Source organism: Lethenteron reissneri, chromosome 59 (assembly GCF_015708825.2).
Source record: "Lethenteron reissneri isolate LAM-NWPU_2019-01 chromosome 59, ASM1570882v1, whole genome shotgun sequence".
Lineage (NCBI taxonomy): Eukaryota > Metazoa > Chordata > Hyperoartia > Petromyzontiformes > Petromyzontidae > Lethenteron > Lethenteron reissneri.
The window spans coordinates 347,670-472,669 of NC_083837.1; the positions used below are offsets into that span (position 1 = coordinate 347,670).

A 125,000-nucleotide genomic window follows, 5' to 3' on the forward strand; every position below is an offset into this window, starting at 1 on the left:
GTCAGTAGTGTTAGTAGTGTGTGTGTGTTAGTAGTGTGTGTTAGTAGTGTGTTAGTAGTGTGTGTGTTATTAGTGTGTGTCAGTAGTGTTAGTAGTGTGTGTGTACACGTGGTGTGTGTGTACACGTGGTGTGTGTGTATGTACGTGTGTGTGTGTGTACACCACCATCACCACCACCATCGCCACCACCATCACAACCACCACCATCACCACCACCATCACCACCACCATCACAACCACCACCATCACTACCATCACCACCACCGCCACCATCACCACCATCACCATCACCACCATCACCATCACTATCACCACCACCATCACCACCATCACCACCATCATCACCACCACCATCACCACCATCACTACCATCACCGCCACCATCACCACCATCACCATCACCACCATCACCATCACCACCACCATCACCACCATCACCACCATCACCACCATCATCACCATCACCACCACCATCACCACCATCACCACCATCACCACCATCACCATCACCACCGTCACCATCACCACCACCACCATCACCACCATCACCACCACCATCACCACCACCATCACCACCATCACCACCATTACCACCACCATCACCACCACCATCACCATCACCACCATCACCACCACCGCCACCATCACCACCATCACCAACACCACCATCAACATCACCACAATCACCGCCACCATCACTATCACCACCACCATCACCACCATCACCACCATCATCACCACCACCATCACCACCATCACTACCATCACCGCCACCATCACCACCATCACCATCATCACCACCATCACCACCATCACCACCACCACCATCACCACCACCACCATCACCACCACCACCATCACCACCATCACCACCACCATCACCACCACCATCACCACCACCATCACCACCATCACCACCATTACCACCACCATCACCACCACCATCACCACCACCATCACCATCACCACCATCACCACCATCACCACCACCATCACCACCACCACCACCATCACCACCATCACCACCACCCCCATCTGGCTTCTGGGCTTCTCTTCCCCTTGGTCACTGATCTCTGGGTGCCTCTCCAATGCCGCATCTTGCACACCACTCGTCCCACCCATCACTACCTCCTGCTGCACCCTGCACACCACTCGTCCCACCCATCACCTCCTGCACCCTGCACACCACTCGTCCCACCCATCACTACCTCCTCCTGTACCCTGCACACCACTCGTCCCACCCATCACTACCTCCTCCTGCACCCTGCACACCACTCGTCCCACCCATCACTACCTCCTCCTCCACCCTGCACACCACTCGTCCCACCCATCACTACCTCCTCCTCCACCCTGCACACCACTCGTCCCACCCATCACTACCTCCTCCTCCACCCTGCACACCACTCGTCCCACCCATCACCACCTCCTGCTGCACCCTGCACACCACTCGTCCCATCCATCGCTACCTCCTCTTGCACCCTCCACACCACTTGTCCCACCCATCACTACCTCCTCCTGTACCCTGCACACCACTCGTCCCATCTATCACCACCTCCTCCTGCACCCTGCACACCACTCGTCCCACCCATCACTACCTCCTCCTCCACCCTGCACACCATTCGTCCCACCCATCACCACCTCCTCCACCCTGCACACCACTCGTCCCACCCATCACTACCTCCTCCTGCTGCACCCTGCACACCACTCGTCCCACCCATCGCCACCTCCTGCTGCACCCTGCACACCACTCGTCCCACCCATCACCTCCTCCTCCTGCTGCTGCCAACCTCCTCGTCGACGTCTCCCCTCGCCAAACGGCGCTGTCGGCGTGGTGAAGTTTGGTGAGGTTTGGTGAACCACCGCCACCCTCATGGCCGACATGGCTTGAGGGAAGCCTCCATCCAGCAGTTGACTGACAAGCGGCCGAACACCGCCGTCGTCATCGTCGTTGTTATTATTATTGTTACATAACGAAGAGACAATTAAAAATAATGGCCAATTATTTATTAATCTCAGGTCAAAGTTTCAACACCACAATGTTCCCTCCGGTGACAATTAAACCAAACCCATTATTGATTTGTTTAATGAACCCGCGGTTAGCTCCTATTACAGCCCTTTAAATTGGCTGGTGTGGTAAAGTGCGGGTGCTCTCACCTCCTCCAACACGTCCGGTCAGAGACACCCTGAGATAGACACAGCCAGTCCTAGGGCTTGCACCCAGCATCTCAGCCGTGCCGGCTCAACGTCACGGACACGGCCATTCTGAACCTCCTCCCCCTGGGCCATCTCCCGTCCACTTCCCTCACCGCCACAGGCCTCGTGCAGCAGCAAGTCCGCTGAGCGCGGCAGAGGTGGCCAAAGAACCCCCGGGTGCCCATGGCACTTCCGCCAGCAGTGGCGTGAGCAAAGGACGCCAGGTTCGGAGGTCGGGCTCAGAGGTCGGGTTCAGAGGTCGGGCTCAGAGGTCGGGTTCAGGGTTCAGAGGTCGGACTCAGAGGTCGGGCTCAGAGGTTGTGATTGAGCTTTCGAGTGTTTTGCCAGTGGGAGATTCAAGCAGTCCACACACACACGTGGAATACAAACACAAACCATCAGCACTTCCTGAAGAACTGCATTGTCGTTACTCTTGTCTGAGGTCACCATCATCCAGCAGTGGATTGTCAGAAGAGCTGCACACGTGGAATGTGCGTGAAGCGAGGCTACGCAACATCCAGGACTATTATTATTGCTGCTGCTGTTGTTGTTGTCCATAAGATGTGTTGTGGGTTAGATCGCAGAGATATAAACGTGTTGTTAATCCCTCCACCACCTGACACAGCCAATGGTAAGGTTTGTCACGTAATCACAACATGCGCAATGAGTAACTGGCTCAGCACTAACCGGTGGTGTGTTGGAGAGAAAACCCACAACAACATTTACTATTATAGTGTAGTGTATAGTGTAGTGTATAATGTAGTGTATAGTGTAGTGTATAGTGTAGTATACTAGTTCAGCACTAACCGGTGGTGTGTTGGAGAGAAAACCCACAACAACATTTACTATTATAGTGTAGTGTATAGTGTAGTGTATAGTAATGTCGTGTATAGTGTAGTGTATAGTGTAGTATACTAGTTCAGCACTAACTGGTGGTGTGTTGGAGAGAAACCCCACCACAACATTTACAATGCGAGTAGGCTGACGTTTCGCCGATAATTACAACAGCAGCCAGCACCATCAGGCAACAGCCAGAGTTGTGGAGAAATCCTCCCGTTTCGGTCTTAAATAGTACGAGTAGCTGTACCAGTAACGAATTGGCACGTTCTGTTTACGTGACAAACCTTACTAATTGGCCGTGTCGGGTGGGGGCGGGTTTAACGACACATTTACATTTTTACGCGATCTAACAGAAACCTCTGTTGTGGATATTGGCAGTGAAAGCCTGACACTGCGTGTCGCTGTTGTTGTTGATGTTGTTGTTGTCATCTCACGCTGCTCTAAGAGGGATGATTCTGGGGGCCACTGCCCCACTCCCCCCACCCAGGCCAACCCTCGCCTGGGCGAAATGGCTCACAAATAACAAGCAGGGTAAAGCTGTGTGCCGTGCAAACACAGCTAAAGGGGTTTACGATCGCCATTCATACTTACAGTCTCTGGAAATTGTGTGTGTATATATATATACACTGTATATGTGTACAGGCAAATCTATCTCCATTTAACACCGTAGGCTTTCGCGACCAATATTATCAATAATAGAGGGGGGTGTTCTTTTGGGCTGAGATCGCGTAAATATAAATGTAAATATAAGCTTCAAATCAAGATTAAATATAAATGTGTCGTGGAATTCTGGCTGTCGCCTAAAGAGGAATGTTGTAATTTCTGTCGAAACGTCACGGCTACTCGAATTGTAAATGTTGTGGTGGGTTTACTCTCCAGCACACAACCGGTGTGTGTGTGTGTGCTAAGCTAGTCACGTATTGCCACGTTTTTGTTTACGTGACAAACCTCACTGATTGGCCGAGGTCGGGTGGTGGTGGTGGTGTTTAACGACACAACGTTTATATCTCTATGCGATGATCTGACCACAGAAAAGAAGATACCTGTCGCAATTTTGTAATGCGGAGCTTCAGCGCGGTTTTCCGCTCATTGCAGAGGTTCACGGTTCAACTCCAGCGGGACCACCCTGGTTAATACCACGAGTGGATTAACCATAAAGTACCGTGCGGCAATAGCATCCCGTTGAAAAGTTCGAGATCTCGTGACGTCATTTAAAACGAAGAGGCCATCGTGAGCCAATGCCGTGACCCAAATCTACCCACTTCGAAGAATTAGCAAACCACAACATCTTGTCGGGCTCGAACCGCGAGCGTTCGCGACGAACGGCAGAGCCGCGCTACCGCCGGCCCTCATCGCCGGCCCTGAGCCAGTGACCGCCGATGTACCCGGAGAAAACCCAAGAGCACGAGGAGACCACGTGGCTTGTGCCAGCGCCATGTGGGTCCCAAGAGGACGCGAATTCAGACATGGAACTCAATTACGCTCCGGATTAAAGTCTGCACAATCAGGATTTTGACAGCTACATTATTTCTCAGCGTGCACTGCCAGCTATGACGTAAGGATCGTCCACAATAGAGGTGAAACGTACGGATCAGTCACCTCGACACCGACGGACGGACGGACGCGTGGAGAAACAGACACAGAGACGGACAGACGGACGGACGAATGGACGGCGAGATGGAACGGATGGACCGGCACACGAGAGACGGACGGACAGAGCTGATGCATCAACGCTTTCACCTCTCAGAGTGAAAAGGCAAAGCACTTTGGGCCGTTCGCGCCATTGTGCCCGACGGAAACACGAGCCGAACACTCGGCCCTGTGTGGGCCACTGGGTGTCTGTCAATGCGCTGACGTCTCACGCCTCGTACGAGCTCGTTAGGCAGAGCTCAGAATCGTGCTTTTCAATGCCGCATGGGGAAGTGGACGGGCGTGTCAGAGACGAAGCCAGCACAGCTGAGAACCTGGGTTCAACCCCTATCACCGGGTGTCTCTACCCCAGGGGGTTCATAATGGCCGTGTCAGAGACGAAGCCAGCACAGCTGAGAACCTGGGTTCAACCCCTATCACCGGATGTCTCTACCCCAGGGGGTTCATAATGGCCGTGTCAGAGACGTAGAGCCGCTGGGTTCTCAACCGGAGCGAGTTGATGCGGATTTACGGGTCGCCAGTCACTTACTCCGACTGTACAGCTGTGGAACCCACTGTACATCTGTGGAACCTACTGTACATCTGTGGAACCTACTGTACGTCTGTGGAACCCACTGGAGATCTGTGGAATCTAGTGCGAGTATGTGGGTCCTTGTGCGAGTTGTTGGATCTCTGTGTGAGTCTGTGGGTCTCTGTGTGAGTCTGTGGGTCTCTGTGTGAGTCTGTGGGTCTCTGTGTGAGTCGGTGGGTCTCTGTGCGAGTCTGTGGGTCTCTGTGCGAGTCTGTGGGTCTCTGTGCGAGTCTGTGGGTCTCTGTGTGAGTGTGTGGGTCTCTGTGTGAGTCTGTGGGTCTCAGTGCGAGTCTGTGGGTCTCTGTGTGAGTCTCTGGGTCTCTGCATAAGGCAATAAAAAGCTCCACAATGAAGACGGATTCACGAGCCCACTTGCCGTACTGCCACTTCGCAGCCCCAATTTGGTTTGGGAGCTTAATGGATCTCTGTGCGATACACCAACCCCGATTTCTAAATAGCTGGATTACGTGCGAGCGCTACAAGTGGGATGATGTCAGCGGTGGCTCTACAGCGGCAGCATCATAAAGACTAATCCCGAGCCAAATCGCAGCACCACCACCACCACCGCCATCTGCTCCGTGTCCTAATCACACCGCGTATGCAAACATGAGCCCACACTGTATGCACGAGCGTGTGTGCGTGTGGATGAGTGGGTCTCGGTCAACCCATGGCACCACCTGGGTTTGTTCCGTGAGCTCCTGCAAGCAGCGAGCCTTCAACACTTCACGTGACGGCCTCAAAGTGCACCTAGCCTGGCACAAAGCGCCGTGGTGACGTCACCACCACTGAGTGGTGGAAAGGCGGTTATTATTGTTGTTGAGTGGGTGTGTGTGTGGGTGTGTGTGTACCAAATACACTTGGTACAGATATAATGGGAGGCTGATCGATTCCCGGGTGTGGTCAAGCGATGGCTCCCTATTGGTCAACCACGTTATGTATGCCGATGATTTGGTAATTGCTGCTCATTTACATGAGGAATTGGAGACGCTGCTGCTGAAACTGGAGCGTGCCACTAAGAGGTGGGGCTTTACCATCAGCCCCACCAAAACTAAGCACCTGCCTGGGTATTTTGTACCATCGGACACTCCACCCCCACAACTCCCAATCGGTGATGGGGCAGTTATGGAGAGAGTAGAGAGTTTCCCATACCTGGGCAGCGCGCTCATGACCGGCTCCGGTTTAGCAGCAGAGGTCTCACTCCGAATCAGTCGAGCGGCAATATCTTTTCATCGGTTGCATAACGCTGTGTGGAAGCTACCTGGTCTGTCGCTCCGCACGAAGCTTTAGGTCTTCTCGGCAATGGCCATGCCCTCTCTTCTCTACGCTTGCGAAACGTGGACCCCCCTAATGGAACATCATCGCCGGTTCGAAACATTTAGGCTGGCCTGCCTACGATCCATCCTGGAGCTCACAAATCCTTGAAAGATCTGGTCAAAGTCCAATCGGTGAGCTCCTCCGGCAGGCAAGGCTGTGTTGGCTGGGTCATGTAGCCCGCATGCCCAGCCACCGCATACCTAAACAGCTTTTGTTCGGCCGGATAGAGGGGGCTAAACGGGCGCGGCACGGGCTAGAGAAGAGATGGAGTGATGTGGTACAGGAGGACGTGGAGCTGAGTGGACTTGCCGATGACTGGATATCAGCGGTGTCAAGATCGGCCTCAGTGGAGGAGGCTCGTGAAGGACGCTACTGGGCAGTTGGAGGCAGTCGCCCTCCAACAACAACGGAGGGCGGAGGAGCGATGCTCACAACAACGAGCGGAGCGCCGGGTGGATAAAGCACAGCAAGTTGGTACAGTAGGGGGCACAGGTGGTTTATCAGCCAGTCATCTCGGTCATCTCGGTCAGTCGACCCGTGGCACCTGCTGAGTCTGCCCCGTGACCTCCTGCCAGCGGGCGTTCGACACTTCACGTGGCCTCAAGGTGCACTTGGCCTGGCACAAGCGTCGTGGTGACGTCACCGCCACTTAGTGGCGAATGGCGGTTGTTGTTGTTGTTGTATGTGTGTGTATGTGAGCGGTAGTGTAGCGGTTAGCGCGCTGCGCTATGAACCCTGCGACCCAGGTTCGATTCCCGTTCACGGCCAACACCGGTGACGATTATCTGAAGCGGTTCTGGGCCTCCCCTAGGTCGACTCAGCCTCAAATGAGGACCCGGTGCGGTGTGTAAACATCGTCACTGGGGAGACAAAGGCGGTCGGGCGTGGTGCTGGCCACCCACCCCCTCGTGTACCGTTCTGGCCTTCATAGGTGCTCGCTAACAGCACTCGCCCCTACAGTCTACGTCGTGGGAGGCCCAGGACCGGTTCAGATAATCCTCACCGGTGTTGGCCGTGAGCGGGAATCGAACTCGGCTCGCCGGGGTTCACAGCGCATCGCCCCCACCGCTGCGCCACTGTTCCCCCCATCAGCATAGCGGGCCGCGTTTGCAGCACGGTAGCCACCGGCACTCGGAAGCTAAGCAGGCTCCAGCCTGGAGAGCCGCCAGTACGTGATCACCGCGCGCTAAACCCCACCACGCACGCGGCACGCACGCGGCACGCGGGCTGCGTGGCACAGCGGCGGCGCGGGGAGGAGGCGCGGGGAGGAGGCGCTCACCTTCAGGGCCCACGACATCGGACGACGGTCCCAATCCGGATTAGCGGATGTCTTTGGGACTTAGCGTGCGGATGTCTTGGTGGCTTCTCTAATCTGCGGATAAGCGAGAGGTCTCCACGCTTGGCTGTCGCCGAGGTCGGGCAGGAGGTTCGGGCAGGAGGCGCGAGCAGCAGCAGCGGTGGCAGCAGCAGCAGCAGCAGCGGCGGCGATGGCGATGGCGACACGGCGAGTGGTGGCGCTGGCGCTCCTCACCTGCGCAGGTGAGAGACGGCACGCGGTGACTTCGCCACGACACGGCAACGCCAAACTAAACTAAATGTTTATTTTATTTTTAAAAAACTGAACCATGTTTATCCATAACACAGGTTTTTTTTGGGTTAGATCGCGTAAAATCTCTAAATGTGTCGTTAAACCCGCCACCACCCGACACAGCCAATGAGTAAGGTCACGTAAACAGAACGTGCCAATTCGTCACTAGTACAGCACTAGTGTAGTCGTGTATTGTGTAGTGTATAGTAGAGTAGTGTATAGTAGTGTATAGTGTAGTGTGTAGTGTAGTGTATAGTGTAGTGTATAGTAGTGTATAGTGTAGTGTATTATATAGTGTGTAGTGTAGTGTATAGTGTAGTATACTAGTACAGCACTAGCTGGTGTGTGTTGGAGACCAAAGCCACAACATTGACAATCCGAGTACGACGTCTCGCCAGTAATTACAACCAGCTTCATCAGGCAACAGCCGGATTTGTGGAGAAATCCTCCTGTTTCGTTCCTTGGAGGGGTCGATGCGATGGCGTCACTTGTGAGCCCTTCTTCTTCTTACGTTCGTTTTGTTTGACCAGCTAAGGCGCCACTGAGCTGCGTAGCTCTAGAAGCGGCCTGGCCATCACGCGTGATAGTTCAACGGAGTAGCTTATTATTATGAAGTGAACATTCATAGCAGCAGCCAATTACTCCAAATAACTCTCAATTATAAGATACAAAAAATGTCGAGGGGTAAACCGGAGGATCTGGAGAAAAATCCACGCGAGCACGGCGAGAGAGACACGCCAACTGCAAGTATACAGCAGCAGCAGGCGTTGTCCGGGGCGGGGATTGAACCCACGGCCCTCCTGGGTACCAGGCGAGGGAGTTCACTTCTCCGAGGCAGCGCGGCGCCGCTTGCGCCGGTGACCTCCCCTGCTCGCCGCGCGCCGCCCGTGGTGCCAAGTTGCTGCTGGTGCCACCGGGGCGAGAGCTCGGCAGGCCACGAGAGAGAGGAGCCTCCGCTTGAAGCCCCCCCCCTCCCCCGGGGTAACCTAAACGGCACAACATACAAAATAAAGCGGAACGACGAACCCACCGACCCGTCTCGCGTGGGAAATTATAAATATTGCACAAACCTGCGGGCGGTGTTCAACAATCGCTTCCCTGCGGCGCGAGTTGGCTCGGGCAGACAACGTTCAGACCAATCGCGGCACGATTCGAACAAAGCTACAGGGGCGAAGGGGCGAGGGTGCACGAGGCGGACGCAACCGCGCTCGCTCCACCGCACCCACCATCGCGGGTTCGATGCCGTGCCCTGCCGCGGCTGTCCACCCGCAGCTGTAAAAGTGGACGCACCCCACAGTCCGCGTGTCTGGCGAGCGTGGAAGAGTAGGCCAAAGGCACAGCGGTCGCCGGGCCCTGCGTTTGCTGCCGGCGGAGCGTCACGCGTCGCCGGCCGGCTGCCATCGGCGTGTGCGAGCGATGTGGACAGCCCTCGGGGCTCGTCTGCGTCGTGATTCACGCCGTGCCAGCGAGGTGAAAGCGAATGGTTCCCTGCCGTGCCGAGCTGCGGTGGACGTGAACTCGCCCGTTCGTCGGGGCGGCCACGCTGCCTCTGACTTTCTGTGTTGGGTCGTGTCTACAACTTGGCGCGAGGGATTTGTGGAAAAAACTTCGTACATTTGCGTGTAGACAGCTACCAGAGCAGTGTGGTTATTCTCTTTTACCTAACCAGAGCAGGGTCTGTCTAATATACTGACACCCTATTAGACCAGTGTCTATCTCATATACTGACCCTATGAGAAGAGAGACTCTGAAGAGACCCGTCCTATGAGCATTGTACACAATGTATCACATTTATAACAATTATAATAGACACGCGTGTATCTGATCACGAAGAATACATCAGATCAAAGTGAGGTCCGTCAGCCTGGCGACCTTCCACACCCATTGTCGTTGCGTCACGTTCACGGCCGACAAAACCTTTGGCGACGGGGGGGGTGTCCACGTGTTGTGGGAGCGCGAGGCCTCAATCACTGCCGTGTGAGTGGCCGTGTCAGGGAAGCGATCCCATTGATTATCGGGGGCACGGTTTGGGGTCGAGCCGGTCATATACAACTCAAGCAGAAGGTTTTTGAGTTTCGCTTAACCACTTAAAACGATGAAAAAACTGTTTTAGATGTTTACCAGGTAAGACCCCGCTGAGCTCTGTTATCTTTTTCTCGGAAGTGACCCGGCTATGACAAATGATAGCTCAACGAAGTGGCTTAGTAACATGTGGAAATGTTGAGCATCCAAATGCTCCAAGCGCGTGTTTCTAAACGTGGAGGGACAAACCGGAGGACCCGGAGAAAAATCCACGCGACCACGAGGAGAGAGACACGCAAACTCCAAGTATACAGCAGCAGGCGTCAGGGTCGGGATCGAACACACAAACTCCGGTGTACCAGGCGAGGGAGTTAACATCTCACCACAGAGAGAGAGAGACGCGCAAACTCCAAGTATACAGCAGCAGGCGTCGTCAGGGTCGGGATCGAACCCACGACCTCCTGTAGACCAGGCGAGGTAGTTAACATCTCGCCACCGCGGCACTCAACGGATACAACCGGTAACCCAATCCAATCCGTTCGTTTCGGAGCGTGCAATTTAAAACGATGGTCCCGTATTTGGCTTCAGTTTCTCGAAAATGAGCGGTAAACACCGGGTCCCCTGAGTTGGTTCCCGGCTTCGGTGCGGCGTCACGAGCGATGTTGTCTCCCCGTCTCTCCCCGTCTCTCCCCAGCAGCGATCTGCCTCGCAGGAGCCACGGACACCTGGGACTCCCAGGTACACACGAGCCCCCCGGCACTCACACGGCGAGGTCTTCGTGATGATGCCAACCTCGACCCGCACACGGCCGTTTAGTCACAAAGACAAAGATCCCCCGTGTAGCCTTGAACAGACTGTTGGGGCAAGTGCTGTTAGCGAGCACCTATGAAGGTAGGCACGGTACACGAGCGGGTGCGTGGCCAGCACCACGCCCGGCCGCCTTTGTCTCCCCAGTTGTGATGTTTTTACGCACCGCACCGGGTACTCATTTGAGGCTGAGTAGACCTAGGGAAGGCCCAGGACCGGTTTGGATAATCGTCACTGGTGATGGTCACGAGCGGGAATTGAACTCGGGCCGCCGGGTTTGTAGCGCAGTGTGCTAACCGTGACACCACCGCTCCCCACGCACACAAACACCAACACACAAACACACCAACACACAAACACACAAACACCAACACACCAACACACACACAAACACACACACACACACACACAGACACACACACACACAAACACACCGACACACAAAGACACAAACACACAGACCCCAACACACCAACACACAAACACACAAAGACACAAACATACAAACACACCGACACACCGACACACAGACACACAAACACACAGACACACAGACACACACACCAACACACAAACACACACACAGACACACACACAAACACACACACAAACACACAGACAAACACACAAACACACCAACACTCCGACACACCGACACACCAACACACAAACACACAGACATTAGTTACGGGCGCTCCTCGACACACGCTTGTTTGGGTTGCGTCTTTGAAAACCCGAGCGTAAAGTGAAAAATCGCACCATGCATCGAAACGTGTTTTCCCACAAGGTCCCAATATACAACCTAAAATGCGTTGCTAAGAAATTTTTTTCTGACTCAAAACCTACAAAACAGATATTTTCATGCATAAATACGGAGACTAATAACTCGGCCGGTGACTATAAACGAATGCTGTGGAGGTGTAACTTGATAGCCAGGCAACGGCAGAGCACCTCGCGTGCACGAGCTTCTGGGGGTGCACCACTACATCAGCAGTGGTTCAGTCCAAGCAGACGCTGGGCCGGCTTCGACATTCAGAGTCTCATCGGGGGAGTGTTGGCTATCAACAACAAGTCAACTCCTATGACTAATTGGGAATGGGACGCAAGCGTAGGATTGATCACCCTGTCGCTGGCCGCCTTTGGGGAGGGTGTATAGTGTGAAAGGCCGAAACACCCTAGGAACCAAAGGTACACTACTGACGATGCGCTCCCCAAATTTCACCAGGCTCACTGTTCATGAACTCTTGGAAGTGCTTGCACAAAGGATAGTAACATCTCATCCTGTGTTCTTGGAATCAATCGGGGCCGTCTTGCGTCAACGGTGGGGAACTTCCGGGCGCTCTCCGTTCCATGCGGGTCCTCGTTCGACGCAAAACTCGCTGACACACAACACAGACTCGCCACTTTCGTCGTTGTGAGTATTCAAAGTAAAGCATCAGGGTCGTTGCAATGAGGCTATTTACATTGCCGGTAACCGCTTGAAACATCGGCAATAGTTTATATTTTTTTACCGGCTTGGCCTACAGATATAAGCGTGTGGTAACGAGGAGAATACGGTGACCTTTTGAACCGAGAGGCGAATGTTTAATAACAGCGCACCGGACTGACCATCCACACACAAGTCGGGGTTCGATCCCATCTCCCGGCACGGCAGTTTAAAGAACGGGGCGAGATTCTTGGATTCTGCCTCCCCACCCCACCGCCTCCGTCCACCCAGCCAGAGTGTAAAGACAACTTCACTGTTCTTATTTTACCAGGCAAGACCCACTGCGCTATGTAGCAGCTCTTTTACAGAAGCGGCCTGGCCACCAATGATAGCTCAACGAAGTGGCTTATCACGTGTGGGAATGTATTGCAGCCACATACTCTGAACGTGTGATGTGGAGTCCAAATGGGAAAGAAAAAAACGGACGACTCGGATAAACATCCACGTGACCACAGGGAGAAAGAGAGACAAACTCCATAAATACACAGCAGGCGTCAGGGCCGGGATCGAACCCACGACCTCCTGTACACCACGCGAGGTAGTTAACATCCCGTCACCGTGATTATTACAAGAAAGAGACACGCAAACTCCACAGCAGGCGTCTGGGTCGGCATCGAACCCACGACCTCCTGTACACCACGCGAGGTAGTTAACATCCCGTCACCGTGATTATGATGAGAGAGATACACGCAAACTCCAAATACACAGCAGGCATCAGGGTCAGAATGGAACCCACGACCTCCTGTACACGAGGCGAGGTAGTGAACATCTCCTAGCCACCGTGGCGCCCAGTAAAGTCGATGATCGGCAGGTGGCGAGCGGTGGGGGAAAGTGTGGGGGCTATCCCTCCCTCTTCCAAGACATTGGTACAACTTGGAAGAGTCGGGCCGAACACACAGCCCGGTCGAGGCAGGCTCCTGCGTCGCGTGCGCCGCGCCGCGCACGGACGGCGCCCCCTTCGGCACCGCGCCGCCGCCGCGGGACATGCAGAGCTCCCTCGGCACAGCGCCCGCCTGACAGCGAAACGTCGTCTTGCCTCAGGACAACCAGGTGGGGCAGCAGCTGGGAGACCAGGTGGGGCAGCAGCTGGGAGACCAGGTGTGCCAGTGCAGCTGCCTCGAGTCCGGATCGACGCGGGCGGCGCTCGACTGCATCCCAGGCAAGTTGCCAACGCGAGGGGGGCGATGCCCTTCGGCCCCCGACCAATTCACGGTCCACACTCCCCCAACCGCGCCTGCAATTAGCGCGGTTGGCTATGCACGGCGCGAACCAAGTTGGGCAAACGTGCACACAAGTGAGTTTGTTCAAGTGACAAGTGTCAGGTGGAGGTTGGGTGATCAAGTGAAAACCGCCGAGGGACTACAGAACCAGAATGTTGATTTGTAGTGGAGGAGGAATCCGATGAGCTATGAAGCTCTTTTCCACGGATGTCCACTAGGGGCAGTCCCAACAACAAGCAGCACACAAACACGATAGTAGTGGACAGTACAAAGGTAAACCAATCACCCAAACACACAGAATCGAAACTAAACCATCCCCATCCTACCAGGCAAAGCCCACTGAGGTATGAACTTGTTTTTCAGAAGCGACCCGGCCACAAATTATAGCTCAACAAAGTGGCGCATTATTTGGACATTTATAGCAGCCAAAATAATAAAAAATAATCTGAACGCGTGTTTATAAACGTGGAGGGAAAAACCGGAGGACCCGGAGAAAAATCCACGCGGCAACAGACTCCAAATAGACAGCAGCAGGCGTCAGGGTCGGGATCAAACCCGCGACCTCCTGCACACCGGGCAAGGAAGATGACATCTCACCACCGTGGCGCCCCATTAATAAGTGAATAAAGCACATGAATTATAATTGCATCATCAATTCCCAAGCTTCGGTAAGGAGGCGGCAGTAAAAACAACAGCAACAACAGTGGCAGACCACACCAAGACAACACCGCACAGTCCCTCGATACAACATTGTACATTCAAATGGAGTCTCAATACCTTGTGAAGGATTACGTTCACGAACCACGTTTACAAATGTGGCTGTATCCTGGGGTGACCAAAATGGGAACACCAAAACAATGTAACCATAATAAGTATTGCTCAAACATACATCCACATGTCGTAATCATTTCCCTTGGAGCGTGCGTCGCCATGGACAGAACATAGTCAGACTGATCACGGTACAATTACGTAACTAAGCTACGGAAACGTCTCTGTATCTAGATCGGCTCGCATTCCCCTCCAGTGTAAATACATATTCTGATTCTGACAAGTAAATACATATTCTGATTCTGACAAGTAAATACATATTCTGCTTACGAGCTCAAGCCTCCCGTACATCACGTGACCCCCGAGTGAGACTAAGGGATGCAGGGACAGGCTTGAGTCAAGAGACAAACTGAGAATGAGGAGGGGTGATTTGATAGCAAGGGCGCCACGGTGGCTAGGAGATGTTGACTACCTCGCCTGGTGCGCAGGAGGTCGTGGGTTCAATCCCGACACTGACGCCTGCTGTGTATTTGGAGTTTGCGTGTCTCTCTCCCCGTGGTCGCGTGGATTTTTCTCCGGGTCCTCCGGTTTTTTACCACCACATTTAGAAAACACGAGTTTGGGTATTTGGCTGCTATCAATGTCCACGCGATGATTAGCCGCCGTGTTGAGCTATCGTTTGTGATAGCCAGGTCGCTACGCAACAAGAGCCACACAAGCAGCTCAGTGGGCCCTTACCTGGTAAAATAACAAAAATAAAAAGTTATGTTTAGTGACACGGATGTGGAATGACACAGACGAAGATGCAGAGATCGAGTGGCCTGGGCCCGGAGCCCCTCGGGGCCGTTGGCCCTTGAGTCGTTACACCGCACGCCAGACGGCCACGCCGCGGCGTGCAGGCGAGGGCATCACCGGCACATCATCGGCACATCACCGACACATCACCTGCACATCACCGGTACATCGCCGGCGCATCGCCGGCACATCACTGGCACATCACCGGTACATCACAGGCGCATCACCGGCGCATCACCGGCGCATCACCGGCGCATCACCGGCACATCACCGGTACATCACAGGCGCATCACCGGCGCATCACCGGCACATCGCCGGCACATCGCCGGCACATCACAGGCGCATCACCGGTGCATCACTGGCACATCACCGGTGCATCACCGGCACTCGGGAGCTTAGGGACCCACGCCGAGATAAAGAGGCGCTCGCTAATCCCGCTGAGCCGCTGAGCCGCTAAGCCGCCTCCTCCTCCGCGTGGTGAGCAAAGGGCACGGCAATTACCGCAACACAGCCACCTCCACCAGCGATGTCATCATCATCATCAACAACATCAACAACAATAACAACATTACAACCACCGCGGTTACCTAACCCGGAAAGCCACACAGAGTCTCGTTTTGGGCAATGGCCCCTTCTCCATGGCACAGGAATACACCACACACACCACACAACGCGTGTGTGTGTGTGTGTGGTGTCACACCACACACACCACACACAACGCGTGTGTGTGTGACGTGATGTGTCACGTCACACACACACACACACACGTGTGTGTGGTGTGTGACGTGGTGTGTCACCACACACACACACGCGTTGTGTGTGTGTGGTGTGATGTCACGTGTCACACAACGCGTAGCCGGTGCAAGCACGGGTGGGAAATTTGGAACTTCCACAATGAAGGTTTTTATTTTTATGGGTAAGATCGCGTAAATATAAACGTGTCGTTAACCCATCACCACCCGACACAGCCAATTAGTAAGCTTTGTCTGAGAATACGCAGTACATGTTACAGGTTGGATTCTCAGATTTACATTAACCCTCCTTTGGGGGCGGGGCAGGGGGGTATGGCCAGCGTGGAAGAGTAGGCCAAACACCATCAAGTGGGGGCTCTCGATAGCTCCTCTAAGCGGAGGCGCTTCCGCCAGCGGTGGCGACGGAAGGGCTGTGCCTCTACCCGGTGCTCCGTGCCAATCGTCGCGTGTGTCTGCGTGCGCCAGAGTGCCCCTACCACAAGGCGCTGGGCTTCGAGTCCGGGGCAGTGAAGGACTCTCAGATCTCGTGCTCGCACGAGGATCAGTACACGGGCTGGTACACCTCGTGGACTCCGCAGCGGGCCAGACTCAACGCGCAAGGCTTCGGGTACGAGAGACGCCCGTCCGCTCGCTCATAAGCAGAGAAAGACAAAGATCCCCCAGATAGCCTTAACGGACTGTTGGGGCAAGTGCTGTTGGCGAGCACCTATGAAGGCAGGCACGGTACACGAGCGGGTGCGTGGCCAGCACCACGTCCGGCCGCCTTTGTTTTTACGCACCGCACCGGGTACTCATTTGAGGCTGAGTAGACCTAGGGAAGGCCCAGGACCGGTTTCTATAATCGTCACTGGTGATGGCCGTGAGCGGGAATCGAACTCGGGTCGCCAGGTTCGTGGCGCGGCGTAGCGCTAATCGCGACGCCACTGCTCCCCATAGATAGACAACACACACAGACAGACACACACACACAGACACACAGACACACACACACACACACACACACAGACACACGCACACACACACACACACGGCCACGCGCCGAACCCCTGAGCGAGCGTCGGCTCCTCGTCTCTGAGACGTGAGATGTCGTAGACGGCGAGAGTGGCCTGCCGGTTTCCTCTCGGCTGGCCCAACGCCGCCTTCATCATCCAGGTCCGGAGCGCTTACCCAAACCAGCCACAACAGCTGCATGACCCACACAGTCAGTGTTGAGTCAGTCTTGAACCTTACAAATTTCCCCTCGCTATGACAAGGCGGGTTGAAGGGCGGGGGGGCATGACAACCCCAGCTGCGGTGATGAAATACTCACGAGCAGCTTTCATCAGCCAACCAAGACCAGCGCATCGGGGGTTTGAATGAGGTCCTAGGTGGACGTCCACCACGGTGGTGGGAGAATGGCGAGCCCGGTGCTCAGTGCGCAGATAAACTCCGCAGTTGAGTCCAGCAGTGTCAAGGGCCCTCACGGGCACTGGGCAATAGACACTGAGAGGCAGGCACATGCAGACGGACAGCGACAGGCACCATAACAGACTCACGCAGTGGCCACGTGTGTGTTCTACGTCTGAATGTCTCGCTCTCTCGTCCCCCGTCTTCTCCTGAACTCGCCCTCTCACCTTCCCATCCTCCTCCCACACTTTCATCCTCCCATCTTCTCCTCTGCCCACCAGCAGCATCATCATCTTCCGTTCTCCTGTCTCCGCCCTCTCAACTCCACTCTCCCTTCTGCACGCTACCCATCTTCCACATTCTCCTCTGCCCAACATTATCATCATCATCACCGTCATCTCCATCCTCTAATCATCGCATCCCCACCCCTCCTTCCATCCACCGCTCCACCTATCCTCTCATCTCCACTCTCCCAACCCCGACCGTCCCTTCCACCCACCATCACAAATCATCGCAACAACCATTCCATCTCATCACCACCATCACCACTATCACAATCGTCACGACCATCACCACGATCACCATCATGATTCAATCACATCGCCATCACCGCCACCGCCGCCCTCTCTCGGCACAGCTGCGCGTGGCTCTCAAAGTTCCAGGACATGGGGCAGTGGCTGCAGTTCGACCTGCTCGAGGAGCGAGTCATCTCGGGCATCATCACGCAGGGACGCTGCGACACGGACGAGTGGATGACCAAGTACAGCGTCGTCCACCGCTCCCATGAGGCGCTCAACTGGGTCTACTACAAGGACCAGTTCGGCAACAACCGGGTAGGCCGGGGTTCACAACGGAACCCTTGTCGGTTACGCACCGGATGGGTGGTGGTACTCGTGTTGATGGTAGTGGTGGTGGTACTCGTGTTGATGGTGGTGGTGGCAGTGGGTGGTGGTACTCGTGTTGATGGTAATGGTGGTGGTGGTGGTGGTGATACTCGTGTTGATGGTGGTGGTGGCAGTGGGTGGTGGTACTCGTGTTGATGGTAGTGGTGGTACTCGTGTTGATGGTAGTGGTGGTGGTGGTGGTACTCGTGTTGATGGTGGTACTCGTGTTGATGGTGGTGGTGGTACTCGTGTTGATGGTTGTGGTGGTGGTGGTGGTTGTGGTGGTGGTGGTACTCGTGTTGATGGTTGTGGTGGTTGTGGTGGTGGTGGTACTCGTGTTGATGGTTGTGGTGGTGGTGGTTGTGGTGGTGGTGGTACTCGTGTTGATGGTTGTGGCCGCGACCGCTGTGTCACTGACGTCCGCGCCGTTGCCAGGTTTTCTACGGGAACTCGGACCGCTCCACGTCGGTGCAGTCGCTGCTGCGGCCTCCGCTGGTGGCGCGCTACATCCGCCTGCTGCCGCTGGGCTGGCACGTGCGCGTCGCCGTGCGCCTCGAGCTGCTGGAGTGCATGAGCAAATGTTAGTGCCGTCCGCCCCCCCCCGCGCCACTCGCCGCGTAGCCCCCCACCCCCCGCGCCCATCACCGGGGTCCATCGGCGATCATCGCCGTCGTCAGCGGCACCGGCACCGGCGTCGTCATCGGAATCACCGTCGTTGTCACGATTCACGTCATTGTCATCTCGATCATCGGCATCGTCGTCGTCCTCGTCGTCAACAGAATCGTCATGAATACCAAAACCAGTCGTCACTAGCGCCATCATTACCAACAACAACACCGCCAGCATCGCCATCGCCGCCATCATCATAATCACCACCAGTCCTACAAGCACGACTGGCAGCATTATCACCATCATCACCATCATCGCTATAATCAGCGCCATCATCGCCGCTATCAGCCGCACTCCAGGCATCATCTTCATTGTTACCATGATCATCATCATCATATTGTCGTCAGTGCTAACACCATCACAGCATCGCTGCCAGATCCTCCTCGCACAAGGTGGATCTGAATTTTGCGACCTCTTCAATCGCTGTCGACGTGGAAAATTGTTAAGACAGTCAAATCGCAAACACAACAGATGCAGCGTGTCCTCGAAACACCGCGGCCCGCACAAACACAGCGCCCCCCACAAACACAGCGCCCCCCACAAACACAGCGTCCCGCACAAACACCGCACAAACACAGCGTTCCGCACAAACACAGCGCCCCCCACAAACACAGCGCCCCACACAAACACCGCACCCCGCATGCCGGTACCCCCTGGGTGGACCCCCCGGTGCCGCCGAGCAGCCAGTGCAGCGCTGGACTGTGCACTCCACGATTGTCTTGTTAGTTGCGCTGTTCGATGGTGGTGGGTTTTTTTATTTTTTACAACCTTGGTGCTTATTGATTTTTATATGTGTAGTGACTAAATAACGGGGTTTTGATAACAAAAACGGATATAGACCGGTGTGCCCCACGCCTACCCCCAGAGACGCACCGGCATTCCGAGGACACGCTGCACACCACCAACAGACACCCCTAATGTACCCGCGTTCTCATTCAAATAAAAGTCCATTAGTCCAAGCGCGGTAGCACTTGACATGATTTTGTTGTTTATCTTACCGCCAGGCGCTCTAAGTTATTTTGACGTGGGGAATCTGCCCTCCTTAGGTAAAGCGGTTAAGAAACACGCGGTCTCGGACACCTCGCACTCAGTCGCAACGCTACACAGCCACCATCACGATCACGATGAGCGTCGGCAGCAGCGGCAGCGGGAAGCGGAAGAGCAGAGAAAGCGGGGAAGCGGCACGAGTCGCCCGCAAGCCGAGCCCGGCAGCCAGAACCTCGACCTCCAGACGGCCCAGATCGCTTGCAACTGCTCCGGCCGTCAACCGGTCTCCCGCGACGGTTCCGACGACGACGGCGAAATCCGCCGGAGGTTCGCGGAGGAGACGGCGGCGACGGCCCCTTACGAGGACGTCGCAGGCGGCGGCGGCGACGCGGGCGGGTTCGCCGTGGACCCTCCCGGCGACCCTCCCGGCGACAACGCCGCTGGCGGCGGCGAAGAGGAGGGGGACCCGGACGTCGGCGGCAAAGGGTCGGGGAAGAGGCCCGAAGACGGCGACGAGGGGACGCTGGCGGCCCATGTCCAAGTCGCCGGCGCGGACGTCGGGCCGCGGCAGGAGACGTCGACGGCGGGCGGCGCCGCGTCGACGCCCGGTCGAGGCGTGGACGCCGACGGAGGGGAAGCCTCGACGACGACGGGGGAGGAGGAGGCCGACGAGGAGGAGGGACGTGACGGGGACGCCGCCGCCGCCGCCGCCGCCGCCGACGAGGAGGAGGATCGTGACGGTTTCCCACCCGACGGAGACGACCAGGAGATCCAGGTGGACGTGACCCTGAACCAAGACGGCTTCTTCGTTCAGGTCGACACGGACGGCAAGGAGCTCAAGTCCATGTTGGAAGGCGCTCTCAAGCAGCCGTCTGACAACTAACCCGAGCCGTGTTCACGCCGTTATGTTGTCATCATTTAACGACGACCTTTATTTCATTGTATGCTTTAGTGGTTCCCCTTCTTTCTGGCGTTTTTAAAGTTCCCTCTGCCGGTTGAGAAAGCTTCGTGCGTGCGCGCTCAATGTTCCCGTCTTCACGGCACAACGATAAATGTTTGTTGACGTGCGATGGCAATCGCTGCATTTAATCTGGCACGGGTAGTAGCCGTGGTAGGTCACGAGGCATTTTTGACGTTACTCAAACGTGCTTGGCTTGGCACTCTCCTATATCTGTGGCCCTGTACCCAGATGAGGAAATTCCACATTCCCATGGCAAGAGCCATACTCTCTGTAGGACAACCATAAAGTGGCGATACGTGTTCTCTATCCTCGAGGTGATGACATCGATGGTGATGATAATAGATGGTTGATGATCCATGAATTATAAAGGTGATGGACAACTATTGATTATAACGATGATCATGGTCGATGAAATGGTGATTGATGATCAAGATGATTACCGCATGATTATCGATCATGTGATAAATGAACACATAAGTTACGTATAGAACGTGAATACTTTGCCCAGTTAATTAGTATATGGTCAAACTATTGATTCCTGATTAAAGGTGGATAAGAGATGATGATGATGACCAATGGATAACTGGATACATTTATGAGTGATCGGATTATGATGATGAGAATCTGAAAACAGTGGTGGTTGTGGTGATAACACGATGACCATCAGATTATTGATTATAACGATGATCAGGTTACGAGAAGTGAAGATGATGATGATAATAAAAGGTCGAGTTTAACCCCCGAACGAAGCTTTGAACTGTGACCTTCCGATGGCGAGTCCGGTTCTCCCACCACGGCACCATCTGCCCAGACGTGCTATGGCGGCTTCTTAACTGTGTGGGGGCGGGGGGGTCCACGGAGAGCGAACAGAACGTAGGTACATTAACTCGCGGTAACAATTCAGTACAATGCGCTGTTGGCGCCGTGGGCCCGACAGCACAGGGCGATCGTGACGAAGGAGCTGGTGGTTTTCACGGAGCTTTAGCTGGAGAGGGCCGATGCTGCTGATACCGCGCGCGATCCCAATCGAGTAGTTTTGAGTTGCTCATTTTTATTAATTTCGCAAAAATTTGGACCGTGATGCCTGCACACGGTGGGGGGCCTCCTCATTTCGAATGACGTCGCCGGATCAATCTTTTTGGTCGCCTCAGCGTAGCAAAACACCGCGGTAATAACCGAGGCGGCCTGCCAAGGTTCGAACCGCGGAGCTCTGCAACGAGCGGCGAGAACGAGGGGAGACGACATGACAGGACGACTCAAACGACGTCGTGTTACCTCGTAGAGACGCACACCTGGACCGGGCGTCCCAGCCTGTCCAACGCCGGTTCAAGTTACGACGAAGGTTAAAAAAAATATATACCCCAAAGTTAAGGTCAGGAGACATCACCAGGATATTCATTCCCTAGGCGTCCACTACATTCCATGGCGGACTCCGACACGGGACCACGTGCTTGGTACCGTATTCTCAAGGCTGTACGGCGCTCCGGAGAGAGAAAGATTTACCCCAAACAGGTGCCCGGTGCCAATAAGTCGTCATAGAAATCTGGTCTCGCATGCACACGCATCGGATTATCAGATGCACCCCCCAACCTGTTCTTAAAAATACGGGGGGGACACAGTGCATCTTCCAAGAGGGAGAATACGGTAAATACTCCAAACAGCACCTACCTGCACAGATACGAGCTGATTGTGTCACTCCATCTCCCCTTTCGACGACACCTCTGACGCGTTCCCACCTGACCACCCTGCGTGGCTGCCCGTGACCACCGCCACGTGACCACCCCCACGTGACCACCCCCACGTGACCACCCCGACTTAGCCGAGTGTGTCCCGTGGCTCTTGGCCACATGGAACGTTTAGTTTGTGGCTCGTACGAGTCACGAGGTTTGGCCACTCCCTGGGCAATTATAAAATGTGGTGAGTGCCCAGTGAAATCAACGTTTCCTTTTACAAACACCCACAAATAACCTCGCATTGGAAGTGAGCCTCAGACACGTGGCATGTGTTTGGAGTGTCAAGGCCGGTTCGGGTGAGCAACTCGTACGTTTGGAATGAAAACTCACAAGAAGGCGCTGGAGATGTAATCAGGAGAACGAGGTTGTGATGAGTGGGAGAGGTGTGCAGGGTGGCGGAGGAGGGCAGGTTACCGAGGCAAACACTGCAGAGGTTGCGATGCAAAGGGGAAAAGACAAAGCCAGATTGGTGGTGGTATATGTACCCTTAGGTTTTTTCGGTAAAGTCACGTGGGTAAAAAATGAATAATTAAAATAATAGAAATAATAGAAATAAAATAATAAATCACGTTTCGGAGGCAACACAAGTCTTCGTCATCAGGTGGGACCGCTGTGCTAAATCTAGCTGTGACGGTCCCACCTGATGACGGAGACTTGTGTTGCCTCTGAAACGTCGTGATTTATTATTTTATTTCTATTATTTGTATTATTTACTTTTTACCTACGTGACTTTACCGAAAAAACCTAAGAGTATGAATCCTTGCAGTCACGAAAGCTTCAAATCTAGAATTGGTGGTGGTGGTGTTGGTGAGAATCTGAGTGGTCTTTGAAAGGACCAAGAAGACCTAAAGTCACACAGTGGCGACGAGACCGAAGGAAGCAGTCCTCGGAGGTTGACTGTAAAATAGCTGAATCTAGCAGAGGGAAGGAAGCGATGGTGAGGTGTGGTGACATCAATGGCATTGGCTGTCGATCGATTGTTTTGCTAATCAAAATGCTCATACGAACACAAACGCGCACGTGTGATTCAGAAACAACCAGCTCTTTAATTGCATGACGTCTTAGTAACGCTTTACAAAACAAGACAGAAGGTAGATTTGCTATAGTAACAATAATAGTTCTGCCAAGGTAAACATCAAAAGCTATACTTGAGTGCACTTAGATATTATTGCCGTTCAAAGTATTAAGTAGAACACAAAACAGCTCGTATGTTGTAGCCGCATGCCTCGGGACCACAAGCCTGGGCTGACCCATGCACGAGATCGAAGCTTCGTTGTTGAGCAAACTTCGTTAAGAAGATACCGAGGCAATGGTGGAGCAGCGACACCGCACTTGAAATGGCCGGCAAAGCAATATTCATCTCGTCACCGTAAGCATCTTAGTTAGCCGCACTGATCGTGACCTGGGGGGGGATATTTTCAGGGTGTTGACAAGGCCCACTGGGCACTGGGCAAGCAGCAGCGTTCGCCGCTTGTTGAAGAGGTTCCCGGTTTGAAATTTGGCAGCCGCCCCCGGTTAATACTGCAGGGTGTATGCACTGCACAATACTACGTGCCGTCTGCCTGCTTCAGATCACGTGTGATGCCTTTTCGAAAACGGTCGGCCACTGCATGCCGGGTCTACACGGTCCAAATTTACAATTGTACCCACAAATTACTCAATTGGGATGAACCGCATGGCAATATCGCCCCCCCTCCCACTGTGAAACTACCGCAGCAGCAAGAGAAACACCGGGGTCTCTCCAACACACCGGTTGTATGTTGGAGAGTAAACCGACATTTACTCAAATTGTAAATATTGTGGTGCGTTTACTCACCGACACACAAGCAGTGTGTTGACTAGTAACTGATTAGCACGTTTTGTTTACGTGACAAACCTTATTAATTGGCTGTCGGGTGGTGGCGGGTTTAACAACACATTTATATTTACGCCAACTATCTCAAAAAACCTCTACGATGCAGAATAAGAAGAGTCATGACCTGCAGTGCGGTGAGTTGTTGTGGCCTACAGCATGGTGGTTGAACACAGACAGCACGGACGGGACGACACGGTCAAGCGATGCCACACAAACACACACGACTTCTCGGTTAACGACATTTCAAACGCCGGACGCACGGCCTAGACTCGTGGCTCCGCGACTCGTCCGTTTCGTGGATTGGTGCTTCCATTCGGTCAAACATTATTGCAAAAGTGCGTGCTAATTAAAGTGATAAACAAAAGATGGGACGAAACGAGGTACATAAAAAAAGGAGGGTAACAGCACACCGCATAAATAACTGTACGAAGAGGAGACACACGTGTGTGCGCGTGCGTCGCAGTGACAGGCAGCACACGAAGCAAAGACGCGAACAAAAATTACCGCGAAAACCAAACAAATCTTTCCGTCGCGATATTTACAACGATTATTGCAGAATATTTTTCAGAGAACATTAACGATTAAAAGCTTTTTTGCTTCTTAAGGTCGGGCTCAGCGACTTAAATGATTAGCATCCTTGAGGAATGCAGTAATTGAGAGTTGATTATCATTGCATGCTTTAACGAAATTAAAAGAACAAAAACTCCAATATGTTCAATAAATGTTAAGAATAATAAAAAATCTAATCAAAATTTTTTTTTTCAAACACTTGTGCCATGTGTGCGGAGTGGTGCTCATCTCCACAGCGGGTGCTGGGTTGGAAGGGAAAAGTCCACATTCCTATGGCAAGGACCAGTCTCCCTTTCGAGCACCCACTGCAGACTGCAGAGATTGGGGCAAATCATTTCATCTGCCCCTAAGGTGATGATGATGGGTAGATGGATTGATAATGATAATGATGGATTAATGATACTTCTCCTGCTGATCATTATTATTTGGCAGCTGCTGCTCGCTCAGCCACTCTCGGGAGTCAATCCCTGCGATTGCAAAACACCAACCCCCACTGCCAATACTCTACAAATCACTCTCGGGCTCATGGCTCACAGCGCCGTCTCTCTGAGCTCGCTCACGCCGTGCCTCTTGTACTGGGCGCCGCCGACAAGGCGGGCCTTCACATCCCACGGCTTCTTTGGCAAAGTGTCCGGCGCCACGGAGCGCTGCACGGACTGGGCGCTGTGATTCCCGCCGCCCAGCGCCGGCGCCGTGGACGTCGCCAACGCCGGCCTCTGCGGTTTTGCGGCATGGTCGCCCCACGTCGCTTGCCTTAGAGGGTACGGCTGCAGGTGGCGCCGCTCGCTCCGGACTGGCTGCTGCTGCTGCTGCTGCTGTTGATGCTGCTGATGAAGCTGCTGATTATGCTGTTGATGATGATGGTGGTGGTGGTGGTGGAGAAAAGGTTGTAGGCGGGGCTCTGGAGCCACGACGGGATTGGCGGATGCTGCCACCGTCGCAGAAGGTCGGCCCAGCAGTCTGATTGGCTGTTGACACGAGACGGGGGAGAGGATGAATCTTGAATCAAGATAACCAATTTGCTATTTTAAATACACATCTCTTCCCATTTTATTGTTATTATTTTTCCTTAACTAATAAATGTCATGAGAAACTTCTGTTCCTCAATTAAGATCATAAATCACCTTGGTTAAATCCCTGGAGAACAAAACCCACAGTGGAACCCAACATGTCTGCGGTGCCAGCTCAGAGCGGTATAGTTTATCACAGCTCAACTCTGAATCGGCCTCTAACACTCAGGCGAGGCTCAGGCTGGAGCCCCTCTCGGTTGCTGTCTAAGACACGCGAGTGGCTCAGCCGTGGATCAGCTCAGGCTCAGCTCATGGGAATCCTGAGCACGACTGGGACCATGCTCGGAGCCGGTTCAAGTTAAGGGTAGTGGCTTTGAGCCGGCTCACTTGAGCTGGGAACCAAGCCTGAGCTGAGCCGTGACTCAAGAATGCGGGCATCAATGTCTCTGCCCACTGATCTACCTCAGGGTTATTCTAGTTTAGAGATCCACTTCAGGGTGTGCGGGCAGGCAATCTAATATCATGGCTAAAATAAATATTTTTTAATTGTTATTGCGAACCTTTGTTGTTTCATAAACTTTTTGTCAAGGCATGAAATATTTAATAAAACCGATATGAAAAACGGATATTCATGTCATGACGAAATTTAGAAAATCGGACGACCCGATAATCATCAGGATTTATATCGTACAACGTAACCGAGTGTCGCCAAATCGCAGCCGCCCTGGTGCCTCTATTCGTGCCGGAAGCTCCCCAAAGGACAAACAAAACGATTACAAAGTGAAGGGACCCTGAAAGCGCGATAACCATCAAATTGTGAAACGTACGATTGTATCGTTAGACCCGACGCAAAGCCAACCCTAGTGCGGAGAGACGCGGGCGGCAGTGTCACCGCAAGCTGCGCACAGACCTGTGCGTGTGAGGTGGAGGAGGAGGCCGTGGAGGCGGTAGATGAGACCGAGTCGGCGCTGCGCTCGCCGTTATAGTGACGCATGCGTGGAGGTGGATCTGTCGAGCGGCACAACAACATGCTGCCGACGCCGCCGCCATCGCCACCACCGCCACCACGAACAGCAGCGCCTCTGTCCCTTAAGACATCCGGCTCAAGAACCTAATGCACGCAGGGGATTCAGAGACCGGACGATTGTGAGTTTGTCATGGCCGATGGCAAAATCACCCAGAATCTATCCTGATCTCATCAGCTCTCGGAAGCCAAGCAACAAATACGCAAGCGAACAAATTCTCGCGTGAAAAATCAAGTGCACAAACAAAAAAATGCGTTCACTCTTCGTGAAATTTTTTGGTGTAGATCTTCCAAACCTGGCTCTTAGTCTTCTTGCGGATGGCCTGCAGGAAGCCCAGCCGCTCCTCTTTGGTGCGGCAAACGGCGGCGGTGGTGGTGGTTGCGGCGGTGGCACCACTGCTTATGGAAACATCCAGTCCTCTCCTGCACACACCAATGGGCGGAGAGAGTCAGACTTGCAGAAGCCAGAAATGTTGATATCCATTCATCATCAGCCACGATCTATCAACTGCTGAATGCACCGCCCCCCCCTCAAGCTAACGTCATCCCCCCCCATGGCCCATTGCTGCTACCGCTGCATCTCGCTCCGGCACGTGAATCGATGCCGCGGCTCCATCTCCACGGTGGAGTCTCCAATGGATGCAAATACAGGATCTACACGGGAATTACCAGAGGGCGGCCCACACTCACCAGAGGTCAAAGGTAGACATCCGTTTGGGGCAGCCGTGCGCGTCCGAGTCTCGGCTTGTGATCCTGGTGGCACCATCCAATGCAGGCAAATCTGAAGGGGCGAATGAGTGAGCAAAATTAAGGAAATAGTAGGTAGGCAGGCACCGCCAGATACGCGCACTGGCGATTACACTGCACATGGATCTCCATAAGAGGTTTTTTTGGGTTTGATCGCGTAAATTTAAATGTGTCGCTAAACCCGCCACCACCCGACACAATTAGTAAGGTTTATCACATAAACACAACGTGTCAATTAACGACACATTCATATTTACGCGATTTAACCCAAACAAAAACTTCTTATGGATAATATTGGTCTTGAAAGCCTATGTGTTAAACTGCACAAGGCCTGTAATCTATGAGAAAGAAGAACTGGATCGGACACAATGAGAATCACAAACATTACTTAAACTGCAGGAGGAATCCGATGATACTATGCAGCTCTTTTTGAGAGATGCCCAGTAAGGGCGGGGAACACAATGTACGAGGGGATGGTCCGGTGAAGGCATTTATTACATCGAAGGGAAAAGAACGAAAGGAAGGCCGTGGATCGTGATGTTGGAGGGGCTGAAGGAAGGGGTCGTGAAGAGAGGGATGATGATGATGAAGGAGGAGGCAGCCAAGGCCCTGCCCACTAAGGAAGGGTGACAAGGAGACGTAGAAACAAAACAAAAAGTCCGCCTTGCCTGATCCGAGTTGGGGCTTGGATCTGTGAACCCCGTTGCTCGATTCCCGACACACCGGAGTATTCTCTTTGGAGGCTCCCGCCAACGCCAATAAATCAACGTCGCCCGGACAGGCCATCTGAAAATGACATCATCATCATCATCATCCACGAACAAATCCTCTGCTGGGTGAAGGCCTCCCCCAAGCCATCGCCAACTCTCATGGTTTCACAATGTAGCACCCGGAAGAGGAATACGCGGATCAGCATCGCTGTGGAAATATACAAGTAACAACAAAGCAAACAAGCTTGGGAAGGATGGCCGCACAGACCTGTGCACAGCCTGCACACACGGCGTTATCTATTTTGTCAAGTGGGATAGGGCAGGACGATGCCCGCCGGTTGAGGCTGAACACCAGAGTGGCGGCCAAGCAGAGAATGCGCCCGAGAGGACGTCCACGACGGAGATGGAGCGACTGGAGCGGCTCGATGTGCGCCCATAACAGAAGGCAACTTATCACGGAGGTTTTCACAGCCAATATTATTATCCAGTAAAGATGTTTGGGATACTGGGTCTCGCCATGTTTGTGTAAAAAGACCCTCCTCCCCACCCGACAGAGCCAAACAAATCAAAGTGTGTACAATAGAAAATCTAGATGAGAACCGCTTGCTCTTCAGGTTGGATCTGCCATTATTACCGTGGACTAGATTACAAAAAGTTCAGCGATCATTGTTACAAAAGGGGTGGGGGGGGGTGCCTCTCATCCTCACTGTGTGTCGATGATGGGGGGCCCGCGTAGGCTGTCGAGACAGCACCCTCAGAAACGACGGCTTCACGCGCCTCTGCACAGCCTGCGTACACACAGCACAACGCAATCAAGTCCTGATCCCTCGCCGCTCCCCCCGTTCTGGGACTGCGCTCCCCCATCCTAGAACATCACCCAGATGCGGGAGAACGGTGGCCAACAGTGGAACATTGCAGACGTCCAGAATAAAGGCCTCATTCGAGACCCCACACATCGTTCCTCAAAGACACCGGTCTACCTATTAACCGCAACAGAACATCAACAGGCTGGATGCGCACATCCACTAAAGACAAGCTGCAGTAGTGTGATTGTGGCCACACAACCCAAACAATGGACCGAATGTTAAACCACTGTAGTTTACACTGCTTCAGTGAACAGCAACATTAACCCAAATTGTCTCCTGAAGCCCTCTTGTGGCGAACATACCCCAACATTGATGTAGTGACATACGACGTCACTACTGTGTTGGCTCGTTATGGGTGCTGTTGGCGGGTGTCACGGAGGTCAGGTCAGGCCGTGAACCCAACAGGACACGTGACCGAACAAAGGGGGGCTAGGGACCCCAGGGGGGAGCTTGGGGGTCACGTGGGGGGAGTGGCCTGGGTCGGAGCCGGCCACGCCACGGCAGCTACAAGCGGGGTGTGAACAGAGCGCTGGGCTGTTCAACCCTGGGATAAAGACGCCATCAGCGGTCCTCGAGTCTCCGACCGTCGTTTGTGACCAGGCAGCCCGTCACCTGCCCTGGCCACGCTGTGTAGTACTCCCCGAGTGTTCGTGAGACTAGGAACGGTGGTCACCACCCTGCATATGTTCACGTTGGTTGTTATGGGTTAATAGTGTTGCCTCCAAGTTGAGTGTGCGCCTCAATTGAACCCACTACATTAGCATTTAGCTCCCGAAAATGTTGCCATAACGAGAAAAGCATACCCCATTGCCATTACTTAAACCATTGCAATGCCCTGCAGCAGTCTCAGGGACCCACGGTGGCAAACATCTCTTGACGTTGCACAGGCCTGCAAATGAGCACAGTCTGCCAGTAGGGGGCAACGTTGCTATGTGGATTTTCCCATTTAAATAATTGGCAGGTAGTTTTTTTTTAAGTTACGAAAGTTGCCTAACCATGAAGCCAGCACACACAGCTATGATGAACCTCCTGAGAGAGAGAGAGCGAGACACCCAGCCCTTGGGCTCACACGCACGACCCCAGCAGTGCCGGCTCCGTGTCTCCACGGCGACTACCTTCGCATCTCCCGCACCACAGTCGACGCAGGAGCAGGAACCGCCGCCCGTCAGCATCCCGACCGGCGCCTCGCACCGGCGCCTCCTCGTCCCCTCCCTCTCGCTCTCGGCGCCGCCGTACGAATGCCGCGTGCCGGCCGCCGCCTGCCCCAACGCTCCCGGCGTCACCACCGCCACCGGCGCCGGCACCGCCGCCGCCGGTCCAGCATTGCGCCACCTCAGCAGCCGGCCCTCGCCAGCGACTCCCACCTGGCGCCCGTTCCTCACGGCGCCGCCAGCGCCCGTCGGCAGCGGCGGTGCCGCGGGTCGCCGGACGGGAGAAGCCACCGACTCGGCGAGGGCTCGCGGCTCGTCCCTCGGTTCGATCGGCACGTCGACCCGCAGCAAGCGCTCCTCCGCCGTGCAGCGGCCGTAAACGTCACGCCTCTGGCGCTGCCCGCTCGACTTAAGGTACCGGCAGCCGGCGCCGGGCTCCGAGCCTCTCGGCGAAGTGGCGATCGACTCGGCGCTTTCCTTCCACAAACGGACGCCGGCAACGGCACCGGCGGGATTGGCGGCGGATGCAACCTCTGCGGTGTCGCTGCCGGACGAGAGACGCTTCTCTCGTCCGCCGAGGCTCTGCTCCGAGCCGCTGCCGGTCAGGGTTTTGGCAACGGTCGGCGCAACCGGGACGGCGCCCAGCGAGCGACGCTTCTCGAGCGCAGGCGCGCGTCGCGTAGAGAAGGGTAGTGGTGCGGTCGTGCCGTCGATCGGTGCTGGCTCCCCCGACGAGCCGTGGGACCGCCCGCTGGTTCGGAGTGACGGGAGCTCGCCGTTGAGTTGCTCGCTGGAGTTGGCGCTTTCGTGGTGCCGCGGCGGGTGCGTGCCAGGAGTGAATTCTGAACTGGTGCCACTGCCAGTGGTGGGAGGATGTGGCAGGGAGGAGGGCGATCCTGGGCAGCGATTGTTGTTGTCGCGGTCGTGGTTGTTGTTGTTGTGAGCGGGGAGAGTGGCGGAGGTGGCGCTGGCAGTTGTAGCCAGTTGTTGTGCTCCGCTCCTGGAGCTGTAATCCACGGAAGGGGCAGTCCCGGCATCCTCGCTTTCCCGAGGGCTTTAATAGCAAAGGAAATAAAATGAGAGTCTAAAATGAGAGAGAATAAACGACAGGCGCCTAACTATTAACCACCCCAGTAGCAAAGCGTGGTTGGCAGGGGCCCTGGTGTCAAGGCTTAATAGCAATAATACATTTGGTGTTCTCGCAAGTTGTATAGCCCAATGCTATAACGGAGCGGCTATGTTTTGCAGACAATCAGGAATAGTTTAATAGTAGGGAGCGATAAAAAAACACAACTTTGAAAAATTATGAAGCGAAATTAAACCTCGATTTAAAGCTTTCATGACTGCAGGGATTCATATTCTTGGTTCATTCGGTAAAATCACGTTTTCTGTTTTTTATTTCCCTTCCACGTGACTTTACCGAAAGAACCAAGAATATCAAATTAAACCGTCAAAACTCATCTGGGCGATAATGGTTATACCGGACTTTTTTGCCAGTATCAAAATATAAGAATAGGTTTTATCCGTTCTGGCAATAAAACAGTTGTGTTCAGATGTATATATTATCAGAGCGTGTTTTTGTTTGCATATTCACCAAAAGTACGTGAGGGATTAATGCAGACAGGATTCCTTGCAAAAGGTTTCTGTTTTGTGTCTTATTTTGTACGTATTTAACACCTCTTTTACTGCCAGAAAGGGTAAAACCTAGTCTCATGTGATAATCGTCATATTGCAGAATGTTATTTTGTATCGTGGTCGATCGTGAAATTATTACATCGTGGTAACAGTATTAACGGGGCCCCCTGTAACGGAGAGAACGGGAACCGCGACCGGTGCGTGCGTGTGTGTGCGTGTGTGTGCGTGTGTGTGTGTGTGCGTGTGTGTGCGTGTGTGTGTGTGTGCGTGTGTGTGCGTGTGTGTGCGTGTGTGTGTGTGCGTGTGTGTGCGTGTGTGTGTGCGTGTGTGTGTGCGTGTGTGTGTGTGCGTGTGTGTGCGTGTGTGTGTGCGTGTGTGTGCGTGTGTGTGCGTGCGTGTGTGTGCGTGTGTGTGTGTGCGTGTGTGTGCGTGTGTGTGCGTGTGTGTGCGTGCGTGTGTGTGCGTGTGTGTGCGTGTGTGTGCGTGTGTGTGTGTGCGTGTGTGTGTGCGTGTGTGTGTGCGTGTGTGTGCGTGCGTGTGTGTGCGTGTGTGTGCGTGTGTGTGTGCGTGTGTGTGTGTGCGTGTGTGTGCGTGTGTGTGTGCGTGTGTGTGTGTGCGTGTGTGTGCGTGTGTGTGTGTGCGTGTGTGTGCGTGTGTGCGTGTGTGTGTGTGCGCGTGTGTGCCTGTGTGTGCGTGCGCATGCGTGTGTGTGTGTGCGCGTGTGTGCCTGTGTGCGCGGGTGTGCACGTGTGTGCGCGGGTGTGCGTGTGTGCGAACCTGTGCTGTGTGGGAGACCCGTGCTTGTGGCTGGGATGGGCGGGGGGGCAGTCCCGCGTTGGGCGGTCCAGCAGGCGCTGTGTGAGGAACGCTGGGTGGTTGAGACCGAGTCCCGCGTCGAAACGCTCCTCCGGGTCCAACCGCAGCAAGTTCTGCGTGCGTAGCGACACGGCGCGCACAGATGCGCAGAGGCGCGTGCATATATAGGCACACAAAGTCAAACTCCGACCCATTTCATACGAGCTAATGACAATTAATTAAATTCTAATGAAATAAATTTGGTATTCGTGCATAGTCCGAGCGCCCTGGGCTAGCACCAAGGCGCTGTGCTTTTTCTCTCCACTGGTAACTCTTTTCCTTATAAACACTTTCTGTGTTTAGGTTGTTATCCTTCCTCCCGCGCTTCCGATTAGCACGGTTGGCTACGTACGGTGCAAAAGAAGTTCAACATATAAATACAGGGTGCTTCAAAAAAATGTTAATGCCTCGGAGAATTTCCAACAACACCACGACAAATGTGCCTCCGGGCTCTGGAAACCACCTGGAGAAGATTCCAGGCCATGTGTTGATGGTGAACAAGTGGAGACTCTGACTTGTTTAAGCTATTAACAAACATTTGCTATCATGTTACAGTGCATTATCCATTCTTTTGCCATTAAAAACGATAGTCCCATACAAGTGTTAACATGTGTTTGAAGCAGCCTGTATATATGTTTGTCATATCGATGTAGTCTGCCAGTAGAAAGCAGCGTTGCTGTGTGTAACCCCAATTGAGTAGTTTGCGGGCGATTCCCATAAACACAGACTGTTGTGGCTGCGCTGTGAGTGAGCGCCAATGCAGGCAGCCATTGCACACAGTGGGGCGGTGTGACACGTGGTGACACAAGGGGGGTGTGACACGTGGGGGGGAGAGGGTGACACGTGGGGGTGGTGACACAAGGGGGGAGTGGTGACACGATGGGGGTGACACGTGAGAACTCTACGCCGTGTTGGCCTTCATCAGTTGCTTACGAAAAGCAACTGTCCCAACAGTCTGTTCAGGCTATAATGGGGATCTTTGTTGTTGCTGATGTTACTGCCACTGTGGTTGTTGTTGTTGTTGTTGACTTAGCAAGAGCCATTACCTTAATGAGGTCGAGCATGACACCACTGAGCACACCGAGGTATCTGCGCTCCAGCGTTTCGGGATAGACGACGGTGGGGAACTGGAAACACAGAGACCGAAGAAGGGGCATGAGTTTAGATCCCAGCCAGAGGTCAATTCGTTACAGAATCAGAAGCTTTATTTACACTCGAGGAATCCCTGAGCTACGAAGTTCTTATTCACAGTTGTCTAGCAAGGGGGCGGGTCAGCAAGTTACGACAAACAATACAAAATTAATCAAACTCTTCATCGTTATCAAGGATAGCAAGGCACGGTTCTGCCCACACCCCCGTTTCGTGTATGTGTCACCGTGGCGTACACACACACGTACACACACGTACACACACACGTACACACACACGCACACACACACACGTACACACACACAAGTACACACACACGTACACACTAACGAGCTCCGCTCGTTGTTGTGAGCGTCGCTCCTCCGCCCTCCGTTGTTGTTGGAGGGCGACTGCCTCCAACTGCCCAGTAGCGTCCTTCACGAGCCTCCTCCACTGAGGCCGATCTTGACACCGCTGGTACCAGTCATCGGCAAGTCACACACGTACACACACACACGTACACACACACACGTACACACACACACGTACACACACACACGTACACACACACAAGTACACACACACGTACACACACGTACACACACGTACACACACACAAGTACACACACACGTACACACACGTACACACACACACACACGTACACACACACACGTACACACACACGTACACACACACACGTACACACACACACACGTACACACACACACACGTACACACACACACGTACACACACACGTACACACACACGTACACACACACAAGTACACACGCACACACACACGCACACACACACGCACACACACACGCACACACACACGTACACACACACGTACACACACACGTACACACACACGTACACACACACGTACACACACACGTGCACACACGTGCACACACGTACACACACACGTACACACACACGTACACACACACGTACACACACACGTACACACACACGTACACACACGTACACACACGTACACACACAAGTACACACACACAAGTACACACACACAAGTACACACACACAAGTACACACACACAAGTACACACACACGTACACACACACAAGTACACACACACAAGTACACACACACGTACACACACGTACACACACACACGTACACACACACACGTACACACACACAAGTACACACACACGTACACACACGTACACACACACACGTACACACACACGTACAAACACACACGTACACACACGTACACACACGTACACACACGTACACACACGTACACACAGCTCTCCGCACCTCCGATGAGCATGGCCGGCTACGTGCGAAAGAAGTTCAACATAACGTACAAAGATGAAGACCTCGTTTTACATTGGCCCCTGGCCCTGCTTGGCCCCGAGCCAGATTCAGACATCTTGTGAGGCCACAGCAGCACGGTTTGGTTCAGGCTCGGCTCGGCGAATAGGCCGCGAGGGCCCCTCCGTGCCATCCCGGTTCGGACGTGCCGGTGGAGGAGGGGTGTACGTGTGTGCGTCTCCCACCCTCAGGCCATGGAAGCGTGGGTTCCTGAGGAACAGCTGCCTCTGGTCAGGCAGCAGAGGTCCCAGGACCCGCTGGATGGTGTAGAGCTGGTCGATTTCGCTCTCGCCGGGAAACAAGGGCTGCCCGTCGCTCAGCTCGCCCAGGATGCAGCCCACGGACCACATGTCCACCGACTTGCCGTAGGGAGCGCTGTCGGATCAAATTAAAACCGTCAGTGCGGTGCGGTGGCGGCGCTCCTGCTTCACAGCAAGAAGGGACCGGTGTCGAGTTTGTGCGCTCTCCCCCTGTTCTTCATGGGCTCCACCACCACCTCCCACACACACAATGTAACTTTTCTTGGTTCAACATCCAAACGCTGAAAAATTAGCTGGAAATTACTCAATTGGGATTACAGGTAGCAACATCGTCATTTTATGGGCAGGGCTTCCGGGATAAACAAGTACATTGACATTTGCGTCTTTGCTATCATAAAGGTGCGACGCTTCATAGACGAGTGTAGTTTGCAGTCGTTTCAAAATAGCACGGCAGTGTTCTTACGTGGAGGGGGCGAGGGGGGGGCGAGGGGGGGGCGAGGTGGGGGCCAGGGGGGGGCGAGGGGGGGCGAGGGGGGGGCGAGGGGGGGCGAGGGGGGGGCGAGGGGGGGGCGAGGTGGGGGCGAGGTGGGGGCCAGGGGGGGGCGAGGGGGGGGCGAGGGGGGGGGGGGCGAGGGGGGGGGCGAGGGGGGGGGGCGAGGGGGGGGCGAGGGGGGGGCGAGGGGGGGGCGAGTGTGCGACTCACTTGAGCAGCAGCTCGGGGGAGCGGTACCAACGCGTGGCCACGTACTCGGTGTAGTTGGCGTTGCTGCCATCAGACAGGTTCCTGGCGAAACCTTGGAGATGAGAGGAGACGTGTTCTCATCCGTTCAGTCGTCATCGCTGGGAGGTGGCCGGCTGACATGAATAAGACCCGCGCTATGATGGCACATGAACGTGTGTGTGTTGCTGTGCATGTCTACGTGTGTCTCGGTGCCCGTTTGTATTTCTCCGTGTCTCTGTGTGCGTCTCCGTGTCTGTTGCCCCAACTGCGCATGCACGACCGAGGGAGCCGAGAGGGCCGGAGTGGGGGCCGACGGCTGATCTCTGCCACACTGCGCCACAGCCAATGGAGGGGGCAGTGCGGGAGGTGGGAGTTGGATAGGTCACTGAACACCTGGGACTTTGTTACGGCGGTCTACCACCTGTTGCAAATCACTGATCTACGTCAGTAACAACTGATCTTAATTTGAAATTTTCATTCATCCATCCTTGGACCTCATTTTTATTCAGGGGACATGACTTGAGCCTTGTTATATCGAGCTCTTACTGTACATTCATCAACAACACTGTGGCCTTGAATGGAAAATAACAATTCTAAAAATAACATTCTCAGTATTAAAATCACGTATCATGAGACACACAGATGAGAGCTCACCAAAGTCACACAACTTGAGGACATCATCCAAGCCAATGAGGAGGTTCTCTGGCTTGATGTCTACAACAGATTGTAAGAGAAATAGATGGGTTACTTTCCAAAACAAACTCAAATAACTTTTCAAAGACACATTCGTCAACAACACACAGAGACAATTGCGATCAAGCGACTAAAGTGAATTATAATGATGATCTGGAAGGGCTAGGAAGTTGACATTTGGACAACTGTAGAGAGAGACGTATGCCTCCCCTCAAACTTTGGGGAAGCCTTCATCCAGCAGCTGATTGTGGCGAGATGTTAAATACATCGCCTGGCATACAGGAAGACGTGGGTTCGATCCCGACCCTGATGCCTGTATATGTGGAGTTTGCATGTTCTCCCCATGGTTGCGTGGATTTGTCTCCGCGTCCTTCGGTTTTCTCCCTCCACATTTAGAAACGTGCGTTTCGAGTATTTGGCTGCTATAAATTTCCACGTGATAAGCCACTTCGTTGAGCAGTAACGTGGCCAGGTCGCTTCTGAAGAAGAGCTGTACAGCTCAGTGGGCCTTACCTTGTAGTTTTTGATTGCAAAACGACCACAAGAGGTGAAGGAGGAAATTGATGGTCAAAGGGTCACTGACATCAGCTCGGCGGTCAGGGTTAAGGGTCTGACGATGGCTGATGAGGACTAAATATAAACATCTGGAACTCTGTCACTTAAAATGTCCTTGGTTACACTTTCAATCTAACTCACAATTTCCACTGAGCTGTCGATTCTTTGTAACATCGCTCGCATTTGACATGCATCCTTGTCTATTTTACAAATTAGTACAATAGAGAGTGTCTGTTCCATGTTTCCGTAACTTAATTGACCGGTCAAAAAGAATCCGCCCAAGCCAACATATATACGCTATGGGAAATGCATTATTTAACAATTGATTTGTGTTCATGTCCTCAAAGTGTCCTCAAGGTCAAAGTTATTTCCTGCTCCAATGACACATTGAGGGCAGTGGAATATTTGGAAGAACCCTCTTGAAGAAGTCTTGAGGCTTTCGCGGGTTAACCAAGCGCGGTAAAAAAATATTAAACAGGAAAGATAATCTCAGCTCCCCTGCTCTGCTCGCAGCGGAGGGGTGTGACTTGCCTCGGTGGATGATGTTGTTGTGGTGGCACCAGTGAATGGCCTTCGTAAGCTGGTAGATGTAACTTCGGACCTTCTCTGGTGGAACTCCGTTTGGCAACTCCTCCAGAAGCTGAAGCATGTTCTGAGGAAGACGGGAACGGTCGTGGGAGGGTCGGGGGGCAGGCAATTGGTGTGAGTCATCATCAGCCGTGATCAATCCACTTCTGGATGAAGGCCCCAGGGGGGGGGGGGGAGGCAACCTGCCACAATCTCTCACGATCCTGCGATGCAACAATTCCGACATCTGATGAGATCGGGCACATCCCAGGTAATTTGGTCACGGACTATACAACAGTAAAATGACCCCTATTGTGATTGGTATTATTGTTGTTCCCTACTATAACGTGACAAGCTTGGTTACAAGGTGGCGAAGGAACAAATGCTTGCTGCCACGCTCAGCGGACCGCACCGATGGCTCTGAATGCACCAACTCACCTGTTGAATATTTTCCTTCTTACTCAGAAGCAACACGAGGGCTCGCTGTGTAACACACACAGGCATCTTTTCAGAACTATCGTCAGCAAAGGAGAGACAGCTAGAGGCGCTGGTGTGTTTACTTTTAATTAGAAGTGTTTGGTCCTCATAGGTTGAATAAGCCAAATAAGTAAAAAAATGCAGAAAATTTAACATGAAGTGTTTTTTTGTGTGCAGTGGTTGTTGACTGCTCTGGGACCATCAGCTCCCCACACCTAATAACTCAGTATAATCAGAGATGGCCCAAACCCAAGCTTAAACCCAGAATCTCAATGATGCTCACAAGGATATCATGAACACCCTGAGAGTGTTTACGACACAACTGTTATGAATCCTGTGAGTAGAAGACTCAGTTACCCAGGCCATACGCTTGGACGCAGGATCAGAATCTGACACAACCATTACGACGAGAGAGAAACACCCAGCTCCAGAGTTAAAACTTACGCACTCAATCGTGCCGACACGGCCATCATGAATCCAGCAATCCAGCCTGAACTCATTATTCCTGCGATGGAAATTCAGTGGCTCCAACACCACGTGGCCAGTATGAGCCCAATCAGCTGCCTTGCTACCTCCCATAATGAAAGACACCTTGTAAACCCCCGGGCCAAGCAGTCAAGCAGACAAAGAGGCCGATGTGTTTGTGCGCGTGTGACAGGCACAGTCACGCAACTCTGAGCTGCTATGAAATTAAGCGACGCGTCTCTCACACACACACACTCTCTCACGCTCACACGGCAAACACCTGCCCCCATGATTAAGAGTGAGCCGTTGTTCTTCGGCAGAGGTGGGCAATTTTTTGTCGCAGGCTGCCAAGTCAACAAGCTTGTGTGTGTAGGTGGGTCAGGGGGGCTGAGAGCCCTGCGGTTAAAACCTTCAGATTGGGTGTCTGTCTCTCTGTAGAGTAGTCGTGTTAGAGAAAAGTGATGATTGTGGTGGTAGTTGTGTTGGTGATGATGCTGCTGTTGATAATTATTATTCTTTAAAACAATGTCGGTGATGATAATGACGTTGTTGTTGCTGATTATGGTGATGTTGATAATAACTGATGTTGCTAAAGATGCTGCTGCTGATGATACTGCTGCTAAAAAAATGCTGCTGCTTGTTATGAAGATTATGATGCTGTTGGTGCTGATGTTACTGCTGATGGGGTAGAGTCAACTCCCGATTATAATACGAATGAGCGACTGCGAGTCAATCACTCTGACTAAAGCGACATCCGGCCTGGTCTCTATGATCTCAAGGGGTTCGCAATGCATGTATGTCTGTACGTTGAACTTTCTTTCGCACCGTACGTAGCCAACCGTCCTAATGGGAGGAAAACAAGTACTTGAGATTTCCTGGATAATTAAGGACAATAGTACGGTGCATCCATTTTTACAAAACTCCATCATTTACATCAAGGCCTACTTCATAGCCCTATTAAGGCTTCCCGTACACAGAGGGGGGACACGAGCAATCCAATGGATGTCACGGCGTCGAGCAGCGGCGTTTTACCTTCTCCACGTACTCGAAGACGAGGTGGAGCTTCCCTCGTCGCCGGAACGCCTCCCGTAGCTCGACGATGTTCTCCTGACGCAAGCGCCGCAGGACGGCCAGCTCACGCGCCGTCGTTGCCCGCACATCATCGCGATCTGCGGCGTAGCAGGGAAATATCGTGGGGGGGTTGATGGGTCGCAGGGGGATATTTCAGAAGGTGCAGGAGACTTCTGCTTTGCTTGCCCGTGAGTTCGGGAAGTAAGGATTCTGGCGGCCTGCGATTCAGCGAGTTGTCGAATTTCGATTCAGAGCGGCGATCATTTTATTTTAAACCACAGCTGCTGAGCCACGGGCCCAATAGGCCCAAAACGTCAAGCGGCGAACAACCAACAGCACTATCCAGGTTATAATAGGTAACAGTTATGAACACGTTTCTTGAATCCAGCAAGGTTATTATTATAAGAGCCTGGTGACAGAGACAACGGGAGGAATTCCTAAGAGGGTCGCAGTGCGAGGAGATGGAGCGACGAGATGAGTGCATCATGTGCGGATGCCGCATGGATTGCTGCATAAACGAGATCACGGGGACTGGCAGCGACTTTAGGCGGCTTTCATCCGCCAGTGTATTGATCACCGCTTAAGGTGAGGAATCATCGAATCGAATCCTGTTTGCACCCCCCCCCCCCCGACTCGTGACGATGAACCGAATGGACACAAAGCTGTTTGACAAACTCCCAGCATACGTGAGCCAGCACAACGCCAACACACACCCAGAGAGCAGTGGAAAGTGTAAGCAGTGGAAATACACCCACATTCCCAAGACCTCGGGGGGTTTTCAAAGCTCGGTCTATAAATAGTTATGGCGAGCTGCATTTCCTGCGTCAGGGCCTGGCCGTAATCGAGTCCCCATGTAGGTACGGCGCTGCTGTTCAGTATGCGGCCATGTGTGGTGGCGCGCCACCTGCGATCCAGCGCTTGGAAGGCAAGGGTTGGTGGATCACGTGGAGATTTGTGAAATCCACTTGGCAGCGAGGTGGTGGCCCAGGGGAAGGCGGTGCGGCAAGGGGGTTCGTGAGGCTGCAGAGCGTTAACCTCCTCACATGCGCAGTGGGTTTACTCTGGGCTCTCTGGTTTTCTGCCACGCGAAGCCAAACTCTTGACGAATGGAATTGGCCAAACACCCCAATGTAGCAGCACCCTCTCGAAATAGTCAGTCTCGTGACTCGGTGAGGTTTTTCTGGGTGAATGAACGACAACTATGATGACAGAGAGTAGCAAACAGGTTTGAATTATATTTAAGAAGCACGGGTACCTTCACTGTCTTTAAACTTCTTGATGGCCACAATCTCATTGGTCTCCTGCAAATAAACAAAGCATTCATTAAATTCGCTTGATCAAGAATTGGTTAATATGTAGGATTTCGCGACCAATATCATCCATAATACAGGTATTTTTGGGTTAGATGGAGTAAATATAAATGCGTCGTTAAACCACAAATCCGGCTGCCGCCTGATGATGCTGGTTGTAATTACTGGTAAAACGTCGTACTCGGATTGTAAATGTTGTGGATTTGCTCTCCAACACACCGGTGTGCTGTACTAGTATACAACACTATACACTACACTATACACTACACACTACGCTATACACTACACTATACACTACACACTACGCTATACACTACACTATACACTACTATGCACTACTATACACTAGTGCTGTACTAGAAAAGAATTGGCACGTTCTGTTTACGTGACAACCCTTACTAGTTGGTTGTGTCGGGTGGTGGCGGGTTTAACGACACATTTATATTTATTCGATCTAACCCATTAAAAAACTGCATTATGGATGATCAAGAATTACGCGTCTTTGCCACAGCGACCGGGAGATATTAAATAAATATATACGTTTCACGTTTACTTTGTTTAACCAGGCGAGAGGACTCCAAGAGGCCGGGACGAGTTTTAATTTCAAGAGGGAGCTGGGGCAATAAAGGTTTAATGTGTTTGTGTGATTTGTTTACCTTTATTGAACTTTGCGCTCCTATCGTGCTTTTGTATTGTTTGATGTTGTAACGTTCTTACCCCGTGCCCCGACTGGACATCTGTGAAGAGCTTTACAGCTCATCAGATTCCTCCAGTACGAATACAGATTCAGATACGATTGCTTTGTTTAAATCATCCCAATTAAGTTACTCGCCGTGACATTTTCGAACGTGGCAAATTTGGACCGCAACGCCCAGGACAAAATGGCCCACTGTTGCAAACGACATCGGGGGATCTCTAACGTCCGCCGTGATTGAGACGGCATGAATCTTACAGTTTTTACACCTGCAGTCATGATGTACGTATGCATGTTGAACTTGCTTCGCAGACCATATGTAGCCAACCGTGCCTGGGTCTTCTTGGGGGTTATTTGATCATTCAAGAGGCTGGCTAGTGTGGGTTTGGTGAGGCTGAGGAGCATAGACGTGGGAATCACAGAGTACAGTACAACAATTAATTTTATTGCACTGCCCTCTGCTGCCCGCCATGTAGGCCCACAAAGTGGCAGAACCATTGTAACGACCCAGATGGATGATAAGTATGAGTACAATGATGATAGGCTGCAGATTCTGAACGTACGAGTGTGTTCTCTAACAATAGCAGCATCTGGCAGATTTTATCTCAGGGAGCTCATAATGACCGTGTCAGAGCCACTGAGCTAATATCGCTAAGATCCACTATTTAAGCCATAGAGCTGAGTGTGCATGTCTCTCTCTCTTGCAGAGGTTCACAATGGCCATGTCAAAAGTGCCGAGTAAACAATGCAGATAAATACTGAGGAATTAAAATACACGCTACAATATAATAATAGGCAGGAGTCCTGGAAGAAGTTGATAACAAACTTATATTTTAAGACAATCCTTGCTATCCTTTTTGACACACTTTGAAAATGTAAAATAACATTTTCACACACTGAACTTAATCATTCACTTAATTCATCTACGCAATGTGGCACATGATTCAACAGCAGCCTACTTTCTGGACGATGAGATTGTGCGAGTTTTTCCAAGGACAGTTCTTGAAATACAAACGTCATCATTTTCATGTCATTTACTCGTCCAGGAAAGCCTCAGCCCGAGTCACAACTATTCTTCACGAGGATCCTGCATTGAGTTGTATAACCAGTTCCGTGCTCATAAGAAGCAAACGATAACAACTGAAAGGGCCGCACAGATCGTCTTCAGCAACCCACTTGCTGTACTGTCATGTGCTAGACACTGCACAAAGTTGATTTGAAGCTTTCGTGATTGCAGGAATCCATACTCTTTGGCTCTTTCGGTAAAGTCACGTAGGTACCAAATAAAATACCCACGTGACTTTACTGAAAGAACCAAAGAGATCTGCACAAAGTGTTTTACCTGAGCTAGCATCACCGAGTCTCGAGATTATTTACGTCCGAGGGGGATAACGCTCAAAGCGCCGCGCAGTTTCACAAAACCCACTTGCCCTGTCATTCCCTTGGCCACCATTCGGGAGTTTCACAAAGCTCCGTTTTGCTTCCTCGCCAACATGCGTCGACAGCTTTAGGGCCATCTTCTTGGTTCTTTCGGTAAAGTCACGTAGAATGGAAATAATAATAAAAATAAAACATAATAAAATAATTCTCACGATGTTTCGGCCACAACGCAAGTAGTCTGAAACTCTGTCTCCTCGACAGACCTGTTCTCCACCTGAGGACGGCTACCCTGCAGTCACGAAAGCTTTAAATCGAGCTTTAGGGCCGTTGCTCGTGAGAGACCACCCAATCTAAACAGACACGGTCGGAGTTCAGCAGGTGCAGCGTTGCGAGTCGACAATTATTTAATTTCGTGCTGCCCTCTACGCGCGACCCCTGAAACCCCTTGAGATCCATTAGCGGAGGGCGCCCAAGAGGTGAGAGTCCCCAGTCTTTAATCAGCAACCCTTAACAAAGACGACGACGCCGCCGCCGCCAAACACAGCGGGGCCGTGACTGGTGGTGGCACAAGGGGATCCATTTCGATACGTAATACTTTCTAGCGGCATAACAATGCGCACGAAAAAAGAAGCGAACGCACTTCCCGGTGGCACAGTTGCTCCCTGGCAACCAGTTGCAGAGGCGTCCACACATACGATAGATTCAGTTGCACGCAACCGAGTTGCGCCACTCACCGCTCAGGCATGGATCCGGCTAGAGAGCACGAGCATTTCCACTTCTGCAACTCAATCCACATTGCTGGACATTGGAATCCGATTACAGTACCAGGTTATTTGTAGTGATATTTATTTATTTTTACAGCGTTGCTCACATGGCCGGATTGCCACATTAATAATTTCTATAAATTGATTAATTCAAGCAGAATTTCACCTTTAATCATCACCATTATCCGTTCAGTCTCTACCAGAATGACCGTTTTATATACTGCGGCCCAGTGGATCTGGGAGTTTGTGAAAAAGCATTTCTTTTGCACAGATTTTTGCGTTTAGTTTTGTTGTCCTTTCCCCCACACATCCAATTAGCACGGTTGGCTACGCACTGTGCGAAAGAAGTTCAACATACATACAGCCATGCTGTGTTCAACCGCTATACTGTAGATTAGCACATAACACCCAGTCCACCACCTTGCAGGTCACCTCACTTAAATCTACCTCGCTTGGTATGAGGGAGGCCGTGGGTTCGATCCCGGCCCCGACGCCTGCTGTAATATTTGGAGTTTGCGTGTTTCTCTCCCCGTGGCAGCGTGGATTTTTCTCCAGGTCCTCCGGTTTTTCCCTCCACATTTAAAATCAACGTCACACGTTTAGAGTATTTGGCTGCTATTAATTTCCACGTGATGATAACCCACCTGGTTGAGCTATCATTTGCTGTAGTGAGGTTGCTTCTGAAAAAGAGCTGAATAGCTTAGTGGGCCGTACCTGGTCAAATAATAAGAGTTCAATTTTCTGCTTCTTCCCTTGCACCGTTCCACACTTTTGGAATTCCCTCCCATCGGCTCTTCACCTCCCATGCTCTTTCTGTAAACTTTCTCAATTAAAAATAAAGTGTTCACTCTTGTCTGTGACAACCCCGACAGCGCCGTTCGTTTCTGGCTAATTTGACGTGTTTGGGGCCCGTTGGGCAACAGTGTGACAAGGAATTGGTTTTACCCTTTCTGGAAATAAGTAGTGTTCGTCTTTTGGCATTCTCTGGTCTGACACTGGTGAGACTAGGCCATAAGGAAGACTGTCTCTGGTGTAGGCCAATCAGTTTCACAGACAATGCATTTCTTATCAGAGCATGTTTGTTTGCATGCTCATCAAAAGTACGTGTGGTTTGTGCAGACTTGATTCCTTGCAAAAGATTTCTATTTGGTGTTTGAACATCTTGACACCAGTTTTATTGCCAGAATGAGTAAAACTCCATTCCTATTTTTCCGTACTTTGATACCGCCAACAAAAGCCCCACGGTATAGTGTGAAAAGGGCGTTTTTATGCAGCAGTAGTAATAATAATAATGCCCGCTTCTGACTTGTGTAAAGTCCACAGGCAGCCAATCACCATGCGAGGCCAGGGGCCAACGACAGCAGGATTGGCATGAGAGCTGTGTGAGCACGTAAAAAGACACGTGACATTATATCATTATTACTAATACTACGTTTGTTCACCCAGGAAAGTCTCAACGAGTCTCAAGACTCCTTTCAGGACGCGTCTGCTAAATGTGTTTTTCAGTAGAGCGAGATGTTGCTGTCTGTAATCTAAACAGAGTAATTTGCATTGGGTTGCTTGGCCAATACCAGTTACATTGTGTACCCTCTCAACACACACATAAAGACAAAGATCCCCCATATAGCCTATAACAGACTGTTGGGGCAAGTGTTGTTAGCGACAACAGCACACGAGGGGGTGGGTGGCCAGCACCACGCCCAGCCGCCTTTGTCTCCGCACCGGCGATGTTTTCACACCGCACCAGGTACTCATTTGAGGCTGAGTCGAACTAGGGGAGGCTCAGGACCGGTTCAGATAATCGTCACTGGTGTTGGCCATGGGCGGGAATCGAACTCGGGTCTCTGGGTTCGTAGCGCAGCATGCTAACCGCTACACTACCGCTCCCCGCACACAGACACACACTCGCTCACTCACTCACACTATGCACAACGGGGAGATAACATACAATGCGCGTGCAGAAGGACGCCCGGACCAGGACTCAAACCCAGGTGGTTCTTGCTGCGAGACTGTCACTGCACCATCCTGGTCTTTGCCCACAGATAAGAGAGAGACGACGGCGTTGCCCAGAAGCTTCCCGTTGGCTGCGTGGCTCAGGTAGTGGCAGTAACGCGATCCGGGGCAGATTTTACGCTCGACTTCCCCGCTTTTGACGCCCGTGTAGCGGTCGCTCAAGCGAGACGCAGCCAGGCTCCCGTTCCCAGCACCCGGATAGTGAAAGTCTAACCCTGGCAACCACGCGCAGACGCTGCCCTCTGCCTGCGCTGTCGGAAGAGATGATGAACACCCTGTTCTGAAAAACCCAACGCAGATAGATCCCTGGGTTTAATATTCCACAAAGCACTATGGTCCACCCTAAACTATGGCCAATGCGGATGCCTGATGCAAAAATAGAAAATTTTAAACTCTCCAGGAGTAGTGTGACCGTGGTCATCCAGAACAGATCGTGCAACGTATAATGACGCAATTCCCCGATCCACAAACACGAAGAAGACGTGGCAGTGATGATACACTCCGCTGCCCCTGATGCGGTTATCTGGAATGAACGCCTGATTGTGAAATTGTAGTTGTTGCTTTGCATCTACGTCAGCCGTACAAAAGACCAAGGGAGAAGGAGCAGAAGGGAGATGAAGACGAAATGTGTCGCGCAAAGTTTGTTAATTTCTTTCTCTGATCCAGGGGACTAAATAGAAAACAATTAGAAATTATATTTTGCAGAGTACAAATTTCCTAAAAGAAGAACATTTTCACCCGGTTCATATTCTCCGCTATGATGAGGATCAGAAACACAGACAATGATGAAGAATATGGAACACAAGTTAAAAAGTACGCGATATATATTGCTTGCAACGACACTGAGAGCCAGGGGAATCGCGTAGATGAGATGCTATATAAAGACAAGAGTGGGCTTGAGTGGGACGTTGCGACAAGGGGCGATGGCCGGTGGTCGAGACGAACGATGGAACGGGCGTCAAAGCAGAGAATGTGCCCAAGAGGAGGACTGTCAGGGAGATGGACCAATGAGACCAGCTCATGAGCATGAATGAGACGGATTGTTGCATCGCGGGACCTTGAGAGGGGTGTCGCAGTGACGAGATGTTAACTTCCTCGCCTGGTATGAGGGAGGTCGTGGGTTCGATCCCGACCCTGATGCCTGTTGTATATTTGGAGTTTGCATGTCTTTCTCCCCGTGGTCGTGTGAATTTTTCTCCGCGTCCTCCGGTTTTTCACTCCACATTTAGAAACATGCACTTAAGAGTAGTTGGCTGCAATACGTGTCCACATCATAATGCCACTTCATTGGGCTATCATTTGTGACGAGGTCGTTTCTGAAAAAGCACGATATTGCTCAGTGGGCCTTATCTGGTAAAATAATTTTTTAAAATATTTTAAATAGTTGACAGATGGCAATGCTTTGGGGAGGCCTGCATCCAGCAGTTGATAGATCATGGTTGACGATGATAACAAAGAAGATAGCACTACAAATGTTAATCCTAGTTGCTTTAGTCTCTTCCACGCACATTTTCCGTACCCGATAGACACACACGTTTTAGATATTCAACTTAATAATAATTACTTACTGACCCAGGAAAGCCAGACTGAGCCCATACTCCACTTCAGGAGAATCCTGCAATGGGATGTTTGGCCAACACCAATAACATTGTATGCTTTATCAGCTATGAGAGGAAATAGGAGAACCTACAAAAACCCCATATGGAACAAGGCGAGAACATACAAACTCCCCTCAGAAAGACGCCCCAGTCAGAAATCGAAACGAGGTTATTCTTGCTCCGAGCCACGGTGCCACCGTCTTGGATTATTCAAAGAACGGGTGCCCTTACTCATCCCCTACGTTAGCTCACACACGCTTCATTCCTACTCTTGTCCGTCATCCAAAACCAACTTACCAGCATGAGCTACAGCGACTGGAACTTGAGGCATCATCAAAAGGCCGCGTGCGCGCACGTACGCACGCAGGCAGGCACATAGCGATTGCAGCTGTCCGCCAATTTGTACGGGTTCAGGCAGGTAAAGTTTTAACTGTTGTGTTGGCCGACTCTCTGAGTTGCATTACATTTCTAATTTTGGACAAATGGGGCGTAACATCAGTGTAAGACTAAAAGAACACCAAAGAAATATTAAACTATCTCAAACACAACTGTCGGCAGTGGCAGAACATGCTTGCCAACAGGGACACTCAATTGATTTTGATAACGTTGAAGTGTTGTGTAAAACTAATTACTACTGGCAAAGACTAATTAGAGAATCCATTGAAATGGAGAGAAGCAGAATAACTTTAACCGCTCAGACAGCTGCAGACTTAGTGCGGCCTGGAAGCGTATTATTAAATAATACATATTACAATTCCTTATAGGGGAAACAAATACAAATTAACATGATTACTAGCGTAGAATATAATTACAATAACACACATTACAACTGATTACTAGTCTACAACTCACATCGTAACAATTGCCTGATTACCAATCTAGTATACAATTCATTTTGCACATTCTTGTATGACATTATGTTTTTAGGCGTTGTTAGGTGTTTTTTGTGTTTTAAATGTGTTTACTATATGAATTTAGCATAAATAAACAAACAAATAGACTAAAATAAATATCCGACTTTAAAAAGTTACTGTATTTACTGTACCGTACTTAACACTCCAATCTCAAACACTCTGCATGGGGTGATGTATATGGTGCAGTATTTTCATTGTTTAAATTATGTGTCGTGTATAATGTACCGTATATATTATTTGACACTGAAATCAAGCATGGATATTAGTTTTGTCATGCACGTGGTGCCGATTGCCAGGACTGGTTACAGCCTTTGGAGCAGTTTTGACTGGTTTCGCCGGTTTCGCCGGATAATTCTGGAAGCCGGATAATTGCGGGCCGGATAAGCGATGATCACAGCTGTAATAAAATTATCATTATTTTTCATTATTCAGAGCCGCCCGCTGGCGAGCGAGACTGTTCCTAGCAAGCGCGGGGGTTCGATTTACGCTCACGTGAGAAATATTTTCGTTGCAAAGGTCTCTTGTCACGGAAGCCAGTGAGGACAAGAAGGAGGATGAGAACGGAACAGAATGGAACGTGATGAATAATAATATCGCGCAGGTCAGTCCTCTCAGTCCTCTCAGTCAACTCAGTCAACTCAGTCCTCTCAGTCCTCTCATTCAACTCAGTCAACTCAGTCAACTCAGTCCTCTCAGTCCTCTCAGTCCTCTCACTGGAACGCAGCACGCGGCGGTCTCCGTTGACGCGGCCAGGGTTGTACCGCCGGCGGAAAGGTGAGCCGAGCGATTGAAATATGATTTATTCATGCTAAAAATACACGGACACCACCCCTGAAAGATCCTAACATGGATACTCGCGGGCAAGAGTAAATATGCCAGGGGCTGTATTTGGCAGCGAGCTTGCGATGTTAATCCTGTCGGGTGGCGTTGTGCTCAGAGCACTCGACGCGCAAATTGAAGGTCAGGGGTTCAACTCCTGGATCAATGCTTGACACCAGCCAATCATTAAAATCATGATCACCATACAATCGTCAACATCAGCAGCAGCATCTTCATGATTATCCCAAAGATGTTGATAAATAGAGTAGCACCACCTTGTTTAGAAGTTTGTTATATGAAAGCCAGGGTCCCATTGGCGAAAACTCATTGTCTTTGGCACAGCCATTTTGAGCTAAGTGAGAGCGAAACCCAGACTCAGGACATAAACCTAGAACTCCAAGGTGCTGGCTCAATGTCTCCAAGACAGCATCGAGAAGGGAGGGCATAACTGTGGCCAAGAAGACCCAGACGAGAGGCCGGGTAGCTTCCACAAAGCATCATGCAGCTGATGAATAGATGCCACTGCACTGATTCGGAGTGAGACCTTGGCTGCCAAACTGGAGTTAGTCATAAGCACACTAAATGTAAACTGATCCACCCTCTCCACAACTGCCCCATAACCCATGAGAAGTTGAGGGGATTGAGTATTTGATGACTGTAAAATACACAGGCAGGTGCTTAGTTTTAGTGGGGCTGATGGTAAGGCCCATCTCTTAGTGGCATGCTCCAGGTTCAGCAGCAGAGTCTCCAACTCCTTCTCAGAGTGAGCAGCAATCACCAGATCATCAACAAACGTAACATGGTTGACCAATAGGGAGCCTTTCCTTGACTGCACCTGGGCATCGTTCAGCCTCCCACTGTATTTGTACCAGATGTAAATTCCTCTGGTACAGCCATGAAAAGAATCTCGAACTACGTGGTCAAAGATGATGCCAAATAATATGGGAGCCAAGACATCCCTGACTCCCAGCTGCGCAGCTTTACCTGGGCCTACCCACAATCAGGGTCCTTAATTATCCTGAGCAAAGGGTCAGCGACCCTGAAAGAATGAATAATAACCGAGTGCGCTTGCCTATTGATTGTATCATAGGCCTTGAACCAGATCAGTAAAGCAGGGATGTAGCTCCCATTGAAATTCCCTAGACATGCGCACATGAACACACACAAACACGCAGCAACCGAGGCTTACGGTGTGTGAAAGAAATTCAACAAGCATACAAACCCAGGATGTCAGCAGTACTGGCTCAGTGTATTGGGCACGGACATTTGTGAGCCCCCTCGAGTAACTGCCAGCAAAGCTCATCACTCTCCATCTTCCACAGAGGCCCGTGTGTGTGGATGTTTGTCAAGCTGCCAGGGACGTCCTCTCAGGCAATTGACTCGGCAGCAATGGAGCTGCAAAGGCACGGGGGGAGCCTCCTGCTGCTGCTGCTGCTGCGCTCTCTCTTCAAGCACGGCAGGACATGGGGACGTGGGCATCCTGCCATTCAACGGCAATCCGCCTCCTCAAGGGCTCACCCCGCCACGCACCGTTACCCCCAGAGTAAATAACCGAGAGAGCAAACGAGCTATAAACGAGTGCGTGCATTTGTGCGAAACCCAATGTGGGGGAGTGTGTGGTGTAGTGCTGCGAACCTGGCGGTCAAAGTTCGATTCCTGGCTATGAATAGGCCTCCCCTTAGATTTACTCAGCCTGAAATAAGTGCCTGGTGTGATGTAAAAACATCAGTGCTGGGGAGACATAGTTGGTTCGGAGCGGTGCTGGCCTCACCACATTCTCATGCTCCTTACCAGCCTTCATAGGTGCTTGCAAACAGCAAAAGTCTATGTTGGCTACATGGGGGATCTTTGTCTGTTTTTAGGTTAGGTCCATCAATTCTGAATCATGTATGTGTAAATGTATACAGAATGAGAATAAAAATCTTTATTTATACAATTGTAAATACTACATATGCTTATTTTACTTGTGTATACAGTATGTTTGTGTGTTTGCCTCCGGAAGTATTAACGTGTGCACGTATATGTGCATATTCTTGTGTGTATGCAGTGTGGAGCAGTAATTTAGCGGTTAGCGCGCTCCGCTACGAACCCGGCGACCCGAGTTCGATTCCCACTCATGGCCAACACCAGTGACGATTATCTGTACCGGTCCTGGGCCTCCCCTAGGTCGACTCAGCCTCAAATTATTTATTTTTGCGGTTTGTACCATGTCACTGGGGAGACAAAGGCGGCCGGGCGTGGTGCTGGCCACCCACCCCCTCGTGTGCTGTGCCGGCCTTCACAGGTGCTATTCGCTTACAGCACTTGCCCCTACAGTCTGTTACAGGCCGCGCTATACGAGGGATAGGTTTGTGTTTGGGTGTGCAGTGTATTTTGACACGCAGGTGGTGGGGGAGCAAAGTGGTGCACCTGCAATTACGTCAGTCGGTTAACCCTAACAACACCTGGGGGTCTGTCCCTTGACTTACTGCCAAAGAGGCTTCTACACTTCACGTAACGGCCTCAACGTGGACCTGGCCTGGCACGAGCGCCGTGGTGACATCATCGTTGCCTCGTGAATGGCGGTGGCTGCTGCTGTTGTGTGTGAGGCGGCTCAGTGGTTTGCGCACTGCTATACGACTTGAGTTTGATTCTCGGCCACAACCAACATCAGCGGTCGAGTGGTATCACAAACTCTCTAGGACCACGCCTAGGTCGACTCAGCCTTAAATAGTTACCTGTTGTGATGTGTAAAATATTATCACTCGTGCTCATTCTGGCCTTAAAAGGTACTTAGCAGCATTTCTCCCAATAGTATATGTATGCTACAAAGGAAGATCTTTGTCTTTTCTATACATGTGCGTATGTGTTTATGTATCTGTGTCTGCATGTGTATTCATAGATGTGTGCATACGTATGTTTAACTTCTTTGCACCGTACGTAGCCAACCGTGGTCAGGATTAGGGCAAGTTCTGTCATGGTGAGGGATAGTGTCTAATAGGCTAGTTAGGTGAGGGTTAGGGCAAGGGACACTGTCTCGTTCTGTTAGGGTTCGGTGTTAGGGTCCGTTTGCCCGGTTTCAGAGTTAATGGTCGTGCTCGCATTACAACGGGTAGAGCCGTTTAGCCACACCACTCTCGCCTCTCTTCCCCCAGTCACTGCACCCTCTTCGCCATCTGTTCAGCCTATTGCTTGCGGCTTTCAGAGCGGCACCATCCATCGGTGTTGCTGCCAGCGCTGTAAGCCGAGCCCCGGAGCTCGCGGAGCTCACGGGCACAGGCAGAGGGTGAGGGGGGGAGGGTGTTGTTGACATTCCTCGTGTCGCTGTAGCGATGGCCCCCCTCACACTCTCCCCTCCGCCCTCACCCCTCCCCCACGCAGAGAGGTCACGCTTTGCAACTGTTGACTGGAAGTCAGGGGTCTCGTAACCTTCCCGCAAGGGTCATGGTTGCTTTTAATTAGTAAAGTCAACCGAAGGCCGGCCGCCCGATTGGTCGCTTAAAGCCGACTTCCAATCAGCAGCCGCAGTTCCAATGGGGGACAGGGACAATTCAGGCTTGCAGTGTTAATTTTGTTTGATAAAATTCGTGATAAAAAATATTCATCCACTAAGTTGTTTTTTATATTTTAGTCAATGGTGACTATGAGTGCACCAAAATCGTCGAGCGTGATTATGACTACAACTACCCATACACTCTCTGTCGACCAGGCTAAACATACATAAACCAAATCTACACGTCCAAGACCCGACTGAAATGCTGCAAGCCTGTGATGATTCAACCCCTGCCCAGAACGACCTGACAAATTGTCTCGATTCAAAAATCGATTATTCTGCCTTGTTTATATATTTGTGTATATGGCACGTCACACGTTTGCTCCATTAGACCACAGGTACATCGGCATTTTTACGTTACCAAGGTAAGGCCCACTGAGCTATCATAGCTCTTTCTCAGAAGCGACGTGGCAAAAGATAGCTCAACGAAGTGGCTTATCACGTGGATATTTATACTCGCAGCCAAACCCCCGAAACGCGTGTTTCTAAAAATCACACGCAAATCCCATCTGTCAATTCATTGCTGGATGAGGGCATCCCTCGCACACCGTGAGGGGAGTCGAGGTTATTTGAGCATACTTCACCACGCTGGTCAGTGCGGGCCAGTGCGTCAGGGACCACAGTACAGTACAAAACAAATCTTCCTGCTGTTCATCCAGTTGTGGCTCCGCAGCTGCCTATAACAATCTGTTTCGCGAGCGGCGGTCGCTCTAACCAAGCCCGTCTCTAGCGTATGGCAAAGTCTGTGCAAAACACACGTCCGAGTTTAAGTCTGTGAGCCACCCGATAGTTTCGGGAGTTGGCGCGACAAATACCGCTCAGTCCGCCGGAGAGCGGGCGTAGGATGCAGTTGGTTTCGATACGGTGGCTCCGTTGTCTGGTTCGGGTGGGCCGCAGTCACACTGTGGGCCGTCTTTAATTCTCCACTTGTGGAGGGGGAGGTGTGGGCACAGCGACCAGTTGGTCTTCTGAAGCGGTTAATGGAGCACCGTAGTTTTCTTGGCAGATCAAAGCCGTGCGGAGCAATGGTGAGGTCGTCCATGAGGCTTTTATTTGGGGCCTCCGCAGAACTCCATATGAAAGCCTCATCGACGACCCTGCCATCGCAGTGCCACGGCTTAATTCTGCCAAGCTTCCGAGACCTTGGCGAGAGTGTTTTTGCACGCAATATGCGACCGTGGATAATCGGCTGTCATATGCCCAAGTTGATGGGGTGTATCTATCTGACCGCGTGTCACAGTGGTGGGTGTCTCCTCCAACTCACAATCGGAGAGTGGCGAGGTCAAATACTGGTCCTGGGGGTGACTCGGCTCATCATTAACATCATCATCCCTATGCATTTTTTCAACAAGCCCAACTCTACTGATGAGACCCAGAAAGTTAAAACCAGCCCAGAATCTGCCTGCTTTAATAAATTCTGCTTGGTAACATCGGTCTGGAAAGCCAAATAGGCTGATCGTTTGAAACATAATTTTTTTGAAATGTGGAGACAGAACCGGATGTGCCACCCAGCATCTATTTGCCATGCCCAAGCTTCCAATGAACTGCAATACTTTGTGCCAAGTCGACACTTCCCGTCCGATGTAAAGACCGGCTCCTGCTATAGGAATGTGGAATTTACAACGCTGGTTCAGAACCCCCCCCACCCCCCATGGAGATGAAAGCTACCCCACGCTCGCTTGAACAAGGAGACACTGACTTTGACTGCCAGACCGAATGGTCGCATTGTATTACATCGATCCATTCTGAAAATAGCCGCGGTGGCAAACAGACAGCTTGAATGTGCCTATGCTCTGTCACCGCGAATCGGGCTGCAAGGACATGAGTAGAGAATTAAAATATACTAATGCTGCAAGAATTAAAATATACTAATGCTGCAAGGACATGAGTATAGAATTTAAATATACTACTGCTGCAAGGACATGAGTATAGAATTTAAATATACTAATGCTGCAAGGACATGAGTATAGAATTTAAATATACTAATGCTGCAAGGACATGAGTATTGAATTAAAATATAGTAATGCTGCAAGGACATTAGTATAGAATTTAAATTACGATGACGCTATCAAATGAAATCACTGTACATTTGGCATTCACACCACTCTTATAGCACTATTATGAAGGAATGTGCCGTCTCACAGACAATCATTTCAAGTCGTTTCATGGATATGGGTGGGACAATGTTGCTATGCGTAATTCCAAATACGGTATTTTGTGGGTACAATTTCAAAGTTGGCATATTTAGACCACGAAGCCAGCACACGATGAGCAAACTTTTTTTCCGATGGCATCACCGGATACTTTCACGTGAACCCCGAATCGGACAGCAGGCGGCATTAATGGTAAATACACACCACAGTGTTAACCAGGGCAGTCGTTGCATCCCAACCGCGAACCTCCGTAACAAGCGACCAACGCGCTACCACCAGGACACGTCGCTGCCCCATCATCAGCGTGCCAGGGAATGGCCCCCCCAGAAGACGACGTCACATAACTATTTCTGAGATTATTTCGACAGGCATCCCTCGCCCAACATTATTCGGGGCTCCGTACTTCTCCACGCGCCGTGCCGCAGAGACGGTGGTCGCACGGCAGAGTCAAACCAACCGTGATGATTCTCACAACCAAATTTCATGGTCTGCTTTGTTGTGCAGTCAATGTTGGCCTGGCGGAGACCATCAACTGGCTACACTTGAATACCCGGTTCAATCATTACCCAGTCTACATGATTCCACGCGTTTCTATGACATTGGTTTAAGTCTCTAGGAGAGTCTATGGATCTCTATTAGAGTCGATCGGTATATGTAAGTCTTTGGGCCTCTTTGTATGTCTATGGGTATCTACGCAAGTACATGGTGACTGGCCTCAGACCGCCAAATCACTATACACTTGAGAATCCGGTTTAATCACAACTTGGTCTTTGCGAGTCCATGGGCGTCAATAACAATCTTTACGTTTCACAATGAGTCGATGGGTCTCCATGTAGGTCTAAGGGTATCTACGCACGTAGCTGATGACCGGGTTGAAACATCGGCTCGCGAGACTTGAGAACCCAGTTTAATCACGGGTGACTAAAACCTGGATTCAAAGCTGGGCACTCGGTGGTGGCACCCCAGTGTCTCCAACACGGCCATTATGAACCCCTTAGCCACCCGTCATCCACGTTTGTATCAGGTCTCACAGCAGCGCGGGGCAACTCACCTTATGTCGGCATTTCATAACCACTCCGTAGGCACCTACGTGGGAGAGAATGTGAGAGTTAATTATCTCATAGGATACATCACTGACAAACTAACACTTTCATCGTACCACGTGGGTGAATGCACAGATGAACCGTTCATCTCGACCAATACTCACACCATGGGAGACGGGCAAGGTGGTGAGGAAACTAACAAAGAGACGGGTCGTGGGGGTTACTCGATCGTACTTCACCACGCTGGTCAGTACGGGTTGGTGAAGGCCGGGAGGATGGATATAGATGTGGCAGCATAGAAGTACAGCAATGGATGTTTCTGCACCACCCTTTACTGGCCACCAATGCAGTCTCACAGCCCTACAACCAGAGCCGCCCTCTAGGGTATACGGTGAATCGGGGGCGACTGCCCTGGGCCCCGCGCTTTGGGGGGGAGGGGGGGCGCCACGCTTCGACATCATGGTGTCAGACGTAGCACTTCCGCCTTAGTTTGAAAGCATCGGGCGGGGGCCCACACGGTGGAATTTTCTCCGTGGCACTGCACTCCCCCTCCCTATGGATGGGCCCAGCCTATGCAACCGGTGTGGACATGGCGGTTACCCGTCCAAAGCACTATACAGCCTCAAGCCTGCTTAGCTGCTCAGACACGATGAGATTACAAGAAGAGGCAAACGCGGTCCCGCTAAAGCCGCGTCGGCATCCTGATGCCGTCGTCCGCAAATTGTTACACTGGAAGAGGAGTTCCACGCCAATCGCGACCAAACAAAGATCCCCGTATAGCCTTAACAGACTATTATGGCGAGTGCTGTTAACGAGCACCTATCAAGGCCGACACGGCACACAAGGGGGGTGGGTGGCCAATACCACGCCCGCCAGCCTTTATCTCCCAAGCGGCGATGTTTGTACACCGCATCAGGTACTCATTTGAGGCCGAGCCGACCTAGGGGAGGCCCAGCACTGGTTCAGATAATCGTCACTGGCCGTGAGCGGGTATTTAACTCAGGTCGCCCAGATTCGTAGTGCAGCAACCGCTACTACTACCAAACCGCCACATCAAGGCACGCGTTTTAGAAAAGACAAAAACCACACAAGGTAGTAATTCATCACGAAACCGCTCGTGGCAACTACAAAGCTCAAGCCGAATTTACAAGTGTCTTCGTTTCGAAACTGGACCGGAGAAGAGTGATGCTTTGCGACTCAGAATAAGTCAAATTAAACGTGCACTCAAGAGAATTACAGCGGTAGATGTATGACGTTTAATCCCCTGAAAGGCTTCTGCACTCAATTCTTGTGTCGTTAATTTGTCGCTTTTTTTACTTGCCCCAAGCTTCAATGGTTATCTCTGCATCATCATCTAATTTATATACACTGCTGGATGAATACCTCCCCTCACGGCTCTGAGACACCAAAATTCACCTCACTCCTGCACAACAGCTGATCTTGTCGCTCCATCCCAAAGACGGGTGTCAAGATTTTTACAAAACCGCTCACCGATAGGGAAAAACGTGAACCATGACAAACCGGCTAATTGTGTGGAGGTGTCATGGGACCTCCTTTGCCAGTGTCAATATATAAGATTAGGTTTTCCCCTTTTTTTTGGCAACAAAACAGCTGTGTTAAGATGTAAAAACACCAAACTAAAACCTTTTGCAAGGAATCATGTCTGCATTAACCACAGATACTTGTGGTGAAAATACAAAAAACATGCTATAATAACAGTTTTCCCCCTTTTTTTCTGGCAACAAAACTGAAACCTTTTTACAAGGAATCATGTCTGCATTAACCGCAATACTTTTGGTCAGAATGCAAAAAAAAACACTGATAATATATGTATTGTCCTTGAAACTGATTGGTCCACACCAGAGACGGCTTTCTTTAGAGCCTCGTCTCAATTGGCGCTAGACCAGACGACGCCAAAAGGCGTACAGCTCAAAGACAATGCACTATCAAAGTAATGAGGGCTCGGGGTGAGCAGCTACATCATGGGACCTCCTTTGCAAGTGTCAAAATAGCTGTCTCTGGTGTGGACCAATCAGTTTCAAAGACAATGCATATATTATCAGAGTATGTTTTTTTTGCATTCTCACCACAAGCATTGTGGTTAATGCAGACATGATTCCTTGTAAAAGGTTTCAGTTTGGTGTTTTAATATCTTAACACAGCTGTTTTGTTGCCAGAAAAACGGGTAAAACCTAATCTTATATTTACGTGTGGAGGTGGTTCACTTTGTCCGAGGGGGTTCATAACGGGCTGCATTAGAGCCAGGACCAGTTCAGACGTTGCTTGCAAATTCAGATAAAACACCGGGTCGCCTCGGCACAGCCACATTAAATGGGTTAATCCACTTGCCAATCGGCAATCGGTTTATCCAACCGAGTGCTGATTTCACAGGAAAACCGGTGCCACAGCTGCCACGAACCCCACACGCATACACACTGTGAACAAACGTCCATCACAACGATGGAAAAACGTCCATTACGGTGATGAGCCGATCTCTAAACACTGGGTCACTTCCTTCATTTGATCCTCATGGCGGTACCCCGGGTACCAAATAATACGAAATGGCCGAGGCAATTAAATATTTTATTTCTGGGACACTATTTTTTCCAGGGGTGTACTTAACCAATCAATCCGAAATCTGTACCACTCCACGATGTCGAAACGCAGCGAGGACGATTGCGCTGAACCCCTGAACACTCGTACGCACCGGAGTGGTGCATCGTGCACAGCTCATCGAGATGAGTCAATTACCGCATCACCGACCATCAACAGACTAAACATGACTGCATCACAGACATTATGCGAGAGCCGGGGTACTATGGCACCCAAGGGTAACGCCACGAGATTCATTTGGGACAGGGTGACGGCTCGCCGTGCTGCCCGGTGGCAATCTGGCCGAGGGCTTAGACCCCGAAGCGTAAGGATGCGAGTTCACACCCCAGTCTGGGTTTGACTTGGGCTGTCATCATCATCATTCATCATCATCAATCATCATAACCAATCATCATCATCAATATCATCATCAATATCAGCATCAATATCATCATCAATATCATCAATATCATCAATATCCATCATCATCAATATCATCATCAATATCATCATCAATATCATCAATACCAGAATCAATATTATCATCATCATCATCAAAATCATCATCAATATCATCAATATCCATCATCATCTATATCCATCATCATCATTAATCATCATCAATCATCATCAATCATTGTCGTGGTCATTATCATCACTCCCCGGGTCTGTTGGTAGGGATGCGATGATTTGTGCTCTCCGTAACCCGAATTATAACTACAACAGGAAATTAGACTCGAGCGCTACTCCTAACGCCAAACACACGAGTCAACCAGACCTCTGTCCTAACCCTATTGACGCCAACCAAGGAAACATTTTCCCCAAACATTATAGCCAACCACACCCTAAGTGCTACACCAGATCACACTAGCCAAGCATACACTAGCACTACCCTGAACTCGAATTTAACTCACCAACCAGACCCTGTCACAGCCCCCAACACTCACCTTAAAACAACCAGACCCTATCACTTCCCATACCCCTCAACCTAACTAACCAGACTGTCACTAGGCTTACCAATCACTCAACAAGATCATATCACTACCCAACACCAACCCTAACGTAACTCTACCCCATCATATTCTTAGGTTTTTTCGGTAAAGTCACGTAGGTAAAAAATTAAAATTAATAAAAGTAAAATAAAAATCACGACGTTTCGGAGGCAACACAAGCTTCCGAAACGTCGTGATTTTTATTTTTATTTAACTTTTATTAACTTACATTTTTTACCTACCTGACTTTACCGAAAAAACCTAAGAATATCTACCCCATCACTCACTCTCCCAAACACTCTACCGCAAGCCTAACCTAATGCCCTACCCCAAACAGCCCCTATCACTATCCCTACCCCTAACCCAACAAACTCAACCAGCCCTTATCACCACCCTGACCCTTTTACGATGCCAGATTAGGCTTCATAAACCACACTGCTCCACTGCTGCCGTTGTACAGGCTGCTGCCGCTTCTGTGCATGCTGCTGCCGCTTCTGTGCATGCTGCTGCTGCTGCCGCTAGCATCGTGTGTGTCTGTGTGTGTGTGTCTGTGTGTGTGTCTGTGTGCCGACGCCGCGTGCTTGCCGCCGCGTGTTTGCCACTTCACGGGTCACCTGGGTCTACAGCGGGCGGTTTGCAGAGTCGCAAACTGCGAGCATCGCTTCTGTACTCGACGGTGACTTTCACCGTCGTGCTACACTGCCGCCACTCATTTATTTCACCATTTGCCTCCGCGGCTGACGGGTGACCGGGCGAAAGGGGGGCGGCTTGAGCAACAACTGCCAACGCGGTCGCGCACGCGCGGCCATTCCCGGACAAAGTTGGCATCTCAAATCATCCTCCTCTGCGCCAACTCTCTCGTGCAGTTCTTCTCCGTCGCATTTGGGGTCCGTGACGCCGAGGACCTGAGCGGTCGCGCGTTCGCCGCTTGTTGCAGAGGTTTACGGTTCGAATCCGGCAGGCTGCCCCGGTTATTACCGCAGTGGGTGTATTAACCAAAACATAGCATGCTCCGTCTGCTTCACAGTGAATATTAGAGATCCTGTAGCGTTATATGAAAAGAGAAGGCCGTTGTCTACCGGCGTCAATCTGCCAAATTAGAAAAAATACACCGCAAGTTACTCAATTGGGATTACACGCAGCACCATTGCTTCCTACTTTCAAACTCGTGGAGGTCATGTCTTTAAAACATAGCGCCTTCACGAGAGCCTTGCTCTAGGACGGGAACACAAAGTGTAGGAAACTATTGCGATTAAGCGGCGCATGCAGTCACGTCCGGGCACAGGTGAAATAATAACGGTCTCCCTTCTGCCTCCCTTTGACGATCCTTCTTCTCTGCAACATTTCCCCACGGGTTCGCATCCAGTCAACTCACCTTCTCCCACGATCTGCAGGAACTCGTATTTATTCATCACATTACTGCCCGGCAGCTTCATGAGTCATCCGAGGAGAAGGGGGAGACGGTGGCGGCAGCAGCGACGGCGGCGGAGCGACGGTGCCGAGCTGGTCTCTCTCGCACGGCGGCGGCGGCGAAGTCTCCCCCCCCCGCTTGCGACACGAGACGTGGAGCAGCTGTTGGGGGGGGCAGCGTGGCACACACACAAAGGGAGTCATTCTCGTGCCGGTTGGCCCCCCACCCCCATTCACGGGCGCCAATCGGCAGCATCAGCAGCAGCACGGTGGTGGTGGTGTTGATGGCGGTGTTGGCGTTGGCGGTGTTGGTGGTGTTGGTGGTCGTATTGGCGGTGTTGGCGGTGGTGGCGTTGGTGGTGTTGATGGCGGTGTTGGCGTTGGCGGTGTTGGTGGTGTTGTTAGTGGTGTTGGTGGTGTTGTTAGTGGTGTTGGCGGTGTTGGCGGTGGTGGTGTTGGCAGTGTTGGTGGTGGTGTTGGCGGTGATGGTGTTGGCGGTGTTCGTGGTGGTGATGGTGTTGGTGGTGTTGGTGGTGTTGGCGGTGTTGCCGGTGTTCGTGGTGGTGATGGTGTTGGTGGTGGTGTTGTTGTTGGTGGTGTTGGCGGTGGTGTTGTTGGTGGTGTTGGTGGTGGTGGCGTGCCAACAGTCGTGGCGGCGAGCTGCTCGCCGTTCGTGGAGGCGGCGGGAGCCAACGCAGCCAAAGAGACTTCAACTTGCAGCGCGTCGCGAAGTAAACCTGTTAAGCGTCATGGGTTATGTGCGCCTCTTTATTTTTATCTAAATATTAGTTTGTTTTTTATTGCGTTTCAACAGGAGCCCGGTACACAACACAAAACGAGACGCGGTGAGGAGGTTACAGAAGATCCGCGAGCCTCAGTCCTGAACGCCGTGCACACCTCTGGGTTTAAAGCGGAGGAGGAGGGGGGAGTGGGCTCGCCACATTTTTAGGATTCGTTTTAACCCGGGGCTGAGCACAAGCCCACATGCCCAAAAACGGCAAGCGGCCAGCAACACACTTTGTTTCAAGCAGGTAAGGCCGACGGAGCTATGCAGCTCTTTGTAAGAAGTCACCTGACCACAAATAACAGCTCGACACACAGTGGCTTATCACGTGGACATGTCGAGCAGCCAAATAGTTGTAAACGCGCGACGTTAACTCGAAATGTGAAGGGCAAAACCGGAGGACCCGGAGAAAAATCCACGCGACCACGGGGAGAGAGACACGCAAACTCCAAATACACAACAGCAGCAGGCATTATCAGGGTCGGGAACGAACCCACGACCTCCTGCGCACCAGGTGAGGTAGCTGACATCTCCTAGCCACCGTGATGATGATGATAGAGACACACAAACTCCAAATATACAGCAGCAGCAGCAGGCGTCAGGGTCGGGATCGAACCCACGACCTCCTGCAGACCAGGCGAGGTGGATAACATCTCCTAGCCACCTTGATGATTATGATGAGAGAGACACGCAAACTCCAAATATACAGCAGCAGGCATCGTCAGGGTCGGGATCGAACCCACGACCTCCTGCGCAATAGGCGAGGTAGTTAACATCAGCTAACATCAGCTAACATCTGGCCACTGCGGCGCCCATCAAATCAAACGGCACCATCAGCGTTGTAGCGGAGAGGGTTTAACACGTTTCTTAAACGGTGCAGGTCGCCCCGTTGCCGTTCTTATTATTCAGAGAGAACTTGGGGAGGAGAGAAAAGAGAGGGAAGGGAATTGGCAAAGCGGAGGAGCAGTGGATGAGGTAAGAAGCAGACAGATGTGGAGACCGGTGACGAGGTGAGGCCGGTGACGAGGTGAGACGAGATGAGTGACGTGGTGAGTGTGACGAGGTGAGTGACACGAGGTGAGTAACGAGGTGAGTAGCGAGGTGAGGCCCGTGACGAGGTGAGTGACACGAGGTGAGTGACGAGGTGAGTAACGAGGTGAGTAGCGAGGTGAGGCCCGTGACGAGGTGAGTGAGACGTGGTGAGTGAGCCCAGTGACGAGGTGAGAGTGACCAGTTACGAGGTGAGCTCAGTAACGAGGTGAGTAACGAGGTGAGTGTGACGAGGTGAGTTTAACGAGGTGAGTGTGACGAGGTGAGTTTAACGAGGTGAGTGTGACGAGGTAAGTAACGAGGTGAGTAACGAGGTGAGTGTGACGAGGTGAGTTTAACGAGGTGAGTGTGACGAGGTGAGTTTAACGAGGTGAGTGTGACGAGGTGAGTAACGAGGTGAGTGTGACGAGGTGAGTTTAACGAGGTGAGTGTGACGAGGTAAGTAACGAGGTGAGTGTGACGAGGCGAGTGACACGAGGTGAGTGTGACGAGGTAAGTAACGAGGTGAGTGTGACGAGGCGAGTGACACGAGGTGAGTGTGACAAGGTGAGCCCAGTGACGAGGTGACGATGTCGCGATGTTTCTCGCTGCGAGGCGGCCGCCTCACAACGAGAAGCTTCGCTTTTAAATGCGGCGGCAGCAGCCTGCAGCAAATCCCCGTGAAGAGGCTTTCTTGTACAAAGTTCCCACTTTATAAACAACAACAGCAACAAACACTCCAACAACAACAACAACAGCAGCAGCCAAGGGTGGCGCGAACCGGACGGCTGTCAAACTTTACACTCGCGTAGCGGGAGGCAAACAACATCACATTAAAATATAACGCCGCGTTAAATTACAAAACGAAAAACGTCCACAAGACGTGCTGGGTACTTCACGCGCTCGCCGCCTAAAAAGAGGAATTAATGTTTGCGAGTTTAATTGTTTAAAATCGTCGTTAAGATGTTTTGTTGTTTTACCTCAGCGAGCGCGGAGCCCGCGGCTGAGGGAGTTCGCGTGTGGAGACGGGGGGGGGGCTACCCCGCGGTTCCCGCCATGCCCCGCGCGCGCCCCAACTCACGTGACCGGTGACGTCACCCGTGTGAACAGGAGGCGGGAAAGCGGGCATGGCGAGGCACGTGTCTCTGTCATTATGTCAAGATCGATACATTATGTCAAGATCGATACATTATGTCAAGATCGATACATTATGTCAAGATCGATACATTATGTCAAGATCGATACATTATGTCAAGATTGATACATTATGTCAATAATGATACATTATGTCAAGTTCGATACATTAAGTCAGGATTGATACATTATGTCAATAATGATACATTATGTCAAGATCGATACATTAATGTCAAGATCGATACATTATGTCAAGATCGATACATTATGTCAAGATCGATACATTATGTCAAGATCAATACATTATGTTCAAGCTTTAGGCCCATTTGTGGAGCTGATAGGATGCTTCAATTCAGTAATTGTCACTGCACGTGATGTCTATGCTGAGTGACGGGTGCGTGAAGGACGCGGTTTGCGGTCTCGGCTTTTTTATTATTTTATTTTGTGACTTTAAATGCCCCACGAGCACGCTCCTGCTTATTGTGTCCAGTACAGGATGTGCTGGAGTGTGTTGAACGAGTTTACTGTGCACGCACAGTGGGTTAGGGGCAGGCCATAAATGACGTCACGTGATTTTGGACGATTTTTGACCCCCCCCCCCCCGTCGTCACACAGCGTCACAAAAAGTCAGACCCCCCCCCCCTCAAATATGACGTCACAAAGCTGTACCCCGCCCCCCCCCCAAAACCATATTTCCATTTTAAAAATAAACATGCTTCAAATCGCTTTAAACTAATTATAGATTTGAAGCTTTCGTGACTGCAAGGATTCATATTCTTAGGGGGGTTTTTTTCGGTAAAGTCACGTAGGTAAAAATGTTTAATTAATAAAAGTAAAATAAACTATTGTCAGTGTCGTGCGTATTTAATGTGGCGATGCACTCTGATGTTGTAGGAGTGTTGTTATAATAATTCTATATTTATTTAAAGTTGCGCATTTTTATGTGACGTCACATTTCTTACCCCCCCCCCCCCCTCGTCACACATCGTCACAAATGTCTGACCCCCCCCCCCCCCAGGTACGTGACGTCATTTATGGACGACCCCTTTGTCACTCACACTACTTGGCGAAGGCCTGCGACCCACATCTAACAAGAGCGACGTTTCGGGCAATGGCCTATTGAGAGGCCAGAGTGGACGATACGAGTCAGTTTGTTTGTATTGAAATAAGATGAATAGTTATCGATGTTCACTAACACAGTAGATCATCGAATATTCGGCGGCGCCGGATTTTCAAAAACGCCGGATAATCACTAATCACATCATAATTTAAAACAGCTTATTTTTGCACATTCTTGTATGGCATGTGTTTAGGTGTTACGTGTTTTTATGTTTATTATATAAAATTAGCATAAACGTTCAAATAGACAAAAATAAATATCCTACTTTAAAAGGTTAGAACGTTTACAGTGCCGTTCTTACCTCTCCAATCTCGAAGACTGCATGGGGTGCTGTATACACGTGCAGTATTGTCATTAAGTTGTATGTAGTGTATAATGTACCGTATGTAATATTTGACACTGAAATAAAGCGTTGCTACCTTTTTTTGTCACGAGCGCGGTGCCGATCGCCGGACAGGTCATGCAGCCGGTGTCGCTGGATCGGCCCGGGACCGCCGGATAATCGATGATCACCTCTAGTTATCGATACATCTCCAGTGACCCTCGATATCATGTGGCCAGGATATCCGTATAGACGTGTCCTTTACGTAACTTGTGAATCTTGTGTTATATTCCTCTAAAATACTTTAAAATGTTACCGCATTCATTCAAGAAGATGAACCATCACAGTTGAACAGATCACGTGCACCAGCGTGAACGCAGCCTTGCAGTGAATGCAGCAGCAGCGGCCTCTCGTGGCCAGCAGACGTCGCTAGAAGAAAATAATTAAATCTTGACTTAAAGCTTTCGTGAAGAATAATAATAGATACTATTAGGTTTTTTTTCGGTAAAGTCACGTAGGTAAAAAGTGAAATAAATAAAATTATAATAAATGAAAATAAATCACTTGACACAGTAAATTTAGCTGTGACGGTCCCACTTGAAGACGGGGACTTGTGTTGCCTCCGAAACGTCGTGATTTAATTGATTTATTTTCATTTATTGTTATTTTATTTCTATTACTTTTTACCTACGTGACTTTACCGAAAAAACCTAATAGTATGAATCCTTGCAGTCACGAAAGCTTCAAATCTAGAATAAGAATAAAATTGGTCAGATAACAATGATCTTTATTTGTATAATCGTGTTCAATCATAATAAACTGAATCGTAGGCTTGAACTCCTCGTTGATGTTTTATTTTCACGATGCACGGCATTGTGTGTGTTCATATCGATGAACGCTATAACATTTGCTTGTAGGAAACAACAAGAAAAACCTTGGCCGTTTCGTATGCGAGCGATGGGCTCGGTTCTTTTGTTTGGCTCGTTTAACGGGCTAAGGGATATTCATCTCGTCCTTGTATTTTTAACACGTAGGCTTTCACCATCAACATTCAACAAAATAATACAACCACTCGTGATAAACGTTTTTTTTGTTAGATCGCATAAATATAAATGGGTTTACTCTCCAACACACAAGCGGTTAGTGCTGAACTAGTAACTAATTGGCGCGTTCTGTTTACGTGACAAACCTTACTAATCGGCTGTCGGGTGGTGCTGGTGTCTAACGACACATTTAAATTTACGCGATCTAACCCCCAAAAAACCCTTATTATGGATCACGCATGAGCACTGCAAACAGTAAATGCGGCGTTTTTATAAGTCGAGTCAGAGGCAAAAATTTTCGCTAAAAATTGGACGAAAAATACTTTTTTCCCACACACGAATTCGGGTTAAATCGTGTAAATGTGCCCTACACAAATACATCGTGTGGCGCCCGCAGATCCCTCGGGTTACAAAGCCCCGCGAGGGCTGACTACGAATAGAATCGGCGAGCCCGTGATGGCAGTCTTCCAATTCGCCTTCAGCGGCGACTTGAGCCACGCGTGCACACGAGCGTAGAGGGTCCCCTGGCGGTGGAGGAGGAGGCGGCTGCTCAGGGGAATAAAACTCTTTGGTACTTTCGGTAAAGTCACGTGGGTATAAAATAAATTAAATTACGACGTTTCGGGCGCAACACAAGCGTCCGTCATCAGGTGGGAAAGCGTGGCCTGCTGCTGTTACATGCTAATTTCTCACATTAACATCACTAGCCCCGGCCACTTCTTTATGACCCTTGGGCTACACCGATTTAAAACCTTTTAAAACAGTCTGCATCAGCAGCAGGCCACGCTTTCCCACCTGATGACGGACGCTTGTGTTGCGCCCGAAACGTCGTGATTTATTTTTTACCTCGTAACTTTACCGAAAGAACCAAAGAGTTTGGATTCCTGCAGTCACGAAAGCTTCAAAGTCAAGAGGGGTAATAATTCAAATGTTTCATGCACTGGCTTCCAGTTTCACGTAGAACACAGTTTAAACCATATTGTTAGCTTCTTACACAGCAGTGAACCACCTTGACCCAGCCTACATCACTGACATGCCGCACCCATGTGTCCCGGCAAGGTCGCTATGATCTGGGATGCAGATCTTCTCTGCAATCACAGGTCGAGGCTTCGGTCTATGGGTGACCGAGATTTTTCCCGTGTCGCCCCCAGGCTATGGAATGCTCTTACATGAGGTATCAGCGATATCCGAGTCCTGTGGACATGTTTTAAATCCACCTTAAAACCGATTTATACGCTTCCTCTTGATAAACTTTGTTTTATTTAGTAAATTATTCTTAAAGTGTATTTATATTATTTTTATGCTGCGTGTCTGCTGCTTCTGTGTCCTGTACCGCCCTTTGAGGTCCTTGGTGAAAATCACTAAATAAATATAATTATTATTAGGGTCCTAATTCGCAATTCATGAAAAGCAGGAAACAAAAACAGAACCAGGGCAACCGACCAAACTCAAGAAGGCCACTTTAAAGAGATGGAGTATTCAAAGCAGACTTCAGTATATCTACCGACTCCGATTGCCTGACTTCAAGTGGCAAGGCGCTCCATCGCTTGGGTGCCACGCTCACAAAAGCCCGACCGCCAAAAGCGCGCAACCTGTAGACCTGGCGGTGCTGAGCAGTTGGAGATCAGAGATCTTAAGGACCTTGATGGAATATATACATGTATTAGTTCCTGCAAGTAATGTGGGGTGAACCATTTTAAGCCTTATAGGTTAATAGTATTATCTTAATAAGAGCATTATCTTAATAATTATCTTAATGATGCTATTCGAGTGCTTTTCAGGAGGTGGTCACAGGGTGCTTGTTTGACCACCCTCCACCAGGCTGACCAGGACAGGGTTAGTGAGGGGAGGCCCAAAGACTGTCTAAGATGCTGCTCGCCACTGATGTTAGCCGTGGAAAACTAACAGCCATGACAAGGAAAACAACCGCTTCTCCAAATCCCGGGACAAAATCGGCATAACGATGTCCTGAAGCCTCCCGCAGCCCGCAACACCATCGGACGCGACGAGGTTGGACGTTGGTTTCCAGTCTCCATGGCAGCCAGGCCACACGCGGCGTGGCGCGATGGACGCAATGATCCATCGGGGGGGTTGGTGGTTCATGTCGAGATCGCCGCGATGTGCTGCCAAGAGGGCCAGGTTGGTGAACCCATCTGTGCGGACTTCTCGGTGGTTTCATGACACGGGCAGCAGGCGGGTGCGATGGTGACGCTTGTGCCTCGCAGCAACAACGGTCGAGGTTCAATTCCCGACTCGCGCGACATTCTGTGTGGAGTTTGTGTGTTCCGCAGAGTGTGAGTGACCGTGAGTTCGTGGCTTGTTGGTTCTTCAGAGCGTGTGTGTGTGTGAGCGGCTGTGTGGACTTTGTGTGTTCTGCCCTCCTGTCCTGCCATAGCTAAACACACAAACAGTCTCATTCGTCCATAAGAGGTTTTTTTTTCCACCCAAAAACGGCAGAACGCACATAATGTGCAAACGTAATGTGCATACATAATTTGCATGCGTAATGTACACACACTATGTGCATAAATTGTGTACATACATTACGTACACATTGTGTACACACATTGTGTATACACATTATGCACATACATTGCATACATATATAATGTACATGCATTATGTACATACATTATGTACATACATTATGTACCTTTATTATGTGCACCAAATATGTGTGTTGCATAACTGTGAATAACCAAACCAATAACAGAGAATTTATATTAAAACATTAACCCCCCCCCCCCCTCTGGTCCTCGCACTTGATTGGCTCACAAGTGGCAACGTCACATTGATCTCTTGACTATTTAAGACCGAGGAGGCAGGGACATCTTCTTCTCTACAACTCTGGCAGTCGCCTGATGAGGCTGGTCGATTGTGATAACCGGAGAAAAGTCACTGGTACTCGAAGTGTAAATGTTGTTGTGGGTTTACTCTCCAACGCACAACCGGTTCGTGTGTGCTGCACCGGTAACGAATTTGCACGTTTTGTTCACGTGATAACCCTCACTAATTGGCTGTGTCATGTGGTGGCGGTGTTTAACGACGCATTTATATGCATGCGATCTAACCCAACAAAACCTCTGTTACGGCTATTGGTCACGAAAGCCTACTGACTTAAAGCTTTCCTCTGACTACATGTTCAACTAATGTCATTCGTGTTGGCCAAACATCCCAAAGTGACAAGGCCACCCCGAGTTCAGGACCATGTGTGGCTTCCCTGGATGGAACACCTCCCCGTGCCGTGGTGGGGTTGTTTGACCATACTTCACCACGCTCGGCCAGCGTGGGTTGGCCCAGGGCCTGGTCCAGATGTCACTCGCCACTGACGCGGCCGGGAATCGAACTCAGGTTCGCCTGGCTCCTAGCGCGGCACGCCAAATCACTGTCCGCCATCGCTCCGCCGATAATAAGTCAACGATGGAGCCTCCACGCCGGTTATTTACCCCAGAAGGCCTCACTGAGCCTCAAAGACTCCCTTTGTCAGGAGGGTGCTGCTACATCGGGATGTTTGCCCACGAGCTCCGTGAGTGATGAGAATGAGAATCTTTATTTAGACTGGAGGAGGAATCCGATGAGCTATGAAGCTCTTTGATCACAGATGACCAGTAGGGGCACGGGGTCAGAAAGTCACAACAACAATTAGTTTGATCATCTTGGTTCTTTCGGTAAAGTCACGTAGAAGGGAAATAATAAAATAATAAAAAGAAAACAATAAAAGAATTCTCACGACGTTTTGGCCACAATGCAAGCAGCCGTCCTCAGGTGAAGAACAGGTCTGTCGGGAAGACAGCGTCTGAATTCAGACGCTGTCTTCCCGACAGACTTGTGTGGCCGAAACGTCGTGAGAATTATTTAATGTTTATTTTTATTATTTTATTATTTCCCTTCTACGTGACTTTACCGAAAGAACCAAGATGATGAATCCATGCAGTCACGAAAGCTTTAAATCGAAACATTTAGTTTGCCTCCGAGGTTGGGGAGCAACAGGAGACAACCCAGCACGGCGGCGCACACTGCAGTGCCGTCGAGCCGACAACATCCGGCAAGCCCTGATCAGCTGACCGCTCTGAGAGCGATCGCCGACGGCGCGCCTCAGGGTCGGAGACAGCCCCGGTTGACATTGGACACCTGCTCAAAACGAGCTCCACGCCTCATCGGATTCCTTCCGGATGAACACAGACAACAAGAATTCTGATTCTGACAATGGACAGTGCGCACGATGGAGGCCGATCTTCACCACCGCCACCGCCACCAGCAGCACCGCGGCCTTGGCCGTCACTCGGCGTGGCGGTGAGTGGACCGTGGGGCACCGCTACGCCCTGAGGGCTTCACGCCTCATGATGATGATGAGCATCATCACCACGAAGCGCCTCCGGTTGGCATGGCTGGCTACGTACGGTGCGTGATGAAGTACTCACCAGTCTCAACTCTGCTTAGCTTCCAAGTTCCAACAAGATTGGGCACATCCACAGTGTTTGGTCATGGGTTTATTCTTGTTACGGTTATTACCACTGGGCTTGTTTCCGCAGGTTCTGTCAATAGCGACGGACGCTGGGGTGCCTCTTACTTTCCACAGCTTCTTATAATCGGGAGAATACGGCGAATATCCTAAGCCAAACGCAGAAGACTAAAATATTAAATTTTTGTTGCTGGATACTCAGTGTTATTTTCGAATTGCTTATGTCTGAAAAGTACAGACAATGGCTATTATTCCCCACAAACTTTGCTTTTGTGACCAGGACAGTGATATTTCGAAATGTACCTATTTTCAATGAGAAAACGTGGTGTGCATTTGTGTCATTCCTTCATGTAAAAGCAAAGTTTGTGGGGAATAATATCCATTTTCTATACTTGTATAGGACTTCATTTGCCAGTAGCAAGATATAGTAATAGATTTTTACACTTTTAACTGGCAACAAAACTGACACCTTTATACAAGGGATCGTGTTTGCATTAACCACAGCACTTGCGGCCAAAATGCAAACAAAAAGACAACTCTAGGCTCTAAGAAAAGCTGTCTCGGGTGTGGACCAATCAATTTCAAGGACAGTGCATTCATTACCAGAGTTGTCTTTTTGTTTGAATTTTGACCACAAGTGTTGTGGTTAATGCAAACATGATGCCTTGTATAAAGGTGTCAGTTTTGTTGCCAGTTAAAAGGATAGAAAGATATGACTCTTTTCTATACTTTTGAGGCATAAGCAATTAGAAAATAACACTTACTACCCAGGAACAAAAATCGTGTTACATAGTGAATAAGCCGTCCGCTGTAAAATGATGGAAACATCACAGCACACGACAGAATTAGCGAGCGGCTTTCACTGAGAAACCGCCGGGGTTTGTGAAAATACGGTGAACGTTACCCTCGTGTTATTAAAACAAAACCGGGGCGGTTCTGAGTGACGTGAGATTAGTTGTGGGCACAGTGGCGGTGCAGCAGCACTGTCACACGAAGCCGGCGACCCGGAGTTTCATTCCCGGCCGGGGCCAACAGCCGTGGCAAGCGATGTGTCTGACCCGGTCCTGCGCCTCCCCCTTCTCCTTCCAACCAACTGGCGCCGACCAGAATGGTGAAGTATGGTCAAACAACCTCCATCGGGAGGCCTTCATCCAGCAGTGGATTGAGGAGGGGCTGTGAATTTCTCGGGATGCTGCCACCACAGTGGTGCAATGGTCAGCACCGCTGGACCTGCAATCCATTGGATGCCAGTTCGATTCCTGCTCCCAGTGCGGCGCCTGAAACAATGGCGTGAGTTTGTCATCCTCCCCGCCACCTCTGTCCACGGCAGTTGATGATTGGCGGGTCGCGTGTGGTGGTGGTGAGGTAAATTGTGGGGAGCGGTGGTGTAGCAGTTAGTGCGCTGTGCTACAAACCCGGCGACCCGAGTTCGATTCCTGCTCACGGCCAACACCGGTGACGATTATCTGAACCGGTCCTGGGCCTCTCCGATGTCGACTAAGCCTCAAATGAGCACCTGGTGCGGTGTGTAAAAACACTGCCACTAGGGAGACAAAGGCAGCCGGGCGTGGTAACAGCACTTGCCCCAACAGTCTGTTAAGGCTATACGGGGGATCTTTGTACTCCCAGTTCTTTCCAAGACGTCAGGCCAGCGACGAAGAGCAGAACAGATGCCGCTCCCCTCGAGAGCTGTCTCCAGCGGAGGCCGTCCGGCCGTCAGCGGCGTGGGCACAAGCGGTTGCACGGCTGCGCCTGGACCACCACCGCACGTGCACATCGGCGCGTTGATTTGTTGAACCGCTCTGACCGCACAAACAGGCGTGCGGGCTTGCGGACGGTTGCCATTGAAACCTGAGGGCCGCGCCGCGTGGAGGAGCGGAGCGCACGCGCGAGTGGACGTGCGCGTGACACGGGCACTCGTGCGCTCGCTGTGATTGGGACCCGGGGGAGTGGAAGTCTCCGCGCAAATTGAGGTGCCAATTACCCCCCCACGGCCTGAGGGCGCAGCCACCGCAGTCGCTCGCTCTAGAGAGGCCCTCTCGAGGGGACTTTGGCCTACTCTTCCACGTTGGACAGACGTCATGGGACCTGCACATTGACCGACTGCGGTGAAGCCAATTATAACAATGCCAGGTGGACAGAGGCAGTGTTGGGAGGGGATTTAAGAAACTTTCCCAATTGTCTCAACTGCTGGATGAGGGACTCTTAAATCTGTCAGTCATGGGGCTTGTTTGACCATACTTCACCGTGCTGGTCAAGTGTTTGTTTGTTCAACCAGGTGGGAATGCAAGAGACCAGAACGAGTCTCATTTGCGAGAGGAGCCTGGGGAATTAGTCTGCCGCCAGGAAAGGGGGGCGGGGGGGGGCGACGTTTCTGCATTTTGCGTGATCCCAATTGAGTGTTGAGTCATCTACGGCGTTAATTGTCGAATTTGGCAAACTAAGGACCGTGACTCCGGGGCACGATGGCCCGCTCTTGCGAATTACGTCACGGGATCTTTAGCGTCCGCTGTGAGCGAAGCAGACGGCGGCGTAGCAGTCGTCGCATTATTACGGCGATCACGCACGACGCGGTGATGACCGGGGCGGTCACCGGATCGGCGAATGCGCTAGGGCCGGGCCACCGCGCCACCGCCCAGCGTGTGTTGGTGAATCAGGGTGGCGGTAAAACCCGGGACCGGCTCAGATAGCACTCGCCACTGATGTTAGCCGTGACTGGAAATAGAACTCGCTTCGCCGGGTTCACAGCGCACTCGCACGCGCGCGCGGCCACACGCACGCACGCACACACGCAAACTCAATCACACAAACACGTGATTTCACACGGACACACACAACCACAATCTCACACACACACACACACCGTCTCTCCCTCACACACACACACCGTCTCGCTCTCACACACACACACCGTCGCTCTCTCTCTCCCTCACACACACAGTCTCGCTCTCACACACACACACACCGTCTCTCCCTCACACACACACACACACCGTCTCTCCCTCACACACACACACACCGTCTCTCCCTCACACACACACACACACACCGTCTCGCTCTCTCCCTCACACACACACACACCGTCTCTCCCTCACACACACACACACACCGTCTCGCTCTCTCCCTCACACACACACACACACCGTCTCTCCATCACACACACACACACACCGTCTCGCTCTCTCCCTCACACACACACACACCGTCTCTCCATCACACACACACACACACCGTCTCGCTCTATCTCCCTCACACACAGACACGCATGCTCTCTCCCGCTTTCTCTCCCTCACACACACACACGCATGCTCTCTCCCGCTCTCTCTCGCTGTGCACGGCCAGCATGCTGCTGACCGTGCTCTTCGTGGTGCTCACCGTCCTCGGCGTGTGCGGCAACTCGGCCGTGCTCGTCGCCTTCTCGCAACTGCGCCGCCCGTCTCCCGCCGACGTGGTGGTCATCGGCATGTCAGCGACGCACCTGCTCTCGTCCGTCTTCAAGAACACGCCGTACGTGCTGACGTCGCTCGACTCGCTGGCGCTGGGCGACGGCGCCTGCAAGGCGCTCCTCTACTCCGTCAACGTCCTGCGCTCCTGCAGCCTCGCCTTCACGGTGATCCTCAGCGCGCTGCAGCTCGCGCGAGTCGAGCCCCGCGGCCGCCCGCGCCGCCTCTCCGCCGCGCTCTCGCGCCTCCTGTCGGGCCGGCGCGGCGGCGGCGCCGCCCGCCTCGTGGGGGCCACGTGCGCCCTCTGCGCGTTGGCGTCGGCGCCGCTGCTGGCGCTCGACGTGCGCTCGCGAGGCGACGGGCGGGCCGGCGGCTTCCTGCACATCTCGGGCTGCGTCGTGACGCCCTCCGACGGCGCCGCGGCCTTCCTGGAGGCCTCCAACGTCCTCGACGTGGCGGCGCTCGCCACCCTCCTCGCCGCCAACGCGCTGGTGCTCGGCTTCGTGCTGCGGCACCGGCGGCTGGTGGCGCGGAACCGGGGCTGGGTCGGGGGCGCCGGCAACGCGGCCGCCCTCAACGCGGCCAAGGTGATCGCGTGCCTCATGGTCGTGGCGTTCGTCTGCTGGGGCGTCAACGTGTGCATGCGCTTCACCGTCGTGCAGAGGCTGAGCGCCGAGTGGACGAGCACGCAGGCCGACGTGCGCGCCTTCTTCACCTCCGTCTACTACTCCCTCAGCCCCTTCATCATCATCTTCGGGCGCTCGTCCATCCGCGGGAAAGTCGCCCGCGCCGTCCGCAGGTGCCCGTGCGTCGGCCCGCAGCGCACGCGGGTCCTGCGGCTGGCGGTGGTGGACGGGGGGAGGGGCAACAGGGTGTGGCCGGGGGTGGCGGCGTGCTGAGGGCCCGGGTTTCCGGGCGAAGGGCGGGCCGTGCGGTGGACCCGGCGCTATACGGCAAACGGTGGTTTCGCTGTGCAGACCGGAGACGGTTCGGGGGTGAGGGTCATGCGAGGTCGGGTGACGCTTGGCAGCCGGCCTTGCTCGTGGTGCGCCAGGCAGCTGCACGTCGCTTGATGGGCCGCAAGGCAACGGGACAGCGGAGCCGGGAGGGTTTTTGTCTGCGGTGTCACAAGAGGAAATGTCTCCCTGGTAAAGACGAGCATGGGGTGGCGATCATCTCTACTGGTGGGCCCCTCGGGCCGGTGGTGGACATTCCACATTCCCATGGCGGGGGCCATGACATCCACAGGACAACCACTGTTGAATTCACGCAAAGTGGTCACTTGATCTAGCCGAGACGGACGGTGATAAAACTGCCGATGATGATGATAATGCTGCTGCTGATGATGATGTAAACGACACAGATGATTATGATCTTGCTATTAAAGATGATAATGAAATCGCTGATGATGATATTGAAAGCTCTCTCGATTTTCACTCGCGACCGTCCGCGAGCCAAGCTCTCTCGCCACAGTGACCACCGGTCAGATCTTTATCACCTCGGGCTGCACAATGGCTGAGTCAGAGGCAATGAGCCGGCACCACCGAGACCCTATGTCCATTTCCTGGGTCTGGGTGTCTCTCTCCGTTTCTCTCAGGAGGTTCACAATGGCCATGTCATTGAGATTCTAGGTTCAGTCTCTTCTCTATTTTTCTCATCGGGTTCATAACGGCCAGGTCTGGTCATGTCTCTCTCCCTCTCTCCGAAGGGGTTCACAATGGCCGAGTTAAAGCCACGGAGGGGTCACCGCCATGGAGGCGAGGTTCTATTCCTGGTGCTGGGCCCCTCTGTTTCTGTCTCAGGGTGGGTCACAATGGCCCCGTCGGAGCCAGCCACTCGCCACACTCCTCACTCTCACACCTCGCTGTGAGAGAAGCTGGGCCCCTCCAGCCTCTGGTGGATCCGGTGAAGCGGCGACCGCTCTGCCACCGATCCCTCCGATCCGGCGCTCGTGGCCGCCGCGGAGGATTCCGAGCCGGCGCCGCCAGGCCTTGCCGGCGCCCGCGGGAGCGGCGGCAGCCTCCTGGCGCCGCAACTGCCCTTCCTCGGCCGAAACTGCTGCTGCTGCTGCTGGTGAAGTGTGGCGCCGTCGACAGCGCCCAGCGAGTGTCTCGAATCGCCTCGGAACGCCGGGTAGATCGCCGGCGCCACAACCCGCTCGTCGTCGTCACCGTCGCCATCGCCGGCAAAGTACAGCGGTCGGCGGCACTCTCCGCAGAGCGGCGCCAGCCCTGGCGGGGGCGGCCGCCGCCGGTGGCGGCGGGAACAGCTGCAGCGGCACCGCCCAACCGCCGGCCTGCCCGCTGACCGCCAACCACTGCGCCATCGGCACAGCCCCCCACGCTTCCCGCCACATCGTCGGCGGCGGCGGCGGAGGCGCCGCCAGCGCCCAGCGGGCGTCGGCCAGCGCCGGGAGGCTCAGCTTGCGGTGGCCGGCGCCACGGGACCTGCCCGGCGACGGCAGCGTGAACCCGGCGGCGGCGAACCCGGCGGCTCCGGCGGTGCCGTTCTCGGAGTCTTCGTCCGACGCGAGGCACGGGGCGCCGTCGGGGCCCGGCGGCGGCGGCTGGCGGGGCACGAGCCGGTACGTGCGCACGCCCTCCGTCTGCCCGTCGCGTCGCATGCGTCGCAGCTGCCGGTGAGCGAGCGAGAAGCTGAACGGCGGCGGCGGCGAGATCGCCGAGATCGGCGGCGGCGGCGGTGACGCCGGGGAAAGGGGAGACGGCGCCGGGAGGACGCCGGACGTGGAAGCCAAGTGGTTTGTGGCAAGGAGCCGGGACGAGCCGTTGGGTAGTTCCACGGTGCGTCTGCCAGGCGCCTGCAACAATTACAACTGGTTGAAGAGAACTCCGTTCCAACCGCGGGGGGCTACACTCACACACAACGTGAACCACAGCCCTCACTAACACAGGGTACACTCACACACAACGTGAGTCACACCCCTCACTAACACAGGGTACACTCACACACAACGTGAGTCACACCCCTCACTAACACAGGATACACAACGACGGTGGTGAGTCGCGCGAGCGAGTAGCGGCAGTAGCGACGGTGATGATGAGAGACCTCGGTCACGACAAGCGACGACGCTTCGGTGAAGGAGGTGGACGCCGGCACCGTCCGGCCGGAGGAGCGAGCGGCGACGGTCGACTCGGATTCGCGGAGCGCGTCCAGCTCCATCTCCTCCCCGGCTGCGCACGTTCACCAGACAGACGCGTCAACCCCCGCCGTGTCCTGCCGGGGCCTTCCCTCGGGTCGCCTTAAATGAGTACCCGGTATGGAGAGACAAAGGTGGCCAGGGCGCAGTGCTGGGCACACCACCCCACCGTGCGCGTCAGCATGTCGCCGTGTCACTGCGGGTACCTCGCAGCGTCAGCGTGTGTCACTGAACCGGTAGTATCGTGCGGAACGAACCCGGCGACCCGGGTTCGATTCCCGCCCGCGGCCAACATCGGTGACGATTGTCTTAACCGCTTCTGCGCCTCCCCTAGGTCGACTCAGCCTCAAAAGAGTACCTTGTGCGGTGTGTAAACATCGCCAGTGGGGACGTGCTGCCCACCACCCACCCGTGTGCTACAGTGACAGCAGCCTTCGTAGGTGTTCGTAAGCAGCACTTGCCCCAACAGCCTGCAAGGCGACACGAGGGGTCTGTGTGTTTGCGTGCGAGCGAGCGTGCGTGTGAGCGAGCGAGCGTGCGTGTGAGCGTGCGAGCGTGCGTGCGTGCGGTCTTAGCGGACGCACACGGCAGCAGCTGGGAGGATCGACCCGGGGCGACGCCCCTGCAGGCCCCTGCGACACTCAGGGCCACCCCCCCTGCTTCAGCGCCGCAGCCACCGCCGCCGCCACCGCAGCCACTGCAGCCACTACAGCCGCCACAGCCACCGCCGCCCGGCTTGAAGCGAGCGACGCACGCGCGGGCGGCGGCGAGGAGGGTCGAGACGACGACGCACGCACACACGCACATCCCAAACACCGCCACGGCGCTCTCCACCACGCCGTGTGGCGTCGACGGCGGTGCCGCTGGCGGTGCCGGCGGCGGCGGTGGTGGAGTGTCACGAGACGCTGTGCGGACAGGTGGAACGCACGGGAGCGGTGGAACACAGAGAGAGAAACAACATAGAAACATAGACACGGGGAGACACGTAGACATGCTTAGGATTCAGAGTAAAGCACCCGTTGATGCACTCCGGTCAATCGCGAGACATTCGCCTGCCTATCACTCTTCTAACTCGACTACCATCATTACTGTTATCGTGAACTTGAGTTGTCGATTCCTCCACCAGGGGACAACAACAGTGGTTGTGTATTCAAACACCACACTTCAGGTCACAACAACTCACTCACCCGCTCACTAACCCACTCACTCACTCATTCAGCCACTCACCCACTCATTCATTCAGCCACTCACTCACTCATTCAGCCACTCACTCATTCAGCCACTCAGCCACTCACTCATTCACCCGCTCACTAACCCACTCACTTATTCAGCCACTCACCCACTCACTCATTCAACCACTCACTCACTCATTCAGCCACTTACTCACCCACCCACGCACTCACTCTCCACACTGCAGTTCACCTCATTTCTCTTTCTGCATCTTCGCTCACATCGCTTCCCTCTGGAATTCCCTCCCATCGTCCCTTTTCCCCCAAACTCTTAACACCAATAACTTTGCTCAGTTTAATACACGAGTCAACTCTTATCTCTTACAACTTTGATGCGAATGTTGTTTGCCCCCTTGACGCTTTGGGCCTTTTGTGCCTTTTCAGCCATTGTAGTAAAAAGAAGTAGAATGTCCATTGCATGCGCATGCACGCCTTTGTGTCAATCCACTGCTGGATGAGGGCCTCCCCTCGCTGCGCGGGTCACGGGGGTCACTTGACCGTTCGTGTCGGGGTGGTGACGATGATTACACACGTACAGTAGACTCTCGATTATCCGCGTGCGGTTAATTCGATTTGCGGATTAACCGCGCAGCTGAGATTTTGACAAATTAGTCAAATAACTCATGGATTTTCCCTTAAGCCCCAAATTAATAATCTAAAAACAGTTCTACATTATTCTTGGAAATGTTTTTTGCACGTGCTTAAACCGAACAAATATGTTGCTCCGGCTAATCCAAAATCCACGTGATCGCCCCTACAGTACAGTAGTTGCATATATTGACAACAGTGGGCGTAGCTCTGCAATCCACTTAGTCGGCCGAGTCTTCTTCGTGGGAGTAGGAAAATGTTGTTATCACTGAGCACGCACATTGATCGGTCGATCGTTTGTCTTCTAAATCGAAGGAGTATTTTGTTCACTTCACTTACATTCGTGGTTTTTGGATTATCTGCAATTTGAATTTTCCGCGGCCGTCCTCCCCATCATTAGCACGGATTATAATCGAGAGTCTACTCCATGTTGAACTTCTTTCGCACCGTACGTAGCCAACCGCATTAATCGGAGGTGACTATGATGACGCTGACGCTGACGCCACCGCCCCCGACGCCGCACACCTTCACTCACCGTTGCGATCGTTCACTGCGGTGCTCACCCTCCTCCCTTCGTTCTCATCACCGACTCCGACTCCGCCGCCGCCGCCGCGATCGCGACACTCCAGCAGCGAGCACGGGGAGCTCTCGCGCTCCGACCACGGCGCATCCGGCTCTCCTCCGCAGGTCGCTGCAGCTCCCCGCTGCCCTGCCAGGGCGGCCGCCCCTTCCGCCGTGGCGACGGCGATGACGGCCGCGGCGGCGCACGTCCGGCGGCGCTCTCGCGTGCCCTCCCCGCACGACGCCGAGCAGGGAGACCACGGCGACCAGGGACCCCAGATCCCCCCCTCTAGGGGACCGGGGGGCGCTGTGAATGAGTGGGAGAGAAGACGCGGGCGTTTGGGATAGAGCACGAGCCAGGGCCACGCCTTTACGTCGGATTGCCTCTCTCGCACGCACGCAGCAAAGAAAAAAATCCCCCGTATAGCCTTTGACAAACCGTTGGGGCAAGCGCTGTTAGCGAGTAGCACCTATGAAGGCCGGAACGGTACACGCGGGGGTGGGTGGCCAACACTACGCCCGACCGCCTTTGTCTCCCCAGTGGGGATGTTTACACACAAAAAAAACAAAGATCCCCCATATAGCCTTAACAGACTGTAGGGGCAAGTGCTGTTAGCGAGCACCTATGAAGGCTGGAACGGTACACGAGGGGGTGGGTGGCCAGCACCACGCCCGACCGCCTTTGTCTCCCTAGCGGCGATGTTTACACATCGCACTAGGTACTCATTTGAGGCTGAGTCGACCTAGGGGAGGCCCAGGACCGGTTGAGATAATCGTCACTGGTGCTTTCCGTGAGCGGGAATCGAACCCGGGTCGCCAGGTTCGCAGTGCAGCGCAGCGAACCGCTACACTACCGCTCCCCACTCAGTCACACACTCGTGCACAAGTGTGCGTGATTGCAGCACTCACTGCCATTTGCCGGGAGATGCAATGAGGCCTGCACACACTTGGTGGCCCTCACGTCTCCTCCTCCATCTCCTCCTCCATCTCCTCCTCCACCTCCTCCTTCCCCTCTTCCTGCATCGTCTCCCACCTCCGACGCGATTGCCCGGAAGCAGTAGAAGGTGGACGCAGCCTCGGCGGCGAACAGCGAGCAGTCAAACTCGGCCTCCCAGCTGCCCCCTCTCATCTCCTGCTCTCCCAACAACACCTCTTCAGCCACCCCGTTCTCATCACCATCACCATCGTCATCGCTCACGCCGCCTCGTCGCCCAAAGGGCCACGTCCTCGCAAACGCCGTCACCCTGCCGCGCGCCGGCGGGCGACACGGCTCGGGCTCAAGCGCCGCCACGACCGTCCCCTCGCACCACCGCGGGCGGTGCCGGCGGGCGCCGCCAGTCGCGCGGGGGGCGCCGGCCGAGGCTCAGCGCGTGGCCGCGCCGGGTTCGGTTCACCTCGATGACGCCGCTGGCGGCCAGGACACCGCCGCCGCCGCCGGCGAGCAGCAGCAGCGCGCGCACGGGGCCCGATCGGGGGAAGGGCGGGCACGCGAAGCTCACGTTCGCCGAGCGCCGCCGGTAAGGCGGCGGCGGCAACGGCTTGGACTGCCACGACGGCGCCAGGAGCCGAACGCCAGATCGACGCGCAGCCCCGGCGGGAGGGGGCCGTCGGACGAGACGACGGTCACGACGAGGGCGCCGCCGCCTCCGTCGTCGGCAAAATGCGACGGCGCCCGCAAGAAGATCGTAGACCGCGGCGGCGGCGACGGACGACAGTGACGACACCGGACGGTCGGCGGGTTCCCACACGGCAGCTGGGCTGTAGGTGCGAGCGGCCGAGGAGGAGGAGGAGAAAGTAGGGCTGCTTGCCGATGCAGTCGTCGGTGTTGCCGGTGATGTTCTGCCGAGCGGTGACAGCGTGCCGGTGAGCGAGCCGTCACGTGCTCTTGTAGACAGGGCCTCCTGCGTTCCGCTCCCCGGCTGCTCAATATCTGGGGGTCGAGCGGAAGTCCCGCCAGATGTCATACCGGGCGAGGTGGCTGTTGATCTGCCAGATATGATGGGCGATGTTCCAGCAGGTGGATAATCGGACGTTCTAGGAGGCGGCATATCCGTCGGTCTGCCAGATATCGTGCTCGGAGTCCCAGATGAGACGTGTTGTGTTCCACGAGATAAATGCAATATTCCACCAGATGGCAAACCAGAAGTTCTACTGAACTGGGATGTTGGTTGCCTCTGGCATTCCACCAGATGTTCCACCAAAGGCAGCACTTCCCGGCGTAACAGACGTACCTAACGGAAAACGAGACGTCGTGCCGGACGGGACATCCGGCATCTCGCTCGATACGCTCCCCAATAGTCCGCCAGCCTTACCATCGGACGTTCCGTCAGGCGGCGTATTCGACGGTCCACCGGATGAGCCGTCTAAGATTCTCACGGACAGGGTACTGGAAGTCCAACCGAGCGTGACACCGGGTATCTCGCCAGCCGGAGCGTCCGGCAGCCTACCGGATATTCCGCCCGTCATCCAACCGGGTGGAAAGCCAGCTGGCGCACCGGATGCGACGTCGTTAGATGTCCAACCAGACGGGGCGCCCGGCGTCGTAACGGACGGGCTGGGAGGCGGCGCGCCGTCGAGGGGGGACGCGCCCGAGGCCGGCGGCGACGTCGTCAGCGGCGGCGTCAGATGGCGCCCCCCTGCGGCGTGCGACGAGGTGACGCACGCTTGCACACGCACGCACGGCGGACAGACGGACAGACGGACAGACGGACAGGGCGTTTTGTTGAACTGCGGTCGCCAAGGGGTGTCACGCGCAACGGATCTGCCGTACGAAAGTTTTTGAGCGGCACGGTGGCTCGGTGGTGACGCTCGCGTCTCACGGCAAAGAGAGTACCTGGGTTAAACTCCCGACTAGGGCGCCTTTCCGCGTGGAGTTTCTACGTCCTCCCCCTGTTCTGCGCGGGTTTCCTCTAGGTGTTCCACTTTTCTGCCCATAGCTAAACACATCCCAATGCCAAACATTTTTAATTTACATGAAAATTACTCAATTGGGAATAAACACAACATAATCTCCCCCGCTATACAGCGCGAGAGTGTTTAATGAGCGCGTGCCACCTGCTGTGGATGGCTTGGGGAGTCTTTTTATCCAAAAGTAGTCGTAGTAGCAGTCGTAATAATATTATCGTCAACAGAGAAACGGGGAGGTAACAAACCTGTTGCTAGGCACCAGAAGAGAAGGGCCTGAGCCGTGTCGATCGGCGACATGATGTACACCACGTTGGAGCCTGCAGGACGCACACAAGTCATTCATTCGCCGATGCTCTGTCCACTGCTGGGGTCCGGGTTCTTGTCCGATTCTTAAATAAGTGACATCTCGATGGATCTTGTGAGGTCAAAGAGTCATTCAAGAACAGCAGACCAAGCCACCATCGCTCCCCAAGCACAGAGACGAAGACAAAGGTCCACTATGTAGCAAGTGTCGTGGCAAGTGTCGTTAGCGAGCGCCTATTGAGGACGGCACGGAGTACAAGGAGAGAGGTGGGTTGGCCCGCACCACGCATGGCCGTCTTGTCTCCCCGAGCGGTGGTGTTGACACACCAAGACCAGGTACTCATTGAGGGCTGAGTCAACCAAAGTGAAGCCCAGGGCCGGCTCGGATGCAACTCGCAAGTGACGTTAGCCGTGGCCGGGAATCGAACTCGGGTTTGCCAAATTCCGAGCGCAGTGCGCTAACCACTGCACCACCGCTCCTCAGCACACATACACTCAGCCGTACCCACGCACTCTACCACACATCGTCAAGCGCATCAGATACGTCGACAGGCCGATGCGCACATCCCCTTCATGGACCGCAGAGTAAACCCACAGAGACACATAGAGCTCCACAGAGATACATGGAGACCCATAGAGATGCACAGAGACCCATAGAGACACATTAAAGGCATAAACACAGCAGTGCGATATTGGCCGTGCAACCCAATCTACTGCGGTCTGCGCTCATTCAGCGGACGAGGGATAACAAAACGACACAGACTCTCTCTCCTGAAGCCCTCTCGTTGTGGCCAATAGACCTTGACATTTGGCATCTAACTCATATTGACATTCGCAAGAATACAACCACACATGCACACTAACCCTCTCTCTTACACTCACCCTCTCTCTCACACACCACCCACACACCCACTCACTCTCTCTCACACCACACACACTAACTCACTCTCTCTCTCACATCACACACACGCTCTCTCTCTCACACCACACAGACCCACTCACCCTGTGTCTCACACCACACACACACACTCACTCTCTCTCACACTACACAGAGCCACTCACCCTGTGTCTCACACCACACACACACACTCACCCTCTCTCTCACACCCACACTCACCCTCTCTCTCACACCACACACTCACCCTCTCTCTCACACCACACACACGCACTCACCCTCTCTCTCTCTCTCTCTCACACCACACTCATCCTCTCTCTCACACCACACACTCACCCTCTCTCTCACACCACACACACACACTCACCCTCTCTCTCTCTCACACCACACACACGCACTCACCCTCTCTCTCTCACATCACACACACACTCACCCTCTCTCTCACACCACACACTCACCCTCTCTCTCACACCACACACACGCACTCACCCTCTCTCTCTCTCACACCACACACACGCACTCACCCTCTCTCTCACACCCACACTCACCCTCTCTCACACCACACACTCACCTTCTCTCTCACACCACACACTCACTCTCTCTCACACACACAAACTCACTCACTCTCTCTCACACCACACACACACTCACTCTCTCTCACACCACACACACACTCACTCTCTCACACCACACCACACACACTCACTCTCTCTCTCACACCACACCACACACACACTCACCCTCTCTCACACCCACACACACAAACTCACCGCAATCCCATGCTGCCTCTACACGTCCCAACTCAAACTTCTGTCGCGCGAGTTGAGATTCGGCGCCCACCGCCGCCGCCGCCTCCTAGAACTCGTCCACCCCGTGGCCCGCTGCTGGCCATTGTGAACCTGTGCCAGGCAGGGAGAGAGACGGGCATAGCTCTGCGCCTGGGCACGTCTCCTCGGAGGCGGCTCAATGGGCCCGCGACGTCGCGTGGGGCAGCTCTGAAAGCGGCTGGCACGGGCGGGCAGGGAATTCCGCTTCCCTTTGCTTCCCTTTGTTCCCTCGCTCTCCTTTATTTGGCCGTTTATGCCGAGCGAGGTTCTCGTGAGAGACAGAGTGCGCGCGTGCGTGCTGGTGCGTGCGTGCTGGTGCGTGCGTGCTGGTGCGTGCGTGCTGGTGCGTGCGTGCTGGTGTGTGTGTGCTGGTGTGTGTGTGCTGGTGTGTGTGTGTGCTGGTGTGTGTGTATGCTGGTGTGTGTGTGTGCTGGTGTGTGTGTGTGCTGGTGTGTGCTGGTGTGTGTGTGTGCTGGTGTGTGCTGGTGTGTGTGTGTGCTGGTGTGTGTGTGCTGGTGTGTGTGTGTGCTGGTGTGTGTGTGTATGCTGGTGTGTGTGTGCTGGTGTGCTGGTGTGTGTGTGTGCTGGTGTGTGTGTGCTGGTGTGTGTGTGTGCTGGTATGTGTGTGTGCTGGTGTGTGTGTGTGCTGGTGTGTGTGTGCTGGTGTGTGTGTGCTAGTGTGTGCGTGCTGGTGTGTGTGTGTGTGCTGGAGCGTGCGTGCTGGTGTGTGCGTGCTGGTGTGTGTGCTGGTGCGTGTGTGTGCTGGTGTGTGCATGTGTCTGTGTGTGTGTGTGCTGGTGTGTGTGTGTGTGTGCTGGTCCGTGTGTGTGTGCTGGTGCGTGCGTGCTGACGCGTGCGTGCGAATGAATGCGTGTGGCTGTACGTGTCTGTGCATACGTGAGCGTTGTAAAGTGTGTGTGCGTGTGTGTCTGCACGAGTGTCTGTGTACGAGTCTGTGTCTTTGTGAGCGTGCTCGTGTTGTGGGGGGGGGGGGGCACGGTGGTGCAGCGGTTAGCGCGCTGCACTTCGAACTCCTCCACCCGAGTTCAATTCCCACCCACAGCCAACGCCAGTGAAGATTATCTGAACCGGTCCTCAGCCTCAAAATAAATACACGGTGCGGTGTGTCGTAAACATCGCCCCTGGGGAGACAAAGGCGGTCGGGCGTGGTGCTGGCCACCTAACCCCCTCGTATGCCGTGTCGGCCTTCATAGGTGCTACTTGCTGTATAGGGGGACTTTGTCTTTGTGCGTGTGCTTGTCAGTTTCACACGTAGTAAGCTTTCGGGACAAATATTATTCATAATAAAGGTTTTTGGGTTAGATTGCGTAAGCAAACGTGTGCTTGTGTGTTGGGGAGTGGAGAGCAGAGAAGCAGTGATGAGCACACTGCACTCAATATCTACCATCGTTTCTCACGGGATACAAAGACAAAGATCCCCCATGTAGCCTTAACGGATTGTTGTGGCAAACGCTGTTCGCAAACACCGATGACTGCCAACACGGCACATGAGCGGGTGGTGGTGTGTTTAGCACCAGATCCGGCCGCCTTTGTCTCTCTCGAGGTGGTGGTTACACACGGCACCAGATACAGTAGTAAATTATGGCTGAGTCATCCTAGGGGATGGCCCTGATCGGTTCACGAATTCATCACCGATGTTGGCCTTGAGCAGAACGCGAGTGGCCGGGTTCGCAGCAAAGAGCGCGAATCAGTGCGCCACCACTCCCCACGAAGATTACCCCACACAAACATAGACTACGAAGAAGCACACAAGACAAAGATCCCCCGTATAGCCTTAGCAGACTGTTGGGGCAAGTGCTGTTAGCGAGTACCTATGAAGGTGCACCTACACGCACACAGAAGCACACACACTTACATGAACTCACCTACACGCACAAAGAAGCACACACACACAGACACTTACATGAACTCACCTACACGCACAAAGAAGCACACAGACACTTACATGAACTCACCTACACAGCACAAAGAAGCACACACACACAGACACTTACATGAAGCCACCGTGCACCGACTCGCCGCCACTCGCTCTCTCCGGCGACGGGCGGCCTGGCTGGGTGGGGTGAAGCGTGGGGAGCAGCCGCCACGCATCCTGCCCCGGCGCCCCCAACGAGGAAACTCGGGGGTGGAACACGGGAACTCGGGGGTGGAACTCGGGACCTACGCCCCCCGCCCCCCGAACTCTCTTCCCGACTGTCTGTGGCTCGCCATCCCCCTGCGCGCGCACAGAGACACAGGCAGGCAACACACGTGGTCAACAGCTTGGTCAAGTTCACCGTCGTCGACATTGGTCATCGATCATCACTCCCGTTGTCACCGTGTCCCGTGTTGAGGACTCGGTCTCGCTGACCGACTGCGCTGCAGTCATCCGCATTGCAGGTCACAGCAACACACCAACTCACTCACCCACCCACTCATCTGACCATCACACTGCAGGTCACAGCAACTCACAAACTCACCCACTCATCACACTGCAGGTCACAGCAACACACCAACTCACCCGCTCACTCACCCACCCACTCATCCCACCATCACACCGCAGGTCACAGCAACTCACAAACTCACCCACTCATCACACTGCAGGTCACAGCAACACACCAACTCACCCGCTCACTCACCCACCCACTCATCCAACCATCACACTGCAGGTCACAGCAACACACAAACTCACCCACCCACCGACCCATCCATCGAACCACCACACTGCAGGTCACAGCAACACACTAACTCACCTACTAAACTCAACCACTCACCAACCCGCTCACTCACTCGCCACACTGCAGGTCACAACACACTAGCTCACCTACTCACTCAACCACTCACCAACCCACTCACTCACTCTCCACACTGCAGGTCACAACACACTAACTCACCTACTCACTCAACCACTCACCAACCCACTAACTCACTCGCCACACTGCAGGTCACAACACACTAACTCACCTACTTACTCAACCACTCAACCACTGACCAACCCGCTCACTCACTCTCCACATTGCAGGTCACAACACACTAACTCACCTACTTACTCAACCACTCAACCACTCACCAACTCGCTCACTCACTCTCCACACTGCAGGTCACACCTCACTTCTCCTACCTTTTCCCTCGCACGGCTGATAAGAATAACAACCTCGCTCAATACAAAAAGAGTGCAACGCGTACTCATCACAACTTTCACTGTGCTGTTTGTTGATAGCCACCACTGGACATGTTGGGCCTTTGCTCAGCAGCGGCGACCCCCCACCTCCCTCCTGCATAAGAACACATCTAATTGCTCCACCTCATTAACAAAAATAATTTAATTTTCATATATTTCGGTTCATTAAACGTAATTTTGCTACATTCTGCGTTGCTCAGTGCTGAATTATACATCTGTACCAGATGGATGTTTCTCTGGTAAAACCGTGAAAAACTTCTCAAACTAGGTGGTCAAAAACAAGTCAGTGTTGGGGCCAGAGGACATCCCTGCCGCTCCCAGGTGAACAGGAAATGGCTCCTACCCACGATCATGGAGTCTCCTTAATGATGTGAGCAAGGGGTCAGCTACTCCGAAAGCACGAAGGGCAACCCAGAGCCCTGGCACATAAAGACACACAGATACCGCCAGATCGGCGCAGTGACACACCGACTGATCGACACACTTTGAGATCGGTGCAGTGACACACAGACACACACTGCAAGCGAGGTGGGTGTACACTGACACACGCTGGCACTGTGAGATAGTGACACACAGACACACAGACACAGACTGACACACACTGACACACGCTGGCACTGTGAGATAGTGACACACAGACACACAGACACACAGACACACAGACACACACTGACACACGCTGACAGTTAGATAGTGACACAGTGACACACAGACACACACTGACACACGCTGGCACTGTGAGATAGTGACACACAGACACACACTGTAAGCGAGGTGGGTGCACAGAGGCGTCGCACTCTGCCTTTGAAGCCCGGAGTGAAACAATTGCTGGACAGGAAACAACTCCTTTCCTGCACCAAACAGCCGGGACAGCCCTCTTTGCCACTTCCCCGTGTGAGCGCGTGTGTGTGAGCGCGTGTGTGTGAGCGCGTGTGTGTGAGCGCGTGTGTGTGAGCGCGTGTGTGTGAGCGCGTGTGTGTGAGCGCGTGTGTGTGAGCGCGTGTGTGTGAGCGCGTGTGTGTGAGCGCGTGTGTGTGAGCGCGTGTGTGTGAGCGCGTGTGTGTGAGCGCGTGTGTGTGAGCGCGTGTGTGTGAGCACGTGTGTGTGAGCACGTGTGTGTGAGCGCGTGTGTGTGTGAGCGTAAAGTGGAGGAACCTACGGAGGAAGAGAGAAAGGTTGGTGCTGGGGTGCCTGTCTGTGGAGTTTGTATGTTCTCCCCCCTTCTGCAAGGGTTTCTCTGCTTTCTTCCCATCGCAAAAAAAAACCCTCATACAATGTAACTGGTATTGGCCAAACGACATCTTAATGCTAACAACAAAATAACTAAAATTTTACATCATTCTTGATTACACAAATCAGCACTGGACACCACCCCCACTATAACAATTTGGCAGGACCATCCTGAAGAATCGTCTTGAGACTCAATGAGGCTGTCCAGGGAAAACCAAACATGGTAATGCGAATATATGGGGCTAACACTCAGAGCTCAACAGAAACATCGTGGCGACGTCCTGCGCTTCCTCCTCAACCTCTTTGTGACTTCAAAAGCCGATCAGGTTTGGGAGTCTCACAAATCTACATGTGCTCTTTGGTTCTTTTGGTAAAGTCACGTGCGTGAAAATAAAAAATTATAAAAATAAAATAACTACATTTAATTATGTTCCGGAAGCAACACAAGCCTCTGTCAACAGGTAGGACAGCCACAGCAAGAAAATAATTTTCTGGAGTGGACGCTGTGACGGAGACTTGTGTTGCTTCCGAAACGTCATGATTTAATTTAGTTTTTCATTATTATTATTATTATTTTCACCTACGTGACTTTACCGAAAGAACTAAAGAGTATGGATCCTTGCAGTGACGAAAACTTCAAATCTAGAAATCTACATGTGATCCACCAAGCCTTACCTCCAAAGCATTGGACCACGGGGGCGTGTGACGGTGCCATGTTGTGAGAGGCACAGATAAACGGCAGCGTAGAACCGAGTCGGAGATACTGAACCAGCGCCGCTGAGATTGTGTTCCAGCCCTTGCTCCGAGTGTCTCTTCCTCTCTGAGGGTTCACAATGAGATCTTGAGCTCAAGCCCCAGGGTCTGGTCTCTCTCTCACACACACACGGAGGTGTTTCATCGTGGCTATGTCAAAATCACTTGTGGAGCACCGCTGAGAATCTGGGCGCAAGCCCTGGGTCTGGGTGAGCCCAAAGGTAGAATGCATGCATATCATCTGGATCAATCCCTACACATGCAATGTCATTACATTTCCAGTTGATCATCAATTATCCGAGTATGAGAATAGGTTTTCCCCTTTTTTTCTGGCAACAAAACACGTGTTAAGATGTTAAAACACCAAACTGAAACCTTTAACAAAAAATCATGTCTGAATTAATCACAATACTTGTGGTCAGAATGCAAACAAAAAACATAATCTGATAATGTATGCATTGTCCTTGAAACTGATTGGTCCACACCAGAGACAGCTTTCTTGAGCCTAGTCTCAAACGGTGTTAGACCAGAGGACGCCAAAGGCGTACAGCGTCCTTGAGACTAGGCTCAAAAGAAAGCTGTCTCTGGTGTGGACCAATCAGTTTCAAGGACAATGCATATATTATCAGAGTATGTTTTTTGTTTGCATTCTGACGACAAGCATTGTGGTTAATTCAGACATGATTCCTTGTAAAAGGTTTCAGTTTGGTATTAACTTCATAAATTGAAATTACTGGCGAAACGTCGTACTCAGATTGTAAATGTTGTGGCTTGGCTCTCCAACACACCGGTATGCTGTACTAGTATACTACACTATACACTACACTATACACGAGTGCTGTACTAGTGACGAATTGGCACGTTCTGTTTACGTAACAACCCTTACTAGTTGGCTGTGTCGGGTGGTGGCGGGTTTTAACGACACATTTATATGTTTACGCGCTCTAACCCAAAACCTCTATTAAGGATATTGGTCGCGAAAGCCTACTGCGTGTTAAACAGATACCGTAGTGATTATCCGCCGTTTTTTAAACCCGGCGCCCCCTCTCCTCCCTCGAAGCCGCCGGATAATCGATTATCTACTGTATCACAAGTCCAGTGAACACAAGACACTTACATATTGCTTCCCCACTGCTATAAAAATGTACAAATGTGATGAACACAATGCCCCATGCATCACATCACCGAGTCGTACAAACACAAACGATGTACAATCACACAGAGGGGTTATTTATTTCACATCACAAATATACAGAGGCACCTACATACACGTACGGTATACTCGAGGTTATCCGCGCTAATGACGGGCAGGACGGCCCGCGCATCATTCAAAATCGCCGATAATCCAAAAATAAACATTTTCCGCGGATCTCTTTGCAAAAAACCACGAATGTGGGTAAACTGAAGACAATACTCTTTCGATTGAGAACGAAGGCAAACGATCGACCGAACGATGAGCTTGCTCAGTGATAATAACTCCTTCCTGCTCCCACGCAGAAGACTCGGCCCACTGAGTGGATGATAGCAGAGCCACGCCAATCAGCAACATCAAACTGTTGTAAAGATATGCAACTACTGTGGAGGCGATCACGTGGATTTCAGATTAGCCGGAGCAACGTCGTTGTTCGGTTTAAGCACGTGACTTGTAATACAGATTTACAATAACAATGTACAACTGTTTTTAGATTGGGCCTAAGGGTACATCCATGAGTTATACATTTTTGTCAAAATCTCAGGTACGCGGTTAATTTGCAAATCGGATTAACCGCATTCGGATAATCGAGAGTCTACTCTATCATAATTACCCCTGTCATAGGAATGTGGAATTTCCATCAAAGGCTCATGGCCATGAATGGACAGGAGCAACGCCCCTCACCCAATTACACTCATATTTTTTGTCTCTCCCCCATCAATTTCATCGCGATTTGTGCTATGGGCGCCACGTCATTCAGAACCCGTGCAGAGCAGAGAACGGCCTACGGAAGCGGATATCACAGAACTACCTCCAAAATTCCTTCAAGTGACCGTTGGCAGAATTTCCCCAGCCACGCTGTCACAGTGTTTGTCGCACGGCAGTCAAACTGAAATGTTTATTTTCCAGAGCTGGAATACCGGCAAAGTTCTTATAGAAACACATTGAATACCATGGGGTTTATTGTGCACTCACCAGTGACCGGGCTAGGACGATCAACGCACTGCACATGAGAACCCAGCTTAATGACAAGCAGCTGAAACCTGGATTGGAACTCATCTCAGTATTGCAAGCGTAGATTATTTGCTCTGCCTCGTGTACCACCCATTGAATACAATCCCCTCGCGCCCCGCTCCCGCGTGTCCCACTCCTGTGTTCCACCCGCTCGTGTCCCCCTCCTCGTGTCTCACCCGCTCGTGTCCCACTCCCTCACGTCCTCCTCCTACCCGTATCAACACTGCCAGCGTGCAGCGCCGCGTCCGATCGTGGCCGCGAGCCGCGTGGCGACGGCGTCCGTTGCCGCGCGCGCCATCGCCGCCTTCTTCCTGCCGAGTCTCAGCCGCTCGGCCGATTCCTCCGCGGCGCCCCGTCCCGCGGCGCCCCGACGTCGCTCCGTCTCCCGGGCGAATGCCCCCCGCTCGGACTCCAGATCACGTGCGACATCTTCGCCGCCGCCGCCGGCCCCGCCTGCGAAAGACGGTTTAAATTATGACGCGAGACACCAGACGCGGTGGGATGAGTCCGGAGTGGATTGTTCACAAAGTCATCCGGGACGCACGAGCATTAAGAGCGATTGTTACCTTTGGGCTGAAGGGATAACAGAGATTAAACAAATGAGACGGGACAGACAAGATGGAACTGGAGAATAGGAACGAGTACGGGCATGATGAGAATTTTTTTCAAATAAGACGAAACAAAACAAACGAGGCATAAAAACGGGTTAGGAAAAACCATGCACACGCATTGCTTATTCAACACGTTTCTCTCATTAGCAGGCAACAGAGAGCTGCAGGGGCACAACACATTGGCGTATTTGTAAGGAGTTTTAAGTCTCCAAGCACACGGGTGAGAACACAAGAGAGAGGCTCCCTCAATGGACTGGCCTAGGGGGGCTTGTTTGTATCACCTCGTGGTTCTGGCGGGAGGCAGGGGCCCAGAATGAGGCGTCCGTGAGCCAGGGAGGCGGTGATTTCCACGTCGAGGCAGCGCGAGAGCGAGAGGCCGAGACCCGGGCACGGATCCGGAGACGAGAGGATGGCTCCGCATGGCAGCGAGGACCTCACCGCAGCCATCAACGCGCACAGAGACGCGGACGAGCTGACGGTGCGGGCGTGGAGAGGTGGGGGCGGCAGAGGGAAGTGGTGAGGGGTGTGAAGGTTGGTTCAGGGGGCGGGTGGGTGCAGTGTCCACACTCGTGCCCCACAGAAACAAGGGCCTGGGTTCTATTGCGGACTTGGGTGCCTTTCTGTTCTGCAGAGGTTTTCTATGGTTTGCTCTCATTGCTAAAAAATGTAAATGTTTTAACTGGTATTGGCCAGCATCCCAATTCTGAAAAAATACCCGCAAATCACTCTATTGGCATGACACTGAGCTATAGAGCTCTTTATTAGAAGCGACCTGGCCACAAATGATAGCTCAACGAAGTGGCTTATCAGCATGTGGAAATTTAAAGCAGCCAAATACTCGAAACGCACGTTTCTAATTGTGGAGGGAAAAAACGCAGAACTTGGAGAAAAATCCACGCGACCACGAAGAACATGCAAACTCCAAATATATAGGTGCCATGGTCGGGATCAAACCCATGACCTCCTGTATACCAAGCGAGGCTGTTAACATCACACCACCGTGGTGCCTTAAGACAGCTCACCGAGCAATGAACTCTAAACGAGCATCGAAGGGTCCCTTCTGGGTCCACAGCACGGCCGTGTCTCTGAGCGGCCCGTGGCGCCGCTGAGAAGTCAGAATGAGCGTGGGCCGAGACGATGATGCGGAAGCTGCTGCTGCTGCCGCCGCCGCGGAGACGGACGGAGGTGTCGCAGGAATGGCGCGGCCGAGCGTGGAGACCAGGGAGGAGAGGGCGCCGGCGAGAGCAACGTCGCGAGAGTGCAGGGACAGGGAGCCCCACGGCCGGGCGGCCGACAGGGCCTGAACGTCGTGGGCGGCCTCGTCTGAACGGGACACGAGCGAGTGGGATTGCGAGCGTCAACTTTTATTTCACGGTCAAATCAACGCCACGATCGTGGAGCAAATCACGAACCTTGTTCCTTCGAGGAAGGAACGGAGCTTCACTCGGCGTCACCAGAAGCTATCTCGTGGCTCAGAACGACTCTTGAAAGGTTATCAGAACTGGTGACCAAGAGAAGGCAAGAGCATCGCACTGCTGCAGTCCCCTGAACTCTGCATGAATATAACGTTAGGAGGACGTCACTGCAGTCGTGCCTTTGCTTTACTGCTGCCATTTAGAATGCCCACGAGTTCTCAACTCTGCGAGTCAGTGGTGTAAAACACGGCCACACACTACAGTTCTTTGAGCTGTGGTCTGGACAAGGCCAAGAGCTTTCTTTTTTGCACACAATGCCGCGCAGCTTTGTGCGTGGTGAAACCAGCCCGTTATAGATGGAACGAACAAAATAATAATAATTTACATTTGTAAGCCACATTTCATCCAAAGGATCCCAATGCGCCGTGTATGAAAAGCAGGAAATAAGATAAGAGCCAGCGGAAAACGACCAAAACTATAGGGAAAAGGCCATTTTAAAGAGGTGAGTTTCAGGGCAGATTTAAATAGCTCTAGATATTCTCATTGTCAGAGGCAACGCGCTCCATAGTCTTGGCGCTGCACTGGCAAAAAGCCCGAACACCCCAGGAACGCAGCCTTGACCTCAGAATACGAAGAAAGAGATGTGAAAATCTCAAGGACCTCATTGGTGGTGTATATAAGTGGATCAGTTCCTGTAAGTAATGTGGGGCTAACCCAATGACAGCCTTGTAGATCAAGGCTGTCAATGGGTCATGTAACAATACAAGAGAGAATTGAGGAACGCACACTGCTACAGTTCCGTGGGCAGCATGGCACCAAACAGGAATCCCGAAATCGCAATGGCAACGATGCTAACGGAAGGCAGCAGAGGATGACCGGGACAGAGATGGACTGATGGATCAGAGGAGGCACTTAGAGTGAAGAGGAATGACGTGGAAACATCAGCACAGATGGGACAATGATGATGATGACAAACAGTGGAATATTGCTGACGTTTACACAGACCCAGCACCCTCTGTAACACCGCTGGATGGAAGATGAAGGCTGTTAAACCCACATGCAGGAGTATGGTTGTTCCTGCCCTGTTCTGCTTGGGTTCCCTCTGGGTTCCCGGGTTTTCTTTTAGAGGAAAAAAAACCCATCAAATGTAACTAACTGGCATTGCCCAATGCCGAAAATTTACCTGCAAATTACTCAATGGGGATGACACGTAGCAGCATTGCCACCTACTGCAAAAACTTGCCAGGACCCTTCAGAAAACGTCTTGAGATTCAGCAAGGCTTTCCTGGGTAAACAAGCGTCATCATAATAATGAAATGGTCCACCTTGCGTCAAGTCCTCTTGCTCAAAGAGCCGCGGGGCGAACTTCCCGTCGGAGACGTCGCGAGCAGCCGAGGGTCACGACGCCGCACGTCCAGGCCTTGGTGGCGTCTCCCTCGACCGACTCCCGTATCGCGCCGCTCCGACCATCATCGTCGTCGTCGTCGCCGCCTCCTCCTCCATCGGCATCGAGTGCCAGCAGCAACAAGCGACTGGCAACTTCTCCTCCTCCTCCTCGCTCACCGACGCCCGTGAACACGGGGAGCGGAGTCACAGCCACGACAGAGCCGCCGAAGCCGCTACCGCTAATGAGACGGCGAAACGTGGAGCAGATGCAATCAATTAAGTCAGCGGTGAAAGTGAGAAAAGCTGTGATTAATACATGGCCCATCAGCTGTCTGATTTACTTTAATCATTCCTGGTGAACTGCCAAATCTTATAGGCTGAGAAGAAGCATTTTTCAAAATTACCCGTGACTTCAAGGCAGCATTCGGGTTTACTTCTTAACATACATTTCACTCATGCAGTGTCAAATCTATAGCAATAATCAACTCAAAAATCTCAAAATTCTCATTCGGAGCACCAACTATACCGGTCAAGCGTAGGCTTCGCCCCGGATTCGCCGAGAGTCGGGGACTTGGCTCCTTTTAGCTGGCGGTGAGCGGAGACCAGGGGCCCCGGAAGACGGGGGCTGGATGAACGGGGGGACGACGGCGGCGTCGTCAGGAGGGTGCAGGGGGAGACAACGCGAGGAGAGGATGCAGCGTGGAGAGTGTGGAGAGGAGGATTCATCGAGGAGGAGCAGCCGGAGGTGACGGGGGCAGCTGCAGCGAGGCAGAGTGGGTGCGGCAGGGTTGGGAAACATTTTTACTGTTTTCAGCGACGTCGCTATTATCGTTGTTGTCGTTCAGCCCATCTGGATCGCTCGGGTAGGAAAACACAGAAGCCAGAAGGCAGCCACAAACCGGTACCATCCACTGCTCAGGCTATGAGGTCTACCAGTAGTGTCAGAAGCAATGACTGCTTATTTGTGAGATCCCAATTGAGTAATTTGCCCGGATTTTTCAAAATGTAGTAAGTTTGAGCGTGACGCCAGCACACAAAAATGACCCACTCTTTTAAAGACGTGGTTATTTTTTTTTTTTGGTCAATACAGCCATAGCATTAATCAGGGCGACCGTTGGATTCGAACCGTGAACCTCTGCAAGAAGCGACGAACGCACGACTGCTCGGCCACGTGACCTCCTCAAGGCTTCGTCACCGTACAGAAGCGTCAAAGCAGCTTCTGGAGGTGCGTTAGCAGTGCAGCGACCTGGCGCAACGCAGCGCAGCAAGCGGGGGACCCACCGTTCATTCGTCCACTCCAGGTCAACGCCGATGACCCAGGAATCATCAATCACGCGCTGCCAGATTTGTTCCACCCGGACGGTCAGAGCAACAGCCGGCTCCTGCAACAGCCGAACGCACACACACACAGCAGCACAACGGTATTCTTCTTGCCAGCGGTGGAACCCCAATGAGGCCTCAAAAAATGGCGTTTATTAGATATTTACCAACTATATAACGTTGAATATTTGAATTCTTATCATGAATGTATGGTCCCCTATTTAAAAAGCTTGAAATGTCAGGGACCACCAAAGCTTGCCCTCTGGGAAGATTGCAGATGATCTCAGCGTCTCAGCGGGGAGCCGTAGCGGCTTGCCGTGGCAACGGCGACGCTGAGATATGCATCGTGTGATGATCGTACCCGTCCCATTCGCTAAGGGGCATTATGGGTGTTCTAGTGCAGGCTGTTGTTGTGACAGTGCTAGGAGGTTGTAGATCTGGGTGTAGAGGCAGTGCCGGGTGTTGTAGTGGTAATGCAGGGTGGTGTAGTGGTAGTGCCAGGCGGTGTAGTGGTAGCGCTGGGTGGTGTAGTGATAGTGCCGGGTGGTGTAGTGGTAGTGCAGGGTGGTGTAGTGGTAGTGCCGGGCGGTGTAGTGGTAGCGCTGCTGGGTGTTGTAGTTATCGGGTGTTACTTGTAAAACATCTTCAAGGACACGGTCTTCGTTCCCCACTTCATCGTCAAACATCGACACCAACCCTGACTGCAAAGAAACACAAACAATCATGTCCTGCAATTACACGACCCGGTAGAGTCCTTTGGGATCACCCAGTGACTAAATCTCAGTAACCAAATGTGTTTAACAGCCCCACAGCCATTATGAACCCCCTGAGAGGGAGAAAGACACCCAGACCCAGGGCTTGAACCTCGAACCCAGGATCTCAGCAGTACCGGCTCTGTCTCTAACACGCCCATTATGAATCCAGCTCGAGGAGTTGAACCGTGAATCTGGGTTCTTAGCGGTGCCAGCTGGTTCTCGAACATATCCGTTGCAAACCAACTGAGACGGAGAGAAGCACCCTAGTCCGAGGGTTTCCACCTTAAACCCAGAATATCAGCGGTGCGGTGTGGGCTCAGTGTCTCTGACATGGCCATTATGAACCCCCAGAGAGAAAACGCTGGAGCGGCAGCAATCTCCAGGACTTGAACTCAGGTTCTCAACGGTGCTGGCCAAGTGTCTCTGACAACAAGGCCATCAGCGTGTTTCCAGATTAACGCGGTTGGCTACGTACGGTGCGAAAGACGTTCAACATACACACATACCTGAACCCCCTAAAGCCACCGGGGCCACTTCTTACAGAACCGATAATTTTCCCGCGAGCGAGTGAACCCCCTCTCACCGGCACCGCGGCGAGGCTCGGCGTGGGAGCGCCGTCCGGAATGGCGGCGACGGCACCGGCTGCCCGTGCGATCACGCGCTGCTTCTCCTGCGACAGCAGCTGTAGCTCCCGCAGCTCCGACAGCCCGACCTGCGTGGACAGCAAACGTGCACAAGAGTTAGCCCGCCAGGTAACCACGAGCGTCGACGGAGAGGAAAACAAGTAACGCGTAAGCAGGCAACACTCGAACCATGTTGGTGATTGGGTTGGCCCACGTGGTAGTGGCTTCATACCAAAGTTATTGTCGTGCCACTCCACCACCCGGCAAGACTGTCAGATTCACGGCACGGGTCAGTCTTTGTAATTTGGGCCGAGCTGCTTTTAAATGTTTTTTTTTCTTTCTTCAAAGCAATTCATCTCATTGGTCTACTTTAAATATGTTATTTAAAACATATCTTTAAAGTAAACTTTTCAAAAGGCTTTATTTTTCCCATGTCTATCCCTCCCCAGAACATAGTAATGTATTTTGTTACACATCTCATTGGCCACATGGCTTTCTGGGAGTTATTTTTTTTCCACTTGCATTGGTTGAATACAATCAACACTCTGGGCCAGTTTCGACATTCAGTGTCTCATCAAAAGTCAGGCAAACCTGATTAAACCAATGCTGGAGAACTTCCAGATCTGTCCTGAGTTTTGCTCGTATTAAACCAATGCTGCTGAAATGTTTTTTTTTACTCCAAAAACAGCCATGTGGTGGATAAGATTTGTCAAAGAAAACGCCTGCATTCTTTCCGTGGGTGGAGGGACAGACATGTGAAGGAGGCGTGCTGTCAGCTTATTTTTGTTTCCCCCAGGGTTGACGCGATGTCAATTCTTCACGACATGATATTAAAGGTCACGAAATGGCAAACATCACGATGGTCGGTTTCCTTAAACTTTGCAACTGCGTTTCGCTTTGCGAATGCACAATATTTCTACTTTGCTCTACTTCATGTGCAAAATAACCGGCACTCGCCACTGTGAAGCGTGGTCAAACAAGCCCCCACGAATGACACACCATAGAGGCCTTCATCCAGCAGTGGATTGCTAAAGAGATGTACAGAAGAACCGCTCTTAACGACCACCCCTGTTAACAACTAATCCCTTAACGACGGGCCTCAATAGAGCCAAATGTGTAGTGTATAGTGTAGTGTAGTGTGTCGTGTATAGTAGTGTAGTGTATAGTGTAGCGTATAGTGTAGCGTATAGTAGTTGTAGTGCCTCCATAGAGCCCAATGTTTGATTACTGACCATTCCCCTGTAAACGACGGGCTGTTGTAGGTACAGTAAATATTAATGAATGCATTTATGAGCCGTGTTTATTTAATATTATGCGTTTATAATGTTGTTAGTATTTTTATGTATAAATATCCATTGTTTCATTATTACACATTTTTCTTGGTGAAAAAGCCTTTAACGTGCATTTCCTGTACTCGCTTAACAACCGGTGTCGTGGAACCAATCACTGTCATTAAGAGGGGTTCTAATGTATACGATAATTATCATAATCATTTCAACGTTTATAATTATGTGCAGGGTAATTAAGAATGCGGATTGATTGGCGAGCGCCACCTGCAGTCTTGTCTCCAGAACTTGCACCATCTGCTCACACTTCTCCAACGAGGACTCCTCCATCGCCTCCTCCTTCACATCCTCCACGCTTTCCACACTCTGCCAACAGAGACAACATTCGTCGTCATCTTCTTTCTTACGGCCCACGAAGGGGGAACCGTTTTTCGTTTTGCCCACCCGGCACAACTTGCAGGCGCGACCGTGGACGCGCCGGTCGTACCGTGTAAGCGATGGGGCCCAGGTCGGTGATAGTGAATTCCTGGAGTGGATTTCTTGGTGCGGAATCGCCGTGCAGCAGCATGGCCTGGTCGCACCCTGTGCCAGCAAAGTCTCCCACAAGCACGGCCCTCACGCCCTCCCAGCAAGCGGCCACCTGCTCTCAGGTTAGGGTTGGACACAGGATTGCGGTGTTGAGTAATATCAATATTAATGCAGTCATAGAAATTCGTCGGCCTATGAGAAAATCAGCTTGAATACGTTCGATCTTGGCGGAGCTAGAAAGCCAGGTAGGGTTGAGCCTGGACAACCGTTGGATGGGCAACTTCATCTAAACTGACAGGTGTTATAGGCTTCTGCGGGGCTAAGCAGTAGTTGAGGGCTGATATATATATTTCTCAGAGCTGGAATTTAGCCAAATAAACTGCATAACCAGACACAAAGTCACGTTTTTTTAATGCAGTCATTGGTGCCCAGGCTGAGAACATCAACTCGCTATACCTGATAACCTGATTTAATTTTCTCGGATTCAAATCCAGGTTCTCAGGGCTGCTCGGTAGTGTCTCCGACACGGCCATTATGAACCGCACCCCCAGAGCAACCCGCCCCTCACCTGAAACGTCTCCCGCCAAACGGCGCACATGCCCCCGCCCTCCGACCGCACGAGCAGCGCTCCATCTCCACACCAGCCGCTCCGCATCTCAAAAATCCCTCTCGCATCGCCGAACGGCAAGGCACACATGCGCGGCGCTTTCCCACCGCTGGCAAACTCCAGCAGCTGTCCCGCGCTGGTGGCTATCACCACCACCACCATAGCATCACAATCACGAGCATCAACATCATCACCCTTTGCGGCCACCATTGCCAGCCCGTCCTGGCGGTCAGACGTCCACAGGCAGCGAGTGACGCCTGCGTATTCGTGGGGCACAGGCAGAGATGGCGGTACCGATGGTGGCAGTGAAGAGGTCTTCTGCAGAGGCACAGAGATCCACTCTGCTGATAAGACCCAGTCATTGCTGCTGATGATGCTCCTGCTGCTGCTGCTTGACGTGCGGCCCAGAGCTGTGAGCTGCCCATAAAACTCGCCAACCCAAAACACATCCATCGTTGACAGCAGCTCAAACGTCTGCACAATCACATTGCTGCTGGTGCTGCTGGTGCTGCTGGTGGCAGTGGCCACGTAGATTTGCCCATCACGCCACCACACAACCGTAGAGCCATTTACCAACGCCACGTCGGCACCACGTGGCCCCGACGGCGAGTCAAACTCCAACCTCGTCTCAAAGTGGTCAGGGTGTGGGCTGCATCTCCCGGTCTCGAGTGACAGCACCACGTAGGACCGACACCTCCTCCTGATCCCCATTCTCCTTTCAGCATTGTCCACCTCGTCAACATCGTCGTCGTCAGTGACGACTGGGAGCTGCTGCACATGCAGCAGCACGCACGATCGCACCGCCCCCCGAACTGGCGAGCGGCCGCAGAACAACACGTCTAGGGTTCGAGTCCGGCTTGGGGCCACCCAGCGAGGCCCGGCTGAGCTCCATTTGAAGACATGGGTCCCTGGGTCGAACTTGGCTGCTTGAACCTCGAGGGATAGTCGCTCTCCCTGTCCGGTGGCTGTTGTGGCTGTTGTGAACAACACCACGAAGTTTCCGTGCGGCAGCAGGAATGGCCCCGCAGCTCTGGTGGCTGAATCTCCGATACTCATGCTCTGTGGGGTGGGGGGTAGTAAATAGAAAAGATGGGGGAAGCATTAAAGTGGTAGAATGGCGGTGGTGAGAATGGTCAAGAACAGCATCTGTGTAGGCTCTAGAAGGACGCTGATACTGGGCAGTTGAGGCAGTCGCCCTCCAACAACGAATTGCAGAGGAGCGACGCTCACAACCAACGAGCGGATGCCGGGCACAGTAGGGGGGTACAGCTGGTGGTGCATCTGCCAGTCATCTCAGTCAGCCAACCCATGGCACCTGCTGGGTCTGTCCCGAGACATCCTGCACCTAGCCTGGCACAGTAGGGGGACACAGCTGGTGGTGCATTTGCCATTCATCTCAGTCAGCCAACCCACGGCACCTGCCGAGTCTGTCCCGTGACCTCCTGCACCTAGCCTGGCACAGTAGGGGGTACAACTGGTGGTGCTTCTGCCAGTCATCTCGGTCAGTCAACCCACGGCACCTGCCGGGTCTGTCCCGTGACCTCCTCCTCCCAGCGAGGCTTCGACACTTCACGTGGCCTCAAAGTGCACCTAGTCTGGCACGGGCTCCGTGGTGACGTCACCGTCACAACTACAGCGACGATGATCTGAACGGGTCCAGGGTCTCCCCTAGACGACTCAGCCTCAAATGAGTACCCGGTGCGGTGTGTCGTAAACATCGCCACTGGGGAGACAAAGGCGGTCGGGCGTGGTGCTGGCCACCCACCCCGTCGTGTGCCGTTCTGGCCTTCACAGGTGCTACTCGCTAACAGCACTTGCCCCTACAGTCTGCTAAGGCTACACGGGGGATCTTTGGACTGTATTTGTTTGCAGATGGGGGTGATGGTGAGGTGGTAGTTGGTGGTAGTGATGGGGAAGTGGTAGTGATAGTGAGGTAGTGGTGGTGAGGTGGTATTGGTAAGGTGGTAGTGATGGTGGGGTGGTGGTACTGGTGAGGTGGTAGTGATGGTGGGGTGGTAGTGATGGTAGTGGTGGTGAGTTAGTGGTGATGGTGAGGTGGTAGTGGTGGTGATGGTGGGGTGGTGGTGAGGTGGTAGTGGTGAGAAGGTAGTGGTGGTAGTGGTGGTGAGGTGATGATGGTGAGGTGGTGAGGTGGTAGTGATGGTAAGGTAGTGGTGAGGTGATGGCGAGGAGGTGGTAGTGGTGATGTGGTAGTGATGGTGGTGGTGGTGAGGTAGTGGTGGTGATGGCGAGGTGGTAGTGATGGTGCTGGTAGTGATGGTAAGGTAGTGGTGAGGTGATGGCGAGGAGGTGGTAGTGGTGATGTGGTAGTGATGGTGGTGGTGGTGAGGTAGTGGTGGTGATGGTGAGGTGGTAGTGATGGTGCTGGTAGTGATGGTAAGGTAGTGGTGAGGTGATGGCGAGGAGGTGGTAGTGGTGATGTGGTAGTGATGGTGGTGGTGGTGAGGTAGTGGTGGTGATGGTGAGGTGGTGGTAGTGATGGTGATGGTAGTGGTGGTGAGGTAGTGGTGAGGTGATGGCGAGGAGGTGGTAGTGGTGATGTGGTAGTGATGGTGGTGGTGGTGAGGTAGTGGTGGTGATGGTGAGGAGGTGGTAGTGGTGATGTGGTAGTGATGGTGGTGAGGTAGTGGTGGTGATGGTGAGGAGGTGGTAGTGATGGTGGTGGTAGTGATGGTGGTGGTGGTGAGGTGATGGCGATGAGGTGGTAGTGATGGTGCTGGTAGTGGTGGTAAGGTAGTGGTGGTGATGGCGAGGAGGTGGTAGTGGTAGTGATGGGAGTGGTAGTGATGGTAGTGGTGAGGTGATGGCGAGGAGGTGGTAGTGAGGGGACTTCTCTCGCCTCCTCACTTCACGCGGAGTAACGCGGCCGAGGGAACGAGCCCCGTGGAGACGGAGCGATGACGAGGATCATCTCACGGTGTGTGCAGCTGCTACTGCTGCTGCCGCTGGGTGTGGATTGTAACGCAGAATCGAGGGGGTCTTGAGGGGTCTGGAGGGGTCAGGCCCTCAGCCCGCGGGGGTCGAGCGCGGCTTACCATAACTGTAGTTACCTCACGTAAACAAAAGCATAACTCAACGTAAAAGTTAATTTATTATGCACGCATTTGTCGATAGCGTTAACGACAACACAACAAACCTGGGGTTTAATGTACAACAAACCTGGGGTTTACAAACCTGGGGCTTAATGTACAACAAACCTGGTGTTTAATGTACAACAACGCGAATGTGTTGACGTGCCGAGAGACGCGCATTTCCCGCCTTTTTACCCCGCGCGAGGGTCACGTGATCGACTCGCCATTGGCCGCCCGCCGCCCCCCCTCCCCTCTCCCCCCTCCCCCCTCCCCCCTCTCCCCCCTCCCCTCTCCCCTCTCTGAGTGGGGGGGGGGGGGTAAGGGGGTGAGTGGGAGGGCATGGGGGTGATTGGGTGAGGCACAAGGGGGGTGAGTGGGGGGAGGGGGTTGGGGGTGAGTGGGGGGGGCATGGAGGGTGAGTGGGGGGGGACAAGGGGGGTGAGTGGGGGGAGGGGGTTGGGGTGAGTGGGGGGGGCAAGGGGGGTGAGTGGGGGGAGGGGGTTGGGGTGAGTGGGGGGGGGCAAGGGGGGTGAGTGGGGGGGGGACAAGGGGAGTGAGTGGGGGGAGGTCCTGGCGGCCACGTGACGCGCGTGACGCGACGCGGAACAGCTGATCACTCGCCTCACCATGGCCGCGGATGGCGAGGGCGAGGCCTCCGACTCCTCTCCCGACTCCTCCTCGCTGCCGCCGTCGGCGTCGTCGGCGTCGTCTCCCGGCGCCTCCCGCCTCTCGCTCGCCGCCTTCGCCCTCTGCCCGGACGAGGACCCGGCCGTGAGTCAGCTGAGGCAGAGGTTCATCGACGACTACGGATCCAGTACGTGGGCTGTGTGCTGTGGGGGCCCTCTCGCGGTGTGGGCGGGCGAGATGTTGACTACCTCGCCTGGTGTGCAGGAGGTCGTGGGTTCGATCCCGACCCTGCCGCCTGCCGCTGTGTAGTTGGAGTTTGTGTGCGCGTCTCTCTCCTCATGGTCGCGTGGATTTTTCTCCGGGTGTGTGTGTGAGTGTGTGGAGTGTGTGGGTGAGTGGGAGGTGTTCACGCGTGTGAGTGCGAGTGTGTGGGTGGGTGAGTGAGAGTGTGTGGGTGAGTGAGTGGGTGTGTGGGCGAGTGAGTGGGTGAGTGAGTGAGTGTGTGGGAGGTGTTCACGCGTGTGGGTCAGTGAGTGTGTGGGTGGGTGAGTGTGTCAGTGTGTGTGAGTGTGTGGGTGAGTGAGTGTGTGGGTGAGTGCGTGTATGTGTGTCAGTGTGTGTGCGAGTGTGTGTGTGTGTGGGTGAGTGAGTGGGTGTGTGGGCGAGTGAGTGGGTGTGTGGGCGAGTGAGTGGGTGTGTGGGCGAGTGAGTGGGTGTGTGTGCGAGTGTGTGTGTGTGTGGGTGGGTGAGTGAGAGTGTGTGGGCGAGTGAGTGGGTGTGTGGGCGAGTGCGTGGGTGAGTGGGTGAGTGAGTGGGTGTGTGGGTGAGTGAGTGGGTGTGTGGGTGAGTGGGTGAGTGCGTGGGTGAGTGGGTGAGTGCGTGTGTGTGTGCGTGTGTGTGTGTCAGTGTGTGTGCGAGTGAGTGTGTGTGAGTACTGTGCGCACACCATGCTCATAATCGGCACGGAGAGTACACACGGGATCGACAGTACACACGAGTCGGACCGTACACGCGGGACAAAAATCAATTATCCGATCAGCACGGTTGGCTATGTACGGCGCGAATGAAGTTCATCATACAGTACGAGAGGGACAGTATACACTGGACGGACGAGAATATATCCTCGATTCGAATCTAGACGCCTCGCCAGGCCGTGGAGGAGGAGGAGGAAGTGGGATCGAGTCCTCCAGAGGCGCCGAGCCGTGTCAACACAGCGCACTCGGATATTGTAACAGCTCTCCACATGGTGGGGTTGGCCCTTTAAATCATTTAGACATCATCATCATTAGCCACGGTCGATCCACTGCTAGATGACGCGTTCCATCCCTCGGCCGCCACACCGTTTATTAGTCTTCACTGTCGCCCATCGTGAGTGAGAATTGTTGTTCTCTAGCTCACCCACGGTGAGTGTGGATGTGAGTGGGTGATAATTGATGTCTAGCTCACCCACGGTGGGTGTGGGTGAGTGACATGGGGAGTGACATGGTGAGTGACATGGTGAGTGCTATGGTGAGTGACATGGTGAGTGACGTGGTGAGTGACGTGGTGAGTGACGTGGTGAGTGACGTGGTGAGTGACATGGTGAGTGACATGGTGAGTGCTATGGTGAGTGACGTGGTGATTGACGTGGTGAGTGTGGGTGAGTGACATGGTGAGTGTGGGTGAGTGACAGTTGAATTAGTTTTGGCGGCGTTGGGGTGTTGGAGGGTTCTTAACAACACAGATTTGGGCAGGATATTACCACGTGGCCTCGCCCAGCAATCCACTGCGTCTCATTGCGGCTACTTGCCTTGCAGCGCGTGTCATCATCATCATCGCCGTGAGGCCACCACGGTGGCGAGATGTTAGCTACCTGGCCGGGTAGGGGCCATCCATTCAGTCCGTACGCGTGGAGGGGGGAGGGGGGGTTAATCCAAATGCGTTCGCTTGCGTATGGGGGGTTCACTGACAATGTACGCGTAAGAAACGGGGGGGGGGGGGGTGAAGCCTCGATAATAATGTGTCTACATTGACGTCCAAATGAGTTAGATAGTCCGGCGGTGGACTATCTGTTTGCTTGAACACGTTAGTATGATTAATCTTTGATAGTTTCTGCGTGGATTAAATATATATCGGCCGTTCTATAGGATTCGGGGGGGGGGGGGGGGGCGTCAAGCGTATGTACGCACGCAGGTGGGGGGGGGGGGGTAAAAGTCTGCGTGCGTACAGGGAGGGGGGGAGGAGTCAAGTTTTGACAGATTTTTGCGTGCGTATTCAATGGATGGCCCCGTATATAGGAGATCATGGATTCGATTCCGACCCTGACGCCTGCTGTACATTTGGAGTTTGCGTGTCTCTCTCCCCTGTGGTTGCATGCATTTTTCTCCAGGTCCTCCGGTTTTTCCCTCCATATTTAGAATCATCATCACGCATTTAGAGTATTTGGCTGATAGAAATTTCCACATGATGAAAAGCCACTTGGTTGAGCTATCATTTATGTTGGGCAGGTCGCTGCTGAAAAAACATCTACATAGCTCAGTTGGCCTTGACCTGGTAACGTAAAAAAATTGTTTAGTCTGATTACTTGTCCCATGCAAAACGTCGTCGTCGATGATGATTTCCCAGAACCGGCGGAAGGGGGCGGCCCCCGGTACGACCCTCGTGACCTCGAGTTCGTGCGGACCAACGACGCTCTCCTACGCCGAGTGCTGCGCTCGAGGAATGGCTCGTTGGACGCGGCGGCCCACGCCCTGGACGACGCCTTGGTCTGGCGCCGCGAGTTTGAGATCAACGGTGAGAGGAGCGAGCGGGCGGGCGGGCGAACCGAAGCCCCCGGCAACCTCCGGGGAGCGACGTGGACCCGGCGGCAGATGTTCGTGATTCGCTTCCGGAAGGCCGCCGCTGGTTAATGGCGCGGGCGCGCATATTACACCGTAAAATACTACGAGCCGTCCACTTTGCGGCAAACGTTAACAAGTCGTCCGCTTCGCGGCAGACGTTAACGAGTCCCGTGACGTCTTTCAAAACGATTTGGCCACCGTGTGCCGACGCCACCTGTGACGGTTACGCCTGCAGGATTAACCACAGTGGCTGCTGGTCTCATGAATGATTCCTATAATTTTAGCCCGTCGATAAACCCTAACCGTGGCATTGATTGGCCTTGTCTGTGACCCTTTGCCGGTGACCCCTGCCGGTGACCCCTGTCCGTGTGCCGCATGCAGACATCACGGAGCTGAGCTTCGACGCGGCGCTGCTGGAGCACGGCGCCATCTACCTGCACGGCCTGGACAGGGACTCAAATAGGATACGTGCGTCACGCTTGCGCACGCACGCTCGCACGTTCGATCTTCTGCTGCCACACTGCAGCTTTTGAGTTCCGAAGGCATGAGAGTGACGCGTATTCCGCCCAACCACTCACCCGCTCACCCACTCACACATTCAACCACTCGCTCAACCAATCACTTATCTACTCACTCACACATTTAACCACTCATTCTCCCACTCTCCCACTTACACACTCACCCACTCAATCATTTAACCAATTTTCTATTCCCTTACTCACCCACTCAACCATTCAACCTCTCTCCCACTCACTCAACCACTCACCCACTCAACGATTCAACCTCTTTTCCACTCGTCCACTCAACCATTCAATGACTCGGTCACTCACCCAATCACCCACTCAACCGCCCTCCCATTCGCGTAGCTACTCAACCACCCCACCTTTTCCCCCCTCCCCCGTTCTCATGGTTGTGTGGCCCCGTGTCCCTCCCCGCCCGTGTGCTCCACGCTCAGTGTGGCTGCACGTGCGCATGGGCGTGAAGTCGCACCTCGACAAGCGGCGCCTCGTCGCCTTCTGGGTGGAGCGGCACACCCAGCGCGACCCCAACAAGAAGATCACCGTCATGTTCGACATGGCTGAGACGGGGCTTTCGAATGTGGTGAGCCGCCCGCCCGCTCAACCACCCACTCGCTCGCTCGCTCAACCACCCACTCGCTCGCTCAACCACCCACTCGCTCAACCACCCGCTCGCTCAACCACCCACTCGCTCGTACAATCGCCATGTCGACTCACACACTCGGCCACCCACTCGCATAACCAGTCGCCCCCCGCCGAATCATTCAACATCTCGCGCTCTCAACCGCCGACTCACTTGTCCGCTGTCCCCACTCGCGCACTCATCCATCCACTCACTCACTCACTCGCTTGTTCTTGGTTATTCACTTTCCCACTTGCTTATCTCCTCACCCACTCAAATATTCAACAACAACAACCGCCAGTGGTGGTGACATCACCACGGCGCTTATGCCAGGCTATGTGCACACTCATCCACCCACTCATCTACTCACTCACGCATCCACTCACCCACGCAAACATTCACCCGCTCACCCACTCACTCACTCACTCACTTGTCCACTCGCCCGCCCAGCCACTCAACCCGCCAGCCACTCAACCCGCCCACACATTCACCGAATGTAAGTTTGTCTTAATTGGTGGAAACTGCCCCATTTGCCTTCTCCCCACCTAGGACTTGGACTTCATTCGATTTGTGATCAACTCCTTCAAGATCTACTACCCTGGACTGCTGGGTGAGTCCCCGGAGTTTGGCAAATCCCGGTTAGGGCCCCGGGCCATGACGCGGCCCAGAGGCGGGCGTGGGGGCAAGCGGGCGAGTGGGCGGGCGAGTGGGTGGGCGGCGTAGGCCGCTATGCCCTAGATCAGTGGTTCTTCTTAACCTGGTGTTCACGCACCCCCTGGGGGTGCGAGGTTCCCTTTCTAGGGGTTGCGAGACATGGCCAGATTTTTTTAGAAGGTAAATAATCGAAAACACAATTAAGCATGGGCACGTAAGTACAACCACTTTGTTTCATCAAACCTATGTGTTTATTTTTTACACGATTGTGAGCCAAAGGGGTGCATGGCTGCAGTAAAGGTTATAAGAAACACTGTCATAGAGGTTCACCAGGGTTCAAATCTGGCAAGCCACCCCCCGGTAAAACCGCGGCGGTGTGAATCGTCCGCGGCAGTTCTACGTGCTGTCTGCTTCATCAGAGATCCGCGCGACGTCGTTCGCGAAGAGTAGGCCGCTGTTTGCGTGCCAGCCTCACGGTCCAAATTTTTTACCAAATGTTGATCAAATTTGAACCGCAAAAATTACTCGTTTCGGTTCGCACACAGCAGCAACAGCGTCCCACCTGGGCAAAACAAGCACAGCAATAATTACCTATGCACTGCTGGATGAAGTCCTTTGCAAGCCATTGTCAGCTCTCACGGTTCCACAATGCGATGCTCCTAAACTAAACAAATATTTTACCAGGTAAGGCCCACTGAGCTATTTAGCTCTTTTTCAGAAGCGGCCTGGCCACAAATGATTGCTCAACAAGTGGATTGTTATTGTGTGGAGATTTACAGCAACAGCCAAATACTGTGAATGCGTGACTGTTGATTCTAAACGTGGAGGGAAAAACCAGAGGACCCGGATAAAAATCCACGCGACCACGGGGAGAGAGACACGCAAACTCCAAACATACAGCAGGCGGGGTCGGGGTCGGGGTCGAACCGACGACCTCCTGTATACAAGGGGAGGTAGTTAATATCCCTTAGCCAACGTGGCGCCCTGCGCGCGAGCCGGTTTCATCGCTCCACCTCCGCGGTGGAACGCCGCTGGGCGAACAATTACGATGATGAACGCCGACGGTGATGTATGTTTGTTGTTTATTTCCTCGCAGCCAAAATCATCGTGTTTGAGATGCCCTGGATCATGAACGGTGAGTGAGGCTGCCCCGCACCCCATCGCACCCAACGCACTGTGTGCGTCACAGTGATGGGCTCCTTATGTGAGAGGGCTCATTGCCTTTCTGGTGTGTAGGTGTGTGTGTCTGTCTCCGCGCTACAGAACCCGGCGACCCGAGTTCGATTCCCGCTCATGGCCAACACCAGTAACAATGATCTGAACCGGTCCTGGGCCTCCGCTAGATAAATTCAGCCTCAAATGAGTACCTGGTGCGGTGTGTAAAAAAACATCGCCACTGGGGAGACAAAGGCGGTCGGGCGTTGTGTTGGTCAACGACCCCCTCGTGTAACATGCCGGCGTTCAGTGGTGCTTGCTAACAGCACTTGCCCAGCAGTCTGTTAAGACTATACGGGGGATCTTTATCTTTGTATTCACGTGGCCTTGAATGTGCATCTGACCTGGAACAGGTGCCGTGGCGACATCACCGCCACTTAGTGGCGAATGGTGGCTGTTGTATTGGTGTGTTTGTACGTGTGTACGCATACGTTTGTGTGTGCGCTGGCTGACAGCACTTGCCCCCAGCCGCCTGTTTAAACTTTAGGGGGGCCTTTCTCTGTGTTCAGCGGCGTGGAAGATCATCAAGGGCTGGCTGGGCCCGGAGGCCATACAGATCCTGAAGTTTGTGTCGCGCGGAGACGTACAGCAGCACATCGGCGCCGACTGCCTGCCCCCGCACATGGGCGGCCTGGTGAGCCCCCCCCCGCCCTTCTTCATTTGCCCCCCCCCCCCCCCCCCGTGCGTGCTCACTCGCTTTACCTGCGACGGCCTCGCTCCCCGTGGAGTCTCGAGGACTCGGGAGGGGTTCCTGCCAGGTTCAGGCAGCGGTGGCAGCGACAACAACAAAGACAACAAACGTGAACGCCGCAGAGGAGGAGTACAGCAGGAATATTGCACAACCAACAAACGATGTCCTAACTGGACATCTGTGTGTCGTGACACCTGGCACGGTCGTCTTCAACAACAGAAGTCTTTAGTTCGTCCTGCATGAGGCACACACGCAGCTCTTCAAGGATTCCCTTCTCTCCAAGCGTCTTGGAGTGAAGGGAATCTTGTACATCCCTCAAGGCCCTTCACCGAAAGTTCCTTGACCTTTCACCTTCTCTCCAGCCAATCACCTTTCACCTTCTTCCAGCCAATCGCTTTCCACCTTCTCTCCAGCCAATCACCTTCCACTTCTCTCCAGCCAACCACCTTCCACTTTCTCTGACAGATCCCAACTGTCCTTCCTATCACTCATCCTCCGTTTCCCGCTCTTTACATTTTAGTATTTCTCCTGCAATCCCTTCGATTTTCCTGCCTCTAACCAATCCCCTGTCAGGCCCCGTTAAGTACCAGTCAGAGGGGCTTTGTTTTTACTTCCTGCTTATGCGTGTCACGTGGTGTCCACCACGTCAGGTGAGTATCGTTGGTAGTGACACAATCTCTTCATAGCTCATCGGATTCCTCCTCACATTCTAAAAAAAGATTCAGATTTTGAAACGAGGTGATTTTTTTAACGGTCGTAAACGAAGGGCACTTGAGAAACTTTACTTTAAATAAAACGGTGCGAACATGACGTTGAGAGCCAGTTGGCACCGGAAAAAAACAACGCGTCAGGTGCAATTAAGCTCTTTGTTTGAGTCTTAACTGTGACCATAAACACACGTGAATCGAAGAAGATAAAATTGGAGGAATCCGATGAGCTATGAAGCTCCCCTTGACATGCGTCTAAGTAAGCTGGGTTACAGGTGCGAGGAAACTTTGCATTCTAGGCAGTCGCCGATGGCGGACAACTCTCTAATCGCCGCAGTGGCGAGGAGATGTTAACTCCCTCGCCTGGTATACAGAAGGTCATGGGTTCGATCCAGAGCCTGATGCCTGCTGTATAGTTGTTGTAGTTTGTGGTGTCTCTCTCTCTCTCCCTGTGGTTGCGTGGATTTTTCACCGGGACCTCCGGTTTTCCCCCTCCACGTTTAGAATCAACATCACCACGCGTTCAGAGCATTTGACTGTTGCTATGAATTCTCACGTGATGAGCCGCTTTGTTGAGGTGGTATCGTTTGTAGGACCAGGAGCTACACAGCCCAGTGGGGCTTACCTGGTAAACAATAAAATAGTTTAATCGTAAAATAGAAACCGTTTAGTCATTATATAATCGCGTAAACGTCTGCATGCGTGCGCCCCCCACCCTCACCGCCCCCCACACGTGCGCAGGACAAGTTCCGCTACAGCTACCCGCCCCTGCCGGAGGACGACCACTTTGAGTGTCCGGTTCCGTCTCCGGAGGACGAGGAGCCGGGCGACGCCAAGGAGGCGGAGGAGGCGTGGACCATCGCCCCGCTCACTCAGGCCGCCCCCCTCACTGAGGCCGCCCCCCTCACTCAGGCCGACGCGCCGGCGCACCGCCAGGTTCCTAACGGCACGGGGTCGGACGAACGATCGGGTTCTCGTGACGGGTTGACTTGCCCCCCCCCGGCATCTCAATGTTGTTATTTACACCACCGACTCGGAGATTGTAAATAAAAAATATTAAAAATATATAAAAATATATTCTTACCAGGTGAAGGCGCCACTGAGCTATGGAGCTGTGTTTTTTCAGAAGCGAGGTGGCTGCCACAAATGAAAGCTCAACGAAGCGACTCATCATCATCATTGTGGAAATGTATAGCAGCAGCTGAATACTCTAAACGCTGTGGTGTTGATTTAAATATGGAAGGAAAAACCGGAGAACCCGGAGAAAATTCGACGCGACCACATGGAGAGAGACACGCAGACCCCAAATATTCAGGGATCAGAGTCGGGATCGAACCCACGTACCTCCTGTATACCAGGTGAGGTAGTTAACATCTCCTAGCCACCGTGATGATGATGATGGTGTAACCCACGTACCTCCTGTATACCAGGTGAGGTAGTTAACATCTCCTAGCCGCCGTGATGATGATGATGGTGTAACCCACGTACCTCCTGTAGACCAGGCGAGGGAGTCAACATCTCGCCACCGTGGCACCTAAAATAAAGTGTTTCCGCCCGGTTCCGAACCGGGGAATCTTTTGCGTGCGAGGCGAACGTGATAACCATTACACTACGGAACCTACTTGCTGTACTGCCTCCACTCAGGTGTCGTTTGCGGATGACGTGGATGCGAGGTCGCTCTCAGCGGAGCCGAGCGAGGCTCTGGCGGGAGAGGGCCGGGCCAGGAAGCTCAAGCGGCCCGTGTCGATATTTCGGGGGCCTCTGCTCAACATCAGGTACCCACGGCGCCCGAGTGGTCCCCTGTGCGTCTCCACGTTGTCTCCACATTGTCTTCGCGTTGTCTCTTGCATGTCCCACTGTCACCTTGTCTCCATGTCTCTGTGTTGGCCCCATGTCTCCCTGTCTTTATCTCCTCACGTATCTGTATGTCTCTAACGTCTGTGTCTCCACCTCCTCGTGTCTCTTTAACTCCTCCCTTTCCCCGTGTCTCCCCGTGACTCCCCGTGACCCATTTGACCCCCGTGTCTCCCCGTGACTCTCCGTGACTCCCCGTGACCCCCTGTGTCTCCCCGTGACTCCCCGTGTCTCTCCGTGACCCCCGTGTCTCCCCGTGTCTTCCCATGACCCCCCGTGTCTCCCCGTGTCTCCCCGTGACCCCCGTGTCTCCCTGTGTCTCCCCGTGTCTCTCCGTGACCCCCGTGTCTCCCCGTGTCTTCCCATGACCCCCTGTGTCTCCCCCGTGTCTCCCCGTGACTTACCGTGACCCCCGTGTTTCCCCGTGTCTCCCCGTGACCCCAGCCCGGCGGAGGAGCTGCAGTTTGGTTCCCGCGAGAGCGGCGGTGACACGAAGTGTCTCATGGTGCTCACCAACGCCACGCAGGCGCCGGTCGCGTTCAAGGTGGGAGGGGGGAACCGAGGAAGGAACGAATGAGCAGACGAATGAATAAATGAGCAAATGCGTGGTTGTCCTGCCAAGTGAGGAAGCGACATGGGTGATCTTGGTCGCGAAAGCCTTGCAAAACGAACGAGCAAGTGATTCAGTGAATGAGTAGACAAGGCAATGGAGTGACTGAGTGAATTAATTGTAGAGAGAACGAATCAATGAATCGGCAAGTGAATTAATGAATAAGATAGTTAAAGAATGAAAAGGTGTGCGAGTTAATGAACCACGGTCAAAATGATTGAGCGAGTGAATGAATGAGCAAGCATGCGATGGGCAGAAGACTGAACACACGGTGGCGTGCGAATGAACAAACGAACGAACGAAGGAGCGAATTAATGTCCCTTCCCCTCCGCGCAGGTGAAGACCACGGCACCGGAGAAATACCGCGTGAGGCCGAGCAACGGCAACCTGGAGCCGGGCGCCTCCTGCGACGTCCAAATAGCCCTGCTCAGCAGTGAGTGAGCAAGCGGGCGGGCGCTGCCACCCCAGCTCTCCGTGCCGCCTGCTCCCCTCCGCTCCCCATTTGACTCCACGCTTTGCAGCAACAGAGGCCCGGCTTTGATTCCCGACTCTGGCGCCTCTCTGCGCGTGGAGCTTGTGTCTTCTCCCGCCCTGTCCTGCAGAGTGCGTGTCAGAGTGTCACGTGATTTGGCACAGTTGGGGGTGCAACAGGTGGTGCATCTCCCAGTCGTCTCAGTCAGTCTACCTGTGGCACCTGCTGGGTCTGTCCCGTGACCTCCTGCCAGCGAGCCTTCGACGCTTCACGTGGCCTCAAAGTGCTCTTGGCCTGGCACGGGCGCTGTGGTGACGTCACCATCCCTTAGAGGCGAATGTCGGGTGTTGTTGTGAGAGTGTGATTGAGTGCGAGCGTGTGCGAGTAAGAAGGTGTACGAGTGTGTGGGTGCGGGTGAGCTGTGGTGCAGCGGTTAGCACGCTGCGCTACGAACCCGGTGAGCTGAGTTCGATTCCCACGCAAGATCAGTAAAAGTGCCGAATATTTAAACCAGTCCTGTGCCTCGCCTAGGTCGACTCGGCCTTTAAATGAGTACCTGGTGCGATGTGTAAACATCACCACGAGGGAAACGCGCGGCCTGGGCGTGGTGCTGGCCACCCACCCCCTCGTGTGCCCTGCCAGCCTTCATCGGTGCTGCACACAAACAGCACTTGCCCCAATAGTCTGTTAAAGGCTATACGGGGATCTTTGTCTTTGTGTGGGCAAGTGTGCGAATGAGCGAGCGAGTGAGTGGTTGTGGCCTGCGGTGTGGTGGTGGTGGCGGATGAGACGTGACTGTGTCTGCTAGGGTGAGTCCTCAACACGAGTGGAGGAATCTACGAGTTTGAGTCGACGGGATAGTCCACCATGGCGGCAGCGTGAGCGATAGCGGAGGGTCAGAACGCCACGCAGTTACGAGTGAAGGCAAACTCGTTATTTTGATTATTTGGCTGCTATAAATTTCCACGTGATAAACCACTTTGAGCTATCAATTGTGGCCAGGTCGCTTCTGAAATATAAGTTAATACTTGGGTGGGCTTTCCCGGGTTAGATAAAAAATAGTTTAGTTTTATTTGTATATTTTAAGTGCCTTGTTTATCTTGGCTATACTTTGCACTCCTATCGTCTTTTTTATTCTCTGTTGTTGTAACATTCTTACCCCGTGCCCCCTACTGGACATCTGTGAAAAAGATCTTTATAGCTCATTGGATTCCTCCGGTATGGAATAAATGTCTTCCTCTTCTTTTGTTCGCGATGTTCCGTGTGTGGGCCTAGGCTACGAGGCGTCGCAGATGGACAAGTTCCAGGTGATCGCGGCAGAGGTGAAGGAGGAGGTGGTGGGAGCGGTGCCTTTCGACCTCTCCGCATTCTGGAAGAACGTGCCAAGGCAGAGCCTCGTGGAGCACAGGTAGTGTGCGTGTGTGGTGTGTGTATGTGGTGTGTGTGGTGTGTGTGGTGTGCGTGTGTGGTGTGGTGTGTGCGTGTGTAGTGTGTGGTGTGCGTGTGTAGTGTGTGGTGTGCGTGTGTAGTGTGTGGTGTGCGTGTGTAGTGTGTAGTGTGTGGTGTGTAGTGTGTGGTGTGCGTGTGTAGTGTGTGGTGTGCGTGTGTAGTGTGTGGTGTGCGTGTGTAGTGTGTGGTGTGCGTGTGTAGTGTGTGCGTGTGTAGTGTGTGGTGTGCGTGTGTAGTGTGTGGTTTGTGTGGTGTGCGTGTGTAGTGTGTGGTGTGCGTGTGTAGTGTGTGCGTGTGTAGTGTGTGCGTGTGTAGTGTGTGGTTTGTGTGGTGTGCGTGTGTAGTGTGTGGTTTGTGTGGTGTGCGTGTGTAGTGTGTGGTTTGTGTGGTGTGCGTGTGTAGTGTGTGGTGTGTGGTGTGCGTATGTGGTTTGCGTATGTGGTGTGTGGTGTGCGTGTGTGGTGTGCGTGTGTGGTGTGTGTGTGTGGTGTGCGTATGCGATGTGTGTGTGTGGCCTTCATGTATGTATGTTGAACTTGCACCCTACATAGCCAACCGTGCTCATCAGAGAAGGTGCAGCTCACCAAAAGCATTTGCCCCGACAGTCTGTCAAGGCTTTACGGGGGACCTTTGTATCTTGCGTGTGCGTTGGCCAATTAGCTCTTCGAACGGACGCGTTCCACGCCGGTTCATATTTAGCTCGCCACTGACGTCAGCCCTGGCCTGGAGTCGAACACAGGCCACTGGGTTCAGGGGATGCAGCTGCGGTGGTGTCACGGTCCGTGGCGAAACCGGACTTGCAAACGCGGATGTCGCCGGATTGGGTTCCACCTCCGTGCGTGGCAGCTGGAACTATGGGGCACGTTCACAATCACAATCCCCCCCCACTGCCCATCTCTGTCCTCGCAGCGGAGTGAATGGGATTCACCGCAGTTTAACACGTAGGAGTAGCAGTCGGCTTTCCCGACCAATATTATCTATGATAGAGGTTTTGTTTTTTGGGTTAGGGCACATCAACATAAATGTGTCATACAACACCGCCACCAGCCGAACGGGTAACAGATATCCCTTGTAATTTATATGAACACATTAAACCCGCCCCCTGGTCCCTCGCTCCTGATTGGCTTACAAGTGATGACATCACATTTATCCCCCGTCCATTTAAGACCGAAACAGGAGGAGGATTTCTCCACGTATCTGGTTACTGCCTGATGAGGCTGGTTGTTGTTGTTGTTGTTGTACTTCCCGGCGAAACGTCACGGCCACTCGAATTGTAAATGTCGTGGGTTCACTCTCCAACACACAACCGGTGTGCGTTCTAAACTAGTAAAGAATCGGCACGTTCCGTTTACGTGACACAACCTCACTGATTGGCCGTGTCGGGTGGTGGCGGGTTTAACGGCACATTTATATTGACGCAATCTAACCCAAAATAAACTTCTACGATGGGCTCACCGCAGTCCACGATCGTCAGTTTACGCGTAGCCGCGGTGGTTGGGTAAAGTGTGGGTGCTGCATGATGTCAGGCTAGCGTGGAAAATTAGACCAAGCACCCCATCTAGTACCCCATTTGTGGATGGAGGCCGCCTGTGCCAGCAGTGACAGGGCTGCTGCTGTGCGCGCATTTATCTGCCTCGTCAGAGTGAATGTGAGCGGTGTGCACAAGGGAACGCCTCGCCATGACATTTTGATGGTCGGGGCTGTTTGACCATACTTCACCGCGCTGGTTAGCGGCGGGGGGGGGGGGAGCAGGGCGGTCGGTGATGGCGTGCGCCAGAAACAACGGAGGTTTTTTTCTGGGACGTTGCGCCGAGAGGCTGGCGGACCGCCGGATGATTGTGTCGTGGAGGTCCCAGTTCGGCCAGCGATCTCTCACCGGCGCGCCCCTCGCCTCCCCTCTCCGCAGGCTGCGATGCCGAGTAGTTGCCGAGGCCCGTAACGGAGGCTTGAGCCGGGGGAGGCACAGGGACAGCCCGGGCGCAGGAGGAGCAGGAGGAGCAGGAGATGGAGGAGGAGGAGGATTGGGAGAGGACAGGGATGAGCTCATGGCACAGGTACAGGTGATTGTAATCAGCTCTCTGTGTCTCCACGTAGCGATCAAATCGACGCTCGCTCCGTCGCCCTGCAGGCTTTCCAGGTCAATGCCGTCGAGCGGAAATTTTTTTTTAGCAAGCCAATATCCGGACCGGCTTCGACCTTCGTGGGTCTCATCAGTAGAATCAGGCTCGTTGCACAACCGCTGCACCGGGTTGCCACGTGTGTGTCTGTGGGTGGGTGGCTGGGAGACGAGCAGGGCTTGAACCCAGCACCTCGGCAGGATTTATTTAATTCACGATTAACGGGCACAGGCCTGACGCTGCCTAAACGCCAAGCGGGCGGTAACAACCAGCGCCGGTGGTGGAGGTCTTGGAGGATGGGAGTTGATGTGTTTTGTGAATTTAGCCGGGTTATTGATATTGATATTCTTGTTATTGTTGTAAGAGCTTGGGGGAGAGAGACGGTGGGATGAGGGAATTGTAGAATGGAGCCGTGGGGGGGGACAATGCAGAAGTGGCGAGTGAGTGGCTGAATGGGGGGGGGGGGGGGGGTGAGTGCGCTGTTGTCACCTGCAGTGTGGTGCTGCTGGTGCTGGTGCTGCTGGTGGTTGAACACAGAGTGGTGGATCTGCCAGACACAATCCGTGTCTGGCAGAACCGAGTCCTCAACACGGGCGGAGGAATCGACGAGTGAAGTCCGGGTGTGGTAGCGATGGAAGAGTGATTGTGAAACACAGCTGTGCCGCTCACATGTTCCGCTCACATGTTCCGCTCGCATGTTCCACTCACATGTTCCGCTGACGTACTCCGCTCACATGTTCCGCTCACGTGTTCCACTCGCATGTTCCGCTCACGTGTTCCGCTCATATGTTCCACTCGCATGTTCCCCCCCCCCCCGACCTCCGCAGATGGCCTCTGTGATGGGGTCGATGCAGCAGCTGCGGCTGTCAGTTCGGGAGCTGAATCAGCAGACGCAGCGCGTGTTGTGGCTGCAGAAGCTGCTCGTGCTGCTGCTGCTGCTGTCGCTGCTGCTGCTGCTCTGGCTCGACCGCTCGCCCGGCACGGCGGACTCGGCGACTACGCACGACCTCTGACGGACATCTGGGCTGGTGGGGGAGGGGAGGGGAAGGGGAGGGCGTGAAGCGATGGGACGGCGTGTCGGAGGACGGTGATGGGGGTGCCGCCTGCTCGAGACGGCGGCTGCGGCGTTGGTGGTAGCGGTAGCCGAGAGAGGGGGAGGAGACGGAGCGACGATGGGAAAGTGGCCGTGGTGACGTAGGTCGCTGTAACAGAGAGACTGGGGAGAGATCGATTGTAGTGACGATGATAGCAGCAGCAGCAAAGAGACAAGGAGTCAACAGACAGGCGGACAGACCGATGGTGAAAGTCTGCGTGCGTAAACTCACCGATCGGTTTCCGCGCACCTCCGATTAGCAATGCTACGTTCGTTGCCAAAGAAGTCCAATGTACGTACACACGTACACACGTACGCACGTATGCACGTCCTCACCACGTACCAACTTGACGTCACGCGCGGTGAACGAGCGGAAAGACGCGAGTGTAACGATGAAAACGATTCGCCCCGTTGAGCTCAGATTCGGATGCCTCCTCGTGAAGCCACCGTATCCGTGGCCTGACGGCTCGGCACCGGAAAAATCACCCCGGTGGGAAAAGTTCACCATGAAGGGTGCCGTGTTGGCTCGGCTCGAATGCGGCAGTGGAAAAAGGCTACGTGGGAGGGGCGTGTAGCACCACGGTGGCGAGGAGATGTTAACCCCCTCGCCTGGTATGCAGGAGGTCGTGGGTTCGAGCCCGGCCCCAATGCCTGCTGCTGTATATTTGGAGTTTGTGTGTCTCTCTCTCCCCGTGGTTGCATGGACTTTTCTCCGGGCCCTTCAGTTTTTTCCCTCCACGTTTAGAAACAACATCACGCGTTCAGAGTATTTGGCTGCTGCTATCAGTTTCAACGCGATGATGATCCACCACTTTGAGCTATCGATTGTGATCGCCAGGTCGCTTCTGAAAGAAGAGCTATACAGCTCAGAGTGGGCCTCACCTGGTAAAATAATAAAAATTGTTTAGTTCATAGTTTAGTCGTGTGACCAGGGCTGGTTTGCGCCGGCCTGCGATGCAGAAAACAACTCGCGTTCCCAGCGCACCACATCCACATCACCCCTGACCGTGGCTACTCGGTCGCATTCCTATTCCGGTTTACCAGAGACCCGGACAAATATAATCCCTGATGAATGAAGCCCTGCTCATGAGCTCTGTGGGAGCTTGGGGAATGCGTTCCAGTTGACGTGATGTATGTGCCTGTGTGTTGAAATTCTTTCGCAGCGTACGTAGCCAGCCGTGCTAATCGGAGGTGCGAGGGAAGGACAACAAACTAAACGCAACAAGCCGTTCTAAAGGAATGAGCTTTACATTTAAAAAGTGTCTTGCAGAAAGAGAGAGCAGTCGGAGGCAGCGACAAGTTGAGATTAAACACATTTATTGCCGATGGGCTGTTAGTTGGGGATATTTTTGATGGACATTTCCCATCACAGAGATTTATTTTTACCAAAAGTCTGGGCATACTTGGCCGTGGAGCCAGTGGTGTAAATTCCACAGTTCCTTGGTAGGGCCCAGGACATCTGCATGACAACCACTGGTGACCTGACACAAAGTGGTGCTACCAATTGTATTGATGTCAGAAAGTTGATGATTATGATGATCGATTGACAATGACTGATGGTGATGAATTGTAAGCCAAGCACTTGACTCCTGAGCAGGATTTTAACGTTTGTGTCACCTTCCGACTTGGGAGTCAGATTTTGTCTACTAACGCTCTGGGTACCGAGGGGGATGACATTAAACGGTTTCACAGTAAATCGATTTATTTTCGTTGATTTATTTCAGATTTGAAAGCTCGATTCTATCGAATCGATTGGTCGTTATTTAGCCGGATTAAGAGAACTCGCTGAGATCTGTCGATGCAAGGGAGCCCTCGCCGGTGAAGTGTAAGCCAGGGAGGGTTTGTTCCTCACGTTTTGTTTCCAACAGTTCAGGGACGGAGTTCTGACTAACCACACAGAGGTACCGTGCTCAGGGTGACGACGCTTTTGAGTTCAGGGCCCCGGTAACTCATAATTGGGAGGGCGTCGCAGCGCCCAGCGTGGCGATTGCGTTCCGCTTGATCATTTTGTTTTCAAAGCGGGGGGGGGGGGGGGGTCGACCCCCGCTGTGGCGTCGTCGCGGCCGAGAGTCCGTGATGTTGACATTCTCTTGATTCTGGCTGCCCGAGGCTGCGTGCGTGTATCGGGCCGCCCGGGATGGCTACAAGACAGTGGCTTCTTCTTCTTGGTTCTTTCGGTAAAGTCACGTAGAAGGGAAGTAATAAAATAATAAAAATAAAACATAATAAAATTATTCTCACGACGTTTCGGCCACAACGCAAGCCGAAACGTCGTGAGAATAATTTTATTATGTTTTATTTTTATTATTTTATTACTTCCCTTCTACGTGACTTTACCGAAAGAACCAAGAAGATCAATCCCTGCAGTCACGAAAGCTTTAAATCAAAATAAGACAGCGGCTGTCGAGACACTGATCCTGTACTGTACCTGACACGGCTCGCGAGCGTTGTTAAACGAAAACCGGTCGACTGTTCGGTGACTCTCAAAGTCGGTCACCGGTTCCGAAGGTCAGGCACCGGTCACCGATTCCAGTGGCGTTACACTCGCGACTGCACCAATTTCATTAAAAGAATGTGCCCCATTGTGTCAAGCGTCTGCGCCGGTGAGGTGGAACCTCACCCCGGCCGCCCCTGCGTTGCAGGTTCGCCGTGCAAACCGTGACACCGTTGTGTGGCAGCTCCCTTCCTCGTCTCTCAGTTGACGGGAAGGTATTTTTTTTATATGTAAATAGAATTTCTAATGTGTGCGGCAAACCAGTGATGGGGGTTTTTACCGGGTTGATTCCCCCCGCCCCCACCTCCTACCATACGATCTTAACCCGACTGCTGCTGACCAAGCGGCATCAACATGGGGCAGAGAGCCGAGCACGTTTCTGTGAGGCTCAACCGGGGACTCGTGGTGGTGGTGACGAGCCGGTGGTGACCCCTCCCTCCCACCGTCTCGTTTTGTTGTAGGCCCTCGCTTGGTGTCGTCTTCGCGCGTGGTTTTGGGGGAAATGTGAATGTTCGTGAACCCTTTGGCGGTCGATGTCGCGGAGCAAAAACAATGGGAGAGTGATCGGGTTTTCATTGATCCACTGCTGGATGAAGGTCCTCCCAATGCTCGTGCCGTGTAGGTCGCGAGGGTTGTCGAGCGAGGGATCGGTGAAGGGAGTTGATGGAGGATTTCTGCTGCTGGACCACTTTAGATATCGCAGAGGAGATCGTCTCGAGATGGAGCTCCGTGGTGTCCACTTTCCTGGGCCATCCTCTGAACGCGAAGGGGGGGGGGGGGGTTGCACCGAATGGGATCCTTCGGCTTGTGATGCCGTGACCGCCGATGGTACAATCTGTAAAAAACTAAAAACCTGGGTGGGCGGGCTCAGTCCCGAGGGGCTTGACGTCGTGGCGGGGATGGTTTGGCTCTGACTATTCGTTCCAGCAGTCGATTGATGTTGGCAAATTAAATATTGCCCGTGCTTATACGCGTGCACACACACACCTACGCGCATATCCACTGGGGGTGGTCGAGGTGGTGGATGGGATTGTATATTAAACACGTGGAAAAAGTTCAAGGTTACATTTTTGACAAAAGCGCAACATTTTTTGCACTCCCTTTTGTGTCAAAGAATTGTCGTGAAGCCAAAGAGTGGTTTAATTTGAGGCCGGTTTAAATCCAGTACCGTTTTCTCCGGGTCATAAGGACGCCCCCCCCCACCCCCCTGTAATTTAGAGCTCAAGTTTGGGGTGTATCCTACAATCCTGTCGGTGCGTGTGTGTAGCTGGGGAGCGGTAGTGTAGTGGTTAGCGCGGTGCGCTACGAACCCGGCGACCCGATTATCATTCCCGCTCACGGCCAACACCGGTGATGATTATCTGAACCGGTCGTGGGCTTCCCCTAGATCTACTCGGCCTCAAATGAGTACCTGGTGCGGTGTGTACGCATCGCCACTGGGGAGACAAAGGCGGTCGGACGTGGTGCTGGCCACCTACACCCGCGTGTACCGTTCCGTCCTAAATAGGTGCTCGCTAACAGCACTTGCCCCAACAGTCTGTGAAGGCTACACGGGGATCTTTGTGCGCGACATTAGATTGGTGTAACTTGATCGGCAGTGGGCACGAGCTGAGGGACGCATCTTATTTTTACTTCCCAGAGCGTCTTAATAATGCTGGAGAATCCGATCGTTGGATAAATTTACAGAAATGTGAACTTCATGTACCATTGTTGTCTCCTTTTTAATAAATGTTGGGACTTTGCAGATTCATACTCGGACTTGTGCTTGTGCGTGCGTGTATCAACGTGAAGTGTGAAGTGTCACACTTCACGTGGCCTCAAGGTGCACATGGCCTGGCACAAGCGTCGTGGTGACGTCACCGCCACTTAGTGGCGAATGGCGGTTGTTGTTGCATCAACGTAGACACAGATGACTCGATCGATGACACACAATTTCAGCCACCTGCATCACATCCCTGGCACCACGTGATTGGCAAGATGTCTTGGTGAGTGCTACCCCCATTTCAAGACCACGCCGATTGCAACAACGACGATGATCGGAGCATCTCACGAAAATGATGAAACCATTTTTATATTTTACCAGATAAGGCCCCAACTGAGATGTTTAGCTCTTTGTCAGAAGCGACCTGGTCATCGCAAGTGATAGCTCAACGAAAAGGATTATCATCATCGCGTGAAAATGTGTAGCAGCCAAATACTCTAAACGCGTGTTTCTTAATGGGAAGGGGCAAACCCGGAGTCCCCGGAGAAAAATCCACGCGTCAACGGGAAGAACACGCAAACTTCAAATATACAGGCGGCATGCAGGGTTTGGATCGAACCCACGACCTCCTGCACACCAGGCGAGGCAGTTAATATATCTCGCCACGGTGGTGAGATGAGCGAGAACTAATTGCCAGGAGAGGTCCTGGAGAGGTCCTGGCAAGGATTAGTTCTCGCTCATCTCACCACCGTGGCGAGATATATTAACTGCCTCGCCTGGTGTGCAGGAGGTCGTGGGTTCGATCCAAACCCTGAATGCCGCCTGTATATTTGGAGTTACCAGACACGCGCTGAGGATGAGAGGCTTGCGGAGCCCCAATGGCTGTTGGTGTCACACCTGGTCGGCCACGTTGGGTCCGCCTGCTGCAGCAGCGGTGTCGGGAATTCCTTCCAGGTTTTCGCAAGAGGGAGGGTTTGGTGATTGCCGTGTATATTCCATTCTAGATTTG

At 52.9% G+C, this 125,000-nt stretch overlaps 6 protein-coding genes across 8 annotated transcripts; 3 read left to right on the forward strand and 3 right to left on the reverse strand.

Moving 5' to 3' along the window:
* The first annotated feature begins 7,586 nt into the window (after positions 1-7,586).
* Positions 7,587-21,618, forward strand: LOC133357788 (uncharacterized). Of its 2 annotated transcripts, none has more exons than XM_061575907.1 (7): positions 7,587-8,107; positions 10,873-10,916; positions 13,513-13,630; positions 16,472-16,613; positions 18,030-18,225; positions 18,712-18,856; positions 19,992-21,618. In XM_061575907.1, the coding sequence occupies exons 1-7, from the start codon at positions 8,056-8,058 to the stop codon at positions 20,813-20,815; spliced, it is 1,521 nt and encodes a 506-aa protein (XP_061431891.1). In that variant the 5' UTR covers positions 7,587-8,055; the 3' UTR covers positions 20,816-21,618. The 2 variants fall into 2 exon arrangements, with proteins under 2 accessions (XP_061431891.1, XP_061431892.1); XM_061575908.1 differs by having other exon boundaries at positions 7,588-8,107; positions 10,876-10,916.
* A 2,031-nt stretch (positions 21,619-23,649) lies between these two features.
* Positions 23,650-64,456, reverse strand: CDKL5 (cyclin dependent kinase like 5). Its single transcript, XM_061575786.1, has 18 exons — positions 64,344-64,456; positions 61,516-61,712; positions 56,565-56,599; positions 41,592-41,637; positions 40,298-40,434; positions 38,288-38,408; positions 37,163-37,222; positions 36,491-36,581; positions 35,713-35,902; positions 34,096-34,176; positions 32,972-33,123; positions 30,524-31,613; positions 29,250-29,330; positions 28,501-28,618; positions 27,776-27,866; positions 27,382-27,508; positions 26,972-27,172; positions 23,650-26,019 (listed from the first exon to the last, which is right to left on the reverse strand). The coding sequence occupies exons 2-18, from the start codon at positions 61,574-61,576 to the stop codon at positions 25,582-25,584; spliced, it is 3,120 nt and encodes a 1,039-aa protein (XP_061431770.1). The 5' UTR covers positions 61,577-61,712; positions 64,344-64,456; the 3' UTR covers positions 23,650-25,581.
* Positions 64,457-70,765: 6,309 nt separating this feature from the next.
* Positions 70,766-81,551, reverse strand: LOC133357661 (SCO-spondin-like). The gene is made up of 5 exons (XM_061575741.1): positions 81,332-81,551; positions 80,397-80,729; positions 78,629-78,949; positions 77,954-78,078; positions 70,766-77,705 (listed from the first exon to the last, which is right to left on the reverse strand). Exons 1-5 carry the CDS (start codon positions 81,549-81,551, stop codon positions 77,055-77,057), a joined length of 1,650 nt encoding a protein of 549 aa, XP_061431725.1. The 3' UTR covers positions 70,766-77,054.
* LOC133357706 (olfactory receptor class A-like protein 1) lies at positions 74,710-75,786 on the forward strand. Its single transcript, XM_061575800.1, has one exon. The coding sequence runs from the start codon at positions 74,710-74,712 to the stop codon at positions 75,784-75,786; it is 1,077 nt and encodes a 358-aa protein (XP_061431784.1).
* A 12,427-nt stretch (positions 81,552-93,978) lies between the features above and the next one.
* FANCB (FA complementation group B) lies at positions 93,979-104,519 on the reverse strand. The gene is made up of 9 exons (XM_061575740.1): positions 104,124-104,519; positions 101,217-102,314; positions 100,608-100,760; positions 100,388-100,486; positions 98,795-98,923; positions 98,089-98,157; positions 97,418-97,518; positions 96,076-96,894; positions 93,979-94,658 (listed from the first exon to the last, which is right to left on the reverse strand). The coding sequence occupies exons 2-8, from the start codon at positions 102,309-102,311 to the stop codon at positions 96,666-96,668; spliced, it is 1,875 nt and encodes a 624-aa protein (XP_061431724.1). The 5' UTR covers positions 102,312-102,314; positions 104,124-104,519; the 3' UTR covers positions 93,979-94,658; positions 96,076-96,665.
* A 405-nt stretch (positions 104,520-104,924) lies between these two features.
* Positions 104,925-122,011, forward strand: MOSPD2 (motile sperm domain containing 2). 2 transcript variants are annotated; one of them, XM_061575745.1, is made up of 14 exons: positions 104,925-105,161; positions 107,579-107,746; positions 108,175-108,261; positions 108,749-108,894; positions 109,483-109,543; positions 110,684-110,722; positions 111,312-111,436; positions 112,942-113,136; positions 113,845-113,975; positions 114,499-114,598; positions 115,001-115,097; positions 116,412-116,544; positions 118,492-118,639; positions 119,530-122,011. In XM_061575745.1, the coding sequence occupies exons 1-14, from the start codon at positions 104,975-104,977 to the stop codon at positions 119,713-119,715; spliced, it is 1,803 nt and encodes a 600-aa protein (XP_061431729.1). In that variant the 5' UTR covers positions 104,925-104,974; the 3' UTR covers positions 119,716-122,011. The 2 variants fall into 2 exon arrangements, with proteins under 2 accessions (XP_061431729.1, XP_061431730.1); XM_061575746.1 differs by lacking the exon at positions 118,492-118,639 and having other exon boundaries at positions 119,530-119,717.
* The last annotated feature ends 2,989 nt before the right edge of the window (positions 122,012-125,000 follow it).

Excerpts from the sequence above, each read along its gene's own strand:
- LOC133357788 (XM_061575907.1), top strand. The coding sequence starts at position 8,056 with ATGGCGATGGCGACACGGCGAGTGGTGGCGCTGGCGCTCCTCACCTGC. Across the intron at positions 10,917-13,512 it reads CGGACACCTGGGACTCCCAG|GACAACCAGGTGGGGCAGCA; the intron begins GTACACACGAGC and ends GTCTTGCCTCAG. Across the intron at positions 18,857-19,991 it reads GCTGGAGTGCATGAGCAAAT|GTAAAGCGGTTAAGAAACAC; the intron begins GTTAGTGCCGTC and ends TGCCCTCCTTAG.
- CDKL5 (XM_061575786.1), bottom strand. The coding sequence starts at position 61,576 with ATGAAGCTGCCGGGCAGTAATGTGATGAATAAATACGAGTTCCTGCAG. Across the intron at positions 41,638-56,564 it reads TTATGAAATGCCGACATAAG|GAGACCAATGAGATTGTGGC; the intron begins GTGAGTTGCCCC and ends GTTTATTTGCAG. Across the intron at positions 28,619-29,249 it reads CCCCCCATCATCGACACACA|ATGGCCTGTCCGGGCGACGT; the intron begins GTGAGGATGAGA and ends TGTCATTTTCAG.
- LOC133357706 (XM_061575800.1), top strand. The coding sequence starts at position 74,710 with ATGCTCTCTCCCGCTTTCTCTCCCTCACACACACACACGCATGCTCTC.
- LOC133357661 (XM_061575741.1), bottom strand. The coding sequence starts at position 81,551 with ATGAGAGGGGGCAGCTGGGAGGCCGAGTTTGACTGCTCGCTGTTCGCC. Across the intron at positions 78,950-80,396 it reads CGCAGTGAACGATCGCAACG|CGTCTCGTGACACTCCACCA; the intron begins GTGAGTGAAGGT and ends CTGTCCGCACAG. Across the intron at positions 78,079-78,628 it reads ATCCTCCCAGCTGCTGCCGT|CCGGGGAGGAGATGGAGCTG; the intron begins GTGCGTCCGCTA and ends GAACGTGCGCAG.
- FANCB (XM_061575740.1), bottom strand. The coding sequence starts at position 102,311 with ATGAGTATCGGAGATTCAGCCACCAGAGCTGCGGGGCCATTCCTGCTG. Across the intron at positions 100,487-100,607 it reads TGGGCCCCATCGCTTACACG|AGTGTGGAAAGCGTGGAGGA; the intron begins GTACGACCGGCG and ends CTCTGTTGGCAG. Across the intron at positions 98,158-98,794 it reads CGAGCCTCGCCGCGGTGCCG|TCAGGGTTGGTGTCGATGTT; the intron begins GTGAGAGGGGGT and ends GTTTCTTTGCAG.
- MOSPD2 (XM_061575745.1), top strand. The coding sequence starts at position 104,975 with ATGGCCGCGGATGGCGAGGGCGAGGCCTCCGACTCCTCTCCCGACTCC. Across the intron at positions 110,723-111,311 it reads GATGCCCTGGATCATGAACG|CGGCGTGGAAGATCATCAAG; the intron begins GTGAGTGAGGCT and ends CTCTGTGTTCAG. Across the intron at positions 111,437-112,941 it reads CCCCGCACATGGGCGGCCTG|GACAAGTTCCGCTACAGCTA; the intron begins GTGAGCCCCCCC and ends ACACGTGCGCAG.